Source organism: Vigna umbellata, chromosome 1 (assembly GCF_029865625.1).
Source record: "Vigna umbellata cultivar VRB3 chromosome 1, Vumbellata_1.0, whole genome shotgun sequence".
NCBI classification, from domain to species: Eukaryota; Viridiplantae; Streptophyta; class Magnoliopsida; order Fabales; family Fabaceae; genus Vigna; species Vigna umbellata.
The window spans coordinates 15,288,822-15,428,258 of record NC_142165.1 but is presented as its reverse complement, the minus strand read 5'-3'; the positions used below and the strand labels follow the sequence as shown (position 1 = coordinate 15,428,258).

Below are 139,437 nucleotides of genomic sequence, written 5' to 3'. Positions count from 1 at the left end.
GGTCATGGTTGATTTGGGGATATTGGTGAAATGTGTTTGTTTGTTTCTTCTCAGAAGCATTATGGAGCTTTTCTTGTGAAAAAAAAAATTGAATTTTGAATTTTTTATTGAGTGAGAGAGAAGAGCAGGCAATTCACGCAAAGCATGGGTTCTTGCTAGAAGCAAGTGGGTGTCGATTGAATCATGCAAGGGATGATGCGTTTTGTTGTTGGGTTGAATCATCTTTTCAGTGTTTTCTAGAGACACAGTAACAGAAAATTGAGTTATGCAGAGATAGAGAAAGAGCACAAAGGGAAAGTTTTTGTTTTTGTTTTTTAAAATTTCTGACATGAAGAAGAAGATGCCAACTGAAAGTGATTTTATTTCATTTATGTTTCTCGTTTTAATCCAAAGTTGGGTTTTCATTATATGTTTGTGTTTGTTTGGATGGGTAAAGAATTGATTAATGAATTATGGGTATTAGGGGAAGACGAAGGATACAGAACAGATAGTAGAATTGAAATTTTTAGTTAAAATAAAAATTAGACAAATTAAATAAATAATTATATCATTTTTAAACATGATTTACTGAGTATAAATATAACCTTATATTATAATGAAATAATTAATGAACAGAAACACTCTGTAAATATCTGACATGATTGAGGATGAATGCCGCTTTCTGGAAAGATTTTGTTTTGTCTCGAACAACATAGCATAGTCAGACAGGCGGTGGTAATGAATGAACAGAACAACATATTTTGTTGTCCTACTTATTATTAGAATGAAGCCATACCTTGAATGACATGACACATTAAAATAATATAAACAAATAAATGAATATAAAATGTTGTTGGACATTCTTATCTCAACCTATGCCACCTGAATGAGTGCTCTCTCAGAATTAATTTAAAACAAATAAATACTTTTTTTTTTCTGTTTTATCATCCAAGTCAAATGGAGTCAATCCAACGCATACTTTTTCTCTATTTGGTTAATTTTATATAATTTTTTTTCTCAATCAGTACCCTAACTCTTTAATTAAAATTAAACCGCCATTTTTAAACTTGACGTATAAAATAAGGAAGCTATGTGTGACATAAAATAAGTAAAGGTGAGAAATTTTGTATTATCAGTTTAGAGGATATAAGTTAATGCAAAAGTTAATTTTATAAAACTAAATTAGATTTAAATTAATAAATAAATTCTCATTAGCAAACAATGGAATGAATGATATTAAACAATAATCGTGATGGTATGATGATGAATGAGAAGGTTTGGCAACAAATCCACTAATCAATGAGCCCTACCCTACACTAGAATGAGATAATTAATTTTCTTCTATGTGTGGTCCTCACAAATAGCATTTGGTTGATTACAATTGGGGAAGGGAGGAAAAAAGAAAGAGATTTTTTCTTAAAAAAAATTGTTTAGTGTGAAAGAGGAATGTATTAAAATTCTTCCTCATTTGTTTTTGTTTCTCTTTCAAATTTGGAGTGATATGCATGAAAACGAAAATTTTATATTGGGTAAATAAATTATATATAGTTTAATAGTTTTATCTAATCATAAGTAGCTAAATATCTTTCCTTAAACTTAAAAAATGAGTGATTAAATTATAGGGATAAAGATGAGAAGTTGATGAGATCCAGCTATGAGCACACAAAAAGCAAATAGAAAGTGAGAAAAAGACAAAAATTTGAACTCAATATGCTTGATTTTTGCTTTCATAATAATTACTAGTTAATCTAACTAGGCTCAACATGTTTACAAAAAAGTAAAGACAAAAAGATGGTTTTTAGTTGGACATCTAACTAGGCTCAAGATGTTTTGCAATATTATTGTTAATTTCCTTTAAAATGTTGTAAACATAATTTATTTTATTTTAATCTTGAAAAAAAGTAATGAAAATATTAAACCCTTTTTCTAACTCATTAGTTTTTACAAAGTTTTAAAAATATAAAGTTGAAGTTATGTATAAAAATATATTAATTAAGGATAAAAAATATAAAAAATAAATAAAAAAGCAAGCAAAAATACTGTTTCTTTTGCCAATGTTTTTTTAGTTCTCCATGGATAGCTCATCACGTCATCACTGTTTATATGTTTGGGTAATATTTAATAAAATTGATTTTTAAGGGAAATAATTTATTTTAAAAGTAACTTAGTAATATTTTTTAGCAAATGAAAAAGAAATGTTTGAAAAAGGATTCAATTCAAATTTTATTTTAAAATATAGTTAATTCTTTAATGCGAGACTTCTGAATTATTGCTTAAATATTCGTTATAACTAATATTTCAATATAATTTTATATGATAACATGAGCTCAATTACGTATAATGTTTTTATACAGTACAAAGTCTATCAAAACTTATTTTAACATAAAAAATTAATTTCTTAAGATCGAATATATTAATTTTTCAATGATATAATTGAAATAATATTAACAAAACTCCATTACTATTATAATGATAAAATTACATACGTTATTTTGAATATTTTATATTGGTTGTGAAACTGTTGCTAATAATAGTATAGGAAGTTGGATTTTTTTTCTACTTTGTTAATAATTTATACAGAAAAACAATACATTTAATGTCACTTAGAACAATAATTAATGTAGAATATAAATAATAGAAAACATTATATTATGAATTGGGAAGAACTTCTACATCAATTATGACATGCCATTGACGTGGAAAGATACACTGTCTACATCCTAACTAGCCAATATGAAAAATATTTCCATTATTATCACATTGCTACTACATTTCATTTCATAACAAGCATTTCCTTTTTAAATAAGTGTAACGAAAAATATCTTTTTCTCACTAGTGTTTGGATTATATATATATATATATATAATGTGTAAAATATATACAGAAATATAATCTGTATTACCACCTTGTTCAGTTTTTTCATTTTAGTAAAATTTGATATGAAATTACAATAATCTATATATTATATAAAGTAAGGTTTGACGATAAAAAGAGAAAGCGAAGGAGTTGCATTTTTAGCGTATAGAGAGGTATTCAACTGATTCTAAGTATTCCCGACAACTTCACAACATATGTTACTTTATCAAAATGCGATGCTACTTGTTTCCCATAAAAAAAATTACTTTTGCATTTAACACAAATTTGTTTCAAAGTATTAATTAATTTTATTTTTCATATTCTCATTATTCACTTAACATTTATGGGAGAGATATAATTAAATTATAATCTTTCTTTTTCTTTTAATCAACATGAAATCTTCATGACTTCCTCAAACATACGAGAAATCGAGAAAAATCTATTAACAAATGATATAATAAGTCCACATCTGTACTATGATAAACTCTGATAAAATATTAATAAAGTGAAATTAAATGTAAGAAAATTTACATTGAGAGATAACAACCATATGAAAAGTTAATTTTAATTTATTCACCTTATGTCACACTTGCTTTGTATTACGTGTAGTGTTTTTAAAATTAGAAAAAGCTATATAAAGTTATATTTATATGATAGTATAGACATCGAATGTAAATACTTGCAATTTCTATATTATAATTTATAGTTATAATGTTCTCCCTCTTACTTATTGCTATTATTAATAAAGTAGTATTTAATGTATTGGTTATTGAATTTATTATGAAGGTTTATTACATGAAAAACAACAAACACATTTTATAGTTAATGTCAGCGTTGTGCTTCTAATTTATTCAAAGATTTGGGCCCATTGATATTGATAAATTAAATAGAGGGATTATTAAAATTATATGTATTTTATATGAATTTTTCTACCTGTAAATAGTTTAATGAAATTTTGTATGTACTTATATGCCATTTATTGATGTGAGGTGATGCGAAAGACTGATGTTAAAGTTTCACTCAAGGAAAAATAGACGTTAGGTATATGAAATGTGATGTTTTATTCACTTGTATGATGATAGTTTAGACTTGTATTTTACACATTTAACCTCTAAGAATAAATGTCTTAAAAGAGGATTAATTTGGACGTGGAGATAATTATAACAAATATTTTTAAAATTGAAATAATATCAGTTTAAAATTTGAATAGATTTGAAGAATTTTTTTTTTATTAGTAAGAGAAAAAATATTAAGAGTTCTCATCAATTCATAAATAATAATACATACACTAACCTTTTGTAAGCTTGGCCCAAAAACCAAAATGCCAAATCTTGTTTATTGTAAGTTCTACAGTTGACATCCTGGTCCAGATTCAATGAAAATTTCATCGCATATTGCCCTCTCGCAAGACATCAATCATACTATACAATCTCTTCTCATCCTTTGCTTCAATCTGCATAGATGAAGTAACCCAATAAAGGATCGTATACAGAGAATGGTTAAAGCAAGAACAACTGTTGGTAGTTAAAATTGTTTTAACAGACGAAGGGCATTCCCAATCATAGGTTAAGATGGAATTAACACCTCCAGACATCGTAAGTTTGTTCTAAGAAACATTAATGTCGAATTCCTCACTGTACAAGTTACTTGATCTTCAACATCAGTCCAAGACAGAAGTTTGATGCAAGAGTGATGATTTTAGCAACCACTGCAAAATACAGATTAACAGTTGACCCTTCTCTAGCCCACAAGTACCCTATAGATTACAACACAAACGATATAATCACATTCAACTTCAAATGCAACAATCAGTAGTGAATCGATATAGGAACAGTGCAGTTTAAAAACAGTTAAACAATCTAGAGTTTTTAAACAATTTAGGTTTTAATGCAGCTCATTTTAGAGGGTTAGTAGTTTCTTTTTTGTATATCCTTTATACCAGATGAAGCAATATGGTCAGACAGAAGCTTTGTCCTGAGCATGAAATGGAAAGAGTCGTGAACAAGAACCCATACATAGATGCGAAGCGTTCGTGGTCTTTCTCCTCCGATCGTACCAATACCAAGAGAAGAGTAATGGAATCGGTTCTAATTTAAAACCTACAAGCTTACAGATGGTTATATTCTTGTTCTTCCCACTAAGCCAAGGTGAGAAGAAAAGCACCAAAAACATTGGCAATTGTAATCAACCCCATTGAAACGAATAGTTAATTGGGTTATATAAATAGGGTTATTATCAGTTCCAGGAGCTCTGATATAAAAGCAAAGCAAAACTATCACCACGTACGTACCCAGAAAGATCAAGAAAAAAAAAATGGGGTTGGGGTTGTTCAAGGCGTTGTTTTGCTGTAGCAAGGTCCGTCAAATTGAAATCGAGGAGTCATGGGAGTCGTCTCCGGAGCATAGGTCGAAAGAAGATAGTGGAAAAAGAAAAGCAGTAGTTGGTGAATTTGGTCTTGAGAAGAAGAGGAGCACGCCACAAACGGGAGCTATTCTGGGAAAACCGTACGTAAAGATAGAGCAAATGTACGAGATGAAGAAAGAGCTGGGAAGCGGGCAGTGGGGTGTGACTTATCTGTGCGTGGAGAAGACGACGCAGAGAGAGTACGCTTGCAAGTCGATTGCGAAGACGAAGCTGGTGAGTGCGCAGGAGATTGAGGACGTGAGAAGAGAGGTTATGATTCTGCAGCATCTGTCCGGGCAACCCAACATCGTGGAGTTCAGAGGGGCTTTCGAAGACAGACACAGCGTGCATCTGGTGATGGAGCTGTGCAGTGGAGGCGAACTCTTCGACCGCATCATTGCCAAAGGGAACTACTCAGAGCGTGAGGCGGCGACGGTGACGAGGCAGATCGTGAACGTCGTTCATGTCTGCCATTTCATGGGCGTCATGCATCGAGACCTCAAGCCGGAGAACTTCTTGTTGGCCACCAACACAGACGATGCTGCCGTCAAAGCCACTGATTTTGGACTCTCCATTTTCATCGAGGAAGGTCACTCTTTCCTTCATTTCCATCTTTTTATCTTATTAAATGAATGTAGAGTATCAAACAAACATCAAGAACCTCTTTTCTGACAAAATGAAAATCACCTTATTTTTTAAAGGACAAAGTCGTCATAACACATATTTTTTTATAACATTTTTACACAGAATGTGATTTTGGATTTACAGTATGAGTATACTTTATGTTAAAATATCTTAAAAAATCTATGTTAATTAAAAAAAAATTATTTTTATTTGATAAAAATGAGATTTAGGGACAAAAAAGATTTATTATTTAAAGAAAATATATTTTGATAACATACATATTAAATTTTTTATTAATTCTTTATTTATTATTATTTTAATTCAATAAAAAACTAATAAAAAAATAACATGTTTATTTTGTCAAAATTTTATCAAAATGTTCTTATGTATTAATATAGAGTAATAATAAAGTAACAGTTTTACGTTCATTTCACATATAATATAATACGGGTAAAATGATTATAAAAAAAATGAATTTTTGTATTTTTTTTAAAAAAGGAAAATAAAAAGTAAAAGATTTATGTTTGTTAAAAGTATATTTTTCATTAAAATATCATTCCCATTCTTTGGTTTGGTATTGGGTATGAGAGTGGGCCTGAAGTGAGAGAATAGAATAAGGGCATAAAAGATCAAACAACATACATTAGCTAAGTTAAAAAGACACAAACTAACGTGAAACAACATATTATGAATAAATAAAACCTTTCTCCCTGTCTCTTGTCTCTCTCTAACAAAGCGTACTGCGTACTGATGCAAAAAAGTGAGGAATGGTGCTTTATGTTGTGTGAGTGAGAAGTGAGGACCATCTCATCCCATACCCGATATCCACATTCCAGCCCCAAAGCAAAAGCAAAGGATAAATCAAGAGTAGTAGCACTGAGTTTCTTCTGTACACAAGCTAGCTGCTTCTGTTTCCAACTCAGAAACTCAAAATCTCAGACATCAATCAGAATCTCTCCACAAACAAACGTTATTTATCCACATGGGACACTGTTTCAGCAAACCCCGCAGCAACGAAATAGCAATCAACTATGATTCACCGCCCCATCATCGTTATCAGCCTCGTGCACACCCACCACCACGAAGAACCCAACAACAACACCAAAACCAACCTCATCTTCGACCTCGTTATCCCTACTCTGCTCCAAACTCCGACCCTTCTCTTTCCATCGCTCCTTCATCATCATTCTCTGATCAGTCACGAATTCTGGATAAACCGTACTTCGACATCAGCGCCCTTTACGTTCTGGAGAGGGAACTGGGGAGGGGTCAATTCGGGATCACTCGTCTTTGCACCGAGAAGACCACCGGAAGGAAGTATGCCTGCAAGTCCATTCCAAAGCGGAGGCTAACCAAAAAGAAGCAAATTGAAGATGTCAAGAGGGAAATTCTGATCCTGCAGCACCTCTCTGGTCAACCCAACATCGTTGAGTTCAAGGGTGCTTACGAGGATTGGCAGAATGTGCATTTGGTGATGGAGTTGTGTTTGGGTGGCGAGCTTTTCGATCGCATCACTGCAAAGGGTAGTTACTCCGAGAGTGAAGCTGCTTCCATATTCAGACAAATCGTGAATGTGGTTCATGCATGTCACTTTATGGGAGTCATGCATAGAGACCTTAAGCCAGAAAATTTCTTGCTTGCTAATAAGGATCCCAAGGCACCGTTGAAAGCCATCGATTTTGGATTGTCCGTCTTCATTGAAGAAGGTCATGCGTCACCCATTTCTCTTCCATTCATTAATTCCTTTACTTTCTTTATTTACATTTACCACATCACATCCTTCTCTGCAGCATTCAACCTCTGATTGCTCCTTCTCCTTTTTCTTTTTTTCTTTACTAAAGAGATTCCAAACGTTGCCGTGTGAGTTTGTCAGTATAAATGAAAAAGCAATAATTGCCGTAATACAGTAGGTAGAGGAAGAAGACCGAGTCAATTGCTATTCTGGACACATGGAGTCAACCGAGTAAACGATCTCCAATATGATAATGACAAGTCAACCGAGTAAACGGTTTGCCATTATAAAAAGGAGCAACAGAAAAAAAAAAACAGACACAAGAGGTCATTCAGCCAGTAAAAATGATATTCTGTTTTTAAAAGCATGATGGGTAGTTACTTTCAAAAAGAAAAATAAACGATGGGTATTAAAAACTGCTTTCACCAACATGGTGGCAAAAAAATTGGCTGATATGTTTGACTACAGTTACATTTTAAAATTTGCGTTTTTGTATGTATTAATTGGACTGTACTAAACAATATGAAATTGTACAGGAAGAGTGTATAAGGAGATTGTTGGAAGTGCATACTATGTGGCTCCGGAGGTGTTAAGGAGGAGTTATGGAAAAGAAATAGATGTGTGGAGTGCAGGAATAATTTTATACATCCTTCTAAGTGGAGTGCCTCCATTTTGGGCTGGTAAGTATATATAATCTGTGACTCTATCTGAAAGGTACATTGTTTTAGTATTGTTCATTGCTCTGGTAACATTATCTGTGGGACAATTTTAGAAACGGAGAAGGGAATATTTGATGCAATTTTGGAAGGCAAGCTTGATCTGGAGAGCGCACCATGGCCTTCTATTTCAACTGCTGCAAAGGATCTGATCAGAAAAATGTTGAAACATGACCCTAGGAAACGCATTACAGCTGCCGAAGCCCTTGGTAAGTATGTCACTGCTGCATTTTACGTTTTAGCCACACGCATTCTGATGGTTTTTCAAGTATGTATTCCATCCAAACTCAATACAAAAGCATCGACATTTCTCATCTGAACCAGAACACCCGTGGATGAAGGAGGGCGGTGAAGCGTCTGACAAACCTATAGACAATGCTGTTTTAACTAGGATGAAACAGTTCAGAGCAATGAACAAGATGAAGAAACTTGCTCTAAAGGTACCTCAAATTTTTCAGTAGTGCATTAAATTTGAATCAAATATATAAATACAAATGCCTTGCAAAAATGTAACTACTGTTGAATGTGGTCAGTTGAGTGAGTGGAAGTGGAGAGTTAATTAAAAACTTCAGAATAAAAATCTGTTACACTTGCTTGACATAACAAAAATGGTATGAGAAGGTAGAAAATAGAAGTGAATATTGTTCTAGTAATAGAATTTGCTTGTTTTTTATATGAAAGGTTATAGCAGAAAACCTTTCAGAGGAGGAAATCAAGGGCTTGAAACAAATGTTCAACAATATGGACACTGATCGCAGTGGCACAATCACATACGAAGAACTCAAATCTGGATTGACCAAATTGGGTTCCAAGCTTAGTGAACATGAAATAAAGCAGCTAATGGAAGCTGTGAGTTCAGTCTCGTCCGAATTAATCTTTACAAAATACTTTTTCTTATACACCAAGATATTATAAGCAATGATACATATAATTTTTCCATCTCAGGCTGATGTTGACAAGAGTGGAACTATTGACTATCAAGAATTCATCACTGCCACTATAAACCGGCATAAACTGGAGAAGGAAGAGAATCTGTACAAGGCTTTTCAATACTTTGACAAGGACAACAGTGGGTCAGTACGAAGTTCATTAGTTTGATATCTGTTTAACTTTAGTACATTAGTAGTGTATTTGAATTGTGTATTTTCAATGGTTTTTGCTGAGTTTGCTCAGATATATAACAAGAGAAGAGCTTAGACAAGCATTGACTGAATATCAGATGGGAGATGAGGCAACTATAGATGAAGTGATCGATGATGTGGATACTGATAACGTATGATGTTCTTACATAGGTTATGTTAAAAGGTTGTGTTATCATGATGTAATGGTATGGACTAATGGTTGAGGTTTCCATTTGCAGGATGGGAAAATAAATTACCAGGAGTTTGTGGCAATGATGAGAAAGGGGATTCTGGATATTGATGAGAAGGAGAAACCACGATAACTGTTTTGTGTTGTGCTGTGTGCCATCAAAACAAACCGGTTTCTGGATTTTTCTTGCTGTTTGCTGCTTGCTGCTGATGATTGAATCACCTTTGAATGTGTGTATTTTCTTCATGGCATTCCCACTCTATGCCAAACTTTGTAAAGCTTCTATTGAATAAACTGCAATATGTGCAAAATAAATAAAACTATAATCCAAAGGCGTTCCTGCTATTGATAACTTTATCATTGTTATTTGGTACGAGAAATATTTAGAAAAAAAATGTTTTAAAAGTTTTAAAACTTTTCTTGATTCAGTTTTTTTTTAATGTTTAGAATTTCAACATGTATGTATGCAGCTTTTTTTTTAACAATCATATCCTTATATGTAATTATAAGATATACTTATAGTAGAGTATTAATGTTATTTGTAGGTGAAAATAATATAGTAAACTGAGTAGAAAGGAATAGTTAAAATAATGGAGAAAATTTTAAAACATTAAATATGTTAACTTTACCTATTCAATTCTTGTTGATATTTATACATGAAAAATGATTTTTTTATACACTAAACTTTTTATATTTATTTGATGCTATTTTTCATTATTTTTTACTCTATGGTTTCTTACAAAATATAAAATTTACACTTTTATGATTATTTTATCCTTATTATTTTTTACTCTATTGTTTTTTACGAAATATAAAATTTATACTTTTATGGCTATTTTATCCTTATATTTGTGTCAAATAACGTAAAAGTGTGTATGGTATCATTATTCTTTATACTTAACCAAAAAAACACCGAATACTATTTTTCTTTTTTAAATTATGACAAATTTAACATGACACTTATTACTTTTAGCTATTTCTATTTTGAATTATTAAACACATTTCCTATAAAACTAGGCAACAAATATAGAAAGGTTTAAAATTTTAAAAGAGACTCAGGATACTTAGATCATTTAAATAAAAATTTCAATACTATTCACAAAAAATATAAAAATCAAAATTTTCATAAAATATAAAAAAGTGTATAATTTAATTTTAACATGTAAAAAAGTATCATTTATTGGTTTTGCTAGAACTGATTGATTATCCAGACGGGAAGGGATGCTGATATTCTTGCCACTGATGGAAGTAAAGAAGAAAAGCAGAAAGTGGAAATGCCAAATAATCACGTTACAGAAAAGAACTTGTAAGGCAGAAACAGCTTCAGTTTGCCTGGGAGAAAGAGAGAGTCATGGGAGTGGGATTCTCAAAGGTGTTAACACACACAACAGACGATGAAATTCCAATTTCTTCGACAGATTCTGCTCCTCAACTCACCTACAAACAACCTAGGAAAAACCTGCCTTTTCCACGTTCTCTTGTTCCTCCTCCCATGCCAACCCAATGTTCTTCACAGACAGGACCTGTTCTTGGGAAGCCTTACGTTAAAATAAAGCACACGTACGAGATGAAGCAAGAGCTGGGAAGAGGCAAGTTTGGCGTGACTTATCTGTGTGTAGAGAAGGCCACAGGAATTTCTTATGCATGCAAATCCATAGCAAAGAAGGGTCCGCAAGAAGTTGAGAATGTTAGAAGAGAAGTTATGATTCTGCAGCATCTTTCAGGGCAACATAACATAGTGGAATTCAAGGGAGCTTACGAGGATAGGGAGAACGTGCATCTGGTGATGGAATTGTGCAGTGGAGGTGAACTCTTTGACCGTATTGTTGCAAAAGGCAGACACTCGGAGCGTGAAGCAGCCACCGTGATGAGACAGATTGTGAAGGTGGTCGACGTGTGTCATTTCATGGGTGTGATGCATCGAGACCTCAAGCCAGAGAATTTCTTGTTCGCCACCAAGGACGAGGATGCCCCTTTGAAACTCACGGATTTTGGATCCTCTGTCTTCTTTCACACTGGTTATTACACCTTTCATGCACATTCATCCTCTTCGTTCTTTATCATCAGAACTTTTTCTTAGTCTAATTATTTGATAATGCTAAATGATTGTACAGGTGAGGTGTATAAAGATATTGTTGGAAATGCATATTACATGGCTCCTGAGGTTTTGAAACGAAATTACGGAAAGGAGATAGATGTTTGGAATGCAGGAGTCGTTTTATACATTCTCTTAAGTGGGGTGCCTCCATTTTGGGCTGGTAAGTAAAATGCACGCATCACTCAGTTTTGGTTCACAGTAGCACGAAGAAATATAAATCATCATTTAGAGCAATTGTTGTAGTAGCTAGCCTTGTTTATGATTCAGAAACTAAAGGATCAAATAAGAAATGTAGACGTCATTGCATTGTTGCATGTTTATTGTCTAACACTTAATAGGTTGTAAGATTCTTAACACGGTTTTTTTATATCATTTCTGTCATTGACAGAAATTTATTAAAGATTATAAAATTATGCAAGTCTTTGCTTCCTATTTGTTAACTCTGGTTCATGACTTTATGATTCTGAACTAAATTTCAAATCATTAATACGTTAGCAGCTTTCTGAAACGTTGATTAGTACATAAGCATATGTAGTTTTAGCTGTTTTTTTCTTGATTTAGTGACTTGTTTGTGGATTTCAGAAACCGAGAAAGGCGTGTTTGATGATGTTTTGGGTGTTAAGTTAGATATGGATAGCGAGCCATGGCCTTCTACATCAGACGCTGCAAAAGATCTGATCAGAAAAATGCTTACTTATGACCCTAAGGAACGGATTACAGCTGCTGAGGCCCTTGGTAAATTTGTGTTATTGTTTTTGTAGTTTTACTAGTTTCAGATAACAGTGATCGATGCTTTCATCACCCCTTTCCACACACCAGAAGTCTTTTGTAATAAGCAACGCAGAGTTTTAACTATTATCTCTCAGTTACACATGTTAATTAACAAACAGGGTTACCAACTTTAAATATTCAAGTAAATCACATTATGTGTTTGAACCAGAACATCCATGGTTGAAAGAAGGTGGTGAAGCATCAGAAAAGCATTCAGACAGTGCTGTTTTAAGTAGGATGGAAAAGTTTAAAGCAATGAACCAGATGAAGAAGCTTGCAATGAAGGTCCGTCAAATTTTTCAGTTGTGCATCAAATTTAATCAAATAAATTATCAAATACCACGCAAAGTGAAAGTTTCATTATAAAAAATCGTGTTACACTTTCTTGGTACGACAAAAATGAGGTAAAATACACTTTAACTAATAGAATTTGTTATTTCTGAACATGGAAGGTAATAGCAGAAAATCTTTCAGAGGAAGAAACAAAGGGCCCCAGACAAATGTTCAACAATATGGATACTGATGGCAGTGGCACTATCACATTTGAAGAACTCAAATATGGATTATCCAGATTGGGTTCCATGCCTAGTGAATCTGAAATAAGGCAGCTATTGAATGCTGTAAGTTCAGTTCATGGTAATGAGAAAAGAAATATTTAAGCTTTTTCTCTATTTATTAAGCAAGACTAAACTGTGTTATATGCTCTTTCTTCATCACGTGCACTGTCAGATTGGTAATGACAAGAATGGAACAATTAACTATTATGAATTCGTTGCTGCCACCATGGATCGACACAGACTGGAGATGGGGGGGAGTTTGTTCAAGGCTTTTCATTACTTTGACAAGGATGACAAGGGGTTAGTCTTCAGTTCATTAATTTTATAAGCTTTATAAATCTGTATTTTCTGGTACACAAATACAGATACAAGATTTTCGTCTATTTTGTAGTTTTGAATCTTACTAATTCTTCATTGATTGAAATAATTTTTCCACTTGAGTAGTTATATAACGAGAGATGAACTTAGGGAAGCTATCACTGTACACCAAATGGGAGATGAAGCTACGATAGATGGAGTCTTCGAGGATGTAGACTCTGACAAAGTGTGTTGTAGAGTTATTTTCTCCTATGTCTGCTCTTCATGTGAAATTGTGACTAACAGTAGAGTTGGTTTTGATTTTGCAGGATGGGAAAATTAACTATGAGGAATTTATGAGCATGATGAGAAACGAATGCTGAATAACTATGACAAACGATAAGATCAGCTAAACGCACTACTACAGTCTAATTCCAAATTACCGTATTCTCTATAAGACAAAAGCAAAACTCCCACAGTCATTTCAAACACATTAGTAATGTTATTACACAGATAATTTTATATACAACATGTTTTTTATATACACGATAAACTTGTTATCAGAACTTGTCAACAAATTTTCTAGTATGCGAGTTCAGCAGCTGCGTGGTTGAACTGATATTCCACATCAATAGACTTTTGTTTCAATGCCTGAACAACAGGTCCTTCCCTAATCCAATCCCTACACTTAACAAGCATCAGTAAATAAATTTAATCAAACAAAACCTACCTTAGACAATTTTTACTATACTTACTCAACTAATCGCAAGATCTAATATTACTAGAATAAATGTTCCTAATCCTAACACGTTCCTTAATTCAATCCCAGTTACTTGGGCATTTCAAAAGTGAAATGCAAAGTTATATCTGTCAATACTTAACTTTTTAAAAAAGAAACACACATACTCCATACTGACTACAAAGCATATCAAAATGTACTACTCATTCAAATAACTCTTACATAATCACGAATGCTCATGCCATACAAGTAAGAACCCTGTCAGAAAGAACAATGTCAAACACCAAGGATGCAGCGATTGGTGTCTGGCAATGAATTTTAATGATTTAACCACAGAATTCGTAATGAACAACGGGCTCTGGCCAAAAAAATGCCAAGTGTGAAGATAGTAGAGAGAGGCTTGTTTAATTTTGTTCTTCCACTGAAAACATATCACAAAATGATTGATTGAATCCAGTCCTTCACTTTCAAGACCTGGAATTTCAAATTTACACCACTTTGAATTAGCAGCGGTCTACATGAACAATCAACACGATAACTAAATGAATAGTTGTCAAGCTCCAGAAACAGTTCAAAGTAAGGAATCCTCATCAATCCAATTAAAACTGTATTGGGAGCAAACATGAATACAGTTTCACCTTTCAAAAACATTTGTAAACAAGGAAAATTTGGTACATAAACAATCACATCAAGTATTGGGCCAAGGAAGCAAATTTTCACCCGTGCTTATTAGATGCTACGAAAGGGGATCCTTTTTGATCCAAGACAAAATTCAATACGGAATGAACAATACAATATTACGTGCTAAAAAAACTAACATAACATCTTTAATCCTACAACACCTGGTAATTAAGGTACAATAAATTGACAGAAATTCAAAGGAATTCGCAAGTGAAAAAATGCGTAACTTGACTACCTTATGAATCAGCGTGGATGGGAATCAGAGGGATTATCTTTCTGAATGTTATGTCTATGCTTCTCGGCGAGCTTGTCGATAGCGGAGTTTAGGGCTTCGCGTCCCCCGATAAGCAGTCGGGTAACGATTTCCGGGTCGGTTTCGAAGCGGGCCTGTTCGAATTCTGTACGGGCATTTTGTCTGAGTACGTCGCGCCAGATGACGCCTCTGGAATCGGGCCACATGAAGAATCGGGTGGCCCGAAGAATGTCACGGTACAAACTGAGCGCTTCGCGGCGAGTGCTGGTGAGTTGCCTCCGATTCTCGAACTCGTCGTTATCGTTTTTGTTTTTGTTTTTGGTTTTGACGAGGTGCCTGTCGAGAAGCTCCTCTACGGTGTCTGGGCCTTCGTGCAAGAGACGCTGCTGACTGCATCTCCAATTCCGGCGATGAATCCAATTCCAAACGCATCGCCATTCTTGCACCTTTCCTACCATTTCTCTTCGCTCTTTGTCCCTCCCAACACACTGTTTATTTATTTTTCATTAAATTAATAAAAAAAATACAATAGAACTAAGGAAAAGGAATAACAAAAAAAAAACGCTAAAATAATTAATAAAACATCTTCTAATACAGGTACTATATGATAAATGATTTACCTAAACTTAATACTATTAGATGTTTTTTAATAGAGTATTTTTGTATTCTTCATATTACAAACATAATTTAAATTCAACACATCAAATTAATATTTTAATATTAATATCGAATGATAGTGTTTAAAATTATTAATTATACGTAAGATCAACAAAATCAAAATCAAAATAAATGATTTATTTAAATAATAATAATGTATTTTTAATAGTATAAGTTCTATAGAAAACTTACCATTAATGAGTTTTGGGGATGATTACTTCTCAAATAAATAAATGAATGTACGAATAAAGTTTTTTCTTTTAACTATTTTCTTCTAATCAACTTTATTTTCAGTATCAAGCTAATATAGAACTTTGATAAAAATTTAATGTCTTCGTAAAATTAAAGATAACTAATTTGATTAAATTTTTTAATTTAATATAATTAGTAGAATTAGTTAAAAAAAACGTACTATAAAGTTAGAAGGCAATTTAAAATGTAAAGTTTATAAAGACATGTACAGTCTTTTTTTTTATCTTTTACTTATTTTTACGATGTTCCTATATTGAAGTGTAAGGAAAACAAGGATTCCTTTTTAATGAAATGTTTAAGGAAGTTTGTACTGTGGGAAACTATTAGACATGATAGTTTTTTTAATTTAAAGGTGTAAGAAATATACTGTGATATTTATTTTTTACAGCATAAAAGGAACTTAAAATCTATTTCTTTTCTTTTATATTATTTTAATGTTAGAAAAAATAGAAAGGAAAACTAATTTTTTATATTATTTTCCTCTTTTATTTTAACAATGAATAAATTGTACTTTGATAGTTTGGTATTCAAGAAAAAGAATCTCAGGTTTGAAAACCTTAGCAGCCACACATTCAACCAAATGGAAGTAGAATAAACATGAAATGATTTGACAGCAGAAACTAATCAAACAATATTTCAGATTTGGCAATTTACATCTTGAAATTATAACAATCAATCTAGTTAGTCTATAAAATTAATAGAATAGTATCTAGATTGCCCATTAACAATCACTTTCATCTTTTAAAATATAATAGTTGGTCAAACTGGCTCCTCAAATTAAAAAGAAAACCTAATTGTACTTATTTCTATCATCTTAATTTAAAATCACAATAATTTCCTCTTTCATCAATTACAAATTCACGTGCCTCCTGATATTTAAATAACTACCAGCGAAGAAATAAATGTTTACAAATTATATATTAATTTTCTGAAAATAATCAAGTGAAAATAAAAAATAAAGGAGTTATTATCGAAAGTGTCGGTGGACATATTTAAGAAAATACAACCACCAACCCCTTCCTTCCTTCCATCAACTATCTAACCTTGAACACTTTTTTTTTTCTTTCATTAATTTTGTTGTTTTGAAATTTTCCCAGCAACCACTTTGAATATATAATTTTTTATACATATTTTCTTCGTACAGAAAGTAAATAGAATAGGTAAGATAAATCAAATGAATCGTGACCGCTATACCATGATTTATGATTAACCATCTTTTCTATACACAACGATGGAAGAAGAAGGAAACAAAATACATGTTCATGAACACCAAGAACAGTGTTTGTTTAGAGAATGAAAGAAATGAATAAAAAGAAACCTAAAAATCTGAATAAGCAAAGAATCATTTGGCAGTAAGCACAGGATTCAACTGAAGAGGCCTAGGTGCTTCCATTGTTCTTCTCTTCCACAGGTTAATTTCTTTCCGAGGCTGCACACTCAGCATGGGAGCACCACCGGCCGTCAGAGGAGCAGAGAAAGGGATTACCACCTCGTCCTCTGCATCGCTCTCCACTCTATCATCGTTGTCCGAATAGCAATCCCTTTCATCAGGCGCAATCTGGGCCTTCCAATCGAAATTCGAAAAAGTCTCACGCCCACTTGCAAATCGCCTCATGTGACCCACCGGCGGCGCTCTGTCGTCGCCCGCATCAGATTTTTTCCTCGCCGCAGGTTTCGGTTTCCCCGTGTTGAACAACATCCTCTGAAACTTCGAAGCCCGTTTCTTTTCCTCCGTGGCGTCTCTGGGAGTGGTGGAATCCGCGGTTTCTGCAGCGCGTGTGGGCATCGACATGGTCTTCGGCCCTCCCTTTTTAATGTGCTTTTTCTTGTGCTTGATCTGCCCCATGCAGGAGATTTTGGGCGATGTGGGCTCTTGAGTTTCGACGCCGCCATCCCTGGGTTTTCTTCTAGCCTCGTCGGGAATCATGGGGCCAGAGAAGAAGCCTTTTCCGCCATGGCTCTTGAACTTGTGATCCCGGCCAGGGCTGAAGGGAAGGTTTTGGAATGTGACTGCCGCTGCAGCTTTTGGCAGTATCTTCAAGATCCTGCTCTTCAGCTTTGACTGTTTATTCTCTTTCTCCATGGATTCAAATCTGCGAGATGTGAAGAAAAAATTGTTGGAATCAGGAGGGACTGTGTCGTATTTATATCCGCCAAAGGAAATTTGGCAGAGAAAACCGTAAGTTATCACAGACGTGTGAAGGTTAGCTTGTTTTTGACATTGTCAATAAAGGTGGGAGAGTAAGATACTGAAATGGTTGGTCAAATAAAATCGCTGTGACTGATAACATAGGAAAGACAAACGAAACACACCGTTTTTGGGTGACAACAACATAAACACGCATTTAACTCACAATATGTCACTTTTAATGTCTCCTTCCTAACATATGCAAATAACGCAGACGGCTTTTTTCTTCTTCTTCGTATCAAACAAACGTTCGACTTTCGAGTCATTTGAATTTCAGCACTTTAATCCTTCAAAAACTTTCAGAAAAAAGGTATCTCCTTCTGTAAGTTACTCATATTGAGTCAAACCAAAAGTTAAAAATAAAATAACTTCGTGTTAATCCGAGCTGATTTGGCTTGTGAAGTTTTGATCTAATCACTAAACACGACAAGTGGGTCAAACATGTTTAGATAGCGATGAACACATGGTTTGGTGAAATAAGACAAACTTTGTATTTTCCATGGCTGCATAAACGTGGCAGGAAAAGTGAACGTGATACATTAAACTATTTTTCTGATTTGGTGGTCGAATTATAGTTTAAGGGGTTGGAAAAAAATAAACATTAGGAAAATTAAATTAAAATTAGAGAAATATTTATTGGATGGTTTATTTTATGTTGAGCTTGTTCAGACGGTTTGTAATTTTTCTATTGTCAACTTGTGAGTGTGTATATATTATAAAGATAAAAAAATTAAGACAAGCAGAAAAAGGTTACCAACCCAATGCTGTGTAGTTGACGAGGATGAGAGGGACGTGGAGAGTTGAAACAATTGTGCATGCCAAATACGACAGTTTATGTTATATAAACAATAATAATAGTAGATACTAACTATTTTTTCCGCGGTAAAATGACGAAAGAGAGAAGTGAATCTTTAATAATAATAAAAAAATTGAAAACACGTTTGTTTCTTTGAAATATTATTTGTAACTTTTAGTAAGCACTACAAGTATATTTTTTAATCTATACTCGTACAAACCGTGTATTCCAACTAAAATAATAACTTTTTTTAAAAAACAAACAATTAAAATAGATTAAGTGTCATTTTAACTGAAAATTAGGCAAAATTGTAATTTCCTCTATACACATTTTAATTTCTGAACTGCATTTTTTTTTCCTATATTTTGTAGAATCGTAAGCTTGTTTGAACGATTACGTTATAGTATCCCTATTAACTAAATCACCTTTTTACCCTTAATAATAAAAAAATAGTAGCAAGGAAATAATGGTATATGGGTGTATAATTTTATATTTTTCCTTTCCCTTTTTTGCACTTAATTTTTTTTTAAAAGGGCATATGACTTCTTTTCTCTCCTCACCGTTTTCTTTTTCTCTATTTCTTGTTAACCACATTCAGTGAATACAACTATTAGAGTCAATGTTGAAGAATGGTATTACACGTGTCTTATCGAGAGTGTATTTGTCAATTTTTAACTTCACGACAAATTGGCCATTTGGGAAAAATCATAGTTAAATCATTAAATAGTGAATTTTATTGACTTTATCTGTTCTCTATATTTTTTAAAATTCTATTTATATTTCGTTGTTGTAGTTATAGTTTCAGTGTTCAATCCATAGATATTTTAGATTATAATATATAATGCAAACTTAAATTTTGGATTGTATAATCTATATTATAAATTTATATTTTGAATTATAAGTTAAAATGTAAATTACATTTTGAATTAAATAATTTGTAATACAAAATTATATTTTAAATTATACATTCTATAATGTAAATTTGAAAAACAATTCATAGTGTAATTTATATTAGAAATTATTTAATCTTTAATTTAAAATTATATAATATGTAATACAATATTACATTGTACAATCTAAAATATAATTTTGCATGATTTTTTCATTTGTTTTAATAGATACTTGTGAATGTTTTTTAGGGTGGAGGTGGAGATGGAAGAAGAAAATGGAATGGAGATGGAGGAAAGTATGAAGGTGCAATAGGAAAGGAGAGGGAAAGAAGATGAAGATAACTTTGACTTTCACCTTTATTATTGGGTGCAATAAGAAATTATGGGGGTGCAGAAAGAAATCCCCGAAATTCCCCTACATAACAAGGCCTTTATTATATTGGCAATAATATAAAGGATAAAATACCCTTAAATTATAATTTAATCTCTAAGTCTGATTCTTTCTGATATTCATTCTATTGTATTTCTCTTCTTTTGTTACACCCCCTCTCTTTTGTTACATACCATCCTGCAGGTAATTTGATTGTTTTAACCTTCTGGATTGCTTAATATGAAAAATTATTGGATTGTTTAATATGAAAGATTATTGGATTGCTCAATTCAAAGCATATTTTATATTTTGTAATAGTGTAATTAATATATACATATTTATTGGAAAGTTTGTTCTACAAAATTTTTAGGATAGGTATTCCGATAATAAGTATTTCAAAACAATGGTTTTTATTAGATGAAATAACCCATGAAATATAATATGTCATTTAAAAAATTTTGGAGGTGCACATGGTAATTATCGGGTGCAGAAAGCGAAATGCCACGTTTGAAATGCGCATCTACAAGACCAGGAAAATAAACTCTTGCATGAACGACAGAGGTATCGCATGCGAGAAGGAGAACAGGTTGCATGTATTTTCTGTTAAACTTACATTAAAACAACTTGTCTGTTACATTACCTTTCAGTCCCATTTATAATTTCGTGGCTTATCTCTTGCCGCCAATTTCATGCGATCATTTCTCGCAGTGCCACGAACGTTGAAACGCACACCAACTGTTTGTGAAAGTGTGCTAATGATGCTTTTCCAATTCTTGTAGACTGTGATTTGAAAAATGAAATTAACGTTGTTTTCTCTGTATTCAGGTCGCCAGCTGGGTGATTTTAACTCCTCTCTGACCCGTTTCACCAAGTTGCAGTTTCTGTCATTAACTCTTCATCCCTGGCTAGTTTCTTACCTTACCTGTAGCCATCGCAGGTTATACTTGGTAATTGATATATGAAAATAGTCATGAGTTATGAAAAAATATGCATACTCTGCATCCGAATGTGTTATTCTCATAACTTTTTTTGTTGTTTTCTGAAATGGCAACCCGTTTAGGAAGAGGCTGGATAGTTTCTCTCTCTCCATGGACCTGCAGGATTTCCTTCTCCGTGCTCGGGTCTTGAGGCTTTACAGACAAGCATTGAGAATTTCTGGTCGAGCCCCTTCTTCTGCCAGAGGTGAATATTCTTAGTTATATGGCTCATTCCTTTATACAGATCAGCATTCTTGTGATGTTATATACGATTATTTATAGTTTTATAGTGAAATTTTACAAATATTCAGGAAGGTGTGTTTCTGAACTGTAATTGAAGTTGGTAAAATTGAAAGCATAGTTTTGGTCCACAACTTTATAATTCCAGTGAAACTTTCTGAGTGTTGTGCCGTTTTGTGGGGTACACAGGCAAAATTGTTTATAACTGAAAGAAAAAAAAATTATGAGAAATTCGAATCTCTGTTATTCAGATTTAATGACTGCATGCTTATTAGATAAGCTAGTGCAAAAGAACATACCATATCAATAGGAACAAACCCAGTACTACATAAGCTGAAGCTTACTTCCTTTTATAGCGTTTAAAAACAACTAAGCTACTTGAAGAAAATATCTCCTCAAAACTAGGATAACAACTGAACTGCATAAAGAATATTATTTATTTTCTTACAAAAATGTACTATCGCTTATTTAGTGTCTGTTTGGATACAAAGCTAAAAGAGTTTCTGAGAGCCTCTCTAGTAGAAATACATAACTTTTTTCAGTTGAAAAACTCTCAAAACCTGTGTCTAAACAGACTCGGTATCTGGTCAGGAAATCAAGGCATGAGTCCTGATGTTCTCGGGTTTGAGACGGTAGGATACGGACAATAGCGTAGAAGTCTTCCCATATTAAAGAAAAGAAGTAAGATACATTTTTACTTGTGGGTACGAATAATATATAAATGTGGATGATGTATATGAGTTTATCTATCATAGTTTCAGGTTGGTCCAAAGGAATGGATGTCCTCACTTTATTTTGATTTTCTTTTACACCAAAAATTACTTGTTGGTGTTAAGATTGACTGTTAAGCAATTTCCAGTTCATTGATACATGCATGTAAGTTTTATGACATTGGTTGATGTAATGGACTGTGCAGTTGAACTGAGACAGACAATCAGACAAGAGATGGAAAATAATAGAAACTGCAATGACAAGCAAAGGATCCGTTTCTTGATTAGTGAGGGATTGGATAGACTGAACCGACTTGATGAAATGCTTGACATGCAAGGTCACCGTTGATGGATTGGTATGTGATCAAATACCTCGCCTTGTTAGGAGAGTAAAAAATTAAATTAGTTCATGAATGACATGGTATCTGTAAAATTATGGTTTAAATTCTCCGTTGATTAATAACTTTGCTTGATGATTGTCCTTTTCTACATTCTACAGAGAGATTCATTTAAGAGTAAACCATCTTTTGTTTTAAATATGTTTTTAAGCTTTTGTTTGTTTGCAATTTTTTTTTTATTCATAGAAAATTTGAAATGACGATTTATAGTCTATGTAATATATGTAAATTTTGGTTTTAGTAATCGTACAATATTTTTCTTTGATTTTCAGTTCTTAAAATTTTAAGTCGTTATTTTAATATTTGATCCCTTTTTAAGATAAATAAATAACGATTATTTCATGGATCGTAATAAATTTATAGGTGCTACATGTTGACACTACATCACAATACCATCAAACAAAGGGAATCAAAATCAAAATTCACTCGTTTACTGAGATTATAATATATTTAAACCTTTATAAAGTTTATAGATAGTAGTAAAAAAAATATTTATAAGTTAACTATTTCAAAATATATAAATTACTTAAGAACTAAAATTCATTATGAATAATATAAATTTTATTTTTTTAAATTATATTATGTCTTGCTGTACTTATCGAATGAAAGGTCGTAGTGATATAACTTGATAAAGTTCGAAGATTTTTTTTAGTTAAAGTATCTATATTGTAGAAAAATATCTGGAATATTTTTGAAAGTTAAATTACTTGAAATCAAAATGTAGTTGTATGTAAAAATATACCTCATACCTTATTCTATTATGCATAGCAATATATAATATGTGCAAACATTTAAGACATAATATACTAGATGTAATTTATTAAACAAAATCATACACTCAATTCAAATATAATGCATTGTCTTGAGTGATTGATAAAATGCACTCAAGTGATTGGATAATCAATTATACTAAGCATAAGGGTGTTCTTAGCTTATTAGTTTATTACTTTACAAACAATCTACTAAATATGCATTCAAACTCACTTAAAATAATTCTTTATTTTTTAAGATAAATTTTTGCTTTACATAATTAATTACATATAAGGGTAATAAATTATTCCACAATGTATTTGATTAAACTCATATATAAGTTTCCAAATCACAAAAAAAAATTTATAAATGTCCACTAGCTAAATGCTTTTTGTGAGTCAAATATAAAAATCAAAATAACAACCCGTATTGTTATTCCTAACTAAATGATACTTCATCATGAGAAAACTCCAAAGTAAATAAATAAATTAAATAAAATCTATTACTTAAAAATAATCAAGTATTATATTTTTAAATTATTATATGATACTATCTTAAAAGTATTAGATAAACAGTTATTATATCATAATATTTTGAAAACATAATAAAATCTGATAATATAATAAGATATTATTTATAAAGATATTGAAAATATTTCATAATATATTAAGGAGTATGCGCCTTTTATCTCTTTTAATATACATACTCTTTTTTAAATTTAAGTGTTTATCTCTTTTATGTTAAATGCTTATATTTTTAAAATAAATTACCAATAATATATAATAATTTTACACCACAATTAAATTAATTATTGTAAAAATATAATAAATTTAAAAAAATTATTCATTATAATTTTAAGATTATAAAAAATTAGCCTAAGAAATGCCAATTTTGTCTTGTCCATACTATATATGATAACTACAACATGATAACTATAGTTAGAGTTATTATTATTTAATTGCCAAATTATATACTCTAAATACTTGTTAAATAAGGAAATTCAAACAATAATTATTCATCAACTTTTCCTCGCTTAAAATACTCATTAACGCTATCATTATTATTTTTTTTATCTTTTTCTATCATACCATATACCATTTATTATAACTAAACTTATCTTCTTTTTTATCTATCATATCATATAATTCATTATAGTTAGGATTATATCTATTTTTCTTTTATCTTTCTATCTTATTATCTCTCTTCTTCTTTTTATCTTTTGAATTGATTATAAATATTAAACCAATTTTTCTTTTCTAAATTGAAAGTGAGACATAGAGTGAAGAAACATCATATTTGATATCTTTTCCACAGTTGTTGATATGGCTTCAGTTGTCACGGATGAAGCAAAACTGATTGAGTTGAAGGAGTTGATGCAATTGCGTCCATGGAATACACCATCGTTACCACTCAGAGAACTTGGAGTTTACGTGAAGCTCAAGGAACCCATCTATCGGAATGGAGTAAGAGTTTACTGGAAAGCAGTCAATGAAGAAGATGAAGTTCGAAACCCTAAATTTGAAATTCCATACGAAGGACTTTTCAACCTTTTCAAAATAACCTTTTCTCCTATTATAACATTTGTTGCTAAGTTTGGTTGTTGGACAAATGTTTAGCTTGCCAAATCCTCTATCAAACATTATTAATTTTAGATTTAATTATTATTATTTTTTCTTTACCTTCATATATTTTTTATTTAAAGATTAAATATGTTTTTATTCCTTAATGAAAATTAGAATTAGTCCATTTTTTCAAAATTTGATTCAATTTAATCTCTTAACTTTGAAAATTTTGTGAATTTAGTTTTTCTAAATAAATTTGTTGGTTATTTGAAGTTTCAAACATATTTTACGATAACATTTAAGTTTTTTACATTGTTTGACACATTTTTTTATTCAATATTAATTGAGAAAGATATTTAAAACTTTAAATAAACTTAACAAAATTTAGTTAAAATAACTAAACTTACGTAGTTTTAAAGATAGAGGGTTAAATTAGTCCAAAATTTTAAAAAATGACTAATTTTAATTTTTATTAAAAATTAAAGACTAAAAACATATTTAACATTTTATTTAAATAAGTTTTTATTTATTTTTTAAATATTTAATATATATTTTGCTCTCAAACTGGATTTAATATATTTGAAAATATTATATAACATTGTCTGTGTCAAAATTTGATTTTTTTTTATTTTAATGTCAGAACCAGTAAAATCAAAAGTCAGAAACCAGTAAAATCCACGCACGTATTTGTTTAGTGGAATTCAGTGTCAAGAGGGGAGCTCGACACTCAGATAACGAACGCCAGGTGTCAAGCTGAGAGGAGTCAGAAATCAGTTAGTGGGAAACAGGTGTTGACTGAGGAGGGGACGTTCGTTTTTGAGTGGGAAGCAAAACTTGGATTTTTAGAAAAACACTCTACTCTCTGCATGCACCCTCTTTTCAGATTTCTGAAGAATCTCAATCTCTCCTCCTTCTCTCTACATCCTCTTCATCTTCTTTCTGAGAAAACACCCACTTTCTCTCCTCCAATCACTATTCCGGGACCGTAGGAGCACTTCCGGCGTCAAGAGCTTCCAAATAAACCGTTCGGTTTGTGAAGCTGGGCTGGTAAGTCCTTCCCCTCGCTCTGTCACTCGTTTCCCTAAACATACAAACCCAGTTCTGGGTTCGTGCGTGGATCACCATTCTTAAAATGAGTGGTTCTGATAGTGTCGGGTTATCACTTGTTGTAGTTTGAATTGTCGAGCGTTGACGGTGGGAGAACCTGTGGTGGGGAAATTGTATTTCGGCATCTGGGAACGTTCGGTCACGCTCAGAGGTAAGGGAAACTTATTTAATTTAATTTGTATGTTGTTGAAATGTTTGAACGTTCGTTTAGTTGATTGAATGATTTTGATGCATGATTACTGATGTGATTGGATTGAATGAACGTTCGTTGAGTTACTAAAATTAAAGTGAAGTATGAGTATTGTGATATTTGACTATATGATATATGATGGTTGCCCTGGATGAAAAATATGAAACTTATATGATATGGATTGTATGAAGTATGAAAGTTGATTATAATATAAATGTATAAAGTTATGAAACTATATGTTAAGAAATGAGTTTGAAAATAAACAAGTCTGGTATGAAATTTCTCATATAAAAGTGTAAGTTCGTTACTGAACGGTCATTAACCGTTCGGTTTTCTTGGTAAACCTAGTTGAAACGGGATTCTTTCATTTGGAGAGAATCCCAGTTGAGGACGAGCGTCCTCGGGTGGTAATACTATGCCTGAGCGTTCGGCCAAGAACAGTTGTATCTAGGTATCCTGTGATAAACTCAATTTATATATATATATATATATATATTAATGGTATATTTCCGTTGTTCGTAAACACTAGTTCGATAGTATCTTATTATATTTATCAAGTCTTTTATTATAAGTTTAGTAGTGCTCGGTCTTACACCAAGCGCTCGTACTGAGTTGTGCTTGGTCTTACACCAAGCGCTCGTACTCGTTTCTTGTATAATCTATCTTGATGAAAATAACGTTCGTTTAACTTCAATAGAATTTTATTCTCTACCGTGCTCGGTGATTTACTGGCATTCGGATTTCTTGATGTAAAATCAAATAAGTTAAATATTCATAAGCGTTCGGTTTCTTCATGAGAATTCTTCTAAGTATTATTGTTGGAATATCTTGAAGTGTCTGTATCGATTGGTTCCAGCCTAGAATCGTAGCCTTTGGCGAGGTCTTTTCAGCGTTAGGTCAGAGTTATCAAGAGTCGGTTCATATAATTGATTCACTTTGTAATGAACGTTCGGTTCATTCGTTCCTTGCTATATCTATTACACTCGGTTCTCTCTCAAACCGACAGTAAACCTCTCGGTCTTATTCTATTCTGTAACTGGAGACCTATCTGTCTCGTCTCAAGTGTTCGTCCTCGTTCTGAGTGAGGATTTACGTTCGGTCTGGCGTCTTTATAAATTTTTGATCAAATAGGAAATTGAAATGGTTGAAAGTGAAAGATGAAACTAAAATGATTGGTAATGAAAGACAAACTTGAGATGATTGATAAAGAAGGATGAAGAAAATATGAGATGAATAGAATGTTGTGGATTTGTACGAGCGTTCCAGGGAGGAACGACTCAGGATTGAGAATTGAGATTTGTAAAGTATGACTGTGGTTATGCTAGTGCTGGCAGTTCATCCTGATGTTTCGTGAGTACTCGTCCTCACGTAGAGGAGGGTAGGTCATATGTGGAAACGGCAGGAGGTCCCGTCCTTAAGGGTACTTTGGATGAATAGGATTAACCTCGGGTGGCAGCTGATGAGAGTATTCCAGTTACTCACCCGGGTGCACGAACGCCTGTAGCTACACAGATTTCATACAGTCCGGACAGTTAGTCTAGTACTAGGCTTCGTATGATATGTATGATGAAATGTACTTTGTTTTGTTGGATTGTTTGGAATGTATGTTTATGCATGAATTAAATTACATAAGCTTACCCTGCGTTTCCTGTCGTGTCTGGTTTTGTACGTCCGTCCTTGTCATTGCAATGATCATCCGTGTGGATGTGAGCAGAAGGAGGCGAGCTGCTGGAAGAAGAAAATTTGGAAGAAATTGATGTAAAGACCGAACAGTAGGACGTTCGGTCAATAATCTAGTTATAGTAAGGTGGTCGTTTGATCACCTTCCTTTTTGTTAGGTATGACCGTTCGGTATTTCTCTTTTGTAAACTGTCCGGTCATGATTTCTTTTACCTTGAGCAGTTTAGTTGAAAGTCTTTTTGTAAGGCCGTTCGGTCATGAGCGTACGCTCGACTCTAGTGTAAGACTGATTTTGGATTATTATTAATGTGATTATCCTAATATATAGATTATAGCTGTATTTTTGGGATGTTAAATTTAACATTTTTAAAATTTTGACATATGATATTTTTAATTAAAAATCAAATGAAATTTTGACATATATAACAAATTAAAATTTGAGCAATTGATATTTTTAAATAACTAAAATTTAACATAAAAAATCAGTTTCTTTTACAAAAATAAAAACATAATTAAGTTTTTTATTTTAAAAAAATAGGACATAATTAATTAAAAATATATATACAAAAGACCAAATCAATCTTGTATTATTTCAGTGTATATGTTGCTAAAGAATTGTACATGTAGACATGATAAAGTCACAAGTTTTTCAACTCCTTTCCAATTACTCCGACAGTAAGGCTCGAACCTCATAAGTCATAAGTTTTTCTTAAAGTGCCGTGAAATTTAATTTTGATAAAGAAAAATGAAGAATTAAATTCAGTAATGAATTTATTAAATTACTTAAATATGTTTTAAAGTTTTTGTTTGTTTTTTCCCATATTTTTTAAAATTTTCATTCATAGGAAATTTGAAATGACAATCTATATATAATATATGTAAAATATGTAAATTTTGTTTTAGTAATAGTACATTTTTCTTTCATTTTCAATTCTTAAAAATTTGAAGTCACTCTTTTAATATTTGATGACTATTTTAAGATAAATAAATAACGATTATTTCATGGATCAAGAGATTTTTAGGTGCTACATGTTGACATTTTATCACAATACTATTAAACAAAATGGAATTAAAATCAAAAGTCACTAATAAGTTTTATAGATATTGGTAAAAAAGGTTATTTATAAGTTAAATATTTTCAAATATTTTTAAAGATATAAATTATATAACAACTAAAATTCTTTTATAATAATATAGATAATATTTTTTCTAAATTATATTACCAAATGAAAAGATGCAGTCATATAACTTGGTAAAGTTCGAAGAATTTTTTTCTAATGTAATTATTAAAGTGTCAGTATTGTAGAAAAATATCAGGAATATTTATAAAGCGGTAATGTGTTAAGTAAAATAGAAAAATTATATTTTAATATATATTTTTTATAATATTTTAACATTGCACATTGTCATCTTTACATTAAATTTAAAGTACATCATTATAATAATAAATAAATAAGAAACTAATGAAATGTTCTTAGTTCGAGATGTCGGATTTAGTTAATTACTTTGAAAACAATCTATTAAATATTCGAACTCACTTAAACATAATTCTTTATTTATTAATATAAAATCTTAGTTTACATAATCTATATCTATATATATATATATATATATATCTATATATATATATATATATATATATATATATATATATATATATATATATATATATATATATATATATATATATAAAATTCATGATGCATTTATATAGTCACCAAAGTGTAGAGTTTTTAACTTAATGTGGTTGAACTCGAGTTATGGTGTGAACATTTTGGTATGTAATCCTTCAATTTTATGCAGACTTGAAAATTATAAACTTATCTTCGAGGGAAAAAATTTAGAACAATAATTACCATTGTACATAACGAACTAATACTTAATAAATAAGCATTGATACCAATAAACAAATTATTAACAGTACTGAAACATTTACATTACATGGATTTGAATTAAAGATCTTCTATTTCCTTTTTAATTCTAAAAGGGAGAAAATTATGAAACAAAACAATGAAGTTTTTGTAAAGGTTTTTCCATTGCATGTTGATGGCGGTGTTGCCATTGCTGCTACTTTTGGCGGCGTAAATAATCTCGTACGTATGGATGTACCTCAGTCTTAACCACCATATGCATTTTCTTTGAATCTTCCCACAACAATCCATTCCATTCTCTAGCACAGTCACATGCACCTTCAAATACATCCTGCTCACAAATCATACACAAATTATCACACACAAGGCCATGTTTTTAAGACACCAACTCAAATCAATGAGACCAAGTTGCTTACTCTGGAAGGGAACTCATCGTAGTAATATGCATCTGTCATCTCAACTCTGTTTAGATCTGCTTCCCACAGCCTAATCTGTTGGCATCACAATGCTACATGTCAGAAAATGAAAGCAAACATTAAACGTGCAAAATCATGATACTAAGATCCAAAACCTGATCTGTGACATTTTCAGGTATAGATGGTATTCTCTCTGCAACACGAGGATGAGCATTTTGCTGAAGGAAAGTGACTATCTGTGACATCAATGCAAAATGGTTGTCTGTGTAAGAGAATGCTCATTGTAAACTTTTAATGTTTAAAGACTAACCAAGATAGTAAAAGGATACCAAAATCTTCAGTGATAGTGACTACAACAACTACAAGCATGTTAGGGTGAGGAAGTGCATAATATAGTAAAGAAATGCATCTATTCATCAATTTAGGTCATTCAAATGAAGGTTAAGGTTGAGGCTGGTCCCCGCATATCATAGTTAAAATTGACGACCTCAGTAAGTTCTTGCTGAAGAACTACTTATTTAAAGGCTTTTTTTTACAATACTGAAAACAATGTTAAGGGAGCAAACAGGCAAAACCAAAACTGTTATAGTATGCACAATAAAAGAATTCACACAGTACTCAGAAGTAGAGAAAGAGAAAAAGAAATTTGTTATTGTTGACTAGTGAGAATTGTCACAATGAGTTTTCCCAAAAACTATCTGTGTAGTATCTACTGCACTTCTATTTATAGAAATCAATTCCCAAGTACCTAACAAGCTCATGTAACTGCCAACTAAATGACTGTTGGATCAGTTGGGTTTGCTATCTTCCTACTCCTTCAAGAATAAACACTTCGGTATTAGACCCCTTATTCGAAACAAAAAGCATAGCAAGAAATATAGCATTACCATCTACATGCAGAAACCAAGTATCATATTTTAAAAACAAATATTACAGCATAAAACTTCTATTTTATAATGCTTACCTGATCTGCTGTAATGCCATTTTCAAAAGCATTATACAAGCTTTCTTTTGTAATAGCTCCAACAATAAGATTTGGAAGTTGATACTCTACCCTGGATACATCACCCGTAATGATAATAAGCAATAATATTTCGTTGAAATAGGCAGCTCAGCAATTAATAGCTAATAATGGTTTCATATAAAAATAGTATCAGAAACGTTAAAGATATTCCAAAAATAGTGTCTAGGAAGAAGAACTTCTGATATCTATAAGTGATTTTAAAACAAAAATGGAAGGGAAAAGTAAGAAAAGATTAGAGGTCTATTTGAGAAAAGTTGCAAAATATAACATTTTACAGAGTATTTGGTGGTATACCTTGAGAATAGCCGCAATATCTCACAATGTAACTTAGAAGTGGAGTAAGCATAAACTCTAAAATTTGTTTCCACAACCACAAATCCCTGAAAAAAGTTAAATACAACATTTTTCATTAATATTCATAAATCTGTACGAAGAACATTCTTTAAAAGGGCATTACATATTGTCACTATACAAGAAAAGAATCCATTCATTAAAACCAACAAAAGATTCTTGAACAATTCAAGATATCTCCCACGTGAAATCCAGTAAAACTTGGAAACTCTGAAGAACATGAGTAAGTGCATGTTTGGAATGATTGAGAAGGGAATAACAGCAACCAAAACACCTAAACAACAATAACAGCAAAAGCATACCCACACGTATGAACAAGCAAAAAGAAATTCGACATATTAATTTAAATAAATCACATTAATATCGAAAAAAAAAATAGATTATGCCAAAAAAGAGTAAACCTCCCTATGTGAACAAGGCACAAAAGAAAAAATGCAGCTGAGACAAATACATTGATGCTATAGAGCATCCTCCACTATTCAGCACATCTGTGAACGAGTTTCCTAAAAAAAGCTAAATTTTCTATCAAATAAATCATTCTGAAACCAATAACAAACCTGTTTTCTAGACGATGAATCAGCCAAGCTCATTGAAAGATTGGTTGCCAATTTTGTAGGTATAAACCAACTTCCTTTCCTTCCCTATAAAGTTATCACAATAAGAAGGAAAGGAAGACAAATTCTGATGAATAAACATACAATTACAATCATTGTGAACCTCATCAGCTCTAAAAATGTGCACAGAAATATTATAACCTGCTGAAGTTTGACCAGTCCAAGGTCTGCCAGGTCATTAATTATGCTCCTCTGAAAATCAGTCAATGTGTTTATACTATATGCCTGATGCAATGAAAATATCAAGTGTCAAAGTCACATTGCATTCCAGTTACATGAAAATTGCAGTTTCAGTAAACATTACCAAAGAAAAAGGAACAAAAAAGAAAAATAATATGGAATACCATAATATTATAAGTTTTTTTTATGTAATAAAACTCTCGCCAGGGAATGATAATGTCTTACCTCCCCGATGACATGAAAACTAAGTTCCAGCATGAATGAGATCAACTCAGCTGCCTCAACACCTCTCTCCTGCACCAAATGTGGATGAAGAGAGCACGTACAAAGCAAATTGCAAAAATATTATTGAACAAAAAAAGTTAGAGCTACCTCAGAATTAGAGATATATTCTCTGATAATATACCAAAGCTGTGCATTTGTATCCATCAGCTGTAATACCAAAGGAAACAATTTTTATATTTAGGAAAAGCATTACAGAAGTTCAATTGGTTTATAAATCATTTGATGCATACCAAAAACTGGAAACCACTTTCAGTTAGTTTTGGAGCTTCTTTGTCTCTGTATTGCACACAAGAAAATGACATTAAACACGCGATACAGTTTGCAACACTCACATACACATTCAGGAAAAGGCTACAAATTAGAAGTATTACTACAAAGGACATAAAACCTGTGACTAAGGAGACGTCGCTGGAAAACTTTCATCAAAGAAGAGCTAATATTTGAAGGCTTATCAACCTGACTTGGGCTTATAAGTTGCAATAAGAAACACTAGTTCAACACAAAACGAAGTCACAGATGAGTTTAGGATTCTTTTCAGTCAAAATATAAGGTGCTGCATATTGAACAACAACTTAAGTAACTTATGTAGCAAACAGTGTTAAGCATAAAAAACATACATGCAGAGGTTTTATAAAAAAAAAAAAAAAAAAAAAAAAGCGGAATTATAAGATCAAGTATTATACCTCCCATTGCTCTAGAGCATAAGCCTCGAGATTTTCTAAGGTTGGAAGCCTCACAGTAATATTGGAAGGCATTGATTCCCTTGGCAAAGTTCCACTGCCACATTTAATCGCATGGAAATATTACCAGCTAAAATAAAAAGAATTTGTAGTACAGTCTACATATTAACAATTGCATCGCTCTTCTTGAAAATTCAGAAAGGAAGAGTGACTCTGGCCGTTTAATGTCATGGAGAGACCATCAACTGTCCAGAGGTTAACTAACCCATATGCCTAAAGTAGAATAGTTTTATCATACGCCTAAAGTAAACAATTTTGTATATCACATCCTCATCATAGCAGTGAGAGACAAGCTAACTTGTACCATGGTTCAATAACAGAAAAGGAAGGGAAAATATGTATCACTCACCCTTGTACTAAAAGCTTTTGGAGACTTCTCTGATATGTTGGATTAACTTTGTATGTCTTTTCATTCTTCCTGCCAGAAGGTGAAAAACTTCCTGAAGTAAATTGGATAAGGCAAGGCTCCAAAGTTTTAAAAGTGACAACCCTGACTATGGAAACTTAGCTAGACGCTAAGACTCACAGAGAAGAAGAAGAATATATAAAATCCAGAGAAACGACCTACGTAATTGATATGTATTCCTCTTGCTTGTCGGAAAAGGAAAAAAAAAAATCAATAGACTTAAGTGACCAGTGCTAAGTATTAAATGCCTTTTGCTGTGAAGAGATTGTGACTTTACACTTGTGTTCTGAAAGAAACAAAGGAGAAAGCAAACAAATATCATGCATGTCATGGAGCATGCAAATCAGATAAGCACTATTTTCCATTGAACTACATCATGCCATAAATAAAATATGATATAATCACAAAGACCCTTAAACACATTGCAAGAAGCAAAAAAGTTGTGCATCCTTCACAATAAGGGCTGACATTCCTCCAATTGTTATTTGAAATTGACTGAATGAGTTCAAACCATTCAGAAGCTCAAATGCCTGCTCTCATTTTCACAAAAAATGAAAAAAAAAAAAAAAGAAGAACAGAACGTTTCATCAGTGAATAAATATGTACCTGTCAACAGCTTCAAGGAAAACTCTCAACTGAACCAGTCTATCAATGGCTACTCTGTGCTTTGAAAGTCCATCAGGAAGCACCCACTCCTCCAACAATTTAGCTGCCACCGGCACATCAATTTGTAGCATCTGTATGACGTATTTCTTCGCAAGAGGCGGAAGAGACCTGATATTTGAAGATATATACTATTTAGAGTCACAAACTCATATTCATGACACTAAATGCCACTTCTCTAACTCACTTAACTCTGCACTTGTAGCTAAAATGAGAATCCAACCTAATTCCACAATAGTTAAGGAACCATCAAGTTATCGAGTTGGTGGTCATTTGCATTCCATAAAGGTCAAAAGTAGTTAAAACTAAGCACCATATGAAGAGAGGGTGAACGGGTAAGAATCTGTAACTGAGGCAAACAAAGATGCATAATCTTTTCCCTCAGTTTGTGACATTTCTTCAACTGGTTTACCGAAAGAATAGAACAAAAGGAAAATTTTCACCCAAAAAAATTAGTGACACTGATAAAAAAAATGCTAGAAAAAAAAAATGACCTGAGAATAGCCTCACAGATGAATCCATTTTCGTAAAGTTTATCCAGCTTCATGGCGGGCATGGAAGCCACCATGTCCATGAAATTTTTGGCAATAATCCTAACCTCCGGCATTGTGATTCGAACACCACCACCTTTCTTTCTCTTTAATCGGATTCTGATTAAAGGGGTGTTTATCCAGAACTCAAGCAACTTTACGAAAACCCGTTACAAGCCTCGCTTAGCTCCATACCGGTGGAGCATAAAGAGACACTTTGCAGAGTGAAACTGAAGGATCCACAACTTGACAGAGTGGTGGAGCATAAAGAGACTCCTCGCCCAGTCGCTCGACTTCTCCGTCATCCACGACTTGACAGAGATTCTCCGTGTCGCCACTTCTGGTCACTTGCCAACCATCTGAGAGCTCTTCCACAAAGGTATACGTCAATCTTTGTTAAGGGGGAAAAATGCTCGAACCAATCAACTATGATCAGCTCAAATTGATTAGGTTTATGATATTTAGGTCAGGTTATAATATTGGTTATGTATATATGTATATGTTTATATGTTTTTTTAAATTTCAACACAGAAAATTAAATTAAAAAAAATAAGAATATTTGAGATTTGTATTTATGTATTTAAAAAACTTTAAATATTATTCATAGTACAAAAAAATGAAGTTCCATGATTTAATGTCAAACATAGTGAATGTTACTAAGTATCTAACAAATGGTTAACTATTCAATCTTCTCTTTTGTATTATAAAGATGCCTTGTTTTATTAATAATAGAAATAAATGTCTGTTTTAAGACAAAATATCATATTTTTTATTCTTCGAACGACGTTGCATAGCATATTATATGAGACTGATCACATTTACGCTGATGTGACTGATTAACTCGGAGACTTTGTATTGAAAATTAAATTAAATAATATTTATTTTTTATAATTTAAAACATTCATTTTATTCATAATATTTTATTTATATTATAATAAATATGTCATTCTTATATGTAATAAGGGGATAGATGACACTTAAAAATATAAAAAATATGAATGTTTATATAAAACTAGGAAAAACTCTGAGTTTTTATTAGAAATATAAGAAAATTGCATTGTTTAATTAGATTATGCTTGTATAACTGCAATTTCTTCTTCTAACTATTGTAGTTTGGACCCCCATTTTAAATAGAGGGCATCTTTCTTTCTGCACCCACGTTTTTCTTTCATGCACTTCTAAACTCTCTTTTTGTCACTTTACCCTTTTCATAATAACAAACTAGATAACATAATTTCGAAGAATTAGCTGGATTAAAAAACTTGAAAGATGTGATGTGAACTAGAACAACAAATTTGGTTAATAATTTTAGGGATGTAGTTGCCAGATTTTAGAACCCAGTGTATAGCTTTAATCTAGAAAAACATATAGGATTTCGAAATTTGGGATTGAATGAAATAAAATTAACAAAAGTTTGCTACTAAATTAAACAAAAATAAAAAAATTAAAGCTAAATTAAATATAAGACAATCACATGTGACAATGATATTGACATATGATACTTAACTTAACATTTGATACTAACATCATGATACATGACATTAACCTTGTCACACAAATATTGTCATGTGATATAAATATTGACTTTGTAAACAATTGTTTTTAAATTAAGAAAAAATTAAAAAACATGTATATTTTTTAAATTTTTTAAGAAATTTAAAAAACTCATCAATTGACACATGGCATATGTGATTAACAATATAAATACGTCATAAAAAGAATTAAATTATACATAAATTATGAAAATTAAAAACACTTCAAAAAAATAATCTCACGTTAAATAAAATTGACCAAAATAAAAATCAAAATAATGTTGAACCTCATTTTGTTAAATAAAATTGTCGAATATAAAAAGCAAAAGTAATATTCAACCTGATTCTAACTTTGGATATGCTGTTTACACTCTTTAACAACAAACGAAAATCAAAATTCAAATGTAAACACTACTGAGCAACAAGCATATTTTAGAATTAAAATAATTTCAATTAAGATATTTTCAAACTGTAGATTTAACAAAATGTCTAGAATAAATGATTCAGGTAAGTTTGTAACATGTTTTTCCGCAAGTTTTAATAAAAGAAAAAAATGAATCGAAGTTTTGTGTAAATTAAAACTAAGTTATATATAACTTTAAAATAACAATATAGATATGTTACATAAGAGAATTTTTAGAAATACATAAACTAAGTTGAGCTTATGAAAAAATATGATTTATTTCTTTATTTTTCTGTAATTGTTTATGAAAAAAAATTCGTCTAAGCAACCTGAATTATAACACATGTTGTTTAGTATAAAATACAAAATATTTAATGGATATAGTAATTTTATTTTAATTTATCATAACATGTATCGTCATTAAACTTGTTATACTTTTTCTAAATACAAGTATTTACTATATAAATCTAATTAGTAGAAAAATATTTGTTAACGATTTTTAATACATAATAATTTCAATCACATAATGTTTATTGGACAGTTTTTTACGGTTTTTAATTATATATATATATATATATATATATATATATATATATTTAAATTTGGAGATTGCATTCACAAAAAATTAAAATAGAGAAACCAAAATTACATATAAGAATTAAAAAGATAAAAAAAAATATAATTTAGCTTTTATAACTTTGGTGGTTGAGTCCTAGGTTTTAACCTTTATTTTGCTAATTATTATTCGTTAAGTGAATTTAAATAGGAAAATTAATATAGTTTTCATGATAATTTGGTGTATTATTAATCGATCGTAACTCATAAAGATCTTTGATTAATCTCTTAAATCAAAGTATCCTAAAATTGGTAGCCGTCACAAAAAACCGAATAAAAATTGGAAGATGTTTGGAGGTCCACTGCCAAAACATGGATAAACGTTGAAGACCGGACGGATGAACGGGGTTCGAAGCTCTTCAGGCTGTAGACCGGCGGGCTTTGCTCCCATCGGACGGACGGGTGGACTTTGCTCCAAGCGGGCGGACGGGTTCCCTAGTTGTCCTCGCACTTCAAGTTGTTCATTCTCTCTCCTCCTTTTTCAAGCCGAATGGACGGATACTTATTAAAGTCACTTCGACGCTCAAGTCAATAAACTGACCAAACGGTTAGCACAACAAGTAATGCATGTCGTGTGCATAATGTGCAGCATGGTCCAGAAATCATACCTAGGACTCTTATTTATACCAGTTGTAATGTGCTTTTACCTTTCACCGGTCTAATGACAGTCCAATCACACCTTAATCTTCATTAGGGGTTTTAATGAACTATTATCGTTTGTAATCTAACCATGTGGTCGGCCGATATGGGTAGTCAACCTGGATAGAACCGTTCAGTTCACGAAGTCGAGAGTATACCGATCTTTGGGAGAGTTGGACTCGGAAGAGCCGTTCGGTCGACTCTTCCAAAACCGACCTTGGAAGAGTCGTTCGGTCAATCCTGGACAGTCGGCTTAGATGTGCAAGAGACGGTACGGTACAAAAGACATTGACTATGAAGACCCAAATGGTGGATATGAGCAATTTAAAACAAGTATAGATGTTTTGTTTAATTAAAAAAGGAGAAAGTGGACGACAATGTAAAGAAATTAATTTATGTTGAGTCCTTAGAAATATAGAAAAATAATTAGTTTGTTGGTTTGTTAATAGTTTGGGATCTGAAACCGCAGTGGTCTATGAGCGACAATGACAGCGAATATGGGTTGTCGCTACATACTACAAACGAAGAAGGAAAAATCTGTGATCTGAATCTCATGTCTTCTTATGTTTCTGAGAATCACATGTCACCACGTTGCTTCTTCTTTTTCATTGCCCACTGTAACACACCACACAACTTGCAAATTTTCAAAACCCTAAAAATAAATCTAATCAAAATCAACCCTTCATAATACAGGCCCAACATAGCCCACCTTAAACCACATGGCCCAACCCTGAACTACTCATGTCAAACCTCAATCAGGCCGATCCAGCCCAGTATACTTTATTAAAATTAGTCGTCGCTTTAATCTTTATCACTTTCCTAATTTCTAACTATTACAGTTAAGTTTATTTACTATTTTCTTGGTCTCTATCCGAAATCTTTATAAATTAGATGGATTAAATCATTACGATTTTTTCTTTTGCTTAAAACTTCAAATTAAAATATCAAATTTATCAGTGTCTAATTATTTGAATAAAATAATTTCTGGAACGGTTCCAACATTCTGCAAAACAAATATATATATATATATATAAAGCACTTTTCTTTCTCTCAGGTATATATGAGGAATATGTCTCTTGAAATGAACTTGACAACACAGATAGCTAAGCATGCATTACATATGTACTGAATGATCGAGAAATTAAAATTAATAAGTGACACGAACACCCTGGTACCTGAGAATTTCGCCGATGAGCTCCCCTTTGCCGGAACCGACGTACCTGCCCTCGATGTTGCCGTCTCTGATGAACAGAAAAGTGGGGACCTGAATTACTTCCATGTCTCTCAAGAACTGCATGCAACTTTCGTTCTCGTCCCCGTTCATCCGAGCGAACACCACCGAGTCCATTTGCCTGGACAGCTTAACCACCGTGGGGTAAACCTTCACGCAGGGTCCACAATGCTTTAGTCCCACATCCAGCACGATGAGCTTGTGGTCCACCTTGTGATCCTCTATGAGCTTCTGAACGTCCTCCACGCTGTGCAGCTGCTCCACCGCCGAGTGGCTGTCCCCGTAGTACAGCACGTCACCCACCAGCATGTCTGGACCGATGCCTTCCTCTTCGTGGATCTTCTCCCTGCTCTTGTAGAAGCTGAAGTGAGGCACATTCTCCACCTTCTCTCTCTTCAAGAGCTCCTTTGTTTGAGCCGACTCGTCCCCCATTACCAGGATGAACTCCACGTCGCTACAGCTGCGGCTCAGCTCCACCATGAAAGGGTATATCTGGCTGCTCTCCTCGCTGTCGCTGGCCGCGTACTCCACCACCACCAGCCTCTCTTTGGCGGACTCAAGCGCCGAATCAAACTCCTCGATGCTGTGCACCCGCTGAACTCTCTCTTTCTTTTCTGCTTTCTTGGCGCCTGGAGCCGCCGTGGCTCTGGGGATTAACGGTGACCGATTATAGTTGGGGGTGGTTGATATCCGTGATGGTATTTTGGGTAGAAAAGGAAGAGTAGAGGCATGAGAAAGAAGAGGAAGAAGCTTTGGGTGTGGGGAAAGGGAGACGGGGGATTTGAATAGTAAATTGTTGGTGAGTGTAGCCATGAGTGGAGTATGAAGGATGAAGAATGAAGAATGAAAAATGCAGAATGCAGAATGCAGAATGAAGAAGGAAGATAGAGATTACGAAGAATGGCACTGAACAAAAATCTCATATCCCATTCCTTTACATGTGGTCTATAATATTGACACCTGTCTTCTCCTTCTTACTTTTTATTTATTTATTTTCTCAATTTATTCTGGTCCATATTAATGGGATTAAGTTTGTGTGCCGTGTTGCTGTTCAAAGTTAGCTTCCTAGATATTAAGACCATCATTATATCTTTCATTATTTTTCATTTAAACAATTTATATGGACTTATTTCTCCAATCAACCACTTTTTTTTTATTCGTTGCATAAAATCATTCCTGTATTTACATTCATTAATAATTTATGTATATATTAGCTTATGATAATTTTATTTATATATTTAATAATAATGGATTTATTAGTTTTTTCTTTTATAAAATGCTTTTACAAGCCGAAATATATCTTAGACAGATTTTAGAAGAAACATTCTTGAGCACTATCTTTTTTTCAATTTGAAATATCTTCTTCCAAGTATCAAGTTGTTCTTCCAAATATCAAGTTTTCGGTATATATTAGTTAAAAATGTTTCCAAATATAAATTCAAATGAGGTTGGTGTTTGTAAAAACATTCCAACTTCCAATAGAGATATATGTGTAAGATGGTAATATATATGTGTAAAATAGTAATAAATGAAACAAATAAATACGTGATAATTATTTTTGAATGATGTTATTTATAGTGCTTTCATAGTTTTTATTTGGTTGGGTCTAGATTTTAAGATTTTGGTAATCAATTTTATGTTTCAATTTCTTTGTTAATCATGCATAACTTTCATTTGTGTTTTCGATATGGTTTCAGTAGATAAAATAATTTTTAATAATACAATATACTTTCTGAGTAAATTAAACTTTATTTTATTTGAAGTGGAAAATAGTTAAATTTATTCATGAAGATATAATTATCCCACAATTAACAGAATTTTCATAGTTAAGACAAAAGTAATACTTTTGGAACTCAATTATTTAAATATATGTTTAATATGTTTGTTTGAAACTATGATGTGACGTCTGTCACGAATATAGTGGTATGGTTCAAATTCGAATGAGAATTACTACCATTAATGGCGGAAGACTTTTTTGTTGTATTGATTATGAGAATTATCAAATGATAGTTGTTATAAAATAATTTTTAATAATACAGTATAATTTTTGGGTAAATTAAATTTCATTTAAAATAGAAAATTATTATATTTATTCACCAAGTTGCAAAAGTATTTAAAATTAGTTTTATTTTAACTATGTGATTTTTATTAATTATAATAAATAATAAAAATCACATAGTTAAATAAAACTAATTTTAAATATTTTGCAACCGAAATACTTAAATATATGTTTAATAATGTTTGTTTGAAATTATGATGTGAGTCTCTCACGAATATAGGTATGGTTCAAATTCAAACGAGGACTACACATGTTTATGACCGAAGACTTTATTGTTGTATTGATTGTAAGAATTATCAACATAGTTTGTCACTCATTTTCCACAATTATATATTTTTTGCAATATAATATTCTTATAGAACTATTTTGTGGTAAATTTGGAGAATTTGAAAAACTAATTAAATAGATAAGAATAATGAAATGAATTTGTATAAACTGGTAGTTTATATATATAATATATAAATAAAAACGAAAGAAATAGAATGTAATTTTTTTCTTGTTTTTTAAATTTTAATTGCTAGATACTTCCATTTTTAAAACTTTTACACTCAATTAGTTAGAAATTATGATTTTGGATAAAATTATTACAGAAATCAATGGTGCAACTATACATAATTATGTATAATTGAGTAATAGTATGAAATTGGTTTTTAACGAGTAAATCGATTTTTATGTCGTTCTTGTTTAAAATTTATATATGTTTACTATCAATTTATATAAATAATTACTTCATATATATCATCACTCCTTTACATGCAATAGCATCAACCACTATAGTCATGACCTCACATTCGTGTTTAGCTTTAAAACATCTTATCAACAATAAAAAATAAATATAATCACAACTCCACATGATGATTAATCTTTCTTAATAAATTGAAGTTTCAAAAATATAAATAGAAAATCATGTTAAAATAGTTTTTAATTATGAAATGATGACTATATTGATTTCCAAAGTAGCCTTTACACACTGGTATTGAGACTCTGTGGTCGGGAATAATGACAGAAAAAGGAAAAAAAATGGAAGAGAAATGATAGGGTAAGAATTAGAGAGTTTGTGTCTGGCTAAGTCTTCGAAACGATAATCAGAATTAAAATAAGGAAGAAAGTAGTAGGCTAGAGAGTAGGGAGCCGAGATTCACGCGCGACACACATGGAGTGAGCAGCAGCCAGCCAACCACACACTCACCACAACTCAGTGGAGGAATGTTCTCTATAAAACCAAACATAACATTTGACAACACAACATAAACCAACCCAAAATGGACTCACTGTCCCTCCTCTGGACCGCCCCGTTCCTCGCCGCCGGTCTTTACTGGTTCATCTGCATCCTGGGTTCCGCCGAGCAGAAGGGGAAACATGCCACCGCCATATCCGGCGGCTCCATCTCGGCGGAGAAAATTCAAGACAAATACAAGCAGTACTGGTCCTTCTTCCTGCGGCCCAAGGAGATCGAAACCGCCGAGAAAGTGCCGGACTTCGTCGACACATTCTACAATCTCGTAACTGACATCTACGAATGGGGTTGGGGCCAATCCTTCCACTTCTCTCCCTCCGTTCCTGGCAAGTCCCACGCCGAGGCCACGCGCCTCCACGAACAGATGGCCGCGGATCTCATCCAGGCCCGCCCGGGCCAGCGGATCATCGACGTGGGCTGCGGCGTAGGAGGGCCCATGCGGGCCATCGCGGCCCACTCAGGCGCCAACGTGGTGGGCATCACCATCAACGAGTACCAGGTCCAGCGGGCGAGGTTCCACAACAAGAAAGCACGGCTGGAGTCCCTCTGCGAGGTGGTGTGCGGCAACTTCCTCCACATGCCCTTCCCGGACGACAGCTTCGACGGTGCCTACTCCATCGAAGCGACCTGCCACGCGCCGAAGCTGGACGAAGTTTACGCGCAAGTGTTTCGCGTTCTGAAGCCAGGGGCGCTGTACGTGTCGTACGAGTGGGTGACCACTGACAAATTCAGAGGGTCGGAGGCGGAACACGTGGAGACCATTGAGGGGATCGAGAGAGGGGACGCTCTGCCTGGTCTGAGGAGCTACGCTGACATCGCGGAGAGCGCGCGTAGGGTGGGGTTTGAGGTGGTGGAGGAGCGCGATCTCGCTCTCCCACCCTCTCACCCCTGGTGGACCCGTTTGAAGATGGGTCGGATCGCCTACTGGCGGAACCACCTTCTCATTTCTGTTCTCTCCGCCTTAGGAATTGCCCCCAAAGGTACCCTCGACGTTCATCAAATGCTCTTCCAGACCGCCGACCACCTCACCCGTGGTGGTGATACCGGAATATTCTCCCCCATGCACATGATTCTCTGCCGAAAACCCATCTCCACCTGATCGATTCATTTCCTTTTTCTCTTTTTCCTTTCCTTTTCCTACTGTAATTGCTTTTAATTCCATGGTCGACTGCTGCATGCATGCAATTTGGTTTTCAAAGCTAATTTTTTGTTGGATAGCCCTGTATAGTGCCCAATTCATCCTCGAATCTCACGGATCCAGGAATCTACGAAGTTTTCACTTTCCTTTTTCTTATTTTAAAATTTTTTCGATCACGTACTGCGGTGAGATGTAAAGTAAGGTGAATTTGCGCGTGCCATGCATGGTGGATCCGCTATTTATCGTAGAGCTTAAAGAATCAGAATCTTCAACCCTCTTGTGTTTATTTTTTACGTCTGTTGCTAGCTTTTAGTCACGTTGCGCTTGGATCTGTCGTTGTATTTCTCATTACTCGTAACGCCCGGAATAAAAAAACCACCTGCGGTAATTTTGTTTCCATATTTAATCATTGTTTCTGACTCCACAAAACAAAAAAATATAGCCATGGTTAATGCAATTCCCTTCTCCTTCATAAAGTGCCAGATAATCACTGTGACTGCATACTTATTTAATATTTGTTGAATCATTAGTTTACTAATTTGTAAAGTTTCCAATGTTGGATAAACTTAAAGTGTACAGCTACTGGTGAACTAATTTATTCTCCCTCTGCAATTTTAACATCTATGATTCCTTTTTGTTTCAGCTGTTACTCTGTTATGAGTTCTTCAGTCGGATAAAGAAAGAGGTAATTATGAAACTTTAACGCATTTTGAATTGGAGTATTTGGAAGATTTTACTTCCATTTCATTTCTATAGAATGTATTTAGAAATTTAACTCCGTTCCGGCACTTGAGTGCATGAATGATTTTGATCACCTTTATTTTAATTATTATTTGTATTTAACCTTCCTAAGTATTTCATCCTAAGTTCTGTCAATGGGCTTCCAGGTTTGGGCCTTAGCTTGTTTTTAACATATTTGGAATATGAGGTATTCTGGGAAGAGAATTTGATTTCATTGTTTTTTACAATTACTTTATTTAATATTTTTATGGTGAAAAAGTACACGAAGTATACTAATTGATGTGAGATGACATTTATAAAATGAATGACATAAGAACATAATTTTTTTTCTTTTAAAAGTTACATCCAGTAACTATCTCTTAAAAAATGTTTCTTAAGAGTTGCGATTTCGTGTAAATTATTTTGGTCTTTTTTTCGTTTGAGAAACTTTTTACAGTGTGGGATGTAATTTTTATTGAGATGAATTTAAGACAAATTTAGAAAAGACGGTCTATTACCTTGTTCTAACTTGTAATGGACTTCTATGGTCTGACCTTGAAAATCCCACTATGAGTGTTAAAAGGGTGTTACTCCCTCCACCCACACACGTCTCTTCCTCTACCTCCCCAATTTTCTAAAATGCCAATTATATCCTTCTAAAATGACAATTATATCCTCAAAAGTTAAAATTTTTTATTTTTATTATTTTAATATTTTAATTTATTTAAAACTTCTGATTTACTTCCCTCTGCACCTCTTCCTCTCTTCCATTTTCGTTTACCTTTCTCTCTTCCGTTAAGCTTCTTCTCCACCTATAACAAATTCATATTTTAACAAATTCATATTTTAACAAATTCATATTTTAACAAAATTATTACGTTTAAAAACTAACCATATATAACATTTAAAATTATAAATTTAAATATAAATTACTATAAATAAAATAAACAAATAAAATAAAAACGAAACGTAAAAGGAACACTGCCTCTGGACGGATGACATCCTTCAACGGATGTCAACATCCGTTGTAGAAAAATATTTTACTCATACAAGGAACTACGTAGGTTATCAGTGAAATATGTTATAAATGAATAAAATTAAAAAACAACAATTTTAAAAATAAAATTTTACTGAGGGGCAAAATAGTAAAGGAAAGGTGGAGGAAGGGGCAAAATAGTAAAGGGGAGGTGGATTAAAATGAGTCTGATCTGATAGGGTGGTCCGTTAGTCTAAAAAGAGGTAGTTGCTCCCTCCACCACCACCGAATGCTTCCTGCACCACTCCATACCAATTTTGCCCTTCTCTAAAACGGATATCAACATCCGTTTTACCTTCAACGGATGTTGACATCCGTTTTACCTTCAACGGATGTTGACATCCGTCCATTCACAAATCCTATATTTTAATTTATTGTTTTTATTTAAAAAAAAAGAAAATCTTCAACGGATGTGGCGACATCCGTTAACGGATTGCCACATCCGTTTTAATAAAACTTTTAAAACTACTTTGATTATTATTTAAATAATAATATATAACTTAAATTAATAATAATTATTTTATTAAATAAAATAAAATTAATTCATAAATAATTAATTAATAATTTTAAATTAATTAAATAATATTTATATATTAATTTAAAATATAATAAATTAAAATCTGAAAATTTAAAAAGAAAAAACTTCCCGATTTAATAAATTTTTAAAATATTAACGGATTGCCACGTCCGTTTTAATAAAACTTTTAAAACTATGATTATTATTTAATCCGTTTTAATAAAACTTTTAAAACTATGATTATTATTTAAATAATAATACATACATTAAATTAATAATAATTATTTTATTAAATAAAATAAAATTAATTTATAATTAATTAAATAATAATTTTAAAAAAATTAAATAATATTTATATATTAATTTAAAATATAATAAAATAAAAAACTAAAAACTTTAAAAAGAAAAAAACTTCAATGCGTTTTAATAAATTTTTAAAAAGTATTTTAATTATTATTTAAAATAATAATACATAAATTAAATTAATAATAATTATTTTATTATAAAAAATAAAATTAATTTATAAATAACTAAGTAATAATTTTTAAAAAAAGTAAATAATTAAAAAACTTAAAGAAACTAAAAACTTAAAAAAACTAAAAACTTAAAAAAGAAAACTAAACGTAACGGATGTGGCACATCCGTTGAAGAATTTTTTCTTTAACGGATGTCGACATCCGTTCAAGAGAAAAGGAGGAGGTGTAGGATATTTTAGAATATGAAGGATAATTTTGGAATTTAAAAAAAGTGTGGTGGTGCAGTAAGCAATGTGTGATGGTGTAGGGAGTAACTCTCCTAAAAAGAAGGAAGGTTGAGTTACATGTTAGATCCATTAACCCCATTTGGTTCACCAGCCTGCAAGGTCACAAGACGGGTCAACTTACCAATAACCCACAACCCATATAAGTTTTATAATTTTTCATCTTTCTTAATTCATTCTTCAGCCACGACACAGACTACAGCGAGAGAACGAAATATATCACATGCCGCTGACAACAAAAATAATAATTAGAAAATTACAAGTGAAAACCAAATTAACACATTTCCACCATCGGAACTATTTGAATAATTAAGCCAAAATTTAAATAAACATTTCAATACATTAAAAAAATTAAAGTAGTTAAAAGATATGTAGAAATAGTATCATTAGTCTAGAGATCTTAAAATATTTTAAAAATGATTAATGAACTTAATTTTCTTTTATTAAAATTAAAAGTGATGGTTTTATTTACCAAACACTTTTCAGGTATGATTAGTATTAACTCGTAGCCATTCCCTCCGGACAGGAGACAGATCATTTGTTAAGTTGAGCTATGAAATAAAGTTTCGTAAGGTGGAGTCCTTTGTTGTTATCTATGGGTAGTTGGGAGTGGCTAAAGCAGCAAAACAGGAGAAAATTGAAGTGACGATGAACTTGGAAGTTGGAAATGTCAACATTTCGTTATTATTTCGACAGAGATAGGCAGCTCATATATTATGTTTATGTTTGACTTCACTCGCTTGTGAAGACAAAACCTACCCAAACACTGCAAAACTTTACCCGCTTATCCTTCAAAATTACACAACTACCATCGGAGTTCTCACATCGGATTACAATGTCAGAAAACAACCCCGCTCCAACTAAAAACAACCACCTTAATCCAGATCTACCTTACATTTTAAGGAAATCAACTTAAATTTTCGAACCCTTTTCTAAACAAACTCAGGCACCTCGCTGCAAGTCGACGACTTTCTTCCAGGAGTCGCGGGAGGAGATCTCGTCCCACCACCTGGCGACGTTGGGAGAACTGAAGAGAGGAGCAGCGTCGGGGGCGGCGAGCAGGTAGTGGGCGTTCGGAAGATGGGAAAGATCGGCGAGAGAGAACTCATCCCCAGCCAAGAACCGGCTCACTCCGAGCCTCTTCTCGTACACATCCAGCACCTTCGCCAGCTTTTCTTTGCTCTGCTTGATGGCACCCTCGTCTTGCTTGATCTTCATTCGGGGCGCGAATGCCAGCTGGAAGACCAGAGTGGAGGAAGGTGGGTTGAAGTTCTGACCTTCTGCCTCCAGCCATTGATCTATGGAGGCCTTGGCCAGAGGGTTGCTACCGTAGAGATCCCTGTTCCCTTTGTCCCCGTATTTGTCGCATACGTAGCGGCATATCGCTCTGGACTCTGATTTGAATTTGATGTTAGATTTTTACAAGTAAGGAAAGGTGAGAGCTTTGGGAAGGTAAGCGAACGTACCGAAGAGGGAAACGTTGTCGGCGTCTTGAAATGCAGGTACTTGTCCGAAAGGGTGAAGCTTGAGGAATTCAGGGGTCCTGTGTTCCCCTTTGGACATGTTAACGGGAAGGAGTTGGAAGTTGACGTCTTTCTCCAACAGACAGGCCAAGACTCTGGACACGGCAGTGGACATGGGTGGACCGTACACCTTCACTGTCGGCGCCGCCATGTCTTGCTTTGCTTGGAGGGTTGAAGGAGAGTGGGAGAGTGTGAATGTGAATGAAGGAAGAAACAAAGAAAGAGAGAAAGAAAGGAAGGAAGGAACAGTTACTTGTGCAGCTTTGCTTTATCTTTTTCTTCAGTCTTATCCTATCTCATCCAACTTAATTCAACATCCACCCACCCTATCCACACTCCTAATAGTCAATGTTTCATTTTCTTTATCCAATCAAATAAATTAATTTAAATAAGTTCTCTCTTTCTTTAAACAATATTATCTACTTTAAAAAAAAAAAATTATTTCTATTCAATCTCTTCTTTGAGTAGAGTCTTCATGCTTGTTTGGTTTTTCACATTAAAATAGCTTTGAATAAATGAAAATGATAAATTTGCCGTTTTAGTTTACATGAAAATATAATTTAGAAATTTATCCATTCATGATAATATTTTTTATTTTTCTCATTAATTTCTCTATCCCTTTCCTTATCTTTTTCACTATTTTTCTTAATAAAAAATACTTGACTTTTATTTATTTTTTCTCACACTTTTTTTTTCTAGTCTAACCCATTTTTTAGTTTATCTTTGAAAAACGGAAGGCAATGACAAATGTTTTAGGTGCAACGTGGAGAAATAGCTTCCTTCTCGCTTTAGGCATGGAAATTGGTTCCTTCATTAGATATAACATCGTTTTTTAACAAAATTAATTTTTTTATAGCATGTTTTTCATATATAATAATTTTTTAATAATAAGAGAAAAATAATTCTTTAAATGACGTAACAAATATTCTTCGTTCAATGTACTTAGTTTCTTCTGCTTTTTAATTTGTCCAAATTCTTGAAATGAAAAATCTTTACTTTTATTGTTTTCATTTTTATTCATGTAAACTATACATTTTATTAATCGTATTTATCTTTTATTCTTGTTATTCCATTGTTTTTTCACTTTCCATTTTATTCCCAACCCAAAGCATAAAATTAAAAGCAATACTCAACATGATTTTGTTTTTTCTTTTTCTCTGTTTCTTACAAGTGTTAAGAAAAAGGTGATTCTTTAAAGCTTTTTCTTGAAAAGTATTACCGTATCTTACCAAAAGGATTTATTCTTAGATTATTGCTCATCACATAAATTAACCTTTTCAGATGGCATCTGAATATGGGTATAACCACTTAACAAGTATCATTACTTGATGCGTAGTAGTGTGTACATATATAGTCCGTGTTTACATTACTTCATATTTTTTTTTTCACACCAAAAGAAAAACTTACAAATATCATATAATTGTGAAATTATATATTTACTATTGTTTAAAAACAAAAAGAGTAAAAATAAATTGGTTTGGAAAAAAAGTAACAAAATTACATTATTAATATTAGAAACATCAGTTTACTCTCATGAGATATAATATTTTTCAAGAACCATAATATTACATTTTAAGACCTATTTTTGTGTTGATCTTATACGGGTCACGGTGACACATGTGACATTATTGATATTCTATTCAATCAAGTATGCACATGTAATAAATCATATATGTGCAGAACAACATGTGCAAAACAGCAGATAAAGAAAATCCATGAGCAGAACATAGAACATAAGAAAGAAACTGGTAGAAGGTAAGAGATAAAGAAGAAAGCACACGAGGACCATTAGAAAGTTAGGAAAGATAAGAAATATTTGAAGGATAATATACTTTTTACGACATTTTTTTTATAACATTTTAACATTTTTTTATAACATTTTACGTGTCATTCTGTGATTGGTCTAAAATTATTTCATAATCAATAATAATAATCATAAATACTAACATGGACTAATTACAGAGTGATACGTAAATGTTGTTAAAATATTGTAAAAAAGATGTTATCAAAATATCATCATTCATATTTGAATATGTTCTAAGAACAATTGTAGGTAACTTAGGGTCATGTTTAACAGTTTTACTTTAAGCAATTTTAATGGAAAAATAAATTTTGTATGTATTTTAATTTTTTTAATATTCATTCGATATTATTTTTTACTTTTTTAATTTTTTTAAAATATATTAAAAATTACACTTTTATAATTATTTTATTTAATATATTGTGTGAAATGAATATAAAAATATATAATGATACTTTTATTTATGGAATGAAATGAAAAAGTATAAATGAGTGGAAGTTAAAGATAACACAAATGATATTTTAGTTTAATTATATAAAAATTGATATAATTTTTTATCCAAAATATTAAAGTAATAAGTCAACGAATATTTACCTAATATTTAATTTTTTCATTTTATTAATTGGACTTATAATTAAAATTCTTATGTTTAACAGTTTTACTTTAGAATTCTCATGTTTAACAGTTTTACTTTAAGCATTTTTGATTGAAATGAAACGAAGAAGTATAACTGAGTGGAAGAAGTTAAAGACGAAGGAGAGTCCCAAGTTGTGAGGCTGTCGAACCTGAAAGGCTTATTTTGACGTCATGTAGCTCTCTAAGTCGATAGTTTAAAAGAGGACAGCATGTGAATGAGATAAATCTCATTTCCTTAAGTTTGTTTGTATCTGATAATAGTGACAAAATAAAATAAACTAAACACCTTGTCCTGTTTTGGCAAACTCTTACCCCCAGATTCCGTTAACGGGTTTTCAACTTCTTAAAACAGGACACGAGGGTCTGGTTCTAGATTTGTTTGGACTTTCTGCACATCAGAGCTACTGCTTCTGCCTTTTTCGGACTTTCTACACATCACAGTTTTTTTTTTTATTTATTTATTTTAATCATTAAACAAAACATGGATTCTGATTAGAGGATACTGTGCATTGTATGAAAATGTAGGATTGGTGATGTAAAAAAAAAAAGATGCAGTTAATTTTTGAGCAGAATAAGTTGTGTGGTGGTGGTGGTGGTAGAAGAAGAAGAAGAAGGAAAGCAATGCAGGGTTTGAGAAATCATTTTCAGAAGCATATATTAATTGATTGGTGGTGGTGGTTGTAGCTTGCGATCTAAGCTGTGTAGATTGAAGCGGAGAAGAGACGGCTCTAGAAATAATTGAAACTTGTTGAAATGAAATGCTAGCGTTGAATTCCCCATGCCTCTCTATTCAGCCAATTGGGTGCACATTGAATATGAATTTTGGCTTAAAAGCAGATTCCCCTTTATCCTCACGTTCCAAATTCCCGGCTAATGTCATCTCTGATTCTAATTCCACTGATTTTTTTATCCCTTTTTCCCTCCCTACTAATACCAATGCCTCACTCCCTCTTTCCTTCAGATCAATCTTCTCTTCTCTTCTCTTCTCTTGTGCGTTTCTCTCTTCTCTTCTTCTTCTTCTCATTTCTATTTTCTTTCTCAATAATCGATTCTTCCTTACTCTTCCTGCAGATATCTTCCTTCTTTGTCAATTCCTTGATCCAACAATCTTAACATGGGCTACTTGAAGGTTCCTTCTATGCTATACCATTCTCTTTCTCTCTAGCTTTCTTCTCTCATTATGTTTCTCTCTGTCTCATTTCTTTATTTCTTTCTTCTTACCACCAGGAACAAACCAATCAACAAACTGATCTGGGTATGCTTTCTCTCCTCATAAACCTCATTAACTACACACTTTTAACAAATGTGCTTTTCATAGATCATGGCATTTGCGTTATTAGTTTACAGCTTTCTGCGCTTCAAAAGTTCTAACCAGAGGACTTGTCTTCTATGGAGATCATATTTTAGTACTGACTTTATCTAATTCGTCCTTCTTGCTGCATGTGACCAGCTGCAGTTTTACGTGATGGAAAAGAAATACTTCTTCAGGTAAATTTCAATCACTCTGCTCTACACTTTATATTATTTGCTCAGTTCCCTGTCTATAATTGAACAACCTTCGAGACTATGAGCAGCATAGATCATGTCATACTGATGTTATTTCAAACATCAATTCCTCCTTGCTCTTTGAGTTCATTATTTCTTCTTTCCTGTTTGTGTGATCCAACACTGTTATTTAATCGTAAAACTTGATTATCTCAGTACACTAATACTGTCTGCACAAAATCAAACGTATTATTTGGTACTGTGAAGAACTTGCAATGAGTAGAATTAACATTTAACATGTTTTTTTTCAGGGATTCAACTGGGAGTCTCACAGATATAATTGGTGGAATAATTTAGAAACTAAAGTTCCTGACATGGCTAAATCTGGATTTACATCAGTTTGGTTGCCACCACCCTATCATTCGTTTTCACCTGAAGGTTACATCTTAAAATAACCAGACATACAATTTTTAACGTGATAGTGATGTTTTTATCTTTTTCTTCTAACCTCATGCAACTTAATGTCATTTTCTTTTAACTTTTTCTCTAAAACAGGTTACACTCCACAGAATCTTTATTCTCTCAATACTAAATATGGTTCTGAACGTCAGTTAAGAGCTTTGCTTCAGAAGATGAAACAACACCGAGTGAGAGCAATGGCTGACATAGTTATCAATCATCGTACTGGCACCACTCAAGGACATGGAGGAATGTATAATCGTTTTGATGGAATTCCTTTAGGATGGGATGAACGTGCAGTGACATCATGCACCGGAGGACTGGTAAGATAAGTAATTTTTGTTCTAATGTATATATTCTTTTGGTTAGATCTTGATTCTAAAGGTGTGCTTGGTCTTGTTTATTTCAGGGAAATCGAAGCACTGGAGCTGTTTTCCAAGGATTTCCTAACATTGACCATACTCAGGATTTTGTGAGAAAAGATATCATTAACTGGCTTCGCTGGTTGCGTCATGACGTGGGTTTTCAAGATTTTCGATTTGATTTTGCAAAGGGGTAAGACATATTCTATGACACTAGAGTATTGGATTTTCAATGATTTTATTTTCTTTATCGTGTTATATATCTTTTATATAAGTTGTTTATATAGGTTTTCAGCAAAATATGTGAGGGAATACGTCGATGGAGCAAAACCTTTGTTTTCTGTGGGAGAGTATTGGGATACTTGTAACTATAAGGGTTCTTCTTTAGACTATAATCAAGGTATATTTATTGAATCGGAAATAATTTTCATTTAGTTATGAATTTTTTAAAATTTGGATATGTTGTACTTCAAATACACAAATTCTTCAAAACAAAAGCTCTCAAATCTCTATATGCTGCATATACAAAGCAGAATGTTGGTAGCATTGAGCCATTTCAAGACATCACTAAAACAATTGAAAAGTAGTTGTATCTTCTCTGGTTTCTGCTGTACAAGTGCTTCTTCGAAAATTAAATAAATAATATCAAGTAAATATTGGCCATTTTGCTAGTCATATTTTATGTATACTGTTGTCTGTTTAACTATCATATTTGCATTTTGGATTTTGTTATGTATCAATCTTGAACTTGTTACTTATTTTTCATGATTCGCAGATAGTCACAGACAGCGTATAGTCAATTGGATAGATAGTACAGGACAACTTTCAACTGCATTTGATTTTACAACCAAAGGAATTCTTCAGGTATATCATACATTTTGTACTTAGTTCTTAGTTAATCAATCCCCCTGTCTTCTTATATATGGAATAGGTTGATTTCTGCAAAATCAAATTTACCAATTATACTAAACTCACCATACACAACAATTGATCTTCGGGTTTTAATTTGTAGGAAGCTGTGAGAGGAGAGTTTTGGCGGTTACGTGATGCTCAAGGAAAGCCACCTGGTGTGATGGGGTGGTGGCCATCAAGATCTGTCACATTTATTGATAATCATGACACAGGTTCAACACAGGTATAAATTCTTCAAAAATATTGGGAGGCAGCTCAATATGTTAAGTGACATTAAGCCATGGACTCTCACCCAGAGATATCAGTCTTTTGAATTGAATTCTTTTATGGTGCTTAATTCTTAATAATTGGTGTTTCTATTAAGAATTATGTTATCTAAAGACTTAACTCAAGACTTATCTATAAATTGAATAATGAAAAGTGAGTAAAGTAAGGAAAGAAAAACAAAATTTTGTTCTATTACATCTTGTAACTTGTGTTCTTCACTGTGTGCAGGGTCATTGGCCATTCCCGAAAGACCATATTATGGAGGTATTGTTTTTGGCATTAGTATCTTACAAGTATTGCTACTATGTAAATAGTTTGACAGTTTATTTCTACATCATTTATTTGTTTGTTCTTCCACTGCTACACTTGACATTCTTAAAGCTATTTATCTGTTTTTCTGTCAAAGAGAAAAATTTAGTAAAATTTCAAGCATGTTGATTTTTCTCCTTTTACAAAAGAATATCCAATGCATGCAATTCTCCCTATCATTCAAAACTACACAATGCACCTTATTACACAAATATCCTCTCTTCTTAAAAAGTAATAGTCAGATTTTGAACTAGAGTCGTTGAACTCCATAAATACATGGAAATGCCTTTATGCCTTCTTCTTAGTATTAGATTGTTTTGAAACAAGTTGATGTGAATTGGAGTTATACACTAACAAAATATGTTTTAAACAAATTCATATATCTAGAATAGTTAGATTTAAACTCTTCTGTTTTATGACAGGGATACGCATATATATTGACTCATCCTGGAATACCAACAGTTTTTTACGATCACTTTTATGACTGGGGCAACTCAATTCGGGACCAGATTGTGAAATTGGTATATAAAATGACAGTACTAGAAAACTAGCTATGTTTCTTTTGTTTTACAAAGGAAGATATGTAACAAATTTAAATTGAAACTGCAGATTGACATTCGAAAGCGTCATGGTATTCAAAGTAGATCACCTGTGAGGATTGTGGAGGCCAAACACGATGTCTACTCTGCAATCATCGGCGAAAAATTATGCATGAAAATTGGATATGGTTCATGGTGTCCCTCTGGGAGGGAATGGACACTATCAACTTCTGGCCACAATTACGCAGTGTGGCATAAATAGGAAATTAAGTGCTTCTAGTCTTCCTAAATGGAAGCTTTACTCCTTCAAATTATGATTAATAGCCTTTTCCAGTATTTTAATTATCAAACTATGTCAATAGCTGCTTTCTTTATGTAATATATGTAAAAACAAAAATAAGCAGCTCTGATTATGTCATATATAAAATAAGTGAATAACGATAAATTTATATGGGTACCTGTTATCAGTGTGATCTGGTTAAGTATCATTTTTATAAATATCGCATTCGTGTATACAAACTTTTAAATAATGTTTATGAAAATAATATATCTGAAGAGAAACAATTACTACTGAATATATTCAGAATAAATAATTAAATTTACGAAATCAAGATGGGATGTCACCTAGGAAACCACGTGATATGGTAAAAAAGTTGTAAAATTTGGATAGTCAACACATAGTTTTGTATAAGTTTAAGCTTGTTCCATTTGTACAGTAAGGTAAGATGGTAAAAGACAAGGAGTTACCACATTAAAAAAACATATATAACAGGCTAAGATCAATGACTTGTGATTTGATAGAGAACTGGGAGTGTCGTATACTGATTGTACTGGAGAGGCAGATATATATGTGGTACACGTGAGGAGGATTTGAAGAAAAACTTTGAATAGCAGGGAAAGACTGAAATTGAAATTGTTGAAAGATTTAGTTTATGTGTAGATCTTAAGCATTGGAATATATAGATCGATAATAATAAGCAGCACATGGTTGCAGGAAATGGTTGAGGTTTTTTGTTTGGTTTCTCTTTTTTACAATAATCTAGCTTTACATGTCTTACCAGATACGGAGAGAGATAGCAACAGAGAGTCACATGGAGTTGTGGCTGGAAAGGGACTCACACACATCAACATCACCATCAAATACAAAATTAGTCATACATTTCATCATTTAGTTTTTGAAACCCACTTCAATATTATACAGCTACGTTTATTTCCTACCATAGATTTGTGTCCCCACTTTGACTACAATATTATAATTCCTATGTCTATTCTTTTACACATCTTTTATATAATGCTCTCATATAATTATATTTAACAAATTTCAGAACTATAATTCTTCGAGTTTTAGCTGGCTGAAACATTATCTATTATCCATTGTGTACCATATATACCTATCGCTATATGTTTTCCGGTCTGTTAACTACACAGAAAGTTAATTTTAGAAATTTCTTTATACTACCAACCGAACGCTCACTGACGATTTTGTAACCGTTTCGTCTATAGTATATTAAAGATTTCATAATTTGATTAACAAAGTACAAAACATGTTTAGAAGTTATTGGATCGTGATTGGATGAATCTTAATCAAAAATCTATTTTGAAATCTATAATTTAAGACTTAACTGTGATAACCTACTGTTAATTGAAAATTAACTTAAACGTTCAAATAGTTTTAGCTTTACTTGTCGCTCGAATTTGGAAAGAAAAAATCGACAAGAGTGTAAAAAAAGTAGAGTGAAAATAATTGAAACAATTGGTTTAAAGTGTGAAATTGAACTTCTCAATCCCATATCCTGAAACACATTGTATGCAAAATGGTGGAAAGTGGAATGTGATAATCAATGTGTTCATCTCATTCAGCAGCACTAACCAGAAACATGTGATGGATGAAGCACTTGGATATACCAATCGGAGCATAATGATGAAGACGGTGGACTCTTTCTGCCTTCTAGGGTTCCCCACTTAACATCACTTTACTTTTCAACAGTTGGTCAATCAAATCTGCATAAATACCCTAAGGACCCGTTTAAGTCAGTGTTTTCCATTATGTTTTGTTTTCCGTGTTATAAAAGTTAAAACTTGTTGGTGCATCATAGCATGTAGCATAACAAAGTATAGTAAAAGATAAACATCCTTTTTCCCTTCTGTGCTTTGTGCCAACTTTACACATATATGTACATCCATATATTACACACAATTCCTTTCCACTGCCTTTACAAAAGCTTTCCAATTAACGAACAACCCCATAACTTTTAAAGATGAAAACAACTTCAAAGTAGCTTCTTTTACGGATTTTGTAATAAAGAATGCTTTCTTCTTAATAAAATATCTTCCTTGTGTGAAATCTTGAAACGAAACTCATCTGGGCAATCGGGCTTTCGTTTCTTGTTTAAGTCTTACTGCATTATAATTCTTACATAACAGAAAGCTTGAAAAATACGTAATTAAGGTTCATCTTCTTTTTTCTTTTGGCACATCATTGTTGTGGGGGATGATGAGTTCAATTTTATATGAAGACAAGAAATTAGTTGTATAATAATGGGCGTTTTGAATTGGTGGGTAGTATGTAGGAAAAGTGCTGGCATGCATGGGAGGGAGAAAAAAAGATGGATTATGAGATCTGGTCTTTAGTTTGTGACAGCTTTTTGAACACCTTTTCTCCGCGTTGGATGCTGCCTGTATGATTGGTGAATAATATATCCTCCTACTACATAGGTCACTGCCCAGTACATGCTTAGCATGGCAACTTTATACTAAAATCATTCACTAATATTATCTAACATCATCTTCTTCTCTTAGATATCAACACTACCATGTGTATCAACTATCAAATTCAACTTTAATGTACATAGCAATAATAATATATTAAGTATTACAAAATGAAATCAAATTATATTTGAGTAAAAATATTTTTTTCTTCAAACAATTTTGCGTCTTGGGAAACCCACGTCTATATATTATTAGACGTCGAAAACTCCTCTAACCAACATTTAAAGAGTACTTTTATTTATAAAAATGTCAAGATTTTGTTTAGACGATTTTGTTCAGTTAGACGTTAGACGTTAGACGTTAGACGTTAGACGTTAGACGTTAGACGTTAGACGTTAGACGTTAGACGTTAGACGTTAGACGTTAGACGTTAGACGTTAGACGTTAGACGTTAGACGTTAGACGTTAGACGTGTGACGTTAAATATATGATTTTAAACGTGTGACGTTAAATACTATTTTTGGAATCTTCTAATCTAAATTATTTTTATTTTCAATCCAAAGATATTGATGGGTTTTTGAAAGTAAAAGGCAGGAAAATGTAGACAGTGATTTAAGGGTTGGATGGGTAGCCATAAATGAAGGAAGGAAAATGAGTTGGTCTCATAAATGCTTGGCATATATAGAAATGCCACCACTCGTATCCAATTGTTGTCTGTCGTTTTTTCATCTTTGTTGTTCAATTCATAAAAAGGTTGGACCACTCCTATTTTGGTTCTCAGCTTAAGTAAACATATTTGTAAACCTTTTCACCATTTTATACGCCTTAATAATGCTTGCATGTGTTCCTACTACCAAAAATACTTCGTAAAATTTAAAAAGAAACACTCGTTTTATTTAATTATATAAAGAAATTGTGTATTGTTTTGTGATTTTAAATCACAAATTAGCAAACATTATCCAACGAATCACGACATGAGAATAACGAAATCAAAAGATAGAAATTGAATAACAAAAGGAAAATTTCCAAAAGAGCTTCCTACTTCAAGTTTGTCAGGCCATTTTTTTTTACTTTTAAATAACTAGAGTAACTAATTTCCTTTTTTATTAGGATTGTATATAATGAAATATATATATATAAGGAAAAGATAATCATGAAATATTTGATAATCAACTCTCATAATTCAATATTTACAAAAACTATTTTGAAACAGTGGATTTGTGCTCATAAAATCAATCCTATTAATGTTAAAAGAATGTTTGGTGAACAATAATGACTTTTCAAATTTTCTAATTACTAATAGAAAAAAGGTCAATCTTGTAAATATATGTTGAATCTATCTCATACCGATATAATTCTCTTGACTTTTATTGGTAAGAGACAAAGAAAAAAAAGGTTGACCATTCGTAGGATCGGTATATTGTTATACTACCCAATTGGTATATATAATAGAAGGCTTATTTACTGGAAGAATAATATGGAATATAAAATATTATACATAAATATTATGTTTTGACGTTGAATAAAAGTTATAACAAACTTAAACAGTAATTAATTCATCAATTTTGAGGTTTTTGGTTTCAACAACACATCTCTCACGTACATATTCAACTTATAATTAAACATTAATTAATTAATAAGTAGTATAATAATAATTTAATAGTAGATAAATTTAAACAAATAATATATTTTACTAAAATAAATATTAACTCAACTTTAATATGATATTAAAGATGATTTTAAATTTAACTCAATTTCATAAAAATTAATTTATAAAATAAAATTTATATTCATTTAATATACTATAATTTACTTTATGTGAAACTTTGAATACAATTTTTCAAAAGCTATTAACGAATTTCTATTTTTTTTTCAAATAAAAACAAATCTAACCGTTTCTCCTTTCCCCTTTGTATGAGCTCAAACGTTAAATTAACTTTTTGTAGAAAAAATAACAGAACTAGAGAAGTTTAAATATTATAAAAAAATTACTCTAAAACATATTGTAACTGTGACATGATTTATCTAAGTGTTGAATCTATTTTCGTTTTCTTTCATACCAAAAAAAAATTCTTAACTACAGCAATACAAGTGTGAATAATCATTCATACATTGGAAATCACAAAAGCGAAAAAAAAAATACTATGATTATTTCACCAGTCATATTAGTGTTACATCAAATATAAGTATTCAAAGTTTATATTTGAAAACATGTTTGAATGTTAAATTATTGTACTCGATATTTTAACAATTTTTTCACAGGTCAATAAAATTTGTATATTTAAAATAGATAATCACAAACTATTTATCATATAAGTGATTGTAAAATATAATTAATTACAAATTAATATTTTGTTGATTTATATATTTAAAACATATTAATCACAAACTATCACATAACTTATGATAAAAAATAATTGTTAAAAAAATATTTTCTTAAATTATTAGCAATCCTTTCTCACGATGTTTGTTGCTACATTTCGGTGATTTTTTATTCTAGGAAGGTGTTTATTTTTTGAATAGCATTTTATTATTTTGTTTTTGCAACGTATATGGATATTCCTCTAGGAATTTTGTGATGTGGACGTGTACGATGGAATTGAGAGGAAATGGTAGGATTAATGACACGAGTACGGATGATGATAAAATTCATATTAATGAGGAAGAGAATATTTTTAAGACGCAGATATTTCAAATTATAATAGGATTCATATGAAAAAAAAAAAGAAGTTATAACGTTATTCATTGCAAAGATAGAGAGATTTTGTAGGAGAGATCGATAGAGATTTTTTTTCTACAGTCGCATCAGGTGTAGAAAAATAGAGAATTTTAATATTTAAAAAATTATACTTTTAACCTTAAATTAACATGATATAAAAACCATATATGATTAAATTACAAGATAACTTATGTTAAATATAAAGATAATTTTGATCTCCATATGAACAGTCCTAAACTTTTGATGTAAAACCTTTCTTCATTTTACTTTTAATTTTTTACCACATTATTTAATAATATTAGATTTTGTATTTTTATTTTGATGTGGTATAAAATATAGGATTTGTACGGTTGGGAAGAGTAAGAAGTATGAGAGAGAAATGCGAGGAGAATGCATCAAGAACGAGGGGATGGAATAACTATGATGAGATCTTTCATCCTTCTAAATATGCGTTTCTCAATCTTTTGCTCCTGCAACTACGTCTTCTCCTTTTTCCTTTTCATTAACGCCATAACCCACATTATTTATTATTTATTTATTATTATTATTAATTATTAAATAATTAATTAATAAATTAATTAATTAATCTGTCTCTTGAGTCCATGCTCCGTCACATCTTAAATAGCTGCCTCGGCCAGGTCTGAAAGCATCAGAATTCACATCCTCTCCTTCTTCTGAATCATCATTACACAGCCGAGAGTGTTTCTGAAGAGAGCTTTCATGGTGTTCTTCTTCTTCATGCGGGATTCGCAAAGGGTTTCTAACAGAGTTTATTGGCATTCTGTCCACCTCCACTTTCTTCTCTTCTCCACGTCCAGTATCCATCCATGACGTTGGAGGTGGGCATACTGCCAACTCAGTTCTGTTTGTTACTCTTTGTAAATCCTTCATGATATTTATTTCGCTCTTTACGATCTGCACTTTCTATCACAAGGTAAGAGATCCAACCACCACAACACAACACAACACAACACAACGTTTTCCCTTAATAAATCTAATTGCTACTCTCCATGGAATAGCTTCATGGATCTAACTTATCGATATCACCATCACCGTGCCTCTTACCCAAGGATTATTAATTACGGCCATAGTTTTTTTTCTCTTTACTTTCTCCTTTTCATATGTGTTTGCGGAGGACCCTACCTATTTTTAACTTTCATCAACTTTGCTATGGAAATTGAATCGGATATAAAGGGTGTGGGGTAATCCCAACACGCCCTAATTTGCTTCTTTCTGTTAGGTTGTTCCGCGTCCTTTCTTCGATGAGTATGTGTTCGTTGGGTTGGGAGATGGAAACCCTAATCACTCTTTTCTTATCTTCGATCTGTTAATGCGAAAGTTTTCATCTTTTTTTTAATTTTACCGTGGACAGAATTAATGACATGTTCTTAGGTTTTCAGCAGAAGCGTTTTTACATTTAATTTCAGGGGGATGTTTCATCTGCCGGAGTTATAATTGGATTTACATGTTCTGTTGATTTGGTGGTGTTAGATACAAGTAACTGCATATTAAAGAGATGTATGTAAATCGGTGGTGGTGGTGGGTGGTTTGAGTTCCATGCATGTCTGTCTTATTGCCATTTTGACTGAGAAAAAACAAGTTGCTTTGGGTTATTCGGGGTGGTTATCTGCAAATAATCGGAGCATATGTAGTAAGCGGCATCAGAGGAGACAGATGGGGGAGTCAGCATTTTGAAAAATGATCCCAAACCCTTGCCTTTCCTGGTGCCTGTCTAGTTGGGTGAGCAGTAAGATGATTTGTTTCTAGGCTCCACGAGCTCTCTGAACGTTAAGTTAGGCTCATGATTGCATATTGACATTAAAACCCTCTAGCTCTTATTTCCATGGCGCGTGAGCTCCATTCACAGTCAGTGAGTCTTGTCTGTTTCCCATGAAAACACTTTGTATTCTTGTACCATACTAGAATATATGTGTTTGAATTTTGAAGTACCGGAGGGATTAAAAAAGGGTGTGATTAATTGTAAAGGGTTTAGTGTGGTTGAAAGACGGAACAGGAGGGAGGATGGCCCCCCAGAGCTGGGAGGTGTGTAGAATGCATCTCACATCTAACGGGAAATGGATGTTGAAAATGGTTGTAAGTGTGTTGTACGATTGCACAGTGTGCTAGGAATTTATGTTAATTATGGGACCATTTCATTATTATGGCATGGATGATGGACCTGGGCTTTCCAGTCCTCTCAGAGCTATACTATAATGAGAGGTAACAGTAGCAGAAGGTAACAGGCGAAAGGATTTTGTTTTGGTGTTGATTTTTCTTGTGTTATTTGGATTGCTTTTTCTGAAATCTGGACCTAGTTTCTCTCTAGGCGAAACTGGAACTCAAAGGAGTTTGAAGTTGGTGGACCAAGTATTTAGGAAGTTGGTGAAAAGTAAAATCAGATATCTTTATTACTGTTTAGTCACTGAATTGCCTTTTTTTCTTGAAGGCTTTGCATTGCAGGCAATCATGCATCCTAAAGATCACACACCACACCCTATTTGCACAACCTTTTCACACACTTTTATGAGTTATGAAATCAAACGATCATGGCTTTCGCATGCAACTATCAACGCGTGCCTTTTCGCTCATTATGCCTAAACAACGCTCGTCTTCAAATATAATTTCATATCATTCTATTTATATAATGCCATATTAAATAACTTTTCATTAATGAATTCATTAAAAGAAGACATAAGGTGCGAGGATCCTGATTGGTATCGAGCTAGATAATGGTAAAAGTAAATATAATAGAATGATATTCAGAGGAAGATAGAAAGGCAGAGAAGATGATTATGGCGTTTGGCAGTGACAGGATGAATTAATGCGATTGCCAATTCACTTATTGTCTTCATTCAATCATTACTTTTTCTTATATTCATGCCAACCCTTTCTGGGAACTGGGAGCCCCAAAACCACAAACTTACATCATCACATCACAGTGCTCGGTTTCTTCCATTTTCACCCGTCTCGTCGTCACCTATTTCATACATACAAAATGTCTATTAGATTCATCCTTTCTAATATAAGAAATATATAACTTATGAGATTAATCTATAAGTTAATTAATAACTTTATTATTCTTTAATTAAACTAAAGGAAATAATCATTTTTATAAATTTATTACTAAAATTTAATAATATGCATAATTTCATAATTTTTAATTTTTAATTTCAAATCTATTGAAAATAAATATAGTTTTGTAGTTGACTAAAATAAGTAAAGAATCATAAAAAAAAGGCGTTATTTGGATTAGAAAAGAAAATTGAATCAATAAATTGTTTAGAAGAAACCCATAATTTATTGTATTTGTGTTTTAGAAAATTACTAATATTACACTCGTACGTAAATAATTATAATTATATCTAAATAAATAATTTACTTACATAATTATATTTAAGTATTATAATTATATTTAAATATATAAGAAAAATTGAATCACCAATTACTATTATTTTTTATAACTAATTAATTAAATATTGAATTCTTTTAATGATTGATTTCTTTATGTTAAAAATAGTGAATTCTAAACAATACAGCTAGTAATACTAATATTAATAATAACAATGAATAATAATAATAATAATAATAAATAATTAATTAAATATGAATTTGTTTATTTTAAATTATAAAATTGTCACTAATTGATTAGTGATGTGTAAAAAAATTAATGTTATATAATTAAAATTTAAAATTAAATTTGAGTTATATATTATATTAAAATGAAAGTCGTATACACGTTTCATGTTGCTATTAAAATAAAAAGTACGCATATTGTGTAACATGATCTCATACAAAAATTAACATGAAGTTGATGCTAAAATTTTTAAATAGGAACAGATGTAAATATAGAAAACTTAAAAGAAAGAGAAATATTAAAAATGTGTTGGCATATGGAATTAGAGAAAAAAAATTTAAAATATTCTAAACAAATAACATGGAGATATAAATAATCAACTTAAATTAAATTACAAAAATTGTAAAATCAAATTCTTATTAAAATAAGTTAAAGTAACATGAACTTGAAGTTAAAATTTAAACATAAATACATGCAAATATTGTTATTAACATAGAGATTGAGTTTATAATAACTAATTATTGATGTATAAAATAAACATTTTTTTTTGTTTGAAACCATATATAATACATTAGGATTAAAAAGTAATATTTTGGTATGAATATATCTGTGTTAATTTATAAAATTGACATAATAATTAATAAGTGATGTGATGTGTAATAAAATAATGTTGTTATATGATTAAAATTTACAATTAGAGTTTTGATTTATAAATTATATTAAAATTAAATACTTAATAAGTACTGTAGACATATTGAATCCCGTAAAAAATAATAATATGAAATTGATATTAAATTTTGTAAATAGAAACACGGGTAGACAAATTAAAAGACAAAGACATATTGAAAGGTATTGACTTGTGAAATTAGAGAAAAATAAAGTTAAACTTAAAATATTATAAATAAAGTAACATGCATGTATGAATTGTTGAATATATTAGATTATTATATATATTAGATAAATATCTTATCTTTTAGTTTTGTTAGTATTTTTTTTTCTATATTTTGGATTTAGTTTATATACCTTGTATTATAAATATAATATTTTATGTGTATATTCCAGAGAGATCAATCCACAGAGCTTTTATTATATTAAAAATGAATAATCAGCTTAAGTAAAATACAAACATATGTAATTCTATTGAAAAAAGTTAGAATAATATGAAATTATGGTTAAAGTTTTTAAACAAAAATATAAGTACATATAAATATTGGTTTTGAATAGTGAAGTAGCTCTTTTCATTAAGAGAAAATTGTTTCTAGTTTTAGGGAAACATGGGTATTAAAGACTTATATAATGAAAAGTTTTTTTATCGTTTGGAGTACACAAATTTGAAACAAATAACACTATATGTTTATGTTATTAGGCACGACACATCACATGAAAGTAGAATCAACACAACAAAATCAAAATAATAAGTATCTTTAAATGAAATAAACAATGAAACAAAATCCAAAAACAAAAACACAATCAATCCTCCTACTAATCTATATAATTCATCATTGCGTGACACACACCTTTTATAGTTGAAAGTTTCTCCTCGAGTTAAAAACAATAAATTCAAGATCAATTAGAAAGGGCAAGAGTCAAAGATATTAGAAAAATGAAGAGGAAATGAAGTTTTGATTATGTCCCTCTGACAAAGGAGTGAAAATAAAAGTTTATAAATTCCTGAAAAACTTTTCCTTCACTTTTTTTTGGGTTAAAAACCTTTTCTTGTAACTGGATTTTTTTAGGATTTTTAGTAATAAAAATAGAGAAAGATCAAGATCAAGGAACCAACATTCAAGAATAAAGAAAAATCTCACATTTTGATTGTGTTGGAAGTGACAATCTTCTTTCTAAAAGAAAATTTCGATCTCTTCAATTACAAAATAGTTTTGTCTTTACTTTTTTATCATAAAGAATGGAACGTCAATAGAAATTCATACAGTTGGTAAAGAAATCAAATTAACACGAACTCCAATGTCAAAACCAAACAAAAAAAAATCAATATACAAGTCATAAGCATAACTCGTTAAGATGGGATAAGGCATTTCGGTAACAGAAAACTCAATACAAAATCTCAAAATCCATCATTTCTTACTTCAAAAAAACCTAAACTATAATACATAAACAAATAACACAGAACAAACAAACCTAAACTATAATACATGATACTAACCCGAATAATCCATGAATAACTGTGACACCCGGACACTGACGAGGGCGGAGAGTGGTCGTCGGTGCAAGAGGCACGAAGTGAAAGGAGCACAAATAAAGAACGACTCCTAGCAGGCTTTCAGTGGAAGGGACACATGAATGAATCGAAAAGTCAGAGATTAAAATCAAAATCGCTTTATAGTTTAGAGACTAAAATCATATTTAATTCTTAATATTTAAAAGTAAGTGTTCATCGATAAATGCAATAAATGTAGATGGTTTCAAAAATATCAAATGCTTCACTTACATGCTTTATTTATAATATCCTTAATGAAATTTTATCTTTTAAGAGGCTTAATCATGACCTAATGATGTTCTAACTATGCTTAGTATGATGATTCATGTTTTATCCCATGGTCCTATTTTTTTCACACCATTCGATCTTTAGGTCTTGGGTTATTATTTGTCCTTGTAATGGTCAGCCGCCTAAGTTGTCAATATGAACAATTCTTATTAGAGAAATGACCATCACATTTCTACAATATAATACTCTTCCATTGTTAACATGAATTAAATTAGAATACAAGAACTAACTTAATATTAAATAATTTTTTTCTTCAATATTGATTTATATTTACAGACTTTAGAAGCTTAATAATATAATTAAGTAATAAAAATATCTTTTTATATATTTAGTTGTATAAACAAAAAATTATGTATCTGAACAAATCTTGTTTAAATATAATTAATATGTATGCGAGGAAACTTGTTTTGAAAATAATGGACGTGAACTTATCAAAAGCGGAGGTGAGAATTACGACTCTAACTATTTGCATTTGTTTGTAATGAACAAAACCTGCTACCCATCTGGCCCAATGTTCAATTTAACCCATTAATTCACTAATCAAAATAGGCTATGACCAGTTCCCCTTCAGAAATCGAAGCTTTTGTTGTGTATCAATATCAATGTTTCTTTAACTAATTAAATATTTAGATTTTGCTTTGATAAATTTAGAATAAAACATATAAGATAATAAGTAAAACGGTAAATAAAGTAAAATTATATTGTAAGTTGAAATCAATTCGATCCAATAAAAAATAAAAAATTGAATAAAATTTTTTTGTTGGATTAATTTTTTAAATTTAATTAAAAACAGTCCTATTATAACTAAGTCAAACTCAAAAGAAGTATGAAATTTCATATCTGAATTTATTACAGCACTCGTACTTATACGAATGGATATTGATAAAATTACCATATTATTATTGTTTTCTTCATAGTACCATCTCTAAAATATGTTCAGTTATTTTAAGGATTTGTATGTTTATTAATCCTAAATCATTTTTAAAAAATTAAGATGGAAAACATTTTTTTTATAGTAAATGGATAAACATGATAAGATATTATTTCTTTTAGCGAAAAATAAAAAGCATGAGGAATCGTATTGTTAGGGAATCAAAAAGTAAATCACAACAATAAGTTGACTTTTATTGAAAAGCATTGACCGTAATAGTCACACAACTTTCCTTCATATAATTCCAAAATAAAATGAATCAGATTAGCACTAGTTTATTATAATTGACTTAGGAGATGAGAAAATTGATAGTTTAAAAAAAAAAATTTATATATAAATATTCCAAGGTTTGAGTGAAATGGTTACATTATGTTATACACAGAATGGCGTCATCCATGGAACAGAACCAATGGCATCTCCAGAACTTGCGACTAAATAATTTTGAAAATTTGAAATGATTTAATTTATTTAAAATAAGAGATTGGAGTGCGCGTGAGGAATTGTTATCTTCCTTCCGTGTAAAAAGTGGTATAACGAAAAAATGTTGTCATTTAGTCGCCACATTCTGAATCCTTGGACACGACATTCAAATCTCGCCCTCTTAAATTCGAGGACAACAACCTTAACCTTCCTCAAATCTCGTTCGTTTCCTCTTCTTTTATCTTTTTCAATTGCAAAGACCAAAACAATGGGTTCTCTTTCCGCTCTGCACCAGCCTATCCAATATCCCACTGCTCGCAGAGACGACTCCGTCGTTGACCACTTCCACGGGGTCAAGATTGCCGATCCTTACCGATGGTACGCAAACGCAACCAACTTCAGCATTGTATTACGTTTTCATTTTCATTTTCATTTCGTTTTCATTTTGCTTTGTTAGGCTGGAGAATCCGGAGGCGGAGGAAGTTAAAGAGTTCGTGCAGAAACAGGTGGCGTTGACGGATTCGGTGCTGCAGAGGTGCGAGTGCAGGGACAAGCTGTCGGAGAAGATAACGAAGCTGTTTGATAATCCTCGTTACAACGCTCCCTTCCGGCGTGGGAATAAGTACTTTTACTTCCACAACACGGGTCTTCAGGCGCAGAGCGTGCTTTACTTGCAGGACAGCTTAGAGGCTGAGGCTGAGGTTTTGCTCGATCCCAATGCGCTCAGTGAAGATGGAACTGTCTCCCTCAACACGCTGTCCGTGAGCAAAGATGCTGAGTTCTTGGCCTATGGACTCAGTTCCAGTGGTAGCGACTGGGTCACAATAAAAGTCATGCGTATTCGTGACAGGAGTGTTCAGCCTGATACTTTATCTTGGGTTAGTATCCTTATCAGATTCACAGAAACAATGTTGAATCTCTTGACTGAAAATAGTTCATATCAAGATCATGCTAATGGTTGATGTTTCAGGTCAAGTTTTCTTCCATTAGTTGGACGCACGATAGCAAAGGTTTCTTTTACAGCCGCTATCCAGCTCCGAAGTATGTCATCTCCATTATCGTGTTCTTTCTATGATTTAGTTCTGGGATTGAAATTTCAAATTGATATTTGGTGTTATTTATGTTTATTTTTTTCAAATAACTTAATCATAGTCATTCTCAGGGATATGATGGTGGGGTTAGTTTCATATATCCTTGATTCGTAACTTTGAATTGATTACATTGATTTGCTAAGTAGGGATGGAGAAGTAGCAGATGCTGGGACTGAAACTAATGCGAACCTTCATCATGAACTTTGTTACCATTTTTTGGGTACTGATCAATCGGAAGACATTCTTTGTTGGAGAGATCCTGAGAATCCTAAATATATGTTTGGAGGAAGTGTTACCGAAGACGGGAAGGTACTCTTTTTGTCATTGCCTTGCAAATATGAATGTTATGTGTACATAAAGATATGAAAATGTGCTCCCTATGTTATGTCGTTATTTTCCTCGAGGCTTTAGTAGTATTAATACCAAAGATTGGTCGTTGTTTGTGCCAAATGTGTCATGTTAATGTGGAAATATTTTTTTAATTGGTCTTTTTTAGTCATATCGTAACGTAAAGTCCTGGATCCTTAAACTTTGCAATGTTCTAATTATTGTCAGCAGAACGATTAAGCAATCCACTGTCATGTAATGTTACATTCATAGCATTGCAAAGTAGATTAGGCATAGTATGATTTTCCTTAATCAAGGGGCATTACTGCGATGATGCATGCATATGATATCAAATCTCCTAAAAGACTGGCTTTTTTGTTTTTGTTCATTGTGCAGTATGTTCTTCTGTATATTGATGAAGGGTGTGATCCAGTTAACAAGCTTTACTACTACGACTTGTCTGAACTTCCAAACGGGCTGGAAAGTTTTCGGAATGAAAATTCCCTCCTTCCATTTGTCAAGCTTGTTGATAAATTCGATGGACAATATCATGCCATTGCAAATGATGACACCTTGTTTACATTTTTAACTAATAAAGATGCTCCAAAATACAAAGTAGTTCGAGTAGATTTGAAAGAACCAAATGTTTGGACTGATGTTATCCGAGAGTCTGAAAAAGATGTGCTTGAATCAGCACGAGCCGTAAATGGTAACCAACTTATTGTGAGCTACTTGAGTGATGTGAAATATGTTCTGCAAGTTAGAGACTTGGAAACAGGTTCCTTGCAACATCAATTACCAATTGACATTGGCACCGTCAGTGAAATTTCTGGGCGGCGTGAGGATTCCGAGGTTTTCATTGGTTTTACAAGCTTTTTGACTCCTGGAATCATATATCAGTGCGACCTGAGAACACAAGTTCCTGATATGAAGATATTTCGTGAGATTGTTGTCCCTGGGTTTGACCGCTCCGAGTTTCATGTCAATCAGGTAAAACAAAAAGAAAAAAAAGGAAAGATTCACTGATATTCAGATGAGTTCTCCTATTTTAAAGTTTACATTATTTGTTTGTGTGTTTCACATGTCATTACTCTGAGAGGACGGGTGTTGACGTCTCTCAGAATCTGTGTTGTTTATTATGTTCTATTCTCTAATATAGCTTACAAATTTCAGGTTTTTGTGCCTAGTAAAGACGGTACCAAGATTCCAATGTTTATTGTTTCCAGAAAGGATATTGTTTTGGATGGTTCACACCCTTGTCTGCTATACGGATACGGCGGTTTTAACATCAGTCTTACACCATATTTCAGCATCAGTCGTACTGTACTGGCGAGACATTTAGGTGTTGTTTTCTGCATAGCAAATATTCGTGGTGGTGGAGAATATGGGGAGGATTGGCACAAAGCTGGCTCCCTTGCAAACAAGCAAAACTGCTTTGATGACTTCATTTCAGCAGCCGAATATCTTGTATCTGCTGGTTACACACAACCCAAAAAGTTATGCATCGAGGGTGGAAGTAATGGTGGACTTCTTGTTGGTGCTTGCATAAATCAAGTATGATTCATTTGCCATTTCTTTGGTGTTTTGTCCTCTGAAATTTCGTTAGTGCATTTTTATTGAGTTTGCTGTATTTCTCACCTCTCCAAATTTGTGAGCAGAGACCTGATCTTTTCGGTTGTGCGCTGGCTCATGTTGGTGTTATGGACATGCTACGGTTCCACAAATTTACAATAGGTTGGTTTTGTTCAGTTTTCTTGACTATATTGTTATTTTGTATCATACTGATTTGTTTTGTTATTCAGGTCATGCTTGGACCACAGATTATGGTTGTTCAGACAAGGAGGAAGAATTTCATTGGCTAATCAAGTGAGCATGGTTATACGTGCAAATATGACATTTCTGTTAATTTTTTTTTTTAATTTATTTTAGTATTGTGTAGAGCTGCAAGGCTTCCTCCCCGTTTGTCTTTTGGCTAAAACATCAATAAGGCAAAGAATAAGTAATTGTTTATCAAAATGATGGCAACTTGCCCTTAAATAATAGGTGATTTGGTTGTTTGTGCCTGTGCACCTTCCGTTGTCATAGTCATGTGATTGAGTGAGTACCTTCGGCTATTATTAATAGGGGGATTGCTAAGTCTTATTTAACTTCAATATTTTTTCATCAGCGTGTATAATTTAGATTCCTTTCTGGTTTATAGTTGAAAGAAATCTCTCATTCTTACTTTGGAGCTTTTTTTCTTCCAGTATAGGTTGCACAAAGCATCGTTATGATTTTCTATAATATCTTGTTTTAGGTACTCACCATTGCATAATGTCCAGAGACCTTGGGAAAAACATCCTAATCAGTCAATTCAATACCCATCAACAATGCTGTTGACTGCTGATCATGATGATCGTGTTGTGCCACTGCATTCATTAAAGCTATTGGCGGTAAGTCTGTTTTTCATAATTTCCAATTTGATTTATTGAATTATTTTTGCAAACTTGAGTTATCAAATCGCTACTTGCATTCTGAAGATTTTGGGTGGTGCTGCTCTCTTTGACTGGTATTTTGATTTTTTTTCAGACCTTGCAGTATGTCCTCGTTACTAGTCTTGATAAAAGTCCCCAGACGAACCCTATAATTGGTCGCATTGAGTGCAAGGCTGGGCATGGTGCAGGGCGCCCTACAAAGAAAATGGTAATAGATTAAGATCTTGTTCTTTTTTAGCTTCTATTCCCATTGTTGATTGCTGTATGTCGTTTTTAAATTTCATTTATTGTTAACCGCAGATAGATGAAGCTGCTGACCGGTACAGTTTCATGGCCAAAATGTTAGATGCACATTGGATTGAGTAGATATAGATATTTTTCTCAAAAGTGGCATTTCGTTTCTTCCTTTTCCAACCATGAAAACAAAGGAATTGGAAAAGGAGGACAAGCCCCTTGTGATTTGACTTTTTGGGGTATATGATCCTGTTTTATTCGAATGGAGGAAGGGTCCTCCGTTGAGCACGTAAGAGCATTGCTTCCTGTTTGATGGTCAGGACAATTAAATTTCCATTCACTAGTGGTTCTTATTATTATTATTAGTGTAATTTCAGAGAATAAAACCAAACATGACTAACTTCACACAATCCAGATATTATGCAACATCCAACGCCAATGTTCCTTTATCGATGTTAGCCACCAGAAAAATTAAATTGCACAGCAAGTTGTTTAAAATGTTAAGAACTTACGTTCAAAGTAATTATACTTTACAGTCTACATAAAATCAATTCTTTAACCTTAACAAATAATTCTTTTCAAAAAATCAATTCTACAGAAATTCAATCATAAAGCTATAATAATTAGGACTCCTTTCTACGTTGCTCAAGGGCACTAATGTAAGGGGGATGAAATAAGAGGCTAGTCTGTACGAAAAGATACACACTTCTGGAAGGAAGTAGCTCTACTTGAAGATGCACGTGTCTATCTCCCATCATAGTACTGCCCTCTCCAAAGTCTAGCAGCCATGATTTAAAAACGGATTTATGTCAGGAAACATTCCATTTTTATGTCTGTGACATCAAGTTGCAAAATTTCAGCTCTGCAACCCAAAATTGATCCAATGCTGCAAAATCACAATAAATAAGGCACTTGCCAACATGGTGACGTGTTCAAAATCAATTCCCATAAATTGAAAGTATCGTATGTCGTACCTAGGATAGGTGCGTCCAAGATCTCCATGAACAAATTCCTTGATATAGGTCCCAGCCTATAAAAGTACAAACTTATTAGATCTTTCGGACTTCAACTAATTACTGATTACAGATTTCTCTGTACATGAAGGGAAGTTTATCATAATATTAACTCGGATGTATTTCTAAATTAATTCAGTCACATTTTTAAATCGGAAAGAAATACTGATTTTATATGTTTAACAAACGGGCAAAAACAATTATTGGGAGAGAAACGTGAGGAGAGTAGATCATGGTATGTCATTCGCTTGTTTTATTGCACTCAGAAGACAGAAGTGGTAATTCCATGGCCTATGTAATAAATCCTTTACTTCCACCAATGAATCCTTTTGCATGGCCTCTGTAATATTTACTTGGAAATATTGTTCACCATATTTTCACCATTCATTTCCAATAAAATGTAAAAAGTATATAGCCATGGAGTTGTAAAGTTTGAGGTGCTAAAACTCAAAACCACAACTTAAGCTCTGTTTAAAAAGTAGTTCAGTCACTGAAATTTCATTTATATAAGAGATAATATAAGATTACCTGTGTACATAGGTGCAGAAGAAAATATTGGGAACTTCCAGCAATTGCCTCTATTTTCATCCTAAGATTTGAGAAACAGTAAGGGATGGTGAAATTTCAGACACGTGTCTGAATGCAGCTTTTATATAGTAAACGTAGCATATAACTATCAATATATGGGAGAATCCTACCAATGAATAATCTTTTCCCGCTCTAAAGGACTGCGACGATGTAGCACCCTTATTGGGGTCCTCTGCAAAACTTTCTGCTCAAATAAGAAAAAGATTCTGGTTACCATACTCACAAATTAAAACAAAAAAGCAATTATTAAATACAAAAATCCCAGCGAGCATGATCCAAAGAGAGAAAAGGTGATAGGCCATGGTTGACCCAGGTCAATACAAGGAAAAAGTGAGGAAGGAAGTTGATAAGGCAAGCGGGTAAACTGGAACATGGTAAGGACAATGGAGGAGTCAGTAATGGGAGGGGTGGTTAGGATAGGAGGGAGCATGGAGAGTAAACTGAATGGCTAGGTTGCAAATTTAGGTTGGAAAGAGTAATTCTAGCATGATTGGGAAGTGAATGGAGGAGACAAGGAGGGGAATATGAGAGAAGAATTTGGAGAGTGAAGCTTAGGAAGGCTTCTACCTCATGAGGGACTACTAGAAGCAGACCTTGCATAGCAAACAATTATGTGGCTCTGTGTAGTGGGTGCTGATTTCCATTAAATAACCTTGCTCAAGCTATAGTAAACTTTCAAAGGAGTTAAGACTACAAACACAATTTTAATTATCAAGCTTCATTTTCTCATTTGCTACCTAGTGTCTGCATTTTTGTTTGGCATCAGATAGATCGTGACTTATGTGTTTGATTGGACCACAAGCACAAACATGAATCAAATTGACTAGTAACACCAATGAGACCTACTTCTAAGATTCTTTTAAGGAACTCTGCTTTGAAGGATTTCTTATTTTATAAATAATAGATTGACCGCACAAGAGATGAATGGCGGATCAATATATTAATATAAGCACTACAGAAATCGATTCAATTGACATTTATATAGAAGTACGTAATGGATAAATCAAAGGCTTAAATGACATAAATACAATCAGGACGCGTTACAAAAACAGACATATATATCCTAGAGCTACTCAGCGAAAGTCAAATGACGCAGATACAAAGATCGACACGGTTTATGCTTTTGTACGTTTAAGTTAAACATTTAATGCAAAATACATGTTTGATAACAAGTAATACACACAACATAAAAGCTTACCAAATCCTTGTGTGAAGAAATACATTGAAAATCTTCATCCTTTAGAGGACGAGATATCCACACTAAAGCAGCATATTGTTTCTACACAGTTGTAAGATTGTAATAGTTAGGATGCATATATAGATAAAACAATGGATGAAACAAAGCTGTAAGAGATCAACAAAGAAATAAAAGTAACTAGTTATTAAGAATCTAGATGAAAGACCTGCTTCTCTGCTTCACCTTCACGCATAAGGTCCCAGCCTTCACTACCAACAAGTTTCAGATTTTTCACCCTAACCTACACAAACATATGATATAATGAATTTAGTAATCATGAAATAAAAAGATTGAGAAACATCACCAATTCAGTTGCAGCATTACCAATTTATTCTCCATGTTATTTATCTTTTTCTCTACATCTTTTACAAACAGTTCAGATGGGATATGCCGTGCATTTTGCACCTCAACAAGAAAGGGCCTGCCTGGACCCAACATTCGGACCTAGAACAGTTCCATATCAGATAAGTTCATTCATTGATAAACTTTTTAAAAGTACAAAACAATAAATTCAGTACATCGATATCTTCTCTGCCTGCAGCGTGAAACTTAAAACCATCACCTTGGCAGGCTTGGAGGATGTTTCCACCAATTATTTCCTACAATGATTTTAAACATCGTTGTCACCTTTCACAATCAACATTAAAAGGAAACATTAAAGACAACAGCTATTGCCAGGCAGAATAGACAGTACTTCAACCGATGCTTCTCCCATTCTTTCATCATCAATGATCCAGCATGTTTGACTCACATTCCGTGAATACTGCCATGAAAGTAAACACATAAATTTGAATTTGCACGAAATATTCACTCTTTTTCTATCATTGGTTCGCAAATTATAGTTATATGATTATATCTAGACCAAATAAAGGAAATTATATTCCATTACATAAAGAATCTATTTTTTTTGTGTGAGAATTGGTCAATCAATTAATTTCAACCACACATGTGAGAGTGCATAAAGCGAACTTGCTGTTTACATTAAGTATCACATAAATACCTCCACATATTCAATATGTCTATCATGCCATATGACATATCAGAACATGTAAAACTATAAGAGTGGCATTTGGATAAAGAAATGCAACGTTTATGATGGTTTAAAACATTGCTGGAGTAAAAAACATGTATGCCATTGATACATGTAATGACTTCAGAATGCTAGTTCAAATGTCCAGTTAGGAAGATTGGGGGAAGATAACAAATTCATTACCTTCAGGTATCTTCCACCAAAATAGAAAGGCGTCCTGTAGCAAAATAATGTAAAATGGCAAGGCTCGTTTGCCTTAAAAGAAAGGAAAGCCAAGTTAGCGATAGAATCATATCAAATCTCAATAGCGAAATAGACAATGAATTCAAAGTGACTTCATTTCTACTATAAAGCAAAACAAAACATAATTCCCATTGTGAACCCACCATGAAAACCAACAAAGATTTATGATACACATAAATTTAAGAGATTGCATTCTGACAAACATGGGATCATGAAGCAAAGCTATTTAAATCTGAAATACATTTAGTCATAGAATAGGAGGGTGATCACAAATTACCTTTTCTAGCAAGAATTCACAGCCGTCAGAGGAATCATTCTCAAGTGATTTGCTAATAGGTATTTCTCCAACAAGATTGGACTCTCCTATAAAATATTAAAATAAAAATGAAATGGTTAATGTAAGAAACTGTAAAATCACAGGCAGTGTTTGTATACACCTAGAGCTATAGACAATCCAAGCATATGTTAGAGCCAAAAACTAGTGAAAGGAAAAGGAAATCAATCTTATGGCCATTTCTACCAGAAAAAAAAGAAGAAAAGGTTACAGAGTCCAAAAGGTCAATGAAAAGTGTAAAATCAAAGGCAATATCTGTCTACACCTTAGACATATAGACAAGTTAAGCATATGTTACATCCAAAAACTAGTCAAAGGAAAACAAAATAAATCTAAGCATATGCTACAGAGTCCAAAACGTCAACGAAAACTCCAGGGAAAATGAGACCAGCTATTTAATTGTTATTGGTAATAATAAGATGTTAATTTTTAAGGAGCAGAAATTCTGAAGCTCAATGAATGGCAGTCCCTTTGATGCACAAGGAATACTCCTCACAGCAATCAGTCAATAGTAACTATTGGTTTATTGCAAAGCATGCTTCCAGAGGAAAACTAGTATAACTAAAAAATAAATAATTCCTTTGTCTGGAATTGAATTTCATTATAGCAGTATTATACTTTGAAAAAGGTCATTCACCGGCACAAAAAGGTAAGACCAATGCAAGAGAAGACCATTTTATTAACAGATAAGAATACTCATGAATTCATTGGTTTGTACTTTGTCGTGAATTCTGAAACAGTCACACTGAAAGGCACAACACTACGCAATCAGAGAAAGTAACAGCTCAATTTGATGCGTCAATGTCAGATGTTCTCAGTTTCTTCATAAAAACACCAACTAAAATGCAACACAGGATCAATAATAAACTTGAGCATGCCTATTTTTCTTCTCTTGCAAGTCTCGGCACTATCTGACCGGTTCTGATCCCCCTTCGATGCTTTTGTGTGAGTGTAAGTCAAACGAATGCGGAAATTGCCCATACTCGATTTACATTCCTGCAAAAATAAATTTCTGTAAAGGGTCATTAGAAAACAAATGGATCAAAACATAAACATCTTGACTGATACGAAAAATGACTAACCAGAAGATTTTCAAGAGGATATATCAGAGAAAATTTTAAGGCATCCTTTGTAGATATGCATCCAGTGAGCAAGTTTTCTTGGAACCAAGATTGAGACCCGAATTTGGTTTTCATATATGAGCTACAAAATTTAAAAAAATAAGACATTCCTATGAATATTAAATGCGTACCCAAACAATAATAATAAGGAGGAATAGAAAGGCACAACTACAAAAAAGTGAAAAGTAAAGAAGCATGAAGTAGAATTTTAACCGAAGAGAGTTATCATTGTTGAGAATGATTGGCGGGATAGAAACTTCAAGGGAAAAGGTATGGAACTGATAGGCGAGTCGTTTAACGGTGTCAGCAATGAGAAGTGGGAGGTTCTGATTTTGAAGGGGAGTTTGGGTGTCGTCTGAATAATACGTGAACTGCAGAATCCCGAAGCAAAGCGTGCAAAGTTGATGTGTGGTGGCGGAGAGAGAGGAGAGAAAAGAGAGGGAAGGAGGAGAAGCATAGACACGGCCTTGGAGGCCGAAGAGGCGAAAGACGCAACGGGCGCATACCTGTGATGTGATGTGAAATACCAGTTAGCAGAAGAGAAAGAAGAGAAAGAGAACGAAGATGAATTAGAAAAACTGACCCCTTCCGACAACAATTCCTTGACGGCGTCGGAGGGTAAATCCCGCACCGATTCCGACACCGATTCTTCTTCTTCTTCTTCTTCTTCTTCACCCAAATGCTTCAGGCTTTCCTCCTGCTTCTGCTCTTCCATTCCAATAACCTACTCGCCTCGCTGCAGACTCAGCACAAACACCTTCACTGCGCGGGTTTACCTATTTTTCGATTTTGTTTCTTCAGATTTTAAAATTAACTTCCTTTTCTTATTGTGCTTCCTCTTATTTATATTTTTTTTCCTCAACACATTTTTCCTATGTTTTTATATTCAGTTTTCATTAAACAGTTAATTAATTTTATTTATATTCAAATTCAAAAATCTTTTTTTCAATATTCAAATTTATAAAGCGCATTAAACAAACCTAATAATTAGCAAAATAAAGGGTTAAAACCTAGGACTCAACCACCAAATTAATAAAAGCTAATTTTTTTTTTCTTTTCAATTCTTATATGTAATTTCGGTCTTTCTATTTTAAATTTTTGTGAGTGCAATCTCCAAATTTATATATATATATATATATATATATATATATATATATATATATATATATATATATATATATATATATATATATATATATATATATATATATATATATATATATATATATATATATATATATATATTGTATTTTAAACATTTAAATTAATTAAATAATTTCTTGATTGAGTGTAATTTCTGCCACTATCTATCAATATTGCCTTTGTAATCAGTGGCTACTTATGCTAATTTAGTTTCAGAAAATGCTTAATTTTCACAATGATAAATATATCATCCGTCCATACGTTACTTCTATGCCACGGTATCGATAGCTAATGACTTGGTTTGAACGGTTAATATTAAAATTGTGTGTTTGGACACGTAAAAGGTAAAAGGTAAAAGGTAAAAGGTAAAGGAATACAAGTGCTCACTATTTTCAATTACAGAAGAAAACTACCGATGCTGAATGAATTACACTTGCCACCAACATTAATATGCAATAAAAACAGTAAATTTCGGAAAATTACAATAGAATAAAATATTGTTTTTTTTTTCTGGAAAAGAATTAACGCGACCTCGAGCTGGGGTCACCTGTGGCTCAAATCAAACACGTCCGTCGTAATCATACCATCAATAATAGCATAAATTACCGAAACAAATAAATTGAAAAATGAGAAGGAGAAAAGTAAACTGCTTTTGATATTGGCAGCTCAGAGGGGTCGAGTGTGTCTCCCACTTGCTCTACCACACAGCAGTGCATTCTTTGGAACAGGATATTCATCTCTGATTGAGGTTGATGTTGTATAAACGCGCATGTAAAACTGTTGGCCAAGGTATTGCCGTGCCCAAAATTCAGATCTCAAGTTCCACATTCCCACATTGTCAAGCGCAATATAGATAGCAGTCCATGACTTGGGATATACCTGCATTCACCAATAACCACATTATCAAATATTTTGATCGGTAAATACTCTATTGTTGAGAAAGAATGCTTATTATTCGAACCTGAGTGGTGCTCCGCGAAACTGCATCTCGAAGATTGTACTCGTTCCTGCTAGCAGTCGTCCACTGTCCTCCGTCCATACTACGCATACACACAGTACAAACGTTTCACGACTTAAATAAAAGTAAAGAGATAAAATCCAGTGGTTAAGTTGACCAAGAATATGAATGAATAATGGTTGATGAGCGATGATGACTCACCCAACCACAAAGAAAGAGTAGCCATCGAGATGGTAGCTCTGAATGACGTCTTCGTCGTTTTGGAGGACAATCTCCACAAATGCTCTGTAGTCGGTTTGCAAAACAGATGTGTCAAGGTAAATGCCACCTCCAGTGGGCCTGTCAGAAATGCTTCCGACACGGAAAACACCTTGGATTTTGAAGTAGTCTGCGAGCTTCAGAGGAGTGTCCGGAGCAACGTAAGACACGCTGTTGATTCCGTATCTCTGTTTGCCATTCACTATACCAGCTGAACCAGACAGTATGATGGTCCTCGTCGTGTTTATCAGACCGTAGTGGTACGACCCTTGCGGGTTCGGCCTTGGTCCACTTGCTGTCAGGTTCGTCCTGAAACAACCATTTAAATTCCTCAGCTTCACGTCATAGCGCATACACAAAAGTAACGAATTTTGACAAAAAAAAGAAGATACCTGATGGAGCGGGCCTGGTTGAGAGACCAATCAATCTGAATGGTAGGTCCACCAGGGGGTGGGCCGGATACTGGGCCTGCGGAGTTGCTGTAGCGAAGAATGGCAGTGGAGGTGAGGACTGTAGATGTAAATCGAGAAGAGACCACGATGTAATAGTCCTTAGCAGGTTGATCCGCAGTGACCAGAACAGAGTAAGACTGGCCCACGTGCACGTCAAGAGATGAGTAGGTTGTTTGAACCGTGTGCGTTCCTTCCACTTCTACCAGCTTTAAATTGTGGTTCTGTATGCGGAAATTCAGGGAATTTTCCAACCCCACATTTGATATTCTCAGCCTGTACGTCTTTCCTGCGTGTGCCCCGAAACTTACGCTATTTATTTCTCTCACAATTTACTCTAGCTTAGGTTAGGTTAGATTATGTACAACTTTGTTTTTCCTTCAATAGTGGAAACAACCATGATCTTAATGGTGAATAAGACAAAAGAGCTCACGTAATGTGGACACGGGATGAGCCTAGCTGGACACATATTTATATGAATCGTATTTAACAAGTTGCAGGAGAAGGTTGTTGGATTTTAAGTGATTTTATTTAGGCATGCATACCTTGTTCCACATTGAAAGATGCTCCGTTAGAGCCACGACCATTGATGAGGATTCCATCAGGGAAAGGCAGCCTGCTACCTCTATCAAGAATAGCCTGCAAATCCTGTGAAAAAATAAAAAACACAAGTTGATTTCAAACAGCATTCGTATTTCAAATATTTCAAACAACAACTGAAAAACACTTTTTTTATTCTACCCAATAAGTTGATTTGCTTAAGAGACACAAATGTTAGAAAGAAGTGTCTTTTTATTTTTTAGCGGCTAATTCCCTTCCAACGACATTTGGCAGCTAGCAGCCAACTACCAGCCAATAATAGTAAGATGGAGAAAATGGTGGATAAGAGTAAGATGAGTGAGTGAGTAATGCATGGAGAAAGTTAGTTGGGATCTGAAATGAGGCGCACTTAGACAGGTAAGTGAGAATTGACAGGTAGTGATGAGATTAGTTGTGGAATATTATTGCAAGCATGTGGAGGGCATAGAGAGAGAGAGGAGAGAAAAGTGGTGTTAGTGATATTACCGTGTGGTTGAATTTGTACCAATCTCCGATGAGGACAGTGTAATCACCGGCGGGATCGTCGAAAGGGACCGGAATTCTGGGTCTGCTCAAAATCCTAATACCTCCAAATCCACCGGCAGCTTTGTGGAATGCAAGAGATGGGAAATAGTAGAAGCTTCCAATCTGATCCTTCACCTGAAGTATGTATGTGAAGTTCCCTCCTGGAGGAATGGGACACGTTGTTCCCGAAACCCCGTCTTCGAAAGAGTTCCTCCTCTGCTGCACCCCGTTCCTGTGTTTTCCATTCAACTACCATTATTAGATATATCTATCCTTCTTTTCTTTTCATTCTTCAACCATGCCAGATATAACGCTTCTTTCATTACATTACTTTACTTGGGAAGCAGCGATTTAATGCTTGTTATTGAATTCATTAGTTGGAGGAGGTGATGTTAATTCAAAAAGTAATCTCTTTTGAGTGCCAAAAAGAAAAATCAAGTGATAATCCATTCCATCGCAATCTCCAGCCCAGAACAGCCAAGCATAGATAAAGTAAATGGGCCCACAATATAAATTATTGACTTCTTAGCTAAGCAATTACAGAAAATCAAACTCATAATCACACACTGTTTCGTCTTCTTCACTGTGATTTGTATGGATTTAACTTTTTATAACTTAATTATTTTGACACTATCTTAGGAATCATACCTATCAAATTGTAACGTTCCAGTCAAGTAATTTCTTAGGTCATGTATACTTATGTTTCAAAAAATTCAGTGTATAATTCAAATTAAATAAATTCAGTTATTCTAAAACGTTTACATGGACTTGATTTAATTAATTGGAATTTCTAATTTAACAATTTAGATTATTGAGATTCAGGATACGAAAATGAATTTCGTGTGTATCTAAAAGTTCATCTTGGTAACTGTGTATATATGATAAACCAGTAAGCTAATATAAATTCAAAGTCTAAATTTTTTTTATAAAGTCTTTATATATAATATAAAAGGACTTCACAAATGTTAAATTAAATAATTTCAATTTAACATATAATATGAGGTTTCATCAAAAAATGCAATTAGTGATAACATTATATAGCTATATGTATGTTTATTTTATCCAAAATGTGGTATCAAAGCGTTGAAGAGTTAGCTTAATGGAATTGAATATATGTATTGAGAAGCATAAACAGTAACTTGTTTGATTGTGATATTTTTATAAATAGAGAGGAGATCTGGATGGGTGCGTTGAGGCATTCCCTGAGGTAGAAGAGAAAGTGAGATTTGTGGAAGTATTTTTGGAGTTCATGTGATTCGACAAAGTTCCATCCAATGGAAGAAAAACATAACAAGTATGGATTATTACCAGGATAGGAGGAAGGGTCGGTCCAAGCTGTTGAAGACATTGATGATGAGGTTGTCGTTGGTAACAGAATGAATGTCTGGACCTGGGAATTGACCGTTGATAAGTATTCCCTGTATGAGTATGCGTGATACGAATGAGATCCTCCAACAGAAGACAAGTATAGGAAGCACGGGAAGAGAGAAGAACCTGTTGACGAACACCAAGTGGATAAATGTCTCCGTAGGTAACATTCCAGCTGAAGAACCTGTAGGGATCTTCAGCCACAGCAGCCATGGCAAAGAGAGAAAAACACAGCAGAACCGCCATGTTGAGCGACATCTTCAACACGAGAGAGAGAGAGAGAGAGAGAGAGAGAGAGAGAGAGAGAGAGGAATGGAGTGAGCAGGGATGGATTCACATTTAAACTGAAGTGCGGGACAGAGAGAGAAGAAACACGGCTTCTCTCAAATCATTATAGCCGTAAAGGGTAAAATCAAAAGATAGAGGAAAAGTTGGCTGCCCACGCTAATATTATTCTTTCTTATAGCAATTAAAAAATATTAACCTACAGGGAAAACTTCACTTGATTTATATCAGACAATAGTTTTAAGTGTATTTAAAAGTGTTGCATTGAGTCGAAAAAAGAGGAAAGATTGTTGAAATGCATGAAGCGTTTCTGGAAATGGCGAAATGGGTGTCGGTGGCGGGTCCTAGGATGCGCTGAATATTTGAATCATGTGTTGTTGTTGTGTAGTGTAACCCAACTCAACACAGCCCACATGGGCCTCCTCATTCTGCCTACCAGTAATTGCTTTTGTTTTCACTTCCAACACACAACTTCACGTGTCAACAATTTTATACGTAATTTTTCAATGACAAAAAACATGTACTTTTCGCATTAGCTACTTCCCAAAACATGCTGAAATCTCCTTTCACCAATCAACCTTTTTACCCTATCTCATTCTAAAAAAATTGCATGTGTTCACCCCTCAAAGTCAAATACACACTTATTTCCTCCATTATTCTGTTCTTGGAATCTTCTACCTAATGTGTTGCCAGATCTTAAGCTAACTTAAATTACTAGCCACTACTCACTACCCATTTTCCTTCCTCTTTCGGTTCACATGAGTTGCAATTTTCAAGAGTGTCAAAATAATAAACGAAAACAGCCCTTCTGATTCTGTGAAAATAAGTGAAAAGAGTAAAAGTAGATAAGTTAAGCATGGAATAATAAGGCTATTTTGATTTCTTTCGTTCTTCCATGGTAAAGACAGAGGTAAAGACAAAGAAAAAGAGAGAGAAGATTTTGATTTCTTATCCTTTTGTCTGTGGGGTGAGTTTTGAATGCACATGTCTGGTTTGTGTGAGCCAAGCAATACAGTATAGTGAGGAAATAAGAATAGCTCAATCTGTCTATAGTGAGTAGGTCATGTACTGCAAAAATAAGGTACTGTACAGTGCAGTGAAGGCTCACTCACATGCCAACTATAGCACTGCAAGTTATTCACACCTACCTCACTTTTCCTTTTCCATCCCCACTACTTGTACATACACTACGTACCAAAAACACAATATTAATCTTCACGGAAAACAACCCCTTTTCTAACCTATACAAAACTTATAAAACAAAGATTTAATTACTAGAGTCATCTTCGTTTTGGTTGAAAAATTTTAAGCTGGTCTCCACTCAGATTTTCATTTCAATTACGGTTCAATTTTCTCAAAATTCACTCAATTAAGTTTTTCTTTTCAGAAATAAAAAATACAAACAGCATTTACGGCACTCACTTGTCAATACATAACTTTTATTAATACCAATATTATATTTTTATTAAAATCGATGTTTTAACATATTATATCATTCTATATTATTAATCAATGTTTTGTTAGTTCATGGTTTTTTATAAGATTATAATTAAGTATAAATATTTTTGTAATACTTTTACAAAAAGAGTAAGTATTTAAAACTAATATATTATTAATCTATGTTTTTTATAAGATTAAATTTAATTAATAACATTTATACAAATAATAATTTTAATATAAATATCAATATAACATTGATACAAATAATAAATTTGGTTCAATTAAAACACGACAACATTGTTTCATTTTGAAAAAAAAAAATTGCCTAAATTGAATAGACATGAACTAAATTGAATATAAGACAATGACATGTAACACTGTCCTATCACATTACATTAACAGTGTCACATGTCACACCATGGGACTTGATACGTGAAAACAATAAATTCTGTAAAAAAGATTAAAAAAATAGAAAAAAAGCACATATTGACATGTGACATATCTTTAATGTCGTTTATTTTAAAAGGATTTGATTGAGTCAATTTGGTAAATATTGAGATGCAATTGAAACAAAAAAATTCAGCGAGGACCAAATTGAAACTTTTCAACCAAAGTAGGATATGATAAATACCTGATTTAAGTGAATTTTAAGATAATTTTGACACTTATCTTGTTTTGATTTTGTTTAGATTATGTTTAATTCACTCCTATTTAGTTTGTTTTGCATATCTTGTTATCAACAAAAAGTCAAAGTGGAAATATAAAGAAAATAGATTAAATTCAAGCAATTTTTAATAGAACTAACATTGGTACACTTGAGCAGTAGAGTTGGGGCTTGAACCACACACTCATTGTGAAAGGAAACCTCGAGCACTAAACCTGAGACTAAGCCATGAAGACTCCTTCCCAAAGAAGTAATCTCAGGGGCTGCCAGAGCAAACCCCCATGAGAAAGAAACCTTAAGCACCCACCTTTAAAAAAACCTAAAATGTAACTTTTAAACTTGAGCCTAAAGTGTGTGGCTTAAGCCTTAAGACAAACAACTTGAAAATATCTTGAATAAAACCTCTATAGTTGAAGTGCCAAAGTTGGAGTTAAAATCCTAGATAGTTTACAAATACGACTTCATGTCCTCATTTTAAACATTGAGTGGAGGATCAAATATGTAATAGTAGTATACGGATGAGTTTATAAGGCTAAAAAGATATGCTTTCATTGTAAAGCTTATGTTTAAATGTTGTTGGAATTGTATTACAATATTCTAAGTAGTTAAATTCTTTTGTATCCAAGTTAGATGTAATCAATTCTAATTATATGTACTTTTACTTCTTGAATATTTATCTATGCTTTTAATCAATTTGTTTGTGAATTAGTTTGTCTTTGTTGTTGGATGAATTAATCATTATTCTTATTTCATTGCTTGGAAACAAGTGAAAACTGTTACAAATTGTGATTTAACTAATTCTCCTCCTGCTTTTAAATATTAAGAATATATCTAAGAATTGAAGAATCATCCTGAAATTTGATGATCTTAAGTTCTAATTTGTAATCGTAGTTTAGTATTGTTCACTCACCGCTCTGCATTTTTTCTTTTATATCCAGAACAAGTCAAACTCGAAGCATGCAATGCAAGGAACAAGGGAAATGCGATACACAAAACACAATTTGTAACGATTGTTGTATTTCTATTATAAAAGTACAAACTTCAATAGAAAATGCATTATTATCCAAAGATAAAAGATAAACATTTTTATCAATTTATCTAATTTATTTCCTTCACTGTTTCACATGATCAAAAGAAAAGTGAATGAAAAACCTTGTTCAAGATTAAATGACGGAAGAAAAATATATATTTGAAATGTAAAGAGTATAACTATGTGTAACATTGACATATCATTTTGAAATAATAGTAATAAATAATCTTACATACCAAAACTCATGAGTTTAGTACATGGCAGAAGTGGTGAATATTTTTCTAATAGTCCTCGGTCTATAAAATATACTTCAATCCTAGATAAACGCAGTTGTAATGCAACGAGATTCAGCCATGTATGGTAGCGCTAGCAGTACAAGACTATTTGATGAAACATCCACTGTCTGAATTAAGCCCAAAAGTGGGTAAGTCTGAAAAGACAAAACGCGGCAGTGGAAGCCATTAAACAGATTTCGATTTCCTCCACCTCACTTTTTCTCCCATTCCCATTCTCATATGAAACGTGCTTTTCTTATTCTTACATTCCGGATTCCGGAATCTCCATTACAGAATGAACAGGAAGCGGGAGAAGAATTAGTGAGGTGTGGGAAAAAATAGTCAACTTCTCAACGCTACATTTAAAACACCCGTCTGTCATGTGGTGTAAGTTAATTTTCACACATGATCTGGAAGTCCGTCAAAATGATCCAGATCAATTAAGGATTAATCAATTATTTAGGACACTACACGCCATAACTCATTTTCTAGAAGTTTCGGGAAGGTCAAGAGTTGTGATACAATAGAAGCAATGGGAGCAGAAAATGTGTATTCATACACTATAGTTAGGATTTGTCCGCTTCAGACCGTCCCTCGAGCAGCTTACTTACATCATATCGCAACATATCTACATATTCCTGCACAACGAACATTTTTTTTTTGAGGCTGGGCATAAATCATCGAGAATTTAGAAGAAATTATTTGTATATTTAGGCAGTGCAACAAACAACTTTCAGCTCCCAAAGAACACAACATAAAGGACTACTTACCCTGGCAAGACTCTCATTGTGGCATAACTCGTCCAGAAGATCATTAGAAAGGCTTCCCAAGCCAGATAGCTGGACAGCATTTTCAGCTACAGCACCGAAAATATCTACAGAAGGACTCAAATGCTCAATCCTCTCAGCCAGTGGTTGAAGGTCGAGCTGGAGAACAAAAATAAATTGTCACAATAGGACTACAACTATAGCATTTCAGCTTAGCAAACAAATTATTAATATTGCTAGGCATTCCCAAAAGAGCTAAGAGGCAATCTATGTTCACTTACAAAATTAGTTTGGGGTGATGTTCAGATCATTTAACTACATAATAATAAAGTTGCTAAAAAACAGAAAAGGGCTTGATTTACATCCCACCCCTTCCTAGCCTTTAGTTTTTGGTCCTAAATCATAATTGTGTCATCCTGGCTGGCCCAGCTGCAAAAGTCATTTTGTTCCATCTTTACAATAGAAATAGTGTAGGATACCTTCCACTCATACAGAGATGGAACTAGGAATAACTGCTAACGATGCAAAAGCAGTAGGTTTAACAAAACAAAAAAGATACCTCCCACTCATGGATTGTTAAGGTTCTTTGCCCGGGAGCTGGGGTAGGCATAGAACTAGTTCATGAGAACATAAAACACCATATCTCACAAATATATAACCAAGTTTTATAAGAAAGGCTACAAACAGCAATTAAAGCTGAAAATTTCACGAAATAAAAATCATGAGGAAGTTTGTTTTTTGACAGTAAATACAACAAAAGAGAATTGGGAATTTATAATGTAGGACAAGTGTAGTAAAGAAGGAGCACATTCAAAAATAATGGACAACACATAATTAGAAGAAAGAGGAAGAAAATTGGCCTTCCTTAAAAGGCCAAAAAAAGCATGCTGTGACCAAATTATTTTAACCATCATTCCATTATTTTTGCAGCTTCATTGTTGATGGCTACTATTTTAAAAGAATGCAGCAAAAAATCTCTTTTGCCAATTTTGGAAGGGACAACATCCCCTAATTTCCTTAATATGCAGCTCCATTGTTAACGACTACATTTTTAAGACACTGCAGCCAAAAGTCTCTTTTGGGGATGTCTGAAGGACCAGTAAGGTCCAATAGTCCTAGTAGGACCTAGAACTACTACTCACCAAGACGAGCAAATCCCACAATAAGAAAAAGTAAACTACTAAATTATGCAGACAGCACATATCATAAAAGAAAAAATCCAAAAAAAATGCAACATGTTAATGATACTCCATGTATTTTGATTTTAAATTGCTGTCAAAGAGGAAACTCGCCTCATAAATGGGGAAAAATGTAATATTACACCCTCCAGTAAACCAATAACAAAAGAAGAGGACTTCCATCTAGTGCCAAAACATGTAAGAAAATTTATTGATCTAAAAAATTCACAGAAATTACTAAACACGGAGGTGCAGTAATACAGCCAGTGAATTTCTGTTACCAAATGGATACAAACCTGTAAACTTGGATTATCAGAATATTCATCTCTGTTAACCGTTCCATCTTGGTGGGGTGCACCAGGTTCTGCTTCTTCAATAGAGAACAGTGAGGAAGGATTTGCCCCACCAAGAGCTCGAGATACAATGGGCATCATCTGTTGAAACATCCTTGAAATGTCAATACCACCACCCTGCCCTCTTTCTGCTCCAGCAAACATATTCCCCACATCCTGACTGCCAACCTGTTGGACAATTTGGTTGACTGTATTCATCAGCTGTGGGCTCTGAGTGAACTGCTGCAACATATTTCTCAAACCATCAGGTGAGTCAACTCCAGTTTGCTGTGAAACCCCTTCCAACAAACCATTCAAAGCAGGACTTTGTAAAGCCTGAGACATTAAACCAGCCACATCAATGGGACGATCACTGGAAGGCAAGGGTCGCTGGGATGGGCCATTAGCATTTCTTGAATTCAAAGCAGATCCATGACTTGCGAGAGTTTGTAGTATATGTTGACCATCTGTTCTGGTCTGCTTTTTATCGACAGAAGAACTAGAAGATCCATCATCAGCAACTTTACTCACAGGAGGTTGAGGTCTGTTTCGCTTCTGTTTTGGCATGCAAATTTCCGAAGGGTAATTCAAGAATATAGTTATGGATGTAATAATCATCAGGAAGATCAGAGATATATAGAATTCCAAATCACAACCAAGGATCCGTGCTAATGCACAAATGTGTTAATGTGAAAAAAACACTTCTGACAATGGATGAAGTAAAATTTTGGGCCCTGAAAGATTTGGGATCAGTCACATTAGTCATTAAAAGATGAAAATAACCTTTTCATGTAAAGGTTGACCAAATAAGTCATTTACTGGCACCAATACAATCACTCATATCGTCTAAATTGACCAACATTTTCATTTTTCAGTGACTAATGTGACCGTCCTTAAATCTTTCAGGGACTAAACTGGTCTCTTGTGAGCTAATAATGAGCCATTTAACGTAACAGTTCACAGTTAAAAAGTTCATCACTTTCCCTTTTTCTTTACAATACTTTGCTGCCACCAAACGACTTCTTTTTAGTTTTTCAGCCATTCAAACACATTGTTAGACCACAGGATACCAAAAGGAAAACCTAACATAGAAGTTCATGTATTACAATTTGTAACCAATATTCGCATTCCACACCCTTGGATGTCAATTATTAAAATATAAATGTTTCCAGAACAACACAGGAATGCCCCCACACAGTCATTGCGAATGGGTATACTTTCACTCCCATCATGTGGATGGCACCAGGACAGGGATGCTTCAACTTTGTTGGAAGGGTAGAATGGCAAACATATTATCATGTTAAACTTTCGGTTTGAAAAAAATTGCACTTATTTTTCACATTTAAAAATTTCAGACGAAATGTTAAAACAACATTTCTTTCATTGTTTCATAATAGAAATCATTGAAAACTACACATTCGAGAACAAGTTGACATTTTTGTTTTTCAAGTGAATGAAAATAGAAAATAATTTTTCAAACCAAAGGGCTCCAAGAATTTCTACAAAGTTTTATAAAATCCCAAAACATTACATTCAATTACATCCTTGCTACATCTTAACAGTCAATTACGAAATCACAATAAAAAAATCATTTCAAGAAACTATCCTACTACATCAACCCCTAATGCTTGCCTTCCAGAATGGGATTCACAGCAAATTGTCAAAGGGACACATTGAAGTGTGTGTGTGTGTATAAAAGCCCTTATTCTTCAATTTGCCTCATGAATCCATGTTGGATACACTAATACTCTAGGATACTTCACCTGTATATATGTGTGCGTGTCAATAAAGTATCCAAACCTATGAAGTACCATTACTATTTGTTCCCATAAGTCTAATTCAATTCTAAAATCAGACTTGTAAGGTGAGATGTGAGATTTACAACCTCCATTTATTTACTGTAAATGTGAGATCTTCGACAAATACCAATACTTTTGATACCAATACTGTTGGATACTTCACGGCTATGTGTTGATGAACTTAAAGCATTTATATCCATTAAAACTACAAGAAACATACATGTGTACTATAGAACCATATAAACATTGTTTCTTCATAAACCAAAGAGGGACATTGTTCTCTATGAATTATTTTATAAAAGTAATGTGTTTTATAATGTTATTTCCTATATGTAACTAATAGAAAGTAATTTTTATTTCTATTTTATAAACTCATGTTAGGCATAATAATAGAAAGTAATTTATGATAACAATAATTTATAAATTTTATTTTGACAATGATTAAGAAATGTGATTTGATTTATATTTGCACAATTACAGTTTTATATTTACTGTGCTTTATGAAATTTTATACATTTTTAAATATGTATCTTGCACATATCATATCATGTAATTCTTAGAATAACCATATTGTCATATCAAATACGTATCATATCTCATACGTGTATCATATCAATGCACCATAGATAAATACTAACATCAAATGAGGCATCTTATTAACAAGCAACACAAAACAACCAAAGCCTAAATCTAAACTTTTTTCAGTTTCTAACTAATACATTTTATAAAATATTTCTCCAATTGCTTGTACACAAGATTCAAAGCCCTATACACCACATATGCTAATTTTAAAAAGATCTTTGAAGTGATTACTTTGGAGCAATATATAATGGATTATATATGTTCATATTGACAATATACAGGGATGGTGTATGCTGAGAAATTCGTAAGAGAATATGACTTCAAAAGGAAAATATAAGTTTTAAGACAATAAAAAGACTCATTCAGCAGTCTGTCAAATATTATGAAAGTACTATTCCAAGTTCCAACATTATAGGAAACAAACAATTTGCGTAGCATGGGACAACAATTGGGAAATTCAGGCTTCTTATTCACAAAACCATAACCAATAAGTTTACCTTACGCTCTAAGCCACCCATACCCAATCCTAGAGGAGCAGACTTGGCAGGTTCAGTTACATCTTGTCCGTCACTGACAGCTGAAACGCCTCCATCTTTTTCTGGTTTAACAATAGTTTCTCCACTAGAACAACTTTGTAAATCTTGTTTGGAAGAAGAAACAAATTCGTCAACTAAAACATCTCTCTCAGCATTACTAGAGGTTTGGACTGCCTCAGTTTGGAGCTGGAGGTGAGAGGTAAACATCAGTCAACTAAAAGCTACTCATGTAGGAGGCAGATGAATCACCAGGTATGCGCAAAAGTACTTTCTGTACCTCACTTTCAGACGAACTGCCAACTAAGGAAGCACTGGAAGCCCCAAAGAAATTCGGTTCCATGGTATCTTGCTGTGCATTTAGTGTAGAAGGTCTTGATTCAGATCCGGAAGATGAGTCCCTGCTGATTGATTCAATTTCACCTGGCCGGATGCAAATAAATGTTTTGAAATTAAATACTAATCTATCAAAAGACTGCATATAGTGAAACCAAAAATGGTAATCACCTGATGGAGCTGCGTTATCTCCTTGCATACTGCCAACAACATTCATAAGGCGAGCATTAATTTCAGCTAAAGCAGACGACAATGAAGCTGAATCAGGTGGCTGTGAAGAAGAAACACTGAACCCAGTTTGCGTGCTACTAGAGACTCCAACACCAGGAGGGTGTGATGGGATAGTTGTGGCTATAACATTTCTAACAGGTAATTGCCGTGTTGAACTTGAACCATCAGAACCAGGCTCATTAAGCTGTTCACTTCGGGCCCCTTCCCCATTATTTGGTCTAGAACCAATTGCTGAAACAATGGGAACAGAGGTACCTGGTATGAAGAAAAATTAATAAAAGTTGAATATTTCATGGGTTGAAATACAATTAGTTTTTATTTACCAGCATGTATATGAATGCTCACGTTCCTAGGAGCACCTCCAATACCAATGGAACCCAAATTTCCAGGAGTTGAGGAGGGAAGTGGGCCACCAAAGAGGGAGCTTGTCTGAAGTGGAAAAGGCTGAAAATAGCAGAACTTCGTTAGGCCTAGAAATAGCAAATGTAGACAATAAAATTACAGAGATAGAAACGTGATCACAAAAACACGAGGTGGATTTTGGTAATTTGAATTGCTATAAGCACACATAATTACCCACCCCTAGTGAACCACAACTGGATTGCACAAAGTTTAAATTCAGATAACTGAAATTCCAACATCACAAGGAGTTGGGGAGACAGAAAATGCTTCTGTAGTTAACCCACATGGTCTTGTTGGTCTCTGATTAATCAAACTTGGTTGCTAAAGTAGTGTTTTAATTAAGTTCGTCAGCAAAAGCAAAGAGGTATTGGAGGAACCATTTGCTAGGTATCTAATATAAAAAAAGCTTTCAATCTTTTTGGTTCATGAAACAGCATCAGAGCCTTTATCATCAAGCGGACTAGAGTTGATACTTATCCTAATTATAAAAGTTAAATTTCAACTACAAGGTCAGTGAACATTCCCATTATCCACCCTTCAAGCACAAACAAAAGACTCTAGAATGAGGAGTCATGAAATGTAATGCAAAACCTGTACCGTGCTTTCACCTAATAGGCTTTTGGCATTAATGAATCAACATTAGCTCACTGTCCCCTGCTTGTTTTTTTTTATCAGCCATGTCCTATGCTTGATTATTTATCAACATGCTTAGATAAATAATTTAGTCTGTTAGACTGAACTGTCACCTGTTAGTATGGCAACTTACAGTGTTTGAATGATTCTATATCTACTTTTTCTTAGGATAGGCAGTCTTCAACCATTGCTACTACTTCCATTCCCATTTATAAGAAAAAAAGAGCCAATTTCCTAAGAGCAATGAATATGGTTAAGTTAGTGATTTTTAAATAATGATAGCATAAATAATAGTTTCATTCCAAAATTATCCCTACAATACTGTCTCATAAATACATCTTTTAATAATTGTAGGGTATCTCAGTAATTTAACAAGGAATACGTTTGAAACTAGGTCAATGTTTCTTACCAAAAGAATCAAGAAAAATTACTCTTTTGTTTTCTATAAATGGGAACAAAGGCAGTATTTCTTATGAGGGAAGTTAACACCAATTATTTTTGTATCATTATAAATAGTTTGCAGTTTAAAAAAATAAAGGATGTATTGAAAGTATTGTGACAATATGTTACCGTGGATAATACCACACTAGTAGTAGCATATTTAGAAGAGAGAAACCAAGAAGGGATACCACAAATTTCGTGTTGTGTATATAAGATTATACTTATATAAGGGAGAAGAGCTACGATAATAAGAAACAAAATCAATATATGATAATGAAAATTATTTGGTAAGAAATTTTACTATAAAATCATATCACATCTTCGAACGTAATGTAACCAAATCATATCTCTACCCTGATCATATTGTATCTCTAATACTTTCTCTCGAATTGGAGCATACAAGATACGTTTGTTACAAATGTCATCAACACAAGGCTGTTCGTGGGACTTGGTCAACATGTCAACCAATTGGTTTTTGTAGCTTCAATAATGACAAAGTAGATGTTTTCTGGACACAAACTTCTCTCTGTCAAACTGAGAATAAATATTCAATATGCTTCATCATTTTAAATCGCATCTTTAACACTTCCCTCGAAATGGAGCATATGTATCACGAATTAAACTTGTTAAAAATGGTCAGAAGACCCAACAGTTGCCAGAGAGCAAAGTGAACAAAGGACACCGTGGCTGCCATAAAGCAACAATAATCAAAGGAAATGACAGTAGCCAAAAGTAAAAAAATGCCTTGAAAAGCAAATATTGAAGGATCCAACGGTTGTCAGAAAGAAAAAGTGCTTAGAGGACAAGGCTGCTGCTAGAAAGCAAAAATGTTCAGAGTGTGTGGCAACTATGGGGAGCAAAACTGTTCAGAAGGCACGGTAATTGTTGAAGAGCAAGACTGACCATCACAGTGGTGGTGGTCTCCGGGCAGAAGAAGGTTGCCATAAAAAAGTTGAACGGTATGATTGACTGAAGAAAGCTCACCAGTAAACTGGCGCCAGTTCAGCCAGAAAAGGTTTGTCAGGAAGTTGCTGATGAAGAACAGTGACGCCAGTGGTGAACAGTACATTTGGCATGAACTATGGCAGTAGGGAATAATCAGAAATAGGAAAACATACATGATTTCGATGAAAATTTCACCAAGTTTTTATCAGCCCACAGGGAAAGCACATAACAGTTTTTCTTTGTCGTTGGGCTCTAATACTCTCTAAGAAACCATAATTAAATCTCATTCAACCTTACAAACCCAACTTGCTTATGATATGAGATTTACACATACTTATATACTATAATTTGACCATATCTCAAGTTCATGTAAGATCCCCAATCAACCGCATGAATTAAAAAAAGATAGAAAAGAAATTTTTTTATTGAATAGGAAGAAAAGAACAACGAATAGGAGAGAAAACTCTCATCTAAAATTTTCCCCTTTATACAAAGAGCAATCCTCAATTTACAATGATAACCCATCTTAATCTCTCCCGTCCTTTTTCTCCTACTTATACTTAACTAACACCTCTAACTAAATCATTAATAATCTAAATATCTTAAACTTCTTATCTTCTCAACCACAATTTTTTAATTTAGCAAACAGCACATGGCAGAGGAAAGACTAAAGAGAAAGAATGAAGTAAGCAAAGGTTTTGGGTTGAATCCTAGATTCTTTACACTGGTGAGGAAGAGAAAAGATGGTATAGGGAATGGAAATGGAATCCCTCTAAAACTCCATCTCATGAATCTCGGAATAAAAAGCAAAAACAACTATTCAGTGAAACTTGTCAACCAAATAAAATAAACTAATTTAATTTTATACTAAAAGTTTAGTTTTTAAAATTCCAATATGCATAATCCAAGTTAGCTTTATTTGAATACACATTTTATTTAACAAAGATGCTGTTGACATCACTTTGGTCTGCCAAAGAAAGTTGACATCAATTTAAAAACCTCAATCATGGAAAGTGACAACAAAATCATCCTTCTATACAGCCACCACAGGAACACCATTGATTGGGCTTCTAATTTTTTAACCAAAATCAGGCAAACTAAAATTTAAGTATCAACAAGGTATAGTTTATTAAGGATCAATCAACTTAACCAAAACATCAGCCAGTACTTAAATAACTAAGCTTGGCATGAGGCCTCACCATGAATGAACATAGAATAGATCAAAATAGCTGACAAACCTGCGCCATTATAGGATTTGGCCCTGATGGAGAAATGTAAACAGCTGGTCCAGCGTTAACAACTGATTCTACCTGAAGTTTGAAAGTAGTCAATGAATGAATGACACGTTGACACAATAAAGTAAACCAAATCACTTAAGAAAATAACGAAAACATACAGAAGATTGTCCCATACGCAGTGTCAGCATTGTTCGGCCAAGTTCAAGTAGAAGTGCACCCAAATGCTGCATAGCAAGTCCTATTTGCGCTGACTCTGACTGTATTTGACCTCTTATACGTGGATCAGCAGAAGCTCTTTCTCTTTCCAAGCGTCCTGCAATATGCTAGAGTCGCACATTACAAGTAAAACATAATCAGATAAGATAAATGAAGATAGTAAGACACGTTCACTCAAACAAAACCTTAAATGAGATATGCACTTCATGATAACAACATTTCAGGGTTAAACAGAAGTAAGATTTTCGTATCATTACATGTGCTAATATGGTTATGGACAAGGATGGACAGTAAGATATCAGCAGTCTTCAGGTTTTATAAGTATGAAATAAATACATGTCTTCAGGTTTTATAAGTGTGGACATCCCTAAACTGATCAATTCACAAGATAGTTCAAATTGCATGTCTCACAGTTCACCGAGACAAATCCTGCTAAAATTGGTAAGTGCTCCAACATCAAAATAAAGGCTTATTTGGAATCAACAAGTTAATTGAAACACTAGACTAGGATGAGTTACCGATTATTTTTAGTCACATAAATAAATAAAAAATCACCATCAGCCATTGAAATGAGCATACTCAACATGGTAGTCATTCTAACAACATCCAATTTGCTCCAAAGACAAATACATGGTGCACTAATGCTTTCAAGGTATTACTGATTACAAGAATCATGCAATTTTTACTTTGCCCAAAATTTAAACTTATGTTGCAATTCTATAACGTACACAAGTCTTAGACTTGTAGCAAACATCCAATACTTGCAGATAATAGAAAATGTATTTACTATTAGGGGAAAACAAATATTTGTGAATGGGATGTGTTCATTACAGATAGTGCAGCAACAGTTTGACCACCAAGTAATCGCTCTGCACGACGCAAGACAGTACTTAATGCTTCAAGAGTCGGCATCCCTTGCGTATTAGAAGGCAATTCCACTCTCTGATCTCCAGGGTTAGCTGACGAAAAATTTGACTGATAACCTGCATAAGCATTAAGCAATTATAAATATTTTAATTTCATTTTAAATTAAAAAATAAAAGAGCAACAATCATAACATCATTACCATTTTGTGTCAGTGTCTGTTCCATGCGATTCATAAACTCAATCAGTGTGTTCAATGAATCAGGAATTGGCTGAAATGAAGGGGAAAGAAAAAAAAGCTAAATAACATGAAGAATGTGTTAAATTTCCACAAGAAAAATTGGAGTGCCAAAAAAGAGGTCTTGTTCTCACTGCATTGAGAGATGGGAGGGGTATGGATCCTGCTGCCACAGGAATCTGAACATGAGATACAGATTGAAATGTTGGACCATGAAATGTCTGTCCAGATGGTGCCTGGTTTCCTGCTGGGTTTTGATTTCCAGCACGAATTCCTTCAGTTTCATTGCCTGGTTGAGCCTGATACACACACCAGACTAGTTCAAAGGATATATATTGCATAGTGCAGGTAGGAAAAGCAACATTTAGAGACTTCAAAGTGTATCAGTACAAGTCTGTGTTCTGTATCAATTTTATTCACAAACTAAACTGATAATAACACATAAGAGGGCTTAATAATACCACGCTGTTAATATTGAAAGGAAAAACAAATATATATCCGTTGAACCAGAAAAATAAAGACTACAAAATTAAGATAAATAACCATTCACTGGGTACTTTTTTTTATCAGACATTCATGAGTTTGACACTATTGGGACAATGGATAAACACTTTTATTCTATAAAACACAAGTCACCTGATATAAAAACCACAAGATATTGCTTCATGATTCAAGAAAATGAGATTGAACAAGGCAAGCAAAATTAAATATGCAAAGTTGCAAGAAGAACTCAAATATGAAGGAGAAATCAGAAAATACATGGATAAAACTAACTCAGTCACTCAGGATTAAGAAAATTAATTATATGAATACAATACCCCAGGAAATCATACAAATGATAGAAAATAAAACAATGCATGATCATCTATTCAAGCAAAAATGGTACTAACAGAAGAAGTTTGCACAGCATTAGGACCATTTACTGTACTTTGGCCGCCGTTTCCAATAGAATTTAAAACATGCCCAATAACCTGAAAAAAAGAAGTATGTAATGAACAATACCTACCTGGAAACTGAATAGAATGCAAGACTATGAACTACATAATAAGATAGACACAAAGAATATGATAACAAACCCGAGTGATGTCATGAACAATTCCTTCACCCTGTTCCCCCACGTTAAATGTCCCAAGAACAACACTGTGTGAAATTTGCCCAAGACGGTTACGAGGAGGCCCTGATCCCACATCATTTCCTACCAAACAACGAAATTTATCACTAGCATAGTACAATACTACAGTAGATGTCCGATAATGTCTTAAAACCTGAAGATAAAAAACATAAAAAGGACCAACCTGAATTTAAACCTTGGTTACTACTTGTACCAGTGTGCTCATCAGCACTCGTACCAGAAGCCTGTGGCTGATTTGGTTGTCTTTCAACTAAATGCAATGTATGCCCATTCTCAACATCTTAAATGGTTAAGGATTTGATTATAAAACAGGGATGAGTATCACGGTTTGATTTCAAAATACTAACTCATTTCACCATATAATTAAAAAATTCTGCTATAGGGGTCACAGAATTTCCTTCTGTCAAGCAATCCCAATTTCCAAAGCCAAACTAATAAGGGTGTTGAAAAGAAAAGAAAAAGAAAAGACACGGAACATATATAATGCGTTCACTTCATGATGAAACAAATTATTTTAAAACTGAGAAAAATCCAGGTCTGTTAAGCTTGAAGTTGTCAGTAAAAAAAATGCAATTTGAAGGATACGATACTCAGAAAGAACATGCTCATCCTTTAAGACTTTTCCTCTAAATATCAATCGTTGCTGACTAACTGGAACACCAATTTCATTTGCAATTTTCTCTTTGAACAATGAAACAGGCATCTGAAACGATTTTGGAACCAGTTTGAGGGTTATGCACGCAGTTATTGATATTTACCTCAATATGACTCAAAAAAGGACAAGAATGACAGTATTGGATATTATAGCTTACATTTTTGTTCACTTGAAAACTGTAGATGCGGGAATCTAGAGTTTTGATATTGAGCTGAACAGTTGAATCTGAACACTCTGCTGAAATATTTCCAGTACTGGAGCCTTCATTGGAGAACTGATCCGCCATCTGTCGGTTCAGCTGCAAATGTGTTGGACCAAGGAAGTCGACAGAACTAACCCAGACAAAAGGATACCAAAGTAGCTGCAACTCAACACAATGCAGATGATGGGCATATTAATCACCCAAAGAGAGAAAGAGATTCATCAACGCATCAGTATAAGAACAGGAGAGCGCAGCAAAAATCGCAAAAAGAACACACTAAGTTGGTATGGCCGGCAATGCTAAAACACATCAGCGTGCAAAAATATGCAATATAAAACCCAGTAACGCTCCATATTCAGTCATTAAACCAAACTATAAAAAAACCCAGCAGATAGCAAGTTATCTCAGAAATTCCAATATAAAATGTGAAGATAGTCATCAAGAACCTCGATGTCATTGGACACATCAATTAGGTTTTCGGGAACGAACAGATGTTGATGATACATTTCTCAACCATAAAAACATCTAGCAACCATCAAAATAATGTTGTATGATGCACATGCAATCACACGTGAATTTGGCTATGCTCACATCCAATAAAATTAAACGCAGAGCAACACAGCAAAAAAAATATATTCAAGATTCGCTAAAGTAATTAGGTATATAAAAGATTGGCGAGGTTTTGATAGCCCATTTCAATCGGGGGGAAAATAAAATATGAAAAGAATTTGACAGATGAATCGGGGAATTCTGAATTTTTTTTTCAAAAAGAAAAAGTAGAATCCATAAATAAATTAGGAACAGTATATTAAAGTGCGATTGAAGGTTGCGAGAGATTTTAGCAGAGGAAGGTTGTACATAGGTTGAGTAGAGGAAGTTGGCGTGGCTAAAGTAAAGAGGCGCAAGAAGTGAGAGAGGAAGAAATATAAGAGATCTGCGTTCGGAAGATTCTAGAGAGCCTAGGAGGAAAATAAAAGGAAGAATAAGTGCTCACCGTGAGTCACTGGAGATGGATTGCAGGCTTATGATCTTTCCAGAAGATGATGATGACGACGACGACGATGCTACTGCTGCTAGGTGCTTCTGCTTCCTAATCTCCTATATAATTCTTATTAATGTTATACATGCCTTGGTTCCAAAGTTTTCATTTCCCTGCAAAGACTTCAAGAATACCAATTGGTCGTCTACAAGTCCTTTTGGACTGGGCTGGCTACCTTTCCCAGCCCATTTTGGCCCAATTGCTTGCCTTTCATCAATGTCCACAGCTTATACGGAATTAAATAAATAAACAATTTGAAAACCATATTTTACGTGATTTAAAAATTATATCTTCAATAGAGAAAATATTTTATTGTAAAATGATATCAATAATTAAAACTGAACGAATTCAAGTAAATAAAACTATAGTTGAAAGAATATAAATTTATAAAGGATTGAATGTAATGAAAATATAATTATACTTTCAAAGCAAACTCTCAACATTCAACAAAGAAAATACCTGTTCATATAACTTTTTCCATTGAAATTAATTTAAATATTTTTACAATAAATATTTTGAAACAATAACAGCTGTGATTGGTAGTCATAAACTATACGAGGTGAGCTTTCAAATGACGTATAATTTAAGACAATAATTAATTGAATTCTTTTTATGAAAATACATGAAAACAAAGTTTACCCATTTTGATATTTTATGTTCATAAATTTTTGATCAGACAAATGAGTCACGTAAAGCGAATCGTAATGTAAAATACTTCAATTACGAAGTTTTTAAATGTAAAATTTTTACTTAATTGAAAGTACAGTTCTAACGAAATGTTTAAAAGAGTGGATTTGAAAAGAGTGGAATTCAGAGGATTTGAGAGGATTTGAAGATAAATTTTTTAGTCGTTTATTTAAGTAAATTTGGAGGTAAATGAGAGTGAATTTGAAAATAAATTTTTTTAATTTGTCACGTTAATACAATTCTATACTAATTCTCACAAATTTTATTTCCAAATTCACTCTCACGACAAAATATTGGTTGAGAAAATAAACACAAGATGAATAACACAGTAAATAATAAGGAAACATTTCTGAAAATAAAATAAAAAACAACTAAATAAATATAAGGAACTTAAAGAACATAAACCGTTTATTTAAATTGATAAATAGGGATATAAACAAATATTTCTATTAACTTTTCCATTTTAATATTCCAGAATTGTTGACATTTTATATCTAGTTTTTCACATCTCAAATACAACATTCTACTCTTACTTATAAACTAAGTTCAATTATTATTTATTTATCATGCGTTCACATGTCATGTTTTCTTTATATTGAAAACTTTCATAAAAAAACACTAGTAAATGATGTTATTATTTTAGGTGATTTCTCATATATATTTTTAACTTAAACTTATCATGACATAATTGATTCAAACAAAATTAAAAAATACATTGTCATGTAAAGGTGGGAAAATGATGTATTAAGATAACTAGAATTGAAAAGAGAAATCGAACATGTTGAAACGTCAAAACAAGCTAGACAGAGTTGAAAAAAAAACAATTGGAAAAAGGATAGTTGATACAACCTAATTCAATGGAATGGAAAGTTTATATACAGTAATAGTTACAAAACGTGAAATCAAAAAGGATATCGTAGGAAAACTTATCAGTAAATAATTACATACAAATAAATTTTGTAAATAATTACGTAGAAATAAATCATTAGATAATTATGTACGAATTTACCACAAATAATTACGTTCAGATAAATTTGTAAATAATTACTTATAAATATATTTAAAACAACTTTGTTAGAACAATTATATAGACCTAGACATTGAAACAAACAATAGTTTTATATCAAAGAAATGCCCATTAACCAAACATTATAAAATTTAAACAATATTCATAGAACAATCAAACAATATTCATTAAAATCCCTAAAATCCAAACATTATAAAATAGAAATGATTAATACTCATAAATAAAGTGTAAGGTTGATAAGAAGTCAAACATAGAGTTTACGATTCTCAATACTAATAATCATGATAAAGATTTTTTTCATCTCGTAGTTACTATTGTGGTTGTACTTGATCATTGTCCTGCGACTAATTTTGTTGTTCCGACGTTTGAGAAATTTTGTGCAATCGCTGCTGCAGAAGGCGGAAGATACGGGATAATTGCGCGTAAGGTGTCAAATCTGGTTTGAAATTGATTTGTAGAATTCGTTCCTCAATATATGCTAATTGAGTTTGAAGTTGAATAAAAACTCCTTTGCATTTACTTGCTTACTTGAAGATACTTTCGCTTGTTGTAAGTAACGGTCAACACAATCATTATGAGAATCAACATGCCAAATCCCATATACACGTCCCTTGTGCTTTCCGCCTGCTGCCTCTAACAACATTTATTTCTTAGTCTTTTCTCTTTAGCAGGGTCTAGGGGACTGCATTGTGAGATACCAACAGATGCAATTTTAGATACTACTTGAGAATATTTAATTTGAAATTCATCCTATTGAAATATTAAATGTTTGCGTTAATATAGTAAATACTTAATGTGTAAAATATAATAGAGTTGATAGAAACTAACATATGTCCGCCTAAATCTCTCATCTACAAAATCCCTTGTTGTCTGACGGATATGTGTTTGTTGAAAGATTTCATCAACATGGACTGAACGACCAACTAGAAATAAAGAAATTTATAAAGTAAACAATTGTTATTCAGTATATAAATGAATTTAAAATATATAAAGACGTCATACCAAACGAATAGCGTGGTCATGTACACTAATAAATCCTCCTTTGTACAAACTCCCCCTTTTTCAGATCCACGATTTTTCTTAGCTATATCACACTTTCTTCGATAAGTAGGCTTCTTCCACTTCTCCAACAAATCATTCCAAACTATATCTCCCATCCAATTAGGATTTTTACCTTCTAACAAAGTACGATTTAAACATTAGAATACAACAAATTGATCTAGCAACATTAAATTGGTCAAATACAATAATTTATTATATATATTCTTACCCTCCTCTTCCACATTAAGTTCATTAACTGTTGAACTTGAATGTGTGCCTGGGATATTTATAGGAGGTGATGGTGTAACATTTGTGGTGGGAGTTGATTGATTAGAAGCAACACAGGCAGAGGATGATGTGCATCGATCAACATCATGTATCATGTCTTGCATCAACATAAATTGGTCATTTCGTTCACCATCCGTCTCCACACTCATTGAAGTTCCATCATTATCTAAATCACCTTCAGGCATTTGTTCACCATGATCAGTCCAAATCAAATAATTAGGCTTCAAACCATGTTTGTAAAGGTGAACCTTCACAACTCTTTTCTCCAAAATCTTTGTACAGTCACACTTAATACATGGACATCGAACTCCCCCATCATTATGATAACGGTCTTGTTCACAATATAAACTCTTCAACTCCAAATACAAAAGATACCTTCAAAGCACCTCTTTCTCTATGATTCCTATCATACATCCATGCATGATTTGATGGAAATTGATCCATGGTCTATACATATACCAATTAACAATCTATACATATACCAATTAACAAAAAATTAGGCAACAGTTAATACACGACTCTATATTAGGATAGTTGCCCTATGCAAAGCCTACCATAAAGAAACCTAAAATAATTTAAGTCCTCTGCTCTCTATCTTACTCTATTTTTCTACCATACAATCTTCTTTTAAGCTTCAAAAAAATTGAAAATTTCCAAGCAACTACATTGTTTTAAACCTCTTATTTTGAGCTTTAACTTTAAAGTACTTCTTGAACATTTGAAAATAATAAACATTGATTTTCTCAAAAGAGCCAAATATTTGCATTAATATAAAATAAAATGGACAACAATGCATATTACATATTTCAATTTTATGCATGTGTGTGAACCAAACAGCATACAGCACACAGCCAAAAATCACAATAAATTGCAACATTCTATTTATTAGTCACCTTCATAATCTTTAACTAACTTTTGCTGTGATGAACCCACTTAATTCGCATAGTTGAACTTCGATACCAAACTAGTTTATTAGTCAGACACAAATGGTACTTGCACGATTGGGCCTTACAAAAGCTAACGTCACAATCCAACTAGACTAAGGATCCCAACAATAAAAATTAAATTTTCAAAGAGAAAGATAAGAAGGTAATGAAAATCATTCTCAGTGCAAAACAACGAGCCCTCTGGTTATCAATAACTATGCCTTCAGACCAGCACCAGAGACCTCTAAATATATTTCGGTTTGTCCCACTTCAACGGTCAATTTAATGAATATTGGATACTATGCCAGCTAGCGAAGCACTACAATAAGTAAGACAAAGAGATATGTGTACAAGCCTTGGTCAAATAAAAAACAACCCAAACAACGTAACATACCTTAATACCACTATGAATCTTCCCAAAACGCAACACCCTCGCCTCCATAACAATGCACCAACGTCTTGCACACATAACACGCGAACCACAACAGAGACCATTTTGTGCCAAACGGAACAAACAAGAGAGGGTTAGGGTTTTCGGATTTTAGGAATTTCGGAATCTATGAATAAACCAACAAGATTACTTACCAAGTCAATGAAACGAACTCCACAAGAAGGAAGAGTGAGTGAGCGCGAGAAGAAGGTTCTTCTTCTCTGTCAGTCAGCGCGAGAAGACGACATTACGGAGTGGACGACCTAGTTTGGGGAGTCACCTGAGAGTGAACGACTGCGAGAGTGAGCTCAGTGAAGTGAAGGACTGCGACAGTGCGAGAGTTTGAGGGAGCTGACTTAAAGTTTCCGCGAAAAAATTGAGAGGGAAAGTTTCAGAGATTGAGCGGGAGAGACGAGGTCAGTGAAAAAAATGTTTTAATTTTTAATAATTATTTATTTTTAAGTCTGTAAAATTATTAAATAAATTTGTTTCATTTACTTTATTTACAAATTTCCCGGTAAATTTTTTAGTCATTACTTATAAAAAAGAATCGTATACAATAGTTTATTTATTTATGGATTTAAATCCGTATCTAATTATTTATAGGTAAATTATATTTGTATATGTAATTATTTATAGATAAATTATATTGTTTGGTAGTGATGTTACATTTTAATATAAAAAATTAATTTTAACCATTGTAATATAGTTACATTTTTTTCAACATAAAATTATTATAAGTTAATAAAATACGTGCTAATTAATTTAGAAGAAAATGTTAAATGAAATTTATATACTGAAAATAACTTTGAAATAATTAAAGGATTTTTGATGTGACGGGCTTACAAATGGATCTGATTTACTAATTACCCATTGATAATTTTTATTACTTTTATTAATTATCAATTAATAACTTTTATTATTCTTATTAATTATTCTTATTAATTATTCTCATTAATTTTTCATTAATGATTAGGAAAACGTTTCTTCAACAACATATTTTTGACAACAATTTGACAACAACACGTGTCTCACTGTCATTGGTTGTTTTTATTAAATTTTGTTTAAAGATTCATTTTGTTTTGGAGGGCATTTTTGGAATAATTTTCAGAAACTTTTTGGCGCTTTTCAGAAACCCTGCAAAAGTCTCTTTCCTCATTTTCGAAACTCTCTCTCTATCTTTTCGAAACTTTCTCTCCCCCTTCACCGAAAGATCCTTCAAAATTCTATCTCCGTCATTGAAGTTCCTTCCTTTGAAACTCTCTCCGTCATTGAAGTGGTGTCTCTGTCCACCGTTGTTCGTCCGTCGCTTGGGTCCACCAGTGTCTTTGGAGGAAGTCGTCTCTCTCTCTCTCTCCGCCATTGAAGTGCTTTCTGTGCGCCATTTCTCCAAAGCTCTCGTTTTTCCGCTGACACCGTTGTTCCTTCGTCGCTTAGGTGCATTGTTCCTTCCTCTTTGGTTAGCGAGTGGTTTTGTTGGCATCATTTCTCCAAAGGTATTGTTTTTTCGTATAAACAACCTATAAACAATGGTGCAGAACGTCACTTCTCAACCTATAAACAACCTTCGTGGGTCTTCCATCCACATAGGACTCACCAAACTCGAAATTGCTTGTTATGGACACCTTAAACCATGGCCAACAGGGGGATCAATCCATAAAAACTTGAAAACACAGTCGTCAGGACTGTTGGGGAGTGCTTCAGCCATGTCTGGGTAGCACTCCTTAACTTTTGGTACAAAAGGGGATTTTTCCACTGGTGCAGGGAGCACACCCAATAACGTTTAACTCACTCACCCATCCCAAAAAATGAAAAATTCAACAAAAATAGAGAATGGGGAGTAGTGTTCATCTAGCTAGGGAGTACAGTTGAAGTTTCTGTACAAAATACCCATTTTCTTTTGGTAATCGATTACAGGGGTCTTGTAATCGATTAGCAGAGGAAAAAGCGTAATTTGTACAGAAACTTCAACTGTACTCCCGAGCTAGATGAACATTGCTCCCAAACTCTGTTTTTCTGACCTTTGCTACTTGTTTTGTTCTTAAATTTCTCCACCGAACTCCAAATGACTTGATTCTTGTTTTGTTGGAATCTAGACTCAAAGATCTTTCCAACAAAACAAGAATCAACTCATTTGGAGTTCGGTGGAGAAAGTTTTGAGGAAAACAACCAGCAAAAGTCAGAGGTGGTAGAAATATATAAAACGTTAACTTTAAGGAATTAACTGCACCTACTCAGGTGTCCAAAAATTATAAATTAGTAGTCATTGGAAAGATATTTGAGTCTAATTTCTAATAAAAAAAGAATCACATCATTTGGAGGTCTGTGGAAAAAGTTATGATTAAAATAGTCAGTAAAGGTCAAAGTTGACAGCATGGGTTATGCACATCACCTCAATTGGAGAAAACCACCTAAATGAACATTTTTATTTTGAAGAAATCAATGACCTAACCTCATTATTGGTGCAGAGAGCTCATCGAATAACATTGAACTCACTCACCCATCTCAAAAAAGGAAAAATTCAACAAAAATAGAGAATGGGGAGCAGTGTTCATCTAGCTGGGGAGTACAGTTGAAGTTTCGATACAAATTACCCTTTTTCCTCTTGTAATCGATTACAGGGGTCTTTTAATCGATTACCAGAGGAAAAAGGGTAATTTGTACAAAAACTTCAACTGTACTCCCCATCTAGATGAACACTGCTCCCCAACTCTGTTTTTCTGAACTTTGCTACTTGTTTTATTCTTAACTTTCTCCACCGAACTCCAAATGACTTGATTCTTGTTTTGTTGGAATCTAGACTCAAAGAGCTTTCCAACAAAACAAGAATCAACGCATTTGGAGTTCGGTGGAGAAAGTTATGAGCAAAACAACTAGCAAAGGTTAGAGGTGGTAGAAATATATAAAACGTTAACTTTAAAGAATTAACTGCACCTACTCAGGTTTCCAAAAATTATAAATTAGTAGTCATTGGAAAGATATTTGAGTCTACTTTCTAATAAAAAAAGAATCACATCATTTGGAGGTCTGTGGAAAAAGTTATGATTAAAATAGTCAGCAAAGGTCAAAGTTGACAGCATGGGTTATGCACCTCACCTCAATTGGAGAAAACCACTTATAGGTGTTTGAACCAAGGTAGTTCAAGTTCATGACAATTTTTGCACAACTCGTAGAGGAAGAAGTTATTAACTTCTGCAATCAATTTGATCGACAACCATCTTCTTAGATTACATTTCATTGTATACTGTTATGTATCTTTTCATTTCAAAACTTGTTGTTTCGTGAAATGTCATTACGTTTTTTTATTAATGTATGTGCTTTTTAATATTGTTATAATTTTTCATTACTCAATACCCTTCATTATTTCGTTTATATTTGTTTAATATTGAAGTATTCCAACTTGAAGTGTTCCATTAATGATCCATCCATAAAACCTTCAAAAGACAGTCATAACGAATCCAAAATATTCCTGGGGAGTGCTTAAGCCACGTCTGGGTAGCACTCTTCAACTTTCGGTACAAAAGGAGATTTTTCTACTGGTAAGCGATTACCAGCTCCCTGTAATCGATTACAACAACATCAGTTCTTTGTCAATGGTGCAGGAACTCACCTCTCAACCCAGAAACACCTTAACTTGGTCTTTCAATGATGACGAACAAACAACTGCAAAAATGGAGGAGGGAGAACACTGCTATGAAGAGAGAAGTTGAAATGAAATTCAAATCCCTAAAATGGAGAGAGAAGACAGTGATAAGGAGAGAAGATAGAGTTCGAAAACGAAGAGGACAGTTTCGGAATCCAAACTTCAACCCATTCCAAATCAGATTTTAAATTAAAAAAAACATTCAAATTCGACCAATTAAAACTTGACACGTGACGTTGTCAAATCTTTGTCAAATTGGCGTTGTTGGAATATCGCGATCCTAATGATTATTATTGTCCAAGCAAATTTTCCATTGGAAGAGGTGCGTAGGCCGGTGAGGATAAGACACGTGGATCCTAGAGATTTATGCATTGGCTAGAAACGAAAGGTCACATACTATAGACCGTCGGATCAGGATATTTTAACGATTGAGATGCACCAGCAAAAACTGTTTTTTCAGCTATTGGGAAGGGAGATCGTTATCTTTTTCACACTCTCATTTCTCCTGTCTTGTGCTTCTGAGCGTTCAATCTCTCTTTTCATTCTAAGATAATAATGTCGACCGGAGTGTTTTCTTCGAAGTCCGACGGGAGGAAAGACTAAGGGTACTTTCTTCTGAGTCCGGTGGGAGGGAAGACTAAGGCTATGCGGATGACATATCAGGATCATCGTCGTCCGTTAGTCTTCTATTTTAGGATGAACTAAGCATGGAGAGGCCCACGTCCATTAGTTTTTTAACAGTAATTGGCCATAAAAAAATTATTCCTAAAATAATAACAGAAATAAAATTTCATAACTTTTCTTATGAAAAACTATAAACAAAGAATTTGGTGGGGGCGAAATGTAGGATTTTAGGAATTGTATTTAAATGTTTGTACAAGTTTGATCACACAAAAATGACAGAAAATATTATTTCCATCACCAAGACAATTTTATTCCCGCTAAGAATAATACATTGGTGAGTGTTGAAGAAAGAAGAGTGATGCATGCATGCATGCATATTATCTGCTCATAGTTTAGAAGTTGCAAGCTTGATGAGATCCTTGCGAAGAATTTTGCCAGATGGATTTTTAGGTATGGAAGAGATAAACGCAACTTTTCGAATCCGCTTGTAGGGAGCCACCTGTAATTAATGTGCAACCCACAGAAACAGAATCTTCAGAATTTAATAATACTACGTAAAAAGATTCAAATATATCATTATAATAACAGTAAAACAAGGCAGCACTGGTGTTTGTCGAAACTACGACCAACCTGTTCTGCAACAAAATCCATGACTTGGCTTTCCGACAGGCTACTTCCATCCTTCCTCACCACGTATGCCATCGGAAACTGCCCAGCCTCCTTATCTGGATACCTGTTCATCACCAAACTACATTCATTCACTGCTCTTACAGTTTATATTTGCAGATGGATGAAATTCAAAGACTTACGGGATAACAGCAGCATCTAAAATAGCATCATGAGTCAGTAACAAGGCCTCAAGTTCTGCTGGAGGTACCTGAAACAAACATCAACAACACCATCTCAACTCATCTCCCTTTTTTCTTCATAACAATCGTTGCTTTATCCACCATTCATGATTTAGTTTAATTACCTGATATCCCTTGTATTTTATAAGCTCCTTTAATCGATCCACAATAAATATAAATCCATCACTGTCAATGTAGCAAACATCCCCTGTTCTTAACCATCCTTTTGAATCAAGGGTTGATGTCGTCGCCTCTTCGTTGCTGAAATATCCTGCCATCCCCACCAATTCAATGTTAATATTATACACCAAATCATCACAATTTCACCCACTTACTATTCACAAAAGTAAAAAGGTTTATTTATCTATCCATCAACCGAAATCCATCATACCATATATTTAAAAAAATAATGATTCACGTTATATTTAAAAGTAGGGACAACATGAGAAATGGGTCGTTTGATGCCTATTTTTGCAGTCATATAATGTGTATAGTATTTGTAATAAAAGTCCGTGTCCGTATTCCTTTTCAAGGACAACGCACTATTAATTATAAAAACGTTATATATAAAAGAATTTCCCCAGAGAAAAGACATCAGAGAGTGACGTAACAACACCACTTGGATGAGTATGAACAGGACTTCAAAAGAAAAAGTAGTAGGAAAAGAAAAGTTGAATAATTAATGATTCCTCACCTTTCATGATGGTGGGGCCCCTCAGCCAGAGCTCACCGGTGCGGTTAACCGGAAGCGACTGGCCGGAGTCAGGGTCGACAATCATGGCTTGGGTGCCCGGCGACAAGAGGCCCGCGGTGCCGTATCTGCGACTCTCCTCCAAGGAGTCGGTGGAGGCCCCAACACCGGTGGATTCCGTCAAACCATAACCCTGAAGTATGGTGACGTTGGGGTACTTGTCGACAAACCCCTCTATGACCTCCTTACTCAAGGGAGCCCCGCCGGATAGAACCGAATGCAGGGACTTGATATCGTACTTTTTCTTGATGGCGTCGGCGTTGTTGAGCATGGCAACCAGAATGGGTGGAACCAGGGGGAGGTAGGTGGCGCGGAACCTCTGGATGGCAGAGAGCATGTCGTGCATCTCGAACTTGGAGAGGACGACGATGGTGGAGCCGGAGGCTAGGAGGCCGGTGGCGAAGGCGACGAGACCGTATATGTGAAACATGGGGACCGTGCAGATGTAGGTTTCGTTGTCATCAACGTGGAAGCGACCGAGGACGATTTGGACCATGGCTATGAGGTTCCGGTGGGAGGAAAGCACGCCCTTGCTGGGTCCCGTGGTGCCGGAGGAGTAGAGCAGCGTGGCCGTGTCATCCTGCTCCACGCGCTCTCTCACGCGTTGAGCACTGGGTTCCTTCTGGGCCATGTCGTGGAGCGTGGCTACAATTTTGGCGTTGGGAATGGGTGGATGAGTGGTGGAGTCCATGAGAACGATGGGTAGAGAGGGTGCTGCCTGGGTGAGTTTGGCGAGCAAGAGAGAGGTGGTGAAGGCGAGGAGGGGCTTGGAATCGGCGATCTGCTTGGCGATTTCCCGCGTGGTGTTGAGGGGGTTGGTGGTGGTGATGACGGCGCCCAGGGACATGATGGCGAGGCACACCACCGGGAAGTCGATGGAGTTGGGAGAGAGGAGAAGGACCACGTTGCCCTTTCGGATCCCCATGTCCCAGAGGGAGCCGGCCACTCCCTCCACCGATCGCCATAGTTGGGTGTAGCTGAGGTGGTGGCCTGTGGCGGCGTCGATGAAGGCGGTGGTTCCACGGTGGGCTCGGGAAGAGATGAAGGTGGTGACGTCGACGGCGTTGTTGGGAGGGAGTGGGAGTGGTTTTCTCTTGCTGTAGAAGACTGAGTTGGAAGGGCAGAAGCCACTCCTTTGGTCTATTTGCTGCTCCTCCGTCATCTCTTTTCCTTCTTCTTCAAAAATCACTTTTTTACTTCTTACTTTTCCATGTCTTCAACCTTATACTCCAATATATATAGACCAACAACACCATGCTACTCATTTCATTTCTTTGTCTCTTTCTTTCCGTCCAACCAAACAAACATGTATTATATTACAGTATGACTCGTCTTATTTTGACTACACACGTTTTGCATATGATCTGAGTGTCCAAATTTTTATTGCATATGATCAGAGTGTCCAAATTTTTAATCTGACTCTGTTCTCGTTATTTTCTTTATTTTATAATTTTTTATCACAATTTTTAGGGTCTTCATTCATGCCATTATTAATGTCCCATGGGCCCACACCACAAATCTCTGAATAATTTTCCCTTCCACACTTTTCTTCATACATCCTCGTATAATTGTCAAAATATGTTAATTTAGGTTAATGGGAGGCTTCAATATGTCTAATGAAATATAAGATTAGGGTTTTAAAATTTGAAACCTCGATTAAATGTGAACCCTTTTAGCCTGATTTAATCTTTATTAAATATATTTAATTTAAAAGTCCATAAAAAAACTGAAAATTTTATAAAGCTGTGTTGAATTTGACTATAATTTGCAACTGGTCTCGTACTTCATCATCTTCTTCGTCACAGAACACGTTCCTACCTTGTCTATTATATTCTCAGTCTCACATTGTGTTGTGACTCTCTCCTCGTACCATTCTCTCTCCTCGTACCATTCTCTCTCCATCTCTAACCATTCATCTCCTCCTTCTTTCTTTATATGTTTTTTTTTCACTTCTTATACCTATTGCATGGAATTAATTTATAATGCTTTGAAAGTTTGTTCCGTTTTGAGTTTTTTTATATAAAATATAAACAGTTTTTTTATATATACACAAATGGAAAAAAAGTTTTCACCTTATAAAAAGTTTAGATACAGAAGATATATATGTATATTTAATCCACATAACCAAATAAAACCAGATTTTGTGTAATATATTTAAACAACAGAAGATTCTTCCAAAGTTCAAAGTTAGCGCTATCAAATAAGGCCAATTAAGAAAATGGATAATGTGATCAAAATAAAAACTTGAAGGAGAAACGTGCTAATATGTTTATAGCTGACAAAGTGCTGTGGGAAGACTATTTGATGAAACTGCTAACCGGGTAATATATGCGACCTAATTGAAAGTTGTGAAAATGGTGGGTGCAAAACATTGATATAAGAAAATGTTATGATCAAACGTTTACATAAATTTGCAACTTAATTAAAGCAATTTTACATCAATTAAATATATTCTAATAATTTTTAGTTTACATTTTTCATATTCTATTTGTATTAAAACTTGTTAAATCGTGAGTAACTTTTTACGTAACTTGAATCTTAGTATGCACCATCTAAGAAACCAAGTACTTCTTAAATGTCTAATCCATGTATCAAGTTGTCTAAGTATGGATAATTGCAAAATCTAGAAACATTTTCTCTAACTTTCAAATTAATTATGATATGTATTGTATGACTGTTCGGTCAACCATAAATCTCGTGACAATTATATAAACGGGTAACTAATAGATTTGATAGCAAGCCATCAACCTAGATAGTCACTAACAGATCAAAAGCGGACCTTTAGCCCAAACGATCAACTAATAGACCAGATGACGAATTGGACAACTAATTATCAAACCAAACGGCAGATCATCAACTCGGATGGTCATCTAACAGACCAGATGATAGACCATCAACCCAGACGACCAGCTAACAAACCAAACGGTGGGCCATCAGTCTGAATAGTCAACTGCGAGACCACTATATATAGGTCATCTACACGAACAGACAAGTAACAAACCAAACGACCAACTATCAAACTGGACGATAAACTCCCAAATCGACGACAAATCATCAGATCATATGGCCAGACAAACGATCGGACAATCAATCATCAAAATGGACTATCCAAATAGGATCAAAATATATCGACTTCAAAATAGTTTTACTTAGGATTAAATCATTATCTGCCATGTTTGGATCATAATTAGGTCAACTTTAATAAAAAAAATCATCACAAAATTTATAAATAGAATTTTGAAGTAAAAAAATGTCACATATTAAATATAACATTAATTGTTTTCTAATCTCACTTTAACTTCGTAGTACATTTGGCATGTTTCTTTTAATAGTCTAAATGTATAAGAAGTTCTTTAGACCAATCAACACTTTGAACTTAATAAACTTTTAGGAAGTAAGTATTTGAACTAGAAGACTTGAACCCATTTCCAAAACACTAATCATTAATTGGCGAAGCAAATATCTTAAACTTTTTGATTGACCATAAGGACGGTGAATGAATTAATCAAAATGCTATCATATAAAAGTGGTTAAGGTAGGATGAAGAACAGGATAATGGAAACAATTATCTATTGCATCAAATCAGTCTTTTCTCTAAAGAGGATTTGGTGGAATTCCAACTCACCGAACTCTGTTTGGATGTGTGTTATTTATCTGATACTATTTCTTCTTATTATGATGATACGATGAAATAGGTGTATTTTCATACATGATAATCATCGTGATCATTGAATCTATTGTTTTCTTAAACCCTCCGAAAAGGTGTGGATAATTGAACCTGTCATGGTGTAAATTCGATCCTTACTGTGCAAGTGCTGTACACAATCTAGAAACCAGCAAACTTAGTGATCGGTCAATTGACCATGGTCAATCATTATTAGTGTTAAATAATTTGTACAGCTGTACCTTTTTGTATTTTGCAGTATAAATACATAGATGTATAGAACGTTATTGGGAGACATGCTATCTTTTGGCGGGTCGATGTTAACAGCGTAAAGTTACTCAAGTTTATTTCCTTCGTCTCTGCATTCATCATGATGTTTCTACAGAAAGCGATTGCGCCCAAGTGTCATAACTTCCTCTCTTTAAAATAAAATCGCACCCCAAAATCTAATTTATTCACAGCAACTCCTGTTCCTTTTTGTTTCTTCCCTTCAAAATCAAACAATTTCAAAACAAATGCTCCATTTAAAATTCAGAGGTATCTCCAAACTTATAGTTGGATTATTATTTTTGGGCCAAATATAATGTTTTTCACAATTTAAAAAATATACATACATACATACATATATATATATATATATATATATATATATATATATATATATATATATATATGTTAAACAAGTAAATGGCCATAGTTCTGGAAGATAAATGTTAGCAACGCAAATTTTGTACTGGTGTAAACATTCAATCCCAAATGCGTGCGTTTGCCACTTGCAAGTTGACTTGTGGAAGGGGTTCGGGAAGTTCGTTAAGTTACTTCGAATTTTACTATTTTCATATACCAGAGCAACCAGAGGTAGCAGACAATCAGCGAGAAGAGAGTTTAAAAGCCATTTCATGTTTAGGTACAAAGTCTTTATCTTATTTCACGATACATGATTCTGAATTATGGCAAAGTATTTCAATGTCAAATCGAAATGTTAAACTAATTTTCCTTTATCACAAAAAGACTAATAGTTTGCTTAAATTTATTAGTGTTAAAAAATTGTGCACCAAACGTAAAAATAATTCAAATTTGGTGCAACCAAGAAAAGTTGAGCTAGTTCCAAATGATTGGAGCTTGTATCCTTAGGATTAAAAAATTGAACTCCTGCGCAGAGCTGGAGCAATAACGATGTCCAGGGTTGACACCATACATATGTATGATATAGCCTCAGCCCGCGTTTCTCCACTACTGAACTATCAATCTCTTTATGGAGACTTCCCTAAAGACAATTGTGTCTTCGTAAAACTCGGGCTCAGAATCGCTTTCCTTCCAGTCTTCTCGCCCACAGACTTTGATCAGCTGACTCGCAGATTGGGAATCCAGCTATGGCACACCATCTTAAATTCAACAACCCAACTGCAAGTTCATCTTCAGAATCTTCAAATAACTTGAGTATCTGTGACTCAGCAGACAAATCTTCAGACAGGATGAATTCATTTACAAATTTTTTCTCCTCCCCAACTATGTTGCCATCTTCAGATATCATACGCAAACTTAAAACCTGCAAGGCTTCAATTGCTGTGCTGTGAAAACCAGAATTTACGTATGCAGAGAACACATAGCCGCATGTCCTTGGATCGGGGGGAACTTTCTCTCGGTGCATAAGCTCCACAATGAACTCAATTACATCAACTCTTTCCTAATTCATGGAAGAAATTAAATGACATTAGGGCACATTCTAATTTTTCCATAAAAAATGGATAAAACGCACATCAGACTTTTAATCAGGATAGAAATTTTCCTTTCCTGAGCAAGCTAAGTGTGCAGAAAAGAACCTGAGTTATAGTTATTATTGAAAGGATTGTTTGTAATTGTGAGTTGTGGACACACATGAATATTCTTATTTATAATGAAAAAGAGACAGTCATAAGAAACAAAATCAAATAATTAATAATGAGAAATATTTGCTAAGAAATAGAGGTTCTCCCACCTAATCGACTACACCTTTGAGTTGGAATCTCCTCTTGTGCTTAAATCCTAATTCAACAGTGACAATTTTTACCTAAATTCAACTAATGGATATGAAGCATAACACATCCCTTAACCTCAGATTTTGAACAAATTCCTTTTATTTCACCCTTTATCCCTCTTCTAGATTTTAATATGAAAGGTGAAGTACCTTGTAACAAGCTTGTTTAAGAACTGTATTGAACAGCAGTACATCAGGTTGGATGCCATCTAATTTGACTTGTTTCAAAAGATTCAGGGCTTCATAAAAGTTGTCATCTTCCAATAAAATCTGAAACAAACAAACTCCGTATCAAATTGGGATACACAGTTCCAAAAATAAATTTACAAGTTGAATAAGACCGATGTCATGGCAACTCATGAACAGAGAGTAAATATATCAGCACATGCACAATGAATGACACACGATACAACCATTATAAGCCAACATTCATGATGACCATAGTCAGCTGCATGATTCCAGTAATTTGGAAATTTAGCTAGTAAATTAGTGTCCTCTCAAGACAAAATAAGTAAAATTAGTTATAGGATCAAGATGAAGCAAAGCTTGACAATCTAGAAGAAATCCATGCTTTCCTTAGGTAGTCACTACATGTTATTTTTAATCCCAATGTCTTAGCCATTACATATCTGAGCAGTGATTTAGTGCATTTTGTACTTTCAAACTCCATCCAGCCTAAGGTGTTTTGAAAAAGACAATGCATCCTGCACTGTGAGCATAGAGAATGTAACTTTGGAGCGATCTGTAAATGCTACTAATTCTGCATGCGTTCAGTAAACAAGTAGAAACATTTAACACCAAATGCACGCATTTGTCAATTATCACTTGCAGGTTGACTACTTGACTTATTGAAAGGTATTAGGAAGTGCATCAAGGCTACTATAAAATCATAAGTCTGCGCATTTTACTCTTTTCACATTAAATCAAGTACAATGCAAAATATTTGACTAAATAATAATAATTTGGGCTGGACTATCAGAGATTAGAATGAAATGAACCTTAATGATAGCGGTATATGTACAAATCACTGGACAAAACCCTTTCCGTATCATCATTGAAATCAGCAAACAAGCAGATCTGTAACTTTGTATGATGGTACAACAGTCAATCATTATATTGTATGTTTCAGAGTCAGGGTTGCAGCCACATAACTTCATCTTCTTGAAAACTGCAATTGCCATGTCACTCTGCATATCATGTGGTGGAAAACCTCATATTCCAGCCAGGCATGTCAAAATATAAAGTAATGATGTATGAGTCACTCACTTCTTTGGCTTCAACAAGATAATGTAACACTGTGTTGTACATATGAGTTCCCAATGAAGGGTTTTGATAAATGAAAAGATTCTCTGCCAGGTGTAAATACTGGATCAGCTCTCTTATCATCCCTTCTTCTCCAAGGGCTTTCAACTGAAAAGACAGAATGGACATGTCCAAGTCATAAGCAATGTAAATGAAGAAGATACCAATCATGTCTTACCCTAACAAAAGTGATATTTTAGATCTCTTAAACTTTATGGTTTTAATCATAATATGAACAGTATGGTTGGATCTCTTGTAAGTATACTGTCACCAAAAAAATCATTCCCCTATTAAATGAGGTTGGATTCACGGATTGGGTGACACCATTCTTTTCTACTAAAACCACATCTTTTAAAAGGTAGGTCATCTGCATCAAGGTCTCAATGATTTCACTAAAATATTTATCCTTTAATTTCCTGCACTTCTGTTTATAAGGCAGCGCCATCTATAATCACATGAATTCTTTTTATTTCTTTGGTACACCATTTAAGGCAAAAATTCTGTTGTTTTTTCCTCAACAGATATTATAGTAATACTAAGTTCAAATATTCCATATCTAGTATTCTAGTATTTGCTGCCCATCATCAGCACTGCGAATGGCATTTCAGTAAAGGCTTCTTTTGACCTTGAGGGACCCCTTCTAATCACAAATAACACAAAACATCTCTTCATTTCATTCAAACTAGCTTGAATCCTATGATTTCCAACTTCCTTATTTACTAAACAGAACAGGTAAAAAGGATTGACATGGTAATGACACACAAAGAGACTATAAATCCACATTCTGGTACAAAACCTTTTTATTTTTTACATTAACTGCACCCCAGAAAGTGTTAGTGACCACTTAGTTGAACCCCTCTCGGTTTTCTGAATCAGACATACAAGTTATTCATAGATTTGAACAGAAGAAAACCTCCAGAGATTGCATTATTCTTAAATTATGTGAAAGAGGAGACATAAATGAAACTTACTACGTTTTTTATTGAAAGATGACTGTGCTTAATGCCATTTGTGGCCATATATTTTTCTATAGCTTTTATTCTTTTAGCAGCATCCACCTGTGACAGTATATCACTGTCTTCATAAGGGGCATTTACAACACCAAATAACGAAAATAGAAGCTCACAAGTCCTGATATTAGGCAAAACTTTTTTCTGCTTCATCTTGGCAAACACTTGCACTGCACGTTCAGGTTGATTCTGCAAATTCAATATGATAAACAAAATGTAAATGTAATGTGTAAATTCAGTTGCTCGTCTTAATTGGTGCTCTGCAGCCTATTGATGAAATAAATAACTTAATATCACATTGCCACAAGTCCAAACCAAACAGTAACAAACCTCATAATAATGAAAAGAAAAACACTGAAGAATCTTGTTTTATTAACTGTGTTAGAAAAACAATTGTACGAATTAAGAAGTTTCCCCATTTCATTTTTATGTGCATTTAATAATTGCAGTACTATCATACGTCACCTTTTATTTTACAAGCATATTATTCAAAACTATAAATAGGATATGAAAGTACATGTATTGGACTCACTCAGTCAAATATTTTAGGAATTTTCACTGACCCTTCCTCTCACTCAACACATAACACCTCAAGTAGCTATCTTTCAAAAATCTTATTAAAGAATATAATAAGACAATTATAGTCTTACAGACAATAAAATGGTTAATGAAAATTCTGTTTTGAAATTTCATAATTGAGCTCACCAATTCATCGCATGATGCTAGCAAAGCATTATAAGGATGTGGATATAGACATTCAGAAATCTGATTCAGAAAAGCCTCGGCTAAATCTAACTGTAGTGCTTTACTGCATGTGATTGAAAGTGTTGCTAAAGTTGAATCATTCGGCTTCAAATTCTTCTGCTGCATTTTTTTCAACTGCATATTAAAGGAAAATAATATAAGGCCAAGAAAAATTTTCAGTAGTCAACTTCACTATCTGCAAACACGAGACCATATAACTGACACACTAGATCTCACATCATATTCCAATTTGACAGGATTTGAGGTTCTATTTGACCTAAACTTAAGTATTCAAAATTTCTGGACAAAACTTCCACAGATAGCAGTCTGCTCAAATAATAAAGGGTTAAATATATTTTGTCTTTAAACTTGGACACAATTGAAATTCATCCTTGTCCCAAACTTGATACATTTTAGTCTCCAAAATTAAAAAATAAATGGATATAGTTCTTCAACCCAACTGCATTAAATTTTTTTGACGTGTCAAACTCGTTTTAGGATGGCATTTGAGTTGTTTACACCATTTTGACACATTACAACTCAAATGTCAATATGAAACATCGTTTAACAAAAAATTAACGTTGCTAGGTTAAAAAGACTATATAATTTTTAAAATTTGAGGAATAAAATGTATCAAAGTTTGAGATAGAAACAAATTTCAATTTTGTATCTAAGTTTAGGAGATAAAAACATATTTAACCGAAAAATAAATTCAAAAAACAAAATAACAAAAACAAGTGATTCTAGACATAATTATTGTCACCGAACTCACCACTCCTATGGCATCTCCAACATTTCCATGAGAAACAGCTGCTTTAATAATACCATTATATGTATGGCAGGATGGCTGCAAACCAAGATTTTCCATCTGAACAGAGAAGCGCCCTTCAAGATGTTAAAATACATTAATATAAACGTTGTCAATGGATAAAATTTAAAATTCTCTTAAACTTTCATAACTACGAGAAATTTATGCTAAAAAATTGTGAAAGGAGAATGTATAAGGCCAAGGTAATATTGATATTCATATGTTATTGAGAGTCAACAAACAGAAGCTTGCAATAATTGAAATCTTCGGGGATTTGATGTCTTAAAATTTAATATTTAACATTCTCTATGTATAGAACCTTTCACCTATGAAGCACAAACTGATACATACAAAACTGCACGTGTTTGGCAGGTGTTGGAAAGGTTTTAGGGTCCATATTGGAAACACGTTTGACATTGTAACATTTGAAAGAGGAAAGGTGTCATTGCTTCATAACCTTTTCCAATTACAAAGTATGGGAGAAAAATATTTTAATTTGTGACCTGTTACATGGAGCATTACGGAACATGTACATGCTTAGTGAAATATATACCTGTAACATAAGCTTCTTTGCAAGAATATAATTCTTTTGGTTTGCACACCCATGTATTATGTCATTAAAGGACCACCTCAACACCTTCACAACTAGTGAGTGTTCTTCTCCATCCAGTGCATATAATTCAGCACTCGTACAAGAGTCCAATTTTTTTAACTCCTTCAAGTCTGATAGAGTTAAGCCTAGCCCCTTATTTGAAGGCACAGGGATGTCCATTCTAGTAGAATACAACTTCCCATAAACTGTTTTACCGATTGAAAAGTTTCCCCTGCCAACTAATGACACCATTTGTTGTAGTGTTTTATGAGCAGATTCTAAATCTCTTAACCTTGTAAATGACCAAATGAATTTTCTCAGAGGAATGATACTCATGCTATAGTTTTTCACATACTCCTGCCAAAGAAGATGGGCTGCAGGCAAGTTTTTCAGAAAAACTGCAAGCTGAGAAACAGGGTAAGTTCAGTGATAGTTGTCCAATGAAAAACAGAGAACACATTCAAACACAGGAAAAACATGTTTAATAAAATACATAGAGTAATAAAATAAACACATTGTGCGGTTACTTGATTCAAGCCCATTTTTCTTGAAGTTTTAATAGAAACTATATCAGAGTCACTGAGAGAAAAGCTCTCCTGACAGAAATGTATACAAAGGGTTTCCAGAACTTTATGTAGGCCCGAACACTCCCACAACATTCTAAATCTCCCTCTCAACCCTTTTTTTCTTATTTGTAGGCAACATGCATGTTTCTCTAATTATATCAGTCCCAAACTAACTGATTATTCAAGTAACTAGATATGGGGTTTATGTTACCCCCTAAAAATTCACCTTGTCCTCAAGGTGAATAACATGGTTGCTGAAAACACCGTTTCATTGGGGTTCCAACTGATTCGGGCATGATAATCAAGCCAACCTCACCCTGCACAAGTGAATGACCCCATGCTCCTTTGACATGATGTTTTCTGCAGTATTTATGTCCATGAGACAGAAAATCATAGCCTTTGTAGTTATAATGAGAAAATCTCAGTCTAGCAAACTGCACAATGGCATATACTGGCAACTGAGGCTTATCAAGATCCTCCACTTTATTGTCCTTTTGTGACTGGTTGATGATACAACCTAACCCAAAACATCCACTTTTATCATTGGTTCAGTCAGTCGATTCTTCCCTGAGTCAAGTTTAGGGTAGAGGAGAGGAGGAAGAGGACGGGGCAGGTCAAGTCAGTGAGAGCTGGAGAGGGTCGATGAGTAGCAAAAGGACAAAGAACAGAGGAGGAAATATCAGAAAACACTAAACAATTTCTAAATACTTAAAACCACAGCAAACAACCTCTTTTTTTTTGCTGTTTACAAAAGTCAGTTAGAAACAGATTTAAAAACTTTCAGTAAAATATTTTGACCCCATTTATCAAAACAGGTTTTCTTTTTCAAATTAAGTTTGAAAATAAAAACTACAAACTTACAAACAGCCATTATAATAAAAGTTGAAATATATAACAAACTGTCAAGATGGATTGCCCTCCTCAATGTCAAGGAATGGTCGAATGATAAATGTCAATGGCAGAAAAGAAAAGCATCATCACCTGTCAATTAATAGTTAATATGAAAAACTATGCCACAATTGGAATAGGGTTTTGAATTATCTCTAAGCTTTGCGTTATCTGTTTGTTCGGTACACTACAATGAAGTAAAATGAAAGTAACAATAATAGCTCAAATTTCACCGAGCGAAACAACATATAGCCATTATTTGGAAACTAAACCAGAGAAGAACAGGTCCTTGTACAAACTAGCACGTTTTGTAACAAATACTATAAGGAACATTCACTTTAGTCCATATCAAGTGGTTGACCATGAATCACATGCATATAAATGCTTTCAGACTTAATAATCTATCAAATAAAACAACTTTAACAGCTAAACAGACAATACTATTCTCCAAAGGAGTAAATTTATTTTTTATTCACAACCATAATAGAATGATGCTAGCACTTTCTGTTTGCCCACCTTGAGAAGCTCGGTATATGTAACTTCACTCTTCCCTACTATCTTTTCCATTATGTCCAAACATTTGTTTGCTTGAATTAGACTCTGCATTTTCGTGCAGGATCCTAAGAGTCTATTGTAAAGTGGGAGAACTGGATAGAGACATTGACTTCCTCCAAGAAAATCAATGACATCAAAGGCCTGAACAAAATATAACAAGTAGAAATGAGAAAAAAACAAAAACAAAAACCCTCGTAGCTAAGATGAAGCTGATTTACTAATAACTGCCTCATATACAGACATGCAATTCAATGTCATGATAAAGTATCCATATATCATATGGAATTGTATTTTCAGAAAGGAAGAAAAACTATTTTCTTCTAAAAAAGCCCCTGAAAATGAAGTGGGTTAATCCCAAACCAATGCCCGTAGCATAACCCCTTTCCCCAATAGTAAACCCAAGAAGGAAAGGAGCATAAATGAACCTATCCCCTTTCCCCAATACGAAGCCCAAGAAGGAAAAAGAGACTAAAGGAAAAATTTACTCAATTATATTTCATGTATAAAACTAATAGTTTACCTCATCCAAGTAACCTCCTTTACAAAGGGCCTCCATCATAAGAGATGAGCATTTATTGTTCATGCTAACACCTTTTGATTCCATGAATCTCCGAATCTCCATTACAAACTGCAAAAAAAAAAGGGGGGGAAGGAATAAATTTGACATTCACAAAAGGTTCTACCATTACTCGTGGTCAAAGACGCTCAAGGAAAGTGTGCATAGTCATGCAAAAGGAAAAGTTGAGATAATTTCCTATGCTTCCAACTCACACGAGAACATAAATATCTTATTAGCTAATTTCCTATGTCATAGACTTTCAGAAATGGTGCAGTTAGAAGCTAATAATACATTGCTAAGAATCGGCATTACATCAATTTGTAGGATTGCTAAGGATATATATAACTAGAACTCGAGTTAAAATCATATCTGGTCTCATACATTTGTAAATCCAATCTTAAAGCAAACTTTAACATGTTGATTTTGCAAACAGAGAAAATAAAAGGCTGGAGGGGATTAAAAAAATGAAATTTGAATATTAGGAATCCAGAAATAAAGAATTGGTTATTTGGGAAATAGCATACCAATGGATCAGGAGAGCGTGCACAGTACTTAAAAATATGAAGAAAATCGTCAGCAGTTAATGAGTGGGTTCTGGAACCAAAATCCAAAAGTAAGTCTGAAGCCTTCTTTCTTTCACCCGAGCAGAGTGCCTTAAGAACTTGCATCTGCATAGATGGTTCTGTTTCAAATTCAACAAATCCAGGACCTGCATTTTGTTATATACTATGATACCACGTGTTATGCAAATGAAAATGATCGATTGACAAATTCTTAGATATACAAGTGCAACATTTATGAAAAGATATATATAAAAAAAGTGATTGAGCTGCGATCGAACTGCTATGTGAGCAGAAAAGGTAAGTATCTTAAATAAATGAAGAGACTCGTGAAATGGAGGATGCAAACCTGTGGAGGTGCGATTTTGAGAGAAGTGAATTTGAGCACCCTACAATAGAGTAAGCGGAAAGAAGCATTTGGTTAGGTTAGGATAAGGAAGAGAAAAAGTAAAATTAGCGGAAAAAGACGTACATGGTGTTCATGCAACTTAGATTTACAAAGTGAAATTGAGCGCAGAAAAACCCTTGCTCTGAATCTATGCATATGCATATTCATGCTTTGCTTTAGCTTTCACTTGCTAAGCAGCAGAGTGAAGAAAATCCCACTGCTTTGCGTTGCTCTGGTTTGATCTCCCCTCCTTAGGGGCTTTTCTTCCTGCACCCCATCGTTTCTAACGGCATTTCATGCTAATACAGAAAGACTAAGACACCCTCTTCATTACATTACGTCATCATCATTACCGTCACTTCCTTTCTTCACCGCAGAGGAAGAAGAAAAGAGAAGGTTCATTCTAAAATAAATTAAAAAACTTTTTCATGTATTTTAAAATATTTGTTCTAGAAAAATTATTTTTAAATATATTATATATATTTCAAAACGTTTAATGAAAATTCTGTTTTGGAAAAAATTATTTCAGACCGCATTTTTGCATTCCAACAAACTTTTCAGATATCTTTTTCTGAAAATTTTATTCTTGAAATCATGTTTAGAAAATTCTAAAAAGTTTTGTTTTTGAAGATTTTCAGATAGCTAATTTAAATATCATTTTTATAAAATGTAAAATAACCATTTTAAAATTTATTAGAATGCATGTATTGTAGAGACTAAGAGAGTTTCTTTTAACACTTCCTTTCTATTAGTTCTGGATCTTCAGATATACTATGTATAAGAGAGTTTCTTTTTAACACTTATTTTCTTCATTTCCCTCCATATGTATGAAAAAAGTTTAAATTATCCGAGTAGAAAATCTTCTTAATTATATGATCTGAAAATTCATTTAGATCGTATAATCAATAATTAAAAACTATATTTTAAATTATATAATCTAAAAACATATTTTAATACATTTTAAAGATTTTAATACATAAAAGATAAAAGCAGTCTATTTTTATATATGTAATAAAATATAATACATACAATTTAAGATTAAATACTTAAAATAAAAAATTGCATATAATACGTAATATATAACAATTAAAGAATTAAAGTATCATTCCAAAGTTTTAAAGTTTTATCATAAATATTTTTCACCAATTGCAGATTATAAAAGGTTTTAATAACATACTATTAATTAAAGAATTGAAGTTTTTATTTAACATTATATTTACAGGTTTTTTTCTTTATATTTTAGGTATATTAGTGAACCAATCGAACTAATTAAGAATTCAACCTGAATAATCATGTTTAATTTTAATTAACTCAAATCTCAATCCATTTTGATGGCTTCATCCAACGCCTCATTTCATCTGTTATTTTTTTTTTCATAATTTATTAAGATAAAGATTTATAAGCCATCATATTACTTAATAATCAAGTTATAGAAACTCGTTTATATGTTTACTCTAATGATTGACTTTGTTTGGAAAATTTTGATTTACAACTTAATTTAATTTCAGGTTCCCCTGATGTTAATGTTAATGAGTCCATTACAATTAGAATAAAGTGTTTTACAAAATGAATTCATAACTAGTTTGTTTACCGTCAATTGATGGTGGTATCAACACAGTTATCATATGAAAATAACTGAGATAAGTGCGAAAAAAAAAAGTTTTCAAATCATTGCGATACAAATTGGTGAACGTCAATACATTATCTCTTGATTATTGGACTTCATTTTGGTTCGACAGATCAATATCTGATACGTTTGTTGTGCAACTATCGTATTATAAATTTCACATGTAAAAGTGATATTTCTAATTGTCTATTTTATGTTAATAATACAATTAAAAAATACAACGAGATTTATAATTGTCTATTTTAAGTTAAAAAATACAATTAAAAAATACATCGTGATCTATTGCTATCAATTCCAATATATAGTTTATCAATTTACCTCCATTGTTGACGAAAATCAAAGTTTCTTCTCCAGCTGGTATTTTATTAAGGCCTTGTTCACTTGAGTGGATTTGAGGGAGAGTAATTGAGGGGATTTGAAAATAAATTTTTTTGTTGATTATTTGAGTGAATTTGGAGGTAAATGAGATTGGATTTGGAAGTAAATTTTTTTAATCTGTCACGTCAATCAAATCCTACACTAATTCTCACAAACTTTACTTCCAAATTCATTCTCACTTACCTCCAAATTGACTCAAATAAACAACAAAAAAATTTATTTTCAAATTCTCTCAAATCCCCTCAATTACTCTCCCTCAAATCCACTCAAGTTAACAAGGCCTAAAAGACGTTGCGATGAAGAGCAGCCTCTATGCCTAAGTTTCTTGTAATCAGATATAAAAGATGGAATAAAAAAAGAAGCTACCATTAAATTGTGAAACTTGACCTCTCGAACAACAAACCTTCTTCCATGACTTAGCAAACCATAATGTACACAACGGAAGTGAATTGTATGTATTTTGTTAAAGTATGGTGGTATTGGCATGCTTAACGGTAACGAACCAAAATCGTTTTAAAGGAAGTAGCCATAGAGTTCCAAGTAACAAATGCAGAAATTCCAGGGATTGGTGGCATCGGTGGTGGGTCCAGTGAGAACAACCCGGAAATACCTGAAGGGAAGCAGAGCGTTGGGGCCAACTATGGGCCAAGAGGCAAACTGACCCGGTTTACATACGCTCCGATCATTTTCATGGACCTTCAAATTCGTCCAGCTCTTTCCCTCCTGTGAGCCCTGAAATTTTTACACACCATAACTGGTTAATCTTTCCCTTCAACATGCAACAATATTAAGACAGAAACCCTCCACAGTTCAAGGGGGACTGTTTACCTGAATGTTCCAACATCTGGGGAAGGCCTTGGAACCGTCCTGCCTTAGGGTATAGTAGTTGCACATAAGCTGCATCCATCGATTTTACTCAGAATGTGCATTACATCTAACAGAATGTGCATTACATCTAAGAAGTAAGGATCCATTCAAATTGATAAATGAGGTTGGAGAGTTGCAGTAAAATCCTTAAGCACTTGCTTAAAGCGCATGACCAAATGCGAGTACTATTATTAAATGGTAGTAAACATACATACATAATTAGCATATTGCATACCTGATGATCTTGGCCAAGATCAACCATCCACCAGGTACAATTCTGCCCATTTTCCAAGCGGGGCCCAGCAAAACATGTTCCCTGCGATGGTCACATTAAGTTAGATACCGTACAATAAAATAAGAGTTCAACAGTCAATTGTAGTTAAAATGTTTAGCATACCTGGTAGGTTCTAGAGACCAAAACCTTGGGATCAGTGTATCTTGAGTGGGGGCTGCTTGCTGTTATGGTAATTTTCCTCGGCTGCCACACACAATGTTTAGTTAAGGGAATGCATAAACAGTTCATTCGTAAGACCTTAGCATAACAACTCCTAAAGAGAAGACTTGATTACTCATTCAGTTCCTATACCTATACAATCTCTAGGTTTTAAAGTCTTTGTACCAAGAATGTAATTCCTTTTAGTTCCTACAGATACACTTTTTTAACATGTTTTATCTCTGTACATACGTCTTTTAATCTGCTTTAGTCCCTACAATTTTGGACAATAGGACTTTTAGGGACGAAAACAAGTAGTTTTTAGGAATGAAAAGTAAACAACGAAGATTGTATATGATATAGACCATATAAGTTATTAAACCAAATAAAAATGAGGGGGGAGAGATAAATTAGAATTCTACCTCTGCCAAAAGAGGATTAACCCAAGGGTGTTCACCATAGGATGTGCCAGCAAAGTACAGAACTCCGTGGTCATCTCCATCGCAAATATACTGGAGTTCCTTATAACTGGACCGTCTATGTTGGAATCGAACACTATAATGAAAGGTAGAGTAAGCTAACTATTGTTAGACGTGTTCTTCTCTAGGAAAAGAAAAATATGAGAATAATTCATAACGTAAATAGAAAAGTGATTAGTCACAACTTAAAAGTTCAAAAACTTATAAAGCAAGCCAAAAACTCCAAATACTCCCAAATTGTTACCCAAGTATCCCATTTCGGATAAGAACGCCAATTTAATTTAGAAATACTTAGAAAACCCTAAATGGCCAAGAAACTAACGAGTACCTTGTATATACCATCCTTATATCATATACTTATATGGTATATTCATTTGAAGTTTTCCACTGTCCACCCTTCTAATATTCCTTTCCCATATCCATTATTATATCCCTACTCCAAACTCGCCAGCATGGGCCCTAGAACGGCTATTTGGAGGAGGAAAACAAGGATGAAAAAAGAGGAAGGGAAGAGTACGAAGCTTGAGAGAGAGACTGTGTCACCCAATAGATTATGTCATCAAATTCTTGTATGGATCTTGAATAGAAATCCCCTCTATAATCCAAGTAAACCTATAAGTTTGTTTTAAAAATATGAGAATAACCCAGAATTATGAATCCATATTCATAATACCTTATTTAATAGGATTACAGATGATTTCTCAACCAAATAAGCTATTGTTATTTTCTACAGAGGCTACAGCCTAGATGCTGAAACGTTATACAACCAAAGTCCACTGCATGACTTAAAAGTCCCCCAATGAAGAAGCTGAGGCAAACTAAAGTGAAGAACTTACTTCTCTTCGTTTTCTAGCCCTGCCAGCCCGCATTTAACAAAATTGATTGCTTCATTAACCTGTAACAAATAAAATAAAAAATAGTTATTCAAAATAAGATTTACACAAATCACATTACACTTACAGCCTCAATTGATTCAAAGACAGCAAACTTACAAGATTTTGGAAAACAGGGATATGCTGACCAATGTTGCTATTCTGCAACTGCAAATTAATTACACAAATATAACATTATAGTTAGAACAACTAAATACTATTGTGTAAGGTGTTCATAGGTATCTCAATGCAGAGATTACCAACCTTCTCAAGTAAGGAATATTGTAGCAGTGGAAATCTCACGAACGGCAACAAGTCATGGACTAACTGAAGCCTCTCACCAAAAAGGAGTTCGGGTCTTGAATTTACTATTAACGCATCCACCACTTCCCACCCAAACAACTCTTTAGAATTCATGCCAAACATTAGAATTGCATTAAGAACTTTCTCTTCAGACGTTACTGTCAGATCCGGATGCTGCAAAATCCAAATATAGATCAAGAAATTATCAGTCAGATGACCTCATATTACAAAATTAGACCCACTGGAACAGACAATTTTGCTGATGAATAACTTATATCTAATCTAGTATTCAGGGGTTTGGAACAGAAATTTATTGTTTCGAATGAGAGAAGTTATATCTACAATTTTCATATAAAACAGCTATGGCCTCCTCAAAATTTCATACGCAGAAATTCAGTAAAATCATGTTTTTAACTTCAATGGCATGTATAGATAAGTAGATCTTCAATCCTTTATTCTTTATGCCACGCTACTAACAAAACTTTTCTGCTTTACATTAAGCCAATGTAGATGCATGACCTCTTGGATATTATCGGCATTACTTGAATTTACCAAAAAATGAGCAACTTGACAAGAAACACACCTTAATGATATTGACTAAAGTTGTCTCATCTAACAAAACAAAGTCAGTACTCGCACTGGTATAATAGTCAAAGTTCATGGAAATTCTCCTCTGCAATGATTCTTTAATAAGTCGGCACGATGGGATTGATGAAACCACTTGGAGGAGTGGACATACAGAGTCCTGCAACAAAGTTCAATGGTTAGCTTCAAAGGCCACGGTATTATTAGTAGCCAAATTTGTCTGCTTCCTCCATTCAATTTGTGTGTAACAGAAAAACTTTGTTGTATGACCTTCACCCAATAGAAGAACTTCATCCCTGCATATAATATGTTGACGAGAAGTATCAATATCTTAGAATTGATTACTATAAAATGTATCTCTTCTTTTGTTTTCACAACTCCAAAACCGCAACTCTCTTCTCCAAACAGTTAGTTCAAGTGGCATCCACAGGATAAATGATTCTAACTTCCAAATAAGTACTGATTTCCGTTGAGTGAAGATTACCAAACTACCTCTGAGAGACATTCTAAAAGCATTTTGCAGCATTCTTGTTGAAGAAAAGTCACTCCAAATTGATCAGCTAATAAAAGGAGTTGGAGCAACAAAGCACCAGAGTCTATAACTTTGTCATGCAATTGCCCATCATATAAACAGTCAAGCATAGCCCTGAAAGCTTCTGGTGGCACATCCCTTAAAGTAACCTCCGAGGAAACGCTTTCACTCATTCCATTTGTGAACATCTGATAAAATAACGGGATCTTTAACTAATAGCTCAAATTGACAGTTGCAAAAATACATAACCACCGGGTAAAACTAGCATAGTTGTTACTTGCATAAATAGAAATTTATGATGCATAAAGATAAGACAAATACTTGTTTAAATTGCATTGCAAAGACACAAGTAGAACACACTGGTCATTGAAGAAATTTACAACAGTATTGAGGTGTACATTAATTAGCTTCACAAAATTAAATTTGTAACAAGGCATGTTGATTCTGAGTAACTTGATTTAATACTAAACATGAAAATCGTTTTACTAACTTGATTGAATTTGTAGTCATTCCTTAGACCTCAGAAAGTCAAGTTGTTACCAGAAGATATACCTCCACTGTAGAAAAAATAACTTAAGAGACTTGGAAACACTTTTTCAATTTCATCCATAAAAGTAGAAACTTAATCTCTAAGCAAATAAATATTAATTCTTTGAATCTTAAAAAACCACCCCCAGAGGGAGGAGATGGCATCTAACATTAAATCTGACGAAAGATTGTGAAATTGGCTCACCCGAGCAAAGGGGATACTCCATAAGCTGAGAACAATTTTATGTGCTTGTGCAATGAGCCCATAACTCTCAATGTAGATGCTTACGTCGCTGAACTGGCCGGTTAATTTCAATTGTTTCAATTGATGAATGCTGATAGGAAGTGACGGCAAAGTTGAACAATGAGGTCGGATAGATGGATAGGTTAGCTCCACATTCTTTCCCGTGTCCAACCACTTCTTATCTAGCTTTAACCGTTCCATGGTCTCTTCACACTGCTTCACCAGTGGCATCACTTCAAACTGTATACTTAAAGCCCTCAAAGAACCAAGTTGTTCCCGTGGAATCTACATGATACAAAGACGCAACTACCTTAAGAATATAAATATCAAAAGGAATTTAACGGGTACAATACAACACATCAAATTAAATTAAAATCACCAAAAAAGAAGTAAGATAACCAGTTCGACAAAGTCACAAAATTACCATGGTAATAATAAAAAATAAACATGAATATACACAGAAAACTGAAGATCTCAATTTCCAAGTTTAACATCAACAATAGCAAATACAAAACTAATAAGGTATTACCTGGGTCCAGCCCACGTAGATGTAGTGAAGCAGTGCATGGAAAAGCGGATACGGTACAGTAGGTATGTTGATGACAAATGAGGAGGAGCACACAGGAAAGTTTCCAGATGCAGCTAAAATTGCCTTGTGAGAAGGAACGGGCTTCTGCTCTTCACCAACTATGAATAACACATCAGACAAGTCCCAACTCTCGAGGAAATTTTTTAGCCCCCATTTGTCATAATCCATGTGTTTGTAATTGAAAGAGTCTGCTGCATCAAGCTCTTCCTCTACTTGATAATCACCAAAAACAACATGCTTCGAAAGGGGCATATGAGTGTGCGTTAAGGACAAGACATTTACATTTCTATACTTCACATGTTTGTCCCAGCTGCTGAGGCCAATATACTGAACATTACAATTGGGACAAGAATCTAACCACTGGAAAACAACATCCTGGAAAGGGTATTTGCCGTTGCCTATGCTAATCAAGCCATCGTAGATGCTGATCCAGTAACTCTGAAATGAGGAGGAGCAGCAAAGGCCAACTCCTACGACATCGACAACAGTTTTTCCATTGACCTCAATTCTGAGTCGGCGATTCCTGTGACTCCCCAATATGATTGTGTAGTGAGGACTGCTATCTCTTTTATAATGGTAGCCCTGGCTTCCCACATTCTCTCGGAAAACCAGGGTAACATCATTGCAGGCGAATGCTTCAAAGGCCACACAACCTCGACCTGCTTCCCGGAATTTCAAATCCTCTCTCCAGGCGCACTCGAATGGCGGCACGGTCAGAAACATGGCCGACATGTTTATTCCTCGACACCGAACACTAGCAACCAATATGCAATATTGTATGTTTAAAAGTAGGGAAGGGATGAGTAATGTAATTTTGGAGTATGAGAAGGAATGAGAACAGTTAACTACAATTTATAACAGATGGAGATATGTGAAACAAACATCACTATCTGAATAAAAGATAAATTGCCAGAAACAGGCTACTAGAAGCTTTCAGACTTGACCCCAAACAAATAATAAAGGCAGAAGAAACAAGGAAAATAGAAATAGAAGGAGTTGTTGGGTGGATGAATGGATCTCATTCTCAATCCTACGCCACATCCTTATCCAAACAAATACAAACTAAAAGCACGAAATATCTATGCTGACTAAGATCCTCGTAAGGAAAATGAACAAAAATGATTTCGGAAACATCACTGATTGTCATGTTGTGCGTATCTTTGCCTGATTGGACATGAGTAGGACCATCCTCGTCAGCTAATTGCTCGGTCTCAGCCTCGCCATTCATATTTCACATCAAAACTTTGATTATTAATTTGTTAAAACAAAAATTACCTTCCGTACTGTTAAATCGCCATGGATTTCTCTTATTGTGCCATGGCACCGTCGCGAAATAAATCACCCTGCCTCTGGCTGTGGCTGTGAGTTGTGGATCATTTCCTAACCTCACACCCAAAGCTATCCCCAACCGTTACCTCTTCACCTGTTATGTCCTGTCAGATCTCGATCATCTCATCTTTTCATAAATTAATTATCATTAATTATCAACGCATTTTAATTACTATTACAAAGTAAACATATTCGTTAAGGCGTGTTGTTTTCTTATAACAAAAATAATAAAATTACGATTATAAAAATAAATATAAATAATTTTTATAATTTATTTTGTAGATAATTCGTTTTAAAATATGAATATATAAAAACAGTTAAATTTTAAAAAAATGTTCAAAAATATAATTAATAAAAAATATTAAAAAATCATTATTTCTTAAAGTGTAAAAATGAAAATATGTTTATATAAGAGTTTCTTTTATATAATGACTAATGGAAACCATGTCCTTACATTCATAAGTTATATTGTATTCACTCTTTTTTATTATAATAAAAAAAATGTTATAATATAACTATTATATTAAAAATAATTGATTAAGTTTAAAAGTATATTTATAAAATTTAAAAGATAAAATAATAAAATAAAATATATTGATAAATGATCAAATGGAGAAAGAAGTGTGTATACTAAAATAATTATTACAAAATATTTATAAAAGTAAATTAAAAAATACTTACAAAACTTAAAAAATAAAATATATTAATAAAACACAAAATTATTCAACACTAAAATAATAATTATAAAAAAAATCATATTTATATATAACTATAGATATTGATAAATTATTATGATCAATTTAGGGTTGTTCTTTGTATCATTTTGTGATTTAATATTGACTTATGATAGTTATAATACTTGTTATTTTATACTTTGACTACTTTACTCATTTAGTCAACCTATCATTTGAATCGTTTAATGAAAGTACTCCTCTAGTAAAGATATTCAACATTTAGTTTCAAGAGTTGACTTTGACTTGTCTAATGTTGATACTTTTCTAGTTCTTTGTTGTGTTTGCGTTAACTTGTCTAACGTTCCTCCTTTGATTCGTCTATTATCTGTTGTAATCTATTGACTTGTTATGTTATACTAATTTGTTTGGTCAACATACTTATCTATGAGTTTAACTTAGTTTACACTGTTTGAGTCATTATGTGGAATAATTGTCTAGTTACTTAAGGTATTGGATGACCTTGGTCGTCTAGTGAGCTTGTCATTTAATAGCTTTAGTTATATGGTCTAACTTTTGACTTATCTAATCAACACTTCTGACTAGGTTCATGTAATTTTTATTTTCTTTCTTGTTTGCTCTACTATTCAAGTATCATATTTTATGTATTGATGTTGCTTTTGCTATACTTTGCTTAAACTTTTTGAACAAACATTAATTGAACAAATATATGTAAATAATCACATTGAGAACATTTAATTACACGAGTCGTCTATTAGGTATCTATTATTGTATAATGAAGTCTCTGATATAGTTTGTCCATTCTCTCTTTAGTTTAGTCATTGTCTAAATATATTGTCTAATCATTATTAGCTTAACTGAATAATTGTATTATTAACTTAATTTTCATGTTTAATTATAAATTTTGTTATTTTCAAAATCTATGTACTGTCAAGCTCATCTAATGGAGTTTTTCAACATCTAATACTAACACCATGGTTGGAAGGATCGAAGAAAAACAACTCACAAAAAATAATACTTTGGAATATAATATTAAATATTTCTTCTTCTCATTTAGTTTTGTAAAAATGTAAATAACTTGTATAAAATTATTTTCCTTTTGTAAAAAATAAAATCATAAGAAGACTTGCACTTGGGTCTCGTCTAAGTCAAGCCGAGGACACACACTTAATCAAAGACTGCATAGTGAAATATTCATGAAGCTACAAACATGAATCAATGGCTAAGTTTCAAATATTTCAAAATAACAATAATTGTCCAATGTGTACTCTTTTTCTACATTTTAGAATTTTAAACGTGGTGAAGTATAATTGTTTTTAATCTAACATTGTTTGGATCATGAAGTGCAAGGGGCTTGCTTATACATCTATGAATAAGATCCTTAGAACAAATTTAGAAACATAAGGTCACAACATAATTATAGACAAAGCTAAAAAACATGTCCAAGATGAAATTTGTGATTAATAGTTTATATCTAAATCAAAGCATTGTTTTCATTACATATTGAAAATATATTCTCTAAATAAAATTACACTAAATAAATGTATTATTAAATAAATGCTATTAAGAATATAATTTTTCTTTAAATCTTGTACATAATTTACCAAATAGGAGAAGCATCATTCATTATATTTTTTTAATGAGAAATTATGATTATTATTTTTCTTAAGTAATAATAGTCTATGAATTATATTAATTTGAAAAAAATAAAAATATATAATTATTTAAAATATTATTTGTATATTCATTATTAATGTGTTGACACGTGCTTATTTTTTTTATTGATTGTATTTAATAATTTTACATTTTTTTTGTAAAATTAATAATTTTAAATATAATTATGAGAAAAAAAATTCAAGTTGCTTTAATTTTTATTATATATATGGTAGTTACTTTATTAAATATATACTTTTTTCAGGTTTAGAGTTGAAGATATCTCATAAATTAAACGTTTACAAATCATTTATTAATATTATTATTTAATTTTAAGATTATTTACAGGTTTTAAATTTCTTATTTATAAGATTATTATTTATACTCATGATATGTTTAGTGTAATTATTTCCTATAAGATCAGTAAACATAATGGCCATAATATTACATATTAACAATAAATTAGTATCGACAATAGATAGGAAAGAAAGAAACTAAGAGGATAAGTAGGTGAACTGAAAAGAGGGAAAAGCGGTTGCCGTATAAAATTGTGCCCATAGACTCGTAAAATGTTATTAACATTATTTTATGATTTATCCATCTTATACGGAGACGATTAATGATGATAAGTATTGGAGCTAGAAACAAGGAAAATAAAATCAAATACAGTCAGTGTGACCAATACACACCAAATTCCACTCATCTTCATCTCCGTCTCGCTCTGATCCTGTTTCCTCTCGGGAGCCATGGATCCCTACAAGGTTTGTTTTTCTTTCATTTTACATTGTATTTTGATATTCAAATTTGAGCTTTATCTTTTTCTTTTCCATGTAGAATCGCCCATCAAGCGCTTTCAATTCTCACATCTGGACCACTAATTCCGGTGCCCCCATTTGGAACAATAACTCGTCGCTCACGGTTGGATCAAGAGGTACATATTGCTTTCATCCAATTAAGTTCAATCCAATTGTACTGAATGAATAAATGATCCGAAATTGTTTGAGAAGGTCCAATTCTTCTGGAGGATTATCATCTGGTGGAGAAGCTTGCAAATTTCGACAGGGAAAGGATCCCTGAGCGAGTCGTCCATGCGAGGGGAGCCAGCGCAAAGGGTTTCTTTGAAGTCACGCATGACATCTCTCACCTCACCTGTGCTGACTTCCTTCGCGCTCCTGGAGTTCAGACTCCCCTCATCGTCCGCTTCTCCACCGTCATCCACGAGCGTGGCAGCCCTGAAACCTTGAGGGATCCCAGAGGATTTGCCGTCAAATTTTACACCAGAGAGGGTAACTTCGACCTCGTCGGAAACAACTTCCCCGTCTTTTTCGTCCGTGATGGCCTCAAGTTCCCCGACATGGTCCATGCTCTGAAACCCAATCCCAAGTCCCACATCCAGGAGAATTGGAGGATCCTCGATTTCTTCTCCCACCATCCCGAAAGCCTTCACATGTTCTCCTTCTTATTCGACGACGTAGGTATCCCCCAGGATTACAGGCACATGGATGGTTTTGGTGTCAACACATATACGCTCATCAGCAAAGCTGGCAAGCCTCACTATGTCAAATTCCATTGGAAAGCCACCTGTGGTGAAAAGTGTCTCTTGGATGAGGAGGCCATCAGAGTTGGAGGATCCAACCATAGTCATGCCACCCAAGACCTTTACGATTCAATTGCTGCTGGAAACTATCCTGAGTGGAAACTTTATATCCAAACAATGGATCCTGAACACGAAGACAGATTTGACTTTGACCCACTTGATGTAACTAAGATCTGGCCTGAGGATGTTTTGCCCCTCCAGCCGGTTGGCCGCATGGTCTTGAATAAGAACATCGATAACTTCTTTGCCGAGAACGAACAACTTGCATTTTGCCCTGCCATTGTTGTCCCTGGCGTTTACTACTCCGATGATAAATTGCTTCAGACTCGGATATTCTCCTATGCCGATAGTCAGAGACACAGACTTGGTCCCAATTATCTGCAGATTCCTGCTAATGCACCCAAGTGTGCCCATCACAACAATCACCATGAAGGTTTCATGAATTTCATGCACAGGGATGAAGAGGTAAATTATTCCACCGTGGTATTTCAACTTATTCTTTTCTTGTTTCCATTTCCCTCCATAACGATTGATCACTACTGGTTCATAGGTCAATTACTTCCCTTCAAGGTTTGATCCTGTTCGGCATGCAGAAAGGGTTCCCGTTCCTCCTCGAAGCCTAGATGGGAAGCGTGAAAAGGTTAGTTTTCCTTAGGTATAAAGGTTGAGACTGTGTTTATTTGTATTACATAGATTGTTCCTAGAAGAGCTTACTAATTACATTTCTATTCAACAAATTATAAGATTTAGAAAAGTGCTTATTAAACCTTTAAAACTCGCTTTCATTTGTGAATAACCGTGTTAACATCTTGCTTTTTCCAGTGTATGATTGAGAAGGAGAACAACTTTAAGCAACCTGGAGAGAGATACCGATCCTGGGCCTCTGACAGGTTCCTTTCATAAATTACTGGTAGGATCCATATGAGATACTTTTGGCTTGTCTACTGATGGAGCTTTCTTTTCTATTTTCTGACTTCAGGCAAGAAAGATTTCTCCGCCGATGGGTTGATGCTTTGTCTGAGCCACGTGTCACCCACGAAATCCGCAGCATCTGGATATCATACTGGTCTCAGGCGAGTTATTCGTACACCCTTATTGCTACTGTAAACAATGTGCCCAATTTCTCCCTTATTCATTTCATGTGACATTTAGTCATGTGATGGGGCGTTAAACAGGGTGTAATGGTTTGATCCTACACTTTGTTGTACTCTTCCCGGTTATCATACCCCTTCCTCTTTTCCACTTACCCATGGGACCACAATATATATTGTGTGCCCCTTGAACTGAAAAGAGCGTAAATCCGCATTTGGGGTTCTCACGTGATATTTTATGGATGGTATTGCTGCGCAGGCTGATCGTTCTCTTGGACAAAAGATAGCATCTCATCTGAATTTGAAGCCAAGCATCTAAGATTGGCGGTGACGACACGAGCTTCTAAGAGTTGCAGATGCAGGAAAAATTGAGAAGTTTGTGGCGCTGTAATAGTTTCAAAGGACTGGTTATTACAGTATTATATGGTATATTGCTTGTTTCACGAACTCAACTTCTTGACTTGTTTCCACGCAATAATACAAGTCCATTGTGACATGGTGAAGATCTGCACGACCCACTGTTTCACAAGACCTTTTCGCTGGCATCTAATATTTCTGAAAAACTTATATGACTTGTTTATTAAAAAAAAAATTCACAAGCTTATATTTCCAATTTCTCTCTTTTATATTTTTAAACTATTAAGAATTCTTTTCAATATTTTCCATTATATATATGATGCTAGGGTGGATGTAGAATAAATCTTCTCTTTGGCTCAGGTTAAAGCGTGGACTTGGTTAGCGCACAAATTCTATAAGACACTTCTCATATTTTGAATGGTATCTTTGTTCTTTTATCTGAATAAGATCAATAGGGTAACAACACAAGGGAATAGTGAATGAAGGTAAGATATGTCCAAACAATACACTTTAAGCATGCAATTGTATTTGTATTGTTTTTGTATTGTTCGGGGGGGGGAACAAAGGTGGTAGGGAAGGGTGAACTGAGAACCTAGGTCAGTCTTATGTATATTGTTGGTAATGTTCTGCTCTGATGAAGTAAGGAAAGCAATATAATACTGAACCTTAAAGGCGCAAAACATCTCTGCAAGGAAGCTAACATGAATATGAAGCCAACATTACTATCAATGGAAGAAATTCCATTCTACTTATTTGCACATCAAATGGAATTTCCCAAAGCAGGAAATCAATTGCCAGAGAAATTGTGGCAGGGACAACAACATTACTATCAATGGAAGAAATTGCATTCTACTTATTTGCACATCAAATGGAATTTCCCAAAGCAGGAAATCAATTGCCAGAGAAATTGTGGCAGGGACAACAACATAAAGGTTACAAACACTCTAACTTCAATTCCTGACTTGCGGAGAATAAGTTGGAGGTCAAAAGGCCAAAAAGAATTAACAATACTTTAGTGCATTTTGAATTTT

General features: G+C 33.4%; 17 protein-coding genes, 1 long non-coding RNA gene and 2 pseudogenes across 31 annotated transcripts; 8 read left to right on the top strand and 12 right to left on the bottom strand.

Annotated features, from left to right (window-relative positions):
- LOC124845935 (E3 ubiquitin-protein ligase ATL23 pseudogene) overlaps positions 1-272 on the top strand; it is a 1,084-nt pseudogene extending 812 nt beyond the window's left edge.
- A 4,876-nt stretch (positions 273-5,148) lies between these two features.
- Positions 5,149-9,966, top strand: LOC124845938 (calcium-dependent protein kinase 29-like). Of its 2 annotated transcripts, none has more exons than XM_088097335.1 (8): positions 5,149-5,827; positions 8,131-8,274; positions 8,367-8,519; positions 8,635-8,750; positions 8,992-9,159; positions 9,256-9,383; positions 9,484-9,583; positions 9,671-9,966. In XM_088097335.1, exons 1-8 carry the CDS (start codon positions 5,149-5,151, stop codon positions 9,752-9,754), a joined length of 1,572 nt encoding a protein of 523 aa, XP_087953461.1. In that variant the 3' UTR covers positions 9,755-9,966. The 2 variants fall into 2 exon arrangements, with proteins under 2 accessions (XP_087953461.1, XP_047179083.2); XM_047323127.2 differs by lacking the exon at positions 5,149-5,827 and adding an exon at positions 6,536-7,568.
- An 879-nt stretch (positions 9,967-10,845) lies between these two features.
- On the top strand, positions 10,846-13,814 carry LOC124845942 (calcium-dependent protein kinase 19-like). 2 transcript variants are annotated; one of them, XM_088097316.1, is made up of 8 exons: positions 10,846-11,639; positions 11,736-11,879; positions 12,347-12,454; positions 12,660-12,775; positions 12,943-13,110; positions 13,220-13,347; positions 13,492-13,591; positions 13,674-13,814. In XM_088097316.1, exons 1-8 carry the CDS (start codon positions 10,973-10,975, stop codon positions 13,725-13,727), a joined length of 1,485 nt encoding a protein of 494 aa, XP_087953442.1. In that variant the 5' UTR covers positions 10,846-10,972; the 3' UTR covers positions 13,728-13,814. The 2 variants fall into 2 exon arrangements, with proteins under 2 accessions (XP_087953442.1, XP_047179087.2); XM_047323131.2 differs by having other exon boundaries at positions 10,847-11,639; positions 12,302-12,454.
- Positions 13,806-15,523, bottom strand: EMB1793 (LYR family of Fe/S cluster biogenesis protein). 3 transcript variants are annotated; one of them, XR_015781703.1, is made up of 3 exons: positions 15,000-15,523; positions 14,306-14,557; positions 13,806-14,026 (listed from the first exon to the last, which is right to left on the bottom strand). XR_015781703.1 is itself a non-coding variant. In XM_047323132.2 (2 exons), exon 1 carries the CDS (start codon positions 15,473-15,475, stop codon positions 15,008-15,010), a length of 468 nt encoding a protein of 155 aa, XP_047179088.1. In that variant the 5' UTR covers positions 15,476-15,523; the 3' UTR covers positions 13,806-14,557; positions 15,000-15,007. The 3 variants fall into 3 exon arrangements, 2 of the variants coding, with proteins under 2 accessions (XP_047179088.1, XP_047179089.1); XM_047323132.2 differs by having other exon boundaries at positions 13,806-14,557; XM_047323133.2 differs by lacking the exon at positions 14,306-14,557.
- Positions 15,524-17,096: 1,573 nt separating this feature from the next.
- Positions 17,097-18,215, bottom strand: LOC124845940 (uncharacterized protein At1g76070-like). Its single transcript, XM_047323129.2, has one exon. The coding sequence runs from the start codon at positions 18,007-18,009 to the stop codon at positions 17,269-17,271; it is 741 nt and encodes a 246-aa protein (XP_047179085.1). The 5' UTR covers positions 18,010-18,215; the 3' UTR covers positions 17,097-17,268.
- Positions 18,216-20,635: 2,420 nt separating this feature from the next.
- On the top strand, positions 20,636-22,634 carry LOC124845946 (LYR family of Fe/S cluster biogenesis protein). Of its 2 annotated transcripts, none has more exons than XM_088105079.1 (4): positions 20,636-20,756; positions 20,996-21,117; positions 21,231-21,352; positions 22,304-22,634. In XM_088105079.1, the coding sequence occupies exons 3-4, from the start codon at positions 21,259-21,261 to the stop codon at positions 22,444-22,446; spliced, it is 237 nt and encodes a 78-aa protein (XP_087961205.1). In that variant the 5' UTR covers positions 20,636-20,756; positions 20,996-21,117; positions 21,231-21,258; the 3' UTR covers positions 22,447-22,634. The 2 variants fall into 2 exon arrangements, with proteins under 2 accessions (XP_087961205.1, XP_087961208.1); XM_088105082.1 differs by lacking the exon at positions 20,636-20,756 and adding an exon at positions 20,765-20,917 and having other exon boundaries at positions 20,996-21,107.
- Positions 22,635-29,649: 7,015 nt separating this feature from the next.
- On the bottom strand, positions 29,650-35,315 carry LOC124830311 (transcription factor-like protein). The gene is made up of 15 exons (XM_088097306.1): positions 34,829-35,315; positions 34,278-34,445; positions 33,615-33,683; positions 33,209-33,302; positions 32,914-33,014; positions 32,756-32,801; positions 32,613-32,672; positions 32,466-32,534; positions 32,202-32,285; positions 32,004-32,087; positions 31,390-31,475; positions 31,036-31,126; positions 30,227-30,307; positions 30,072-30,146; positions 29,650-29,986 (listed from the first exon to the last, which is right to left on the bottom strand). The coding sequence occupies exons 1-15, from the start codon at positions 34,939-34,941 to the stop codon at positions 29,852-29,854; spliced, it is 1,356 nt and encodes a 451-aa protein (XP_087953432.1). The 5' UTR covers positions 34,942-35,315; the 3' UTR covers positions 29,650-29,851.
- Positions 35,316-39,054: 3,739 nt separating this feature from the next.
- CDSP32 (chloroplastic drought-induced stress protein of 32 kD) lies at positions 39,055-40,174 on the bottom strand. Its single transcript, XM_047303982.2, has one exon. The coding sequence runs from the start codon at positions 40,095-40,097 to the stop codon at positions 39,201-39,203; it is 897 nt and encodes a 298-aa protein (XP_047159938.1). The 5' UTR covers positions 40,098-40,174; the 3' UTR covers positions 39,055-39,200.
- Positions 40,175-42,382: 2,208 nt separating this feature from the next.
- LOC124830308 (24-methylenesterol C-methyltransferase 2 pseudogene) lies at positions 42,383-43,993 on the top strand (annotated as a pseudogene).
- A 3,412-nt stretch (positions 43,994-47,405) lies between these two features.
- Positions 47,406-48,591, bottom strand: LOC124830307 (glutathione S-transferase-like). The gene is made up of 2 exons (XM_047303980.2): positions 48,218-48,591; positions 47,406-48,145 (listed from the first exon to the last, which is right to left on the bottom strand). Exons 1-2 carry the CDS (start codon positions 48,423-48,425, stop codon positions 47,694-47,696), a joined length of 660 nt encoding a protein of 219 aa, XP_047159936.1. The 5' UTR covers positions 48,426-48,591; the 3' UTR covers positions 47,406-47,693.
- Positions 48,592-51,683: 3,092 nt separating this feature from the next.
- Positions 51,684-55,501, top strand: AMY2 (alpha-amylase-like 2). The gene is made up of 13 exons (XM_047303978.2): positions 51,684-51,701; positions 51,783-51,840; positions 51,939-51,966; positions 52,162-52,199; positions 52,508-52,634; positions 52,752-52,978; positions 53,065-53,210; positions 53,305-53,417; positions 53,793-53,881; positions 54,030-54,152; positions 54,425-54,460; positions 54,928-55,026; positions 55,115-55,501. Exons 2-13 carry the CDS (start codon positions 51,826-51,828, stop codon positions 55,304-55,306), a joined length of 1,233 nt encoding a protein of 410 aa, XP_047159934.1. The 5' UTR covers positions 51,684-51,701; positions 51,783-51,825; the 3' UTR covers positions 55,307-55,501.
- Positions 55,502-68,001: 12,500 nt separating this feature from the next.
- LOC124830301 (Prolyl oligopeptidase family protein) lies at positions 68,002-72,391 on the top strand. The gene is made up of 11 exons (XM_047303974.2): positions 68,002-68,281; positions 68,361-68,781; positions 68,874-68,944; positions 69,141-69,303; positions 69,718-70,311; positions 70,495-70,875; positions 70,980-71,055; positions 71,124-71,187; positions 71,618-71,753; positions 71,890-72,003; positions 72,096-72,391. The coding sequence occupies exons 1-11, from the start codon at positions 68,025-68,027 to the stop codon at positions 72,159-72,161; spliced, it is 2,343 nt and encodes a 780-aa protein (XP_047159930.2). The 5' UTR covers positions 68,002-68,024; the 3' UTR covers positions 72,162-72,391.
- A 126-nt stretch (positions 72,392-72,517) lies between these two features.
- Positions 72,518-78,430, bottom strand: LOC124830302 (Pseudouridine synthase family protein). Its single transcript, XM_047303976.2, has 15 exons — positions 78,179-78,430; positions 77,809-78,101; positions 77,557-77,677; positions 77,353-77,470; positions 76,418-76,503; positions 76,081-76,152; positions 75,562-75,630; positions 75,386-75,466; positions 75,192-75,311; positions 75,034-75,108; positions 74,829-74,909; positions 73,741-73,814; positions 73,571-73,631; positions 73,004-73,059; positions 72,518-72,915 (listed from the first exon to the last, which is right to left on the bottom strand). Exons 1-15 carry the CDS (start codon positions 78,308-78,310, stop codon positions 72,834-72,836), a joined length of 1,521 nt encoding a protein of 506 aa, XP_047159932.2. The 5' UTR covers positions 78,311-78,430; the 3' UTR covers positions 72,518-72,833.
- A 674-nt stretch (positions 78,431-79,104) lies between these two features.
- Positions 79,105-83,301, bottom strand: LOC124830300 (L-ascorbate oxidase homolog). Its single transcript, XM_047303973.2, has 8 exons — positions 83,002-83,301; positions 82,816-82,925; positions 81,469-81,739; positions 80,949-81,051; positions 80,347-80,692; positions 79,898-80,263; positions 79,700-79,778; positions 79,105-79,617 (listed from the first exon to the last, which is right to left on the bottom strand). The coding sequence occupies exons 1-8, from the start codon at positions 83,131-83,133 to the stop codon at positions 79,405-79,407; spliced, it is 1,620 nt and encodes a 539-aa protein (XP_047159929.1). The 5' UTR covers positions 83,134-83,301; the 3' UTR covers positions 79,105-79,404.
- Positions 83,302-86,432: 3,131 nt separating this feature from the next.
- LOC124830299 (Ubiquitin-like superfamily protein) lies at positions 86,433-100,443 on the bottom strand. The gene is made up of 18 exons (XM_047303969.2): positions 100,288-100,443; positions 99,249-99,452; positions 99,022-99,139; positions 98,600-98,716; positions 98,381-98,499; positions 98,195-98,275; positions 97,439-97,603; positions 97,269-97,338; positions 97,034-97,185; positions 96,145-96,309; positions 95,987-96,058; positions 92,651-92,771; positions 92,268-92,582; positions 92,041-92,183; positions 91,725-91,949; positions 88,811-89,401; positions 87,340-87,495; positions 86,433-87,207 (listed from the first exon to the last, which is right to left on the bottom strand). The coding sequence occupies exons 2-18, from the start codon at positions 99,375-99,377 to the stop codon at positions 87,136-87,138; spliced, it is 2,811 nt and encodes a 936-aa protein (XP_047159925.2). The 5' UTR covers positions 99,378-99,452; positions 100,288-100,443; the 3' UTR covers positions 86,433-87,135.
- A 1,726-nt stretch (positions 100,444-102,169) lies between these two features.
- On the bottom strand, positions 102,170-105,141 carry LOC148204764 (uncharacterized). 3 transcript variants are annotated; one of them, XR_015783820.1, is made up of 5 exons: positions 104,887-105,141; positions 104,696-104,759; positions 103,049-103,845; positions 102,875-102,969; positions 102,170-102,728 (listed from the first exon to the last, which is right to left on the bottom strand). It is a non-coding gene; the product is annotated as an uncharacterized LOC148204764 (long non-coding RNA). The 3 variants fall into 3 exon arrangements; XR_015783819.1 differs by having other exon boundaries at positions 102,875-103,845; XR_015783818.1 differs by lacking the exons at positions 102,875-102,969; positions 103,049-103,845 and having other exon boundaries at positions 104,887-105,140.
- A 4,059-nt stretch (positions 105,142-109,200) lies between these two features.
- Positions 109,201-111,911, bottom strand: LOC124830298 (putative CoA ligase CCL5). Its single transcript, XM_088097267.1, has 5 exons — positions 110,541-111,911; positions 109,972-110,117; positions 109,808-109,875; positions 109,629-109,731; positions 109,201-109,497 (listed from the first exon to the last, which is right to left on the bottom strand). Exons 1-5 carry the CDS (start codon positions 111,757-111,759, stop codon positions 109,384-109,386), a joined length of 1,650 nt encoding a protein of 549 aa, XP_087953393.1. The 5' UTR covers positions 111,760-111,911; the 3' UTR covers positions 109,201-109,383.
- A 3,321-nt stretch (positions 111,912-115,232) lies between these two features.
- LOC124845482 (Tetratricopeptide repeat (TPR)-like superfamily protein) lies at positions 115,233-124,630 on the bottom strand. Of its 4 annotated transcripts, none has more exons than XM_088097257.1 (13): positions 124,335-124,630; positions 124,212-124,251; positions 123,827-123,984; positions 123,264-123,371; positions 122,705-122,884; positions 120,696-121,139; positions 120,107-120,202; positions 119,296-119,469; positions 118,552-118,779; positions 117,545-117,688; positions 117,277-117,465; positions 116,429-116,548; positions 115,233-115,948 (listed from the first exon to the last, which is right to left on the bottom strand). In XM_088097257.1, exons 1-13 carry the CDS (start codon positions 124,416-124,418, stop codon positions 115,562-115,564), a joined length of 2,352 nt encoding a protein of 783 aa, XP_087953383.1. In that variant the 5' UTR covers positions 124,419-124,630; the 3' UTR covers positions 115,233-115,561. The 4 variants fall into 4 exon arrangements, with proteins under 4 accessions (XP_087953383.1, XP_087953380.1, XP_087953387.1 ...); XM_088097254.1 differs by having other exon boundaries at positions 123,827-124,011; positions 124,335-124,629; XM_088097261.1 differs by having other exon boundaries at positions 123,827-123,970; positions 124,335-124,621.
- A 2,013-nt stretch (positions 124,631-126,643) lies between these two features.
- Positions 126,644-133,106, bottom strand: LOC124845481 (BTB/POZ domain-containing protein). Of its 3 annotated transcripts, XM_047322584.2 has the most exons (13): positions 132,963-133,106; positions 131,628-132,441; positions 131,060-131,383; positions 130,287-130,514; positions 129,793-129,954; positions 129,171-129,383; positions 129,027-129,074; positions 128,871-128,929; positions 127,978-128,110; positions 127,520-127,600; positions 127,358-127,438; positions 127,084-127,152; positions 126,644-126,987 (listed from the first exon to the last, which is right to left on the bottom strand). In XM_047322584.2, exons 2-13 carry the CDS (start codon positions 132,417-132,419, stop codon positions 126,769-126,771), a joined length of 2,409 nt encoding a protein of 802 aa, XP_047178540.1. In that variant the 5' UTR covers positions 132,420-132,441; positions 132,963-133,106; the 3' UTR covers positions 126,644-126,768. The 3 variants fall into 3 exon arrangements, with proteins under 3 accessions (XP_047178540.1, XP_047178541.1, XP_087953376.1); XM_047322585.2 differs by lacking the exon at positions 132,963-133,106 and having other exon boundaries at positions 131,628-132,883; XM_088097250.1 differs by lacking the exons at positions 126,644-126,987; positions 132,963-133,106 and having other exon boundaries at positions 127,084-127,189; positions 131,628-132,898.
- A 2,850-nt stretch (positions 133,107-135,956) lies between these two features.
- Positions 135,957-138,685, top strand: LOC124845483 (catalase-3). Of its 2 annotated transcripts, XM_047322587.2 has the most exons (7): positions 135,961-136,122; positions 136,196-136,292; positions 136,369-137,423; positions 137,509-137,598; positions 137,781-137,848; positions 137,938-138,031; positions 138,309-138,685. In XM_047322587.2, the coding sequence occupies exons 1-7, from the start codon at positions 136,108-136,110 to the stop codon at positions 138,366-138,368; spliced, it is 1,479 nt and encodes a 492-aa protein (XP_047178543.1). In that variant the 5' UTR covers positions 135,961-136,107; the 3' UTR covers positions 138,369-138,685. The 2 variants fall into 2 exon arrangements, with proteins under 2 accessions (XP_087953362.1, XP_047178543.1); XM_088097236.1 differs by lacking the exon at positions 138,309-138,685 and having other exon boundaries at positions 135,957-136,122; positions 137,938-138,299.
- Positions 138,686-139,437: the final 752 nt, after the last annotated feature.

What these genes read in the sequence shown, in the direction of transcription:
- LOC124845938 (XM_047323127.2), top strand. Translation starts at nt 6,845, where the DNA reads ATGGGACACTGTTTCAGCAAACCCCGCAGCAACGAAATAGCAATCAAC. An exon ending in TACAGCTGCCGAAGCCCTTG is followed by an intron (nt 8,520 to 8,634) that starts GTAAGTATGTCA and finishes CATCTGAACCAG; the next exon opens with AACACCCGTGGATGAAGGAG. An exon ending in TTTGACAAGGACAACAGTGG is followed by an intron (nt 9,384 to 9,483) that starts GTCAGTACGAAG and finishes GAGTTTGCTCAG; the next exon opens with ATATATAACAAGAGAAGAGC.
- LOC124845942 (XM_047323131.2), top strand. Translation starts at nt 10,973, where the DNA reads ATGGGAGTGGGATTCTCAAAGGTGTTAACACACACAACAGACGATGAA. An exon ending in TGAAGAAGCTTGCAATGAAG is followed by an intron (nt 12,776 to 12,942) that starts GTCCGTCAAATT and finishes TGAACATGGAAG; the next exon opens with GTAATAGCAGAAAATCTTTC. An exon ending in TTTGACAAGGATGACAAGGG is followed by an intron (nt 13,348 to 13,491) that starts GTTAGTCTTCAG and finishes CCACTTGAGTAG; the next exon opens with TTATATAACGAGAGATGAAC.
- EMB1793 (XM_047323132.2), bottom strand. Translation starts at nt 15,475, where the DNA reads ATGGTAGGAAAGGTGCAAGAATGGCGATGCGTTTGGAATTGGATTCAT.
- LOC124845940 (XM_047323129.2), bottom strand. Translation starts at nt 18,009, where the DNA reads ATGGAGAAAGAGAATAAACAGTCAAAGCTGAAGAGCAGGATCTTGAAG.
- LOC124845946 (XM_088105082.1), top strand. Translation starts at nt 20,860, where the DNA reads ATGCGATCATTTCTCGCAGTGCCACGAACGTTGAAACGCACACCAACT. An exon ending in CTTACCTGTAGCCATCGCAG is followed by an intron (nt 21,108 to 21,230) that starts GTTATACTTGGT and finishes CAACCCGTTTAG; the next exon opens with GAAGAGGCTGGATAGTTTCT. An exon ending in AGCCCCTTCTTCTGCCAGAG is followed by an intron (nt 21,353 to 22,303) that starts GTGAATATTCTT and finishes TGGACTGTGCAG; the next exon opens with TTGAACTGAGACAGACAATC.
- LOC124830311 (XM_088097306.1), bottom strand. Translation starts at nt 34,941, where the DNA reads ATGCCGGAGGTTAGGATTATTGCCAAAAATTTCATGGACATGGTGGCT. An exon ending in TTCCTTGAAGCTGTTGACAG is followed by an intron (nt 33,684 to 34,277) that starts GTACATATTTAT and finishes ACCTTCTGGCAG; the next exon opens with GAAGAATGAAAAGACATACA. An exon ending in ATGCTCTAGAGCAATGGGAG is followed by an intron (nt 33,015 to 33,208) that starts GTATAATACTTG and finishes GTGTTGAACTAG; the next exon opens with TGTTTCTTATTGCAACTTAT.
- CDSP32 (XM_047303982.2), bottom strand. Translation starts at nt 40,097, where the DNA reads ATGGCTACACTCACCAACAATTTACTATTCAAATCCCCCGTCTCCCTT.
- LOC124830307 (XM_047303980.2), bottom strand. Translation starts at nt 48,425, where the DNA reads ATGGCGGCGCCGACAGTGAAGGTGTACGGTCCACCCATGTCCACTGCC. An exon ending in CGACAACGTTTCCCTCTTCG is followed by an intron (nt 48,146 to 48,217) that starts GTACGTTCGCTT and finishes AATTCAAATCAG; the next exon opens with AGTCCAGAGCGATATGCCGC.
- AMY2 (XM_047303978.2), top strand. An exon ending in ATGACACAGGTTCAACACAG is followed by an intron (nt 54,153 to 54,424) that starts GTATAAATTCTT and finishes CACTGTGTGCAG; the next exon opens with GGTCATTGGCCATTCCCGAA. An exon ending in GGGACCAGATTGTGAAATTG is followed by an intron (nt 55,027 to 55,114) that starts GTATATAAAATG and finishes TTGAAACTGCAG; the next exon opens with ATTGACATTCGAAAGCGTCA.
- LOC124830301 (XM_047303974.2), top strand. Translation starts at nt 68,025, where the DNA reads ATGTTGTCATTTAGTCGCCACATTCTGAATCCTTGGACACGACATTCA. An exon ending in GTGTTACCGAAGACGGGAAG is followed by an intron (nt 69,304 to 69,717) that starts GTACTCTTTTTG and finishes TTCATTGTGCAG; the next exon opens with TATGTTCTTCTGTATATTGA. An exon ending in GGCGCCCTACAAAGAAAATG is followed by an intron (nt 72,004 to 72,095) that starts GTAATAGATTAA and finishes TGTTAACCGCAG; the next exon opens with ATAGATGAAGCTGCTGACCG.
- LOC124830302 (XM_047303976.2), bottom strand. Translation starts at nt 78,310, where the DNA reads ATGGAAGAGCAGAAGCAGGAGGAAAGCCTGAAGCATTTGGGTGAAGAA. An exon ending in TTGCAAGAGAAGAAAAATAG is followed by an intron (nt 76,504 to 77,352) that starts GCATGCTCAAGT and finishes AATATTTTATAG; the next exon opens with GAGAGTCCAATCTTGTTGGA. An exon ending in CAGGCAGAGAAGATATCGAT is followed by an intron (nt 75,312 to 75,385) that starts GTACTGAATTTA and finishes GAACTGTTCTAG; the next exon opens with GTCCGAATGTTGGGTCCAGG.
- LOC124830300 (XM_047303973.2), bottom strand. Translation starts at nt 83,133, where the DNA reads ATGTCGCTCAACATGGCGGTTCTGCTGTGTTTTTCTCTCTTTGCCATG. An exon ending in CGACCCTTCCTCCTATCCTG is followed by an intron (nt 81,740 to 82,815) that starts GTAATAATCCAT and finishes TGGAAAACACAG; the next exon opens with GAACGGGGTGCAGCAGAGGA. An exon ending in AACCAGGCCCGCTCCATCAG is followed by an intron (nt 80,264 to 80,346) that starts GTATCTTCTTTT and finishes TGGTTGTTTCAG; the next exon opens with GACGAACCTGACAGCAAGTG.
- LOC124830299 (XM_047303969.2), bottom strand. Translation starts at nt 99,377, where the DNA reads ATGGCGGATCAGTTCTCCAATGAAGGCTCCAGTACTGGAAATATTTCA. An exon ending in AGATAACGCAGCTCCATCAG is followed by an intron (nt 92,184 to 92,267) that starts GTGATTACCATT and finishes GCATCCGGCCAG; the next exon opens with GTGAAATTGAATCAATCAGC. An exon ending in GCAGTTCGTCTGAAAGTGAG is followed by an intron (nt 91,950 to 92,040) that starts GTACAGAAAGTA and finishes TCTCACCTCCAG; the next exon opens with CTCCAAACTGAGGCAGTCCA.
- LOC124830298 (XM_088097267.1), bottom strand. Translation starts at nt 111,759, where the DNA reads ATGACGGAGGAGCAGCAAATAGACCAAAGGAGTGGCTTCTGCCCTTCC. An exon ending in TTAGATGCTGCTGTTATCCC is followed by an intron (nt 109,732 to 109,807) that starts GTAAGTCTTTGA and finishes GGTGATGAACAG; the next exon opens with GTATCCAGATAAGGAGGCTG. An exon ending in TGGATTTTGTTGCAGAACAG is followed by an intron (nt 109,498 to 109,628) that starts GTTGGTCGTAGT and finishes CATTAATTACAG; the next exon opens with GTGGCTCCCTACAAGCGGAT.
- LOC124845482 (XM_088097254.1), bottom strand. Translation starts at nt 124,418, where the DNA reads ATGAATATGCATATGCATAGATTCAGAGCAAGGGTTTTTCTGCGCTCA. An exon ending in TCAAAATCGCACCTCCACAG is followed by an intron (nt 124,012 to 124,211) that starts GTTTGCATCCTC and finishes AACAAAATGCAG; the next exon opens with GTCCTGGATTTGTTGAATTT. An exon ending in TTAAACAAGCTTGTTACAAG is followed by an intron (nt 115,949 to 116,428) that starts GTACTTCACCTT and finishes TCCATGAATTAG; the next exon opens with GAAAGAGTTGATGTAATTGA.
- LOC124845481 (XM_047322584.2), bottom strand. Translation starts at nt 132,419, where the DNA reads ATGTCGGCCATGTTTCTGACCGTGCCGCCATTCGAGTGCGCCTGGAGA. An exon ending in TCTACGTGGGCTGGACCCAG is followed by an intron (nt 131,384 to 131,627) that starts GTAATACCTTAT and finishes TGTATCATGTAG; the next exon opens with ATTCCACGGGAACAACTTGG. An exon ending in GGGCTAGAAAACGAAGAGAA is followed by an intron (nt 128,111 to 128,870) that starts GTAAGTTCTTCA and finishes CTTTCATTATAG; the next exon opens with TGTTCGATTCCAACATAGAC.
- LOC124845483 (XM_088097236.1), top strand. An exon ending in TAGATGGGAAGCGTGAAAAG is followed by an intron (nt 137,599 to 137,780) that starts GTTAGTTTTCCT and finishes TGCTTTTTCCAG; the next exon opens with TGTATGATTGAGAAGGAGAA. An exon ending in CGATCCTGGGCCTCTGACAG is followed by an intron (nt 137,849 to 137,937) that starts GTTCCTTTCATA and finishes TTCTGACTTCAG; the next exon opens with GCAAGAAAGATTTCTCCGCC.